The 132511-nt window shown below is 42.0% G+C and overlaps 6 protein-coding genes across 21 annotated transcripts; 4 read left to right on the top strand and 2 right to left on the bottom strand.

The window, feature by feature from the left end:
• Nucleotides 1–17606: 17606 nt before the first annotated feature.
• On the top strand, nt 17607–18832 carry id1 (inhibitor of DNA binding 1, HLH protein). The gene is made up of 2 exons (XM_084348268.1): nt 17607–18059; nt 18272–18832. The coding sequence occupies exons 1-2, from the start codon at nt 17697–17699 to the stop codon at nt 18305–18307; spliced, it is 399 nt and encodes a 132-aa protein (XP_084204394.1). The 5' UTR covers nt 17607–17696; the 3' UTR covers nt 18308–18832.
• Nucleotides 18833–22163: 3331 nt separating this feature from the next.
• Nucleotides 22164–54007, bottom strand: LOC311255143 (nuclear receptor coactivator 3-like). 2 transcript variants are annotated; one of them, XM_084349365.1, is made up of 23 exons: nt 53903–54007; nt 36265–36332; nt 34134–34238; nt 33707–33867; nt 32479–32579; nt 32084–32258; nt 31728–31919; nt 31350–31436; nt 30999–31142; nt 29953–30100; nt 29300–29856; nt 28191–29149; nt 27979–28102; nt 27570–27806; nt 27211–27423; nt 26903–27023; nt 26586–26760; nt 26108–26470; nt 25353–25508; nt 24966–25239; nt 24679–24871; nt 23990–24284; nt 22164–23895 (listed from the first exon to the last, which is right to left on the bottom strand). In XM_084349365.1, exons 3-23 carry the CDS (start codon nt 34217–34219, stop codon nt 23884–23886), a joined length of 4773 nt encoding a protein of 1590 aa, XP_084205491.1. In that variant the 5' UTR covers nt 34220–34238; nt 36265–36332; nt 53903–54007; the 3' UTR covers nt 22164–23883. The 2 variants fall into 2 exon arrangements, with proteins under 2 accessions (XP_084205491.1, XP_084205492.1); XM_084349366.1 differs by having other exon boundaries at nt 24975–25239.
• Nucleotides 54008–56269: 2262 nt separating this feature from the next.
• On the top strand, nt 56270–76922 carry zmynd8 (zinc finger, MYND-type containing 8). Of its 12 annotated transcripts, none has more exons than XM_084348299.1 (22): nt 56282–56361; nt 59551–59683; nt 65488–65555; nt 66484–66629; nt 69003–69224; nt 69407–69520; nt 69955–70020; nt 70218–70310; nt 70407–70494; nt 70773–70828; nt 70953–71030; nt 71151–71266; nt 71393–71892; nt 71983–72117; nt 72266–72421; nt 73011–73544; nt 73876–74214; nt 74323–74519; nt 75411–75491; nt 75589–75667; nt 75762–76001; nt 76208–76922. In XM_084348299.1, exons 2-22 carry the CDS (start codon nt 59601–59603, stop codon nt 76378–76380), a joined length of 3564 nt encoding a protein of 1187 aa, XP_084204425.1. In that variant the 5' UTR covers nt 56282–56361; nt 59551–59600; the 3' UTR covers nt 76381–76922. The 12 variants fall into 12 exon arrangements, with proteins under 12 accessions (XP_084204416.1, XP_084204425.1, XP_084204420.1 ...); XM_084348294.1 differs by having other exon boundaries at nt 73681–74202; XM_084348289.1 differs by having other exon boundaries at nt 73681–74214.
• A 771-nt stretch (nt 76923–77693) lies between these two features.
• LOC311254498 (death-inducer obliterator 1-like) lies at nt 77694–98609 on the top strand. 4 transcript variants are annotated; one of them, XM_084348286.1, is made up of 18 exons: nt 77694–77826; nt 79430–79524; nt 81564–81675; nt 81961–83050; nt 83569–83704; nt 83810–83986; nt 84448–84819; nt 86581–86800; nt 89700–90249; nt 90367–90526; nt 90699–90815; nt 90928–91089; nt 91383–91536; nt 91623–92109; nt 92346–92493; nt 92611–92700; nt 92799–92994; nt 94389–98609. In XM_084348286.1, exons 3-18 carry the CDS (start codon nt 81594–81596, stop codon nt 98000–98002), a joined length of 7755 nt encoding a protein of 2584 aa, XP_084204412.1. In that variant the 5' UTR covers nt 77694–77826; nt 79430–79524; nt 81564–81593; the 3' UTR covers nt 98003–98609. The 4 variants fall into 4 exon arrangements, with proteins under 4 accessions (XP_084204412.1, XP_084204413.1, XP_084204411.1 ...); XM_084348285.1 differs by having other exon boundaries at nt 77695–77826; nt 83569–83986; nt 90928–91041; XM_084348284.1 differs by having other exon boundaries at nt 77695–77826; nt 83569–83986.
• A 249-nt stretch (nt 98610–98858) lies between these two features.
• Nucleotides 98859–102901, bottom strand: LOC311254299 (opioid growth factor receptor-like). The gene is made up of 8 exons (XM_084348001.1): nt 102387–102901; nt 101500–101562; nt 101326–101358; nt 101154–101208; nt 100714–100792; nt 100563–100629; nt 100323–100471; nt 98859–100227 (listed from the first exon to the last, which is right to left on the bottom strand). Exons 1-8 carry the CDS (start codon nt 102873–102875, stop codon nt 99921–99923), a joined length of 1242 nt encoding a protein of 413 aa, XP_084204127.1. The 5' UTR covers nt 102876–102901; the 3' UTR covers nt 98859–99920.
• Nucleotides 102902–108368: 5467 nt separating this feature from the next.
• Nucleotides 108369–114172, top strand: LOC311254870 (potassium channel subfamily K member 15-like; the record flags this gene model as incomplete). Its single annotated transcript, XM_084348868.1, has 2 exons — nt 108369–108651; nt 113214–114172. 2 exons carry the CDS (start codon nt 108369–108371, stop codon nt 114170–114172), a joined length of 1242 nt encoding a protein of 413 aa, XP_084204994.1.
• Nucleotides 114173–132511: the final 18339 nt, after the last annotated feature.

The following is a 132511-nucleotide window of genomic DNA, read 5'->3' as shown; positions in this document are numbered from 1 at the left end:
CACACACATATATATACGCACACAAATGAAAGAGCACAAAAAGCTCGATTCAGCACGAGTAAATGCAGGCTTGTGTTTGTGAGAGGCGTATTTTCAGCTTCTTCTATCCTCCTTCTGCATTTTTCCTACAATAGAAAACTGACATGTGTTTTCACGGAGCATCTAATTACACAATACTGCGATTCCACAGTATCAGAGCAAACACAGAGTACGTCAGGACATAGAGATTAGTGACAACATCGCTACCGCGTCCCACTCACACACACCTGTGTTCACACATTTACTGACTAAGCCCAGTGTTTTGCATGTAAATAGAGTGTGTTGCTGTGCTGAGGAGGTGCTAACTTCCTCTGTGTTGCACCTGGACTCATCTGCATAAAGAGAGAGAGGGGGGTGAAGGAGAGCTGCAAGGACAGAGGGAGAAAGAGGGAGAGCGTCAGAGGTGTTAATGGGGTAAAACCTGGTAATTGGGGGGTACTTAGTCAGCTATTGTCATCGTGAGGCCTGAGGGACAACAGATGAAGCCTCATTTGGATTTCTTAGAGTTCACACGTCACTTTATGCTGTCATGCCTTTTAAGTCATATCAGTCACTGTCCTCTGGACGAGGGCTGCAACTAACGACTACTTTCATTGTCTATTGTCGATTATCCTCTCGATTGATCGATTGGTTGTTTGATCTAAAACATGTTGAAATGATGAAAAGGGTTTCTCAAAGCCCAAGATGACATCCAAATGTCTTGTTGTGTCCACAACCTTAAGATATTCAGTTTATTTCCATAGAGGAGGAAAGAAACCAGAAACATCTACAAATATGAAGCTGGAATTATAGAATTTTTTGATTTTTTTCTTAAAAGGTTATTCAAACTGATTCTCCAATTACCAAAAAAAGTTGGCAATGAATTTAGTAGTGTAGTTGTATATGGTATTCCAGTCTTTTAGGTTTCTTCTCTCTATACATACTATGCATTTGTTAATTTTCCTACATGGAATCAATTAAGTTTATCAGATCTTTTATCATTTTACTCTTTTACATTGGAATTATTGAAAAAAACCTGCCTTTAAAAGCGAGAATTCCCTCCCATGTACATATATTTTCAGCATACAATATTTTTATGTGCGCCTATGTCATAAACATGCAGTCGTAAAATGCCAGCCAGCCTTGAAACCACATCTCAAAATGTGCCCTGTGAGATCTCTCCAAATTTCTAAGCACCGCTTTCGCATAAAGGCAGAAAATTGAATGACGTGTAATGAGAAGGAACAGTTCGACTTCACACAAACACGGATAAGTTGAAGCCATCATGTCTCGACGCAGCCGCCATGACCCGTACAGTGTCTTTGTGTCCTCCTGCGTGTCCTTTACCTCTCATCCTGTTCATTCTCCCTTGATGAATGATAAAGCAGAAAACCATATGTTCTCCTTTTACTATCAGAGGCTATCAGGGCCTTACCACAGTATCTACTCGGGGCCCATCAAGGTCAGAACGCAGTTCATCCAAAAACCCTTCAGGCTTGCAACTGCTTTTCAGATGGGACTCTGGCGTCTTGGAGTCAGCACGGGACGCACAGTCATAACATTTGGATTGGAGTCTTCCAACAGACGTAATTCAGCACAGCTTTAAAAGCAAAAGCTGATAATATTCAAAACGACTGCTGTCATCATACTCCAGAGATTGAGTGCTCTGGCTCAGGGCCAGCCGACTTCACTGCTCTATATTTGGTCATTTCTGCTGGCCTGCAATGACTTCACCGATGCAATTTCAGCCCGGGCCCGTGTGTTGTTTCAGTCTCATTTTCAGTAAACTCTGTGATCACCTTGCCTTTGCGTTCCACAGGCCTTTCACTGGGAGCACAAAGAGAGAGAGGGGCATTAGTCCACAAGAAAAGCCCAGCTTTGGCTTCTTAAAGAAAGCAGAGGTTTAGCTCTTTCACTTCCACTGCATTGTTATGCTAAGGCCCAGCTTGGGAATAAGAGTGAACCATTAGCATCTGAAGAAGAGCCAACATCTGAGGGAAACATGTCTTTAAGGCCCCAAAGAAAAGAATCCATGCTGTCTCTCCCTCTCATTTTCTCATTCTCTAACTCACTCACTTGTTCCTCAACTCAACTCTCATTCCTCGCCATTCGAAGGCCCATTCTCTTTTCTTTCAGTTTCTCCTGCTGGCTCTTTTGGCGCGAAGAGGGATAAGAGGTATATATGTGTGTGTGTGTGGGTGGGTGATTTGAGTGGGGGATTAGGGACTGAAATGCTTCATGAAACAATGAATATAGCTCTTAACATATATTATGTATCTATATCAAACAGGTTATATTCATTAAAGGCACCACCCACCTAACTGATGCAACCAAGAGAATGTGAGCTCACCTGAAGATGTTTACAGCAAGTAGTTACATCTTACATCTCCTTAAAGGTGATCTGATGCAGTGGGTGTTATTTGAAAATGTTTATATCAGTGAAAACCTGTCAATTAAGACATTTAAATCAGAAGAGAAAGCTTTTCATTGACTGATTTTTTTTTTTATGCCTAAACAAATGTCATACTGTTTTACTTTGTTTATATTTGGCGGACCCTGCCACCTGTCTAGCTTCAAACAGTGTTCAGGGGACCTTATTTCCCTCCCAGAACAGCTTGGTCATTCAGTTATGGAAAGAAATTTGTATTTTTTAACCTTAAAATTCTGAGATTTAATTTCTTCTCCAAAGCTACATAGTGCTCCTTAAAGTTTCAATGCAGACATCAGTCAATCATTACCATACTTTAGGTTGAGGAAAACAAACATGTTACTACAGAATCATTAACTTGTTTAAATCCTTAACTTAACCCAAACCTTCTCTAATCTTACAGAAACGTCTTAAACAAGACACATATGGATCCCAGTTGATCTAATATCAGATCAGAGAATGATTAAACAAGATGCAAAAAAGTACTGAGGTTCAAAGCCCAGCCTTCATCATGACTTTCCATTACACCCTGAGAATCATGAGTTTTTCTTAAAATACTTCTTAATAGATTTTTCCATTTCATTAAACTAGTGGTTTCAACCTGTTTTACCTACCTGCAACATTGGTAAACATTAATCTAACTTTCCAGTGATTCGATGGTCGGTGATGCCTGAAATTGTTGTTGCTTGTCCTTCTATCATTTCTATAATGTGTCACTGACTAAGAATGGTAACAGAGAATGATTAAGAATGACAAGGTCAGGTAACAATCATATCATAGGCTTCACTATCACTACTTTTATCTCATTACTTAGTATAAGGTCAGTCACACATTAATCTTCTCTTTCTTTAGATTTGTTTCTCCAAATGTGAGAACACTGGGGTATCTAACCCATTTGGAGGTCAGTGGCAATCAGCAGTTTGAAAGATGGTGATCATAAGTACAAAATGTGTTCCCATATATACTTCTTAACCTCATGTGGCAGTTTTCAGTGTTGAATTTCTGCTAAAGATGCTTGTCAAATTTCTTAAACCAAAAACAATGTCACTGCAATCAACTAATTGTGTATGTTTTGTTCAAGGTAACATGAGTCTAAAGATTGAGTCTGTGACTTAATGAATTTAATGCAGAGTTCACACTGCAGGATCGTAGTCCTGATTGTTCCACTGTATTTGGAGATGGCGTTACAAAAGCCCCTGATCAGAGGCACATCTGCAACAGGGGGTTACATATTAAGATCTTTCATCAGCTCGTTGCATGGCTGCCCAATCTGTCTCTGACAAGACCAGATATTTAGCCTTTTTGAAAACTTTAAGAAGGCATTGCAAATGCATTGCCGAGCTCTCTAATCACATCTTTGAGCTCTTTTGTCTGTTATCTCCAAAGTGGAAAACCAGGGCTATGATCCAGTAGTTTGAAAATTACTGATAGAAACAGAACACTAAAATGACTGTTTAATTTGGAACGATCATGTCATGGTCCATGCTAGATCAGCTTGATGAGGTCAGTGTTGTGTTTCTGGCACACTGAGTCGGTCCATCCCTGTTGCAGCCACAGTATGAACACAAACATGGATCTCCTGGGAAAAATGACTATAATTTATAAGCTTCTTGAATAAAAATTCTGTGAAATCCAGGACAACGTGCTTTTTCAATCTATATAATAGTTTCTACACCGAAGCACATGACCGTGGAATGACAACCTATCAAGCCTTGCAGATGTCAATCAAGTCATCCTGGATTCTGGCATCATTGCGGCCTCCAAGTGTGAAAGTTTACTCACTGCTATGAATTTGGGTCTGTTGTAAACAGTCTGCAGAGCTGGAGCCGGTCAGGGGGGCAGCTGTGGGATGAATCACAGCCCCAACACACACACGTCATCCTGGGTGTGAGCTCACCCCTGGGTCACAACTGGACATGGAGCGGATCGATGACTAGAAAGACAGAGTGATACTGTAAAGGTAAACAAACACAGCCTGAAGGTCAAAAAGCAGGAACCAAAACCTAGAAATACTGAGTCACTCAAGTTTCGGGGGACTGTTTTGCCTCTTGAAGGGAGATGGGATGATGATAACACCAGCAGCAGCACTGTGAAGCCTACTGTCTGATAAACACATGACTCCTACAGTGCTTTTTGGTCGAGTACTTCTAGCTGACTAAAGCCTCAGTGAAGCACAGACCTATTCGGGGAAGAGAAGAATGACTAAGTCGTGCACCTGCCTCTCTGTCAGGGTAACAGCCAGCACACTGACAGGAGGGATGGGGGTGAGAGGGCTGCATGAAAAAAAGGAATTTCCAAGGACAGGGAAGATGTTGTGAAATCATATTGCGCATGTGGCCCGCACAGCTGCAGAGGGAGTGAATCGCTCCATGTGTAACGGCATGAATCACCAGTAGAGTTCCTCAGAAGTCAGATCACACTTTCAGCTCTCTCTCTCTCTAATTCTTTCTCATCCTCTCTCTCCCACTCACACACTCCTCCCTCCCTCCCCGCCCTGTTTTTCTCTCTTCTGTTTTCCATACCTCGCCTTCTCTATCACAGGTGCAAGCAGTGAAGTAAGCTGACTCGATTATCCACATGTGCTGTATATGCCTACACACACGTGCGCACACACACACACACACCCACACACACACACATTGAGACATACACCTCAGTAATCACAATGAACAATGCCGGAGCCATCTAGTCTCTTCATCAGCATGAGATCATGTGGCACATATAACACACATAGCTCACACACTTCCTCCTCCTCCTCCCCCCGCTGCACTGTAACGCAGGTGGCTGACTGCAGCAGCTGGAGCAGCATTCCTGCTCTGTTGTTAAGTGACATCTCCTCTGTAGAAGTGTCCTCATCCTCATCCAGGAAAATCAGATGACTCACAAGGTTATTACCTCAGATGGATCTCTGTGGGATTTTTATGTCACTGCTAATGTATCTGGAATTCTTGTGGGGGGCCACGTAGGGCCGGGACACCTACTGCATATTGTAGATATTCAGTGTTTTGGCTGCTATGGCTCACAAAAGGCCTGGTCACACAGCTGGGGCTGGGAAAAATAAAGTCACTGATATGAACCATATATCGTCTTAGATTTTGGCTATCGCTGTAATGCGATCTGACATAAGTGTTGTATTTTTCCTGGTTTTACAGTAAAGTGATGTCATTTTCTGAACTTACCAGAATGTTCTACTTCTTCACACACTTGTCTTTACCCACTTAGTCAATACATCCATATTACTGATGATTACTTACTTATCTCATTTAGGTGATATTATAGTACCAATACCTGATATTATACCAATGCAATCTTTTCGCAATATTGGTATTGACGTATTTGTTCAAAAATATTGTGATATTGGACTTTGTCGGCCAGACCTAACATTTATGAAGTGCCGTGAATAGATTTCAAATGATCAAGATATAGATATTTTTTATTGTGATATAGCCTTAAAATATTACAATGTTGTTATTTTAACACAGCATTTAAGATATTGTGGCCCTCCTGTGTTGTGTGTAAACTGCTCCATGAAAAAATGGTGCAAACAATGGTTTGCAGACAGTTATGGAACACTAGTCAATGGCAGTATACTTATTTTGAATACTGCGCAGGCTTGGAGAGTAACGGAATACATGTTACGGGATTATGTAATCAGGACATGAAAAAAGGTAACTTTATTTTGGTGAAGTTACAGCAAAAAGATGTTATTAGATTGCAGATACTATCAGTAAAAAAAAGAGATATTTCTATTCTCTTGTTTTTAATAGCATATGTTTGGTATTGAAGTAATCCAAAAGTAACAGAAAGTAATCATATTGTGATACTTGGATTACTTTACTGACTACATTTTCTAAGAGGGAATTTGTAAGTGTATTGGAATACATTTTAAAAGTAGACCTTTCTAACCCTGATACTGTGTGAACTTATACAAAATGCTGAGTAGACAGCAAAGTGCAGGGAAAAATGCTTAGAAAGAAAGATGCTTTAGGAGCCTAATGTAACTAACCCTGCGAGTACTTACTATATCACCAAACTTCTATAACCACATATTTGGCGAAGACACACAGATGAATTTTGCTGTGCTACTTTCTGCATCCTGAAGGTAATCATTCAGAAGGAATCTACCCTCTAACATCCTCAGTGAGAAATGGTTTGATGGAAGGAGTGCATCTGATTAAGAGCCCCCTTATGAAGTGGAGAGGCTGCCGACATCTCTATCTGTCAAAGCTCTGGCTCTGATGCTAAATTGACAGCTTTAGAATGTGTCTTTAATGCTAATTCAATGGCTAAATCCACCCAGAGCAGGTCTAGCTGTAGTGCCCTGTAGGGCAGCGGTGTTATCCAGGGTCCCTAAGGACTGTCCACTGCTGCTCTGTGTGGTCCAGCCCCCCCAGGAGAGGGCTGGGGCTGGGGGGCTTTGGGCCTCTGCCTCCCTCTCCTCCTTGTCCTCCTTTGATATCAGGAGTGCTGGAATGGAGGAGTAGCACTGGAAGGGAGAGGAGGGGCGGGGGGGTGGAGGGGACTGCCGGGTCTCCCTAGTTGCCAAGCGAACGCCATATGGGCAGCTCACTGGTGTTACTGGGGGCCCGGGGCAGTTCCCAGAATTCACATGATAATGAAGCCCGGGGCCATTCAGAGTGCTGGCCTAAAGCTGGGCCTAAGAGCTTTTGATAGCCCCCAGCAGCCTGTAGGCCTGCCCACCCCGGGCCCAGCCAGCTTTCCTGCCAGGCCCAAACCACCTGTTTGATTTTCCCAGGGCCCTGCCACTGCGGAGGGAGAGGAGAGAAAGAGGGAGCAGGGAGGAGGAGGGGAGGGGCAGCAAAGGAATGTCTCCCTCTTATTTTGTCACTGAGTGTGTACTTCCCATTCACTTCCTCTTTATAATCCTGCGGCCCTCCCCTCACGTGCACACACACATACACACTGTCGCATAAACACAGGCGTGCACGTGAGCGCATGCACCCCAGTATAACCTAGATGCACATACGCACACACCCCTTGCTGACCCGCACACAGGCTCTTTCCCCTTTTGTTGAAGCCCTGAAACAATCCCAGGGAGAAGAATGAAGTTTAAAAGTAGGGCACCTTCTGCTGCGGAGAAGTTTCACACAAGCAGATTCCTGGAAGTGGGCCCTGGGTGGAAAGCAGGGCGCTTGTCTTAGCTGCGTGTCTCTCAATTCCACGTGGGAACCAGGGGAGGAATCGTCCCTGGGCAGCTGAGGGGACTGGCAGTAGACGGACCTGGGGGGCTGATGGAGACTGGGGTGGATGAGGGGACACCCGGGCGTGAGAGGAGAGGAGGGATGGGAGGGAACAGGGAAAGGGAATGGCGCTTGTGGCACTTCAAGGGGGTCGATGTATGTTTACAAGAAGGGCACATTCCTTTATCGTGAGAATGGCTGGTCGATGCGCGGCAATAACACCGGGACAGAGAGGGCAGATGGCCCAGTCCTCGCTTATTGTAGCCACAGCACATGAAAACAAATGTTCAGTCCCTGCTCGTTGCTTTATGAACCAGTCAAAGGCTGAGTGAGTGCTGAGGGAGAATTAGTTTTAGGTCAGTTTAATTTAGCTATCTGCAGCTGATTTGCATGCATAATGCTGACTGAATGAGCGCTCTCTGTTCTGACTGTCTCTCTGTGGACGCAGCAAAGATAGTCATGCACGCTATGATCCTTTCCCACACGTCTTACTGTAGTACATGTTGGTGGCAGGCAGGAGAAACAGTCATTAAGAGTCCTTGTATAAACAAATCCAATTCAATATCGTCACCATAAGATACTGGTGAAACATTGTCTTCTGAGCTTTGAGAATTTTAGACTTTTCTCCAAAATAAAAATGTAAATGGCCTGGCCCCTCCCCCAGGACGTGACTTTGTTGGGAAAACTGTAAACTCCTGAAGAATATCTTCTATAGGTGATGTAATTGTACAGTGGACATCCATGACGTAAAGAGTGGCAGATCTATCAGAAGCTTTAAAGGTGCACTAGGCAGGATTGATCCCGAAAAACGAAAACAAATGTATTTTCTGAGAATTTGCCTCGGGACGTTTCTGGTTGTCAACAGTTCTGGAGAAAGATGTTGCGTGTCATTCTGAGGTCTTCAAGTACTAATCCTTTTGCCAAACCAAAGCGTCAGCATTTGACAGCCTGGGAATGAAACTCAACAATCAACTGTCTGTCACCTTTGAATAATGATTACCAACAGGAATCAACAAATCCAGCATGGTGTGTTTTTAAACGCACAGTAAGTCAATTCTGCTGCCAGAGGTCTCTCAATAAAGTAGTAGTAGTGTGGGATGATGGGAGTTGTTGTCTTTATTGTGAAACACATTGTGGAGTAAAAAGTACTGTATTTGTCTCCAGAATGTAGTAAAGTGGAAGTATAAAGTAGCAGAAAATGGAAATACCCAAGTAAAGTACCATAACATTGTACTTAAGTAAATGTACTTCGTTATATTCCAACACTGGTGCTGACAGGGTGTGTTTGTGTGTATGTATGTTTGTGTGTGTGTGTGTGTTGTCTCGTTTGTCTAGTTTGCTTACTGCTGTTCTGTCACTGTGTGGATGTTTTAGATGTAGCCTGCCAGGGGATCGCAGATGGAAATGAGCCTCAGGCAACACATCAAATACTAACATTGCTATTTAATACAGCACACGGTCCCTTACTGATAAGTTTCAGTGGAGGAACATTTCCCGTTGTGAAATCATGTGATGTGATCACAGTAGCCAGACACACACACTGGGAGCACAGGTGTGCAGGTGTGACGCTGTGTACTCTGCGGCCACTTCTAGTTCCTGGTGTGAAGGCGGGGCAGCGTTCCTACAGTTTAACCTGAAATTCTGCCTAGCTGGGGGCTAAACACCTGCGCTGCACTCACCTCACAGGAACAGAGAAAAGGTTAGGGAGGGAGGGAGAGAGGGAGAGAGGGGGGCAGCTGGTGGTGTTTACCCCTCACCCTTACCTAACAGGGTCTCTGGTTACTGTAGTCCCCTAGCTGAGCGATTCTTTTAACATTACTCAGGTCAGGTGTTCAGGGGACATCTGCATAGAAAACATAACAATAACTCTACTGTAGCTCTATTGACTGTGACAAGAATACACACACCTACACCTGTTGCACCTGCACTGCCTCTGTAGGGCACATGAATAGGCAGCCAGTTTCCCACACCCAAGTAAATTAACTTCCTCCTGCTGCAGCTTTGATAAATAGAAACAACAAACAGGAGGGGAAACTTGACCAGGCTCAGATCACAGCTGAGCCAGCCGAGACTGTTAAGGTGGGACTTTGGTGTCAAGAGCATCAGGAGAGAGAAACAAAAACTCCCCGAGGCCCAAATAACTTGATTATACCCGCTCCACAATCAAAACAAAAGTGGCAGGCCCAATCTGTTCACTGTCAATGGCGGCTCTCATTTGTCAAGCTCATCCAAGAGGTTGGTTCTCAGGCGACTCGCACAATGCCCAGTGACAAACAGGAGGGCTCTCCTTTTAGCCCTGCCTGCCACCGGGAAGCCCATCTGAAGTATTAATCTTTGGGTGGAAGAGTGGAGGAGAGGGCTCAGCCTGGCCCAGCCATTGTCCCCAGGCCTGGGCCCTCTGAATGGGGCTTTGTCAGCTCCCCAGCTGCCACTGTCCATGCTCCATCTTTGGGCTTTGGCTCCCATGTCCCCTGGCCGTGCTGACTGGACGCCTCTGTGCAGCTGTGGGGATGTGCGGGTTTGTGTGTGTGTGTGTGTGTGCGTGTGTGGGATGGAGAGAGAGGTTAGGTGACAGACCATTCGTCTCATACACACACACAAATACGTGGCTCTTGCTTGTCATTTCAAAGTGGTGCGTTCAGTTGCCATGGAATCTGAAAAACACCAGAATGAGTTCAGACAATTGAATACGTTGATGTTAATGTGTTAGTTCCGTTTCTTATTACAGCTTCATTACATTCTTTGTGACCTTCTTATTGTGGGTCATTCCATTGTTTTCATTCAAACCATATTGAGGGATTAATTAAACATTGTCTTGATTCATTTTGTTAAAAAAAAAATTTAAATTAAATTTTAAAAAAGTTTGTAATTCTCAAGATTCAACTATGTCACATGCAAGTTACCACTAAATGTTCTTTCCTTATTTACAGAGAAGTGTATTTGGATAGAAAGAAAACCCATTTCCAATCTTGCCAACTTTTATGCTGCAAAAGACAAGAGGGGGAGTTAGCATTTATTATGACTAGACTGGTATCATCTGTCTGTTTTCTCTTTCTTAACTTGCTGAAATACATTCACCCCCTGCTTGGATCCCTGTGTGGGTCAGAGTAGAAGAGCAATTAGTGCATCCTTCTGCTGTGGAGACTTTCCTTACACAAACAGACAGGACAGGACAGTTCCTTCTGTAGCCAGAGAAACTTGGAGAGTAGAGAGAAGAACAAATAACAAAATCTGCTCCATATTTATCGAACAGATCCTCCGTATGGAGTCACAAAAAACTTTTAATGACTATCTTTTTGCGTGGGGGGACACATGGGTTAGTTCCGGTATTCACACTTTATGACTTAATTGGAGATATTTGATTCAGAGCCTTTGATGAAATTAAAAATCTATATAATTAAAGAAACTAAGAATTTTGGTGATTTCTGCAAATTAGACATGCATTCGCTCAAATGTTAAACATATTTTGCAACGTACAACTGGAACACTAAGGAGGACATGAAAACAGAAGAGCGACAAAATTCTATGAAAATATTTAAACAAAATTGGATTGGCCTAAAAATAATCATGGAAAGGGACCTGGATTACGAGTTTCCAAAAGATAAGTGGAACAAGTTTGCAAAGTTTTTAAAAGATATTAAATAGATCCTTCTGGGAGCCTTCCAACTTAGCAAAACTTAAACCTAGCAGCAGCGCTACAAGTTGGACATGTAACAGAAATGTGGAGACTCTGGTGCATATGTTTTACGCTTGTGATAGAATAGAAAACATGTGGGATGAAATAATTTCTCTCTTGAATAAACTGTTGGAATACACTTCTGTAATCCTACGTTATGTCTCCAAACAATGTTGAAATGTCAAACAGCAGAAATCATGGTGCTGTTCAGCGATATCAACAGGGAGTAGGATAACTCTACACCATATGAAATCTTCTGCTTTATCCCTTTTAAAGCAACCTGCTTTCCAGTCCAATTTTGCTCGCAGGTGATACACCAGCACTTCGCACTAACTTCTGTGGAGAGCAGATGCATAGTCAGTTGATCGTCATGGTAATAAAAAGAAGCATTTAATGGCTGCAGCTTGGTTAGGCAACAATACTACTCAGTTAGGTTTAGGAGAAGATCATGGTTACAGCTGTTATAAGTACCCTAGCTGCATTTTCAACAGAACTTAATGGGAAAATCATATGCATGCAAAATTGGACATGTGCGCTGCACTCATTTTGAAAGTCTAATGTTGTGTGGATTATCTGTGTTATGTATGGAGCTCTTTCTACGCCCCAATTTTTGCATATAACAGTTTGAAGCTACCTGAGCATAATTTGAATTTGGACCAGGTATGTAGATTTCCTCGGCGGTGTTTTCCCCTTTTGTTGTGGATGTTGTGGGTTATGTGACGGTTGTCTGGCTAGATTTGAATTTTGTTGCCGATTTGCAGACTTGTTTTCCTCTGTAGTCAAAAAGGAAGAGACAGTCCACATTGTCTACGGACAAAGAATGCAGCCGATCTGATGGTTTTTCACGGCAGCAGTTATTTGTTTGTTCTCCATCTCCCTCCTGCAGCAGGGGGCAGCTGGCCAGCAGCAATCAGGCCTGTCCCCCATAGGCATCTTCTGGCTACCAGCTGGGAACAGCTGGTGCCCCCTTCTGCTACCAGTGGACCTGTGCCCTGCTGGAAGTCCTGGAGAGGAGAAGGCCTCATAGGATCTGACAAACAGGCCACATTCACACACAGACAGGTTCTGCTAATGAAGAGGCCTCATTAGGCTACATTTACAGTTTCTTTAGAGGTGCGTCTATTGTTCGGTCCGAGAGGGGAACAGTAGCCACGGGGCTCCTCGGAACAATGGAGCACCTCATCAGGTTGTGTCGCCGGTTTCACTGTGGCCTCGGCGCAAAGTCACATTGGGGATGTCAGCGGCAAACTGTTGCTGAAGTGAAGAAGTCGAGGGAGGGGTGAGGTTGATTGTGAAATAGTTGCTGGTGTTGGAGGTGGTGGGGGTGTTGACCAGCGGACGGAAAAGGGACTCTGGCGTTATTAGATTTGCAACAAGCCGTAACACTGTCTCCTATTGTGCGTCCCTCCACCCCTGCCCTCCCCCAAGCCCCTGACTGTAGAGAACACTACCCAGCATCTCCTCCTCCTCCTTCTTCTCACCCCCTCCTCACCCAGCCCCACCCCAGCACCCCCAACTAAAGCTCTCTCTCCAGGCAATTGCCACTGGAGTGGAAAGTATTCCAGAGCACAATGCCTATGCTCTCAATGGGTGCTTTAGCATGCCACCAGTGCGCTGTCACCAGCAGATGGGGAGCTAATTAGAAGCCATTAAAGGGCTTTGATAGTGTGTGTGGGAACCAGGCGGAGGGAGATGGCCACAGGGGTGTGAAGGAGGGGTGAGCTTTGGGTCCAGTGAATGCACACACACACACACACACACACACACACACACACACACACACACGTACACGTACACAAGAGATAGAGAGAGACCAAGCTGTCCCTGCGAGGCCAAGGACTCAGCTCAGAGGACACCTGTGGGGCTTCAAGGATCTCTCTGAGGCTTCTCGCCGCACCAACTATCAGATGGAGATAGTGTTCCCGTAACCTGCCCCTGGCTCTCAGGGAAGGGCATCCATGCATCCACCCACCCAGTCTGCTGCCTGCACACAAGGGGAAAAACACCCAACAGGCAGCGAGGCTCCAGCCGGTCTGCGCTGCCGATGACACATCTCTGAACCAGGACTCCCACAGGAAGTGACTCCCAACCACTGGTCCTCAGTCATTACAGAGGTTGGGCTGCCCGGGGAGGTGCCAGGCCACGCCGGGACACACCAGGAATCCAGGCAGAATTATACACCCACAGACGCCATAACAAACTCACACTCAGCACAAACTTCCTGACTGACAGGTCTTGAGTGGCACCGATCAGTCGTCACTCAGCTGGGGAGTGATGTGACGTTGTGTTGTGTGGTTGAAGTTTTTTTCAGCAACTGACACCACACTCACCCCTCCCACTCCCATATGAGCCTCTCCACACACCTGCACACAGGTGTGATCATTATCAAGCAAACAGGAAGAGCGAGACTGGGAACTGGAAACTAATCCCACAGCTGCGAGATGGCCCACGTATGTGTGTGTGTGTGTGTGTGTGTGTGTGTGTGTGTGTCTGTGAGTAAAAATTGTTGAAAACTCACATGTGGTGCTCTCCTCTCATAATCAAATTCCTGCACATTTCTTTTCAACAGTAGTATCTCAATAATCACAGTCCTCTGTCTAAGAAAGCATTTACTATTGTGCTTTGGTCACTTTCATGTAACAGGAAGTAGTACTCGCACTACTTATTGTCCCCACAGCAATAATAACAGCGGCAAGAGCGTGAAAGCATTGCTGGAATGTCCTATTTCCTCACAATGAATTCCCGTACAAACTTTTCCTCTTGTGGCTTCCTGTAGTGTGCTTTTGTAGATCTGTTTGCTATAAGCGATAAAAAGGGCGTGTTCGCTAATACGTTTCCTGTCAACCAAATGGAACGATTTATCTTTTAAAAAAATGCTACTGGGAAATGTGCTGGAACAAATATAGCCAAGATACACAATGTCCTTAAAAAGAAAAGACAAGTGTTGCCTTTCTGCTGTTTGATGGATGCAGGATGTTGCAACAGCCCTGACACAAACAGTAGCCGGTCGCAGAAATAAAAGTGATAATCGGCTCACATGTAAAGAGCCCGCTGGGAAATGGATTGTGTGTCAGCGGTGAAGGAGGAGAGGGGAGCTGCGAGAGAGAGGGCACTGCCGTTCTGTCAGTTAAAATCAGGAGCTAATATGTTTCACTTTTCTTTCCCCTCCTCTGCCTCTTCCCTCTGTCTTCTCTCTCTCCCCTCTGCCTTGATGTGCTGTAAACAGGCTAAAAAGGGCCCAGCTGTGTGGAGTTATTGTTGGTGTCAGTAGGAAGTGCTGATAGCTTTTGCAGCTGAACAAAAGCTGGATGAGGGGAGTGGAGGGGCGCTCCAGACACTGTGGCTCCAGCCTAGATTCTCTCCCACAATCCCTGCACCGCACTCCCATTGTTCTGCCCACCCGGCCCTCCCTCCGCCCTGTCAGCTGCGACCTAGGACAGAGGGCAAAAAAAAAAAAGAGGAAAAAAAAGAAAAGGAAAAAAAGAAAGTTTTTTAAAAAGTTTTTACAGGCTACTGCAACTGCTAGAAGAAACAGTCCCGGTGGTAGTTAACTTTGTAACACGACAGCAGAGCAATGCAGCCGTTATCTTTGGTCTGGAAACATCTGTGCAGCTCTTTAAAAAGCATTTATAGTCAAATCTGAAGAGAGAAAGGCTGCTTTTGATTCCTTGAAGAAGAGGCTAATTAATGAAAGACTTGGAGAAACACTGTGCATTGCATCAGCCTGTGCAATTAATTTTATAACAATACTGATGAAAATCTTGCATTTGCAAAAACATGTTTTTATAAACACTCATATGTTGCAGACCTCAATTAAATAAAGGAACTTACTTTATAAGCATGACATCGTACTACACAGTGGTGGAATGTAACTAAGTACATACTCAAGACAAATTTTCAGATACTTGAATTTTACATGATTATTTCTATTTAATGCTACTTTATACTTTTTACTCTTCTACATTTACTCAGTGTTGTAAAGTACCCAAAAGTCATACAACAAGTGAAAGTAAAGATACCAAGTTAAAGTATTACTTTGGTAAATGTGAAAGTCACCCATACAAATAGTACTTGAGTAAAAGTCTTAAAGTATCTGATATTAAATGTACTTAAGTATCAAAAGTTCAAGTAAAAGTAAATGATACATGTATGTAAACATTGTATATGATGGGGTGACTGATTATCGGCCTGGCCAGTTATCGGATCTGATATTTTTCTGATTATCTGATTAGTTGTTTGTCATGTTTAAGTCTGTCGATAAAATATGTTAATTTAAAAATGCACTCATGCAGCTCTGAACTACTAACTAAAGTTATCAAATTGAAGTAATGGAGTACAAAGTATAATTGCCTCCTTAAAGTAATGGAGTGGAAGTATAAAGTATCAGAAAATGGAAATACTAAAGTAAAGTACAAGTACCTCAAAATTGTACTTAAGTAAATGTACTTTGTTACACTCCATCACTACATTTACTTTATAGCTTCAGTAACTAGTTACTTTACATATTCTGATTTTCCATACAAACATTATCTGCTGACACTCAGTATAAAAATATAGGTTCACATTGGTACAATATTAAAATGCATGTCACATGTTAATTGATCAGTAATGGTAATCCAATAACATTCTAAAATAATATGACACTGAGAGAGGCTACTCCTTTGGTTAATGGGTACTTTAAGTACATTTGGCTTATAATACTTAAGTACTTTTACTTGGGTAAGGTTTTGACTGTGCAGGAGTTGTATCCCATTTGTAATGGAGAAGTGGAAAAATAATAAAATGTGTTTTATAAAATGTATTTGGTATTTTGTGTTATTCCTTGCATACATTTGTATACAACCTAATTATAAATGTAATGCATGACTTGACATAACAATCATCTGTTATGGCTGATATGATAGTATAACTTAATTCCTGCAAAAAAAGCTCAAATGCATGAAATCTTGTTTTGAAAGCATTTTCATAGTAACCACAGGGACACACAGTAGTCCCAGTGGGCTGTGTGGAGGAATGCATCAGTTATTTAGTGTTAAACGCGGTAACAACATGATGTCGACCCTTCCCCCTCCCCCTCCTCCTCCCCCTCCCCCTCCTCCTCTTCGTCCTGACAGCAGCCCTCTGCAGGTGCGCCGGGCGGTAATCTCATCCCGCTGCTTTTTAAGGTGATAAATGAACGACAAAGCTCCGGAGCCGGTTTGTTCTCAGGGCTCCGCGCGCCTCGCAGGTGAATGGAGGAGTGCGAGCCCTCTTGTTTGACGTCTCCATGGAGACCGCCCGAGCGGCGCCAGGCTGACAGGCGTCAAGGCTCGGATGAATGGGTGACGTCACCGCGCTGGCGCCTGCCAGTCTGCTCGGGCTTGTTTGGACAATCTGGGGGGAAGATTCAGAACAGAGCGATGCGATCTGAGTGTGCACACAAGGCTGAGCACACACCGCGAAACATGTGAAGGAATCCGTGAAGCTGCTGCTCACACTGGGCGTCCTTCAGCTAAAAGAGGCTGTGTGCTGCGAGGAAAGTGCCGTTAGAGAGCATAAAGAGAGCTTTGAGCCTAAAAAGAGAGGAGAGAAGTGACCGCGCAGCGTGTTTTTCTCAAAACAACCAACAATCTGTCCTGAAAAGAAAAAAAAAAAAGTAATTTTATTAAACTAATGATCTGATAAATCGAATAACAGCTAATCTATTTAGTGACTGCATTCCGCACCGTTTACTGTAAACTTTATTCTGAGCTAACTCAATCATCCTGAACTAATTAAAGTTAATAAAAAGTGAATCTGTTCCCACGATTGTTTGGACACTCAATTGTCTTACTTTTACTGTACCATTGTCATCCACATCTGCAGTGCCATCAAACAATTGTGAGAGGCAAATCTAGGGCACTGTGGCAGCCTAATTATCATTAGCCATTCATCCTATTCATCCTGTCGCATCCCACACACATTCTCACAGCACATACCCAGGCATTCAGCACCCCGTGACTGTCCCCAGGCTATCTACACCTGCAGAGTCCCCAAGCCATGGACAGCTGGATTCCCACATATTACCCATAAAAGACACACATTTGTTTCCATTTGTAACGCCATCCCTCAAACAGATTGTAAATCCCGATAACCAGCCGAGCGCGCTCATTGGCTGCGAGCGCTGTCGTGAACCGACCCCTCAATACGAACCCGGCCTCCTCATTGGCTCACCGCCTTCAAACAGGACGACTCTGGCACGCCCCCGGCTCCTGCTCCGCTATAAATCCGAAGAGGTTTGCCCATGTGGATGTTGCGAACTGTCAACATTACATTGCCAACATCTCTAAGAGGAGGAAAAGCCTCTTTGCTCGACTAATCTTTTTTGGAAACTACACCTCCTACACTAATCAACATGAAGGTTGTCGGATCTACCTGCGCCCTGAAGAGCAAGGTCGGCGGCGAGGACATGGTGCGCTGCCTGTCCGAACAGAGCCTCACCATCTCCAAGTGCAAGATCCCGCTCCTGGACGAGCAGATGAGCGTATTCCTCCAGGACATGAACAACTGCTACAGCAAGCTGAAGGAGCTCGTGCCCACCCTGCCCACCAACAAGAAGGCAAGCAAGGTGGAGATCCTGCAGCACGTCATCGACTACATCTGGGACCTGCAGGTCGAGCTCGACGAGCCGGAGAAGAGCCGCCAGCTGTCCGCCGGCAGCGTGCCCCGCACACCGCTCACCACCCTGAACGCAGAGCTCGCCAGCATCGCAGTCGAGGTAAATATCTCTTCACATACTGCACGATAAATCCGAGAATAGCTCCGAGACGAACGCACCGCTGTAGCATGTGTTTTTGAACGCAAATACGCGTGCGTAAAGGTGCCAGCCCTGTGCGTAAAAGTCAGCTTTGCGCTCCAGTTTGCTTGTCACTGCCTCGTGTGTAAAACAGATGTACTAATCAACCTTCTCTTCTTTCTCTCCCCCCGCAGAATGGATGCTCAGACGACAGGATTATGTGCCGCTAAGAGCTTGCGCCATCATCACCCCACAGCGAGCACCGCAAAGAACGAACAAGGCTACCTGATGTGACGATCACATCGATTAAAAAAAACCTTGAACCGTGTAGGGACGTTTCAAACTCCCAATGCTAGAAAACGAAACGACGTTGTGTGGACATCCTCCGCCGGAGAGGATCTCTGTCACTCAGGGCTCTCGATTGATCAGAGGGCCCTGAGAGAAGAAGACCGGCGGTGTCCAGATATAGACTGGGTTAGCCGGGGGACCAAGACGAGTTCAGTGCAACTGGCGTCGCCTGTTGCTTGTAGAGTTTCTAAAGAAAGCTAATGTTTCTGTCACGCTCTTTGTATCTTGTGTAAACCATATAAAGAATTCAACATTTTGTAAAAGAAGAAAAAATAACATTTTCTCAGATTCCTGAGCGACAAACTGTATTGTATATTACAATGCCACATTATGTGAAGATATTGTTTTCTTACAATGTACCTTATTGGTGTTTTTATTAAAACAAGACAATTATTTTTGAACAAGAACCCTTCTGTGTCATTGTGTGTGTGTGTGTGTGAGTGTGAGTTTGTGTGTGTGCTGAATCACGAGTTTCAGTCCTGATTCCTTAAAAAACCCAGAGCCACAGCTGTGAAACATGACACATACGTGGTTATTATGGGCTGTTACAGCCTTATTATCATTGTGATTAACAACACATTCATCTGAACAGCTTATCTCTCCTTGCTGACTGAAGTGTAGTGGGAGTGTAAAGTGGATGTTACTAAGAAAAAAAAAAAAAAGTGCTACACCGAGGAGAAGCTGTTAAGTCGTTCAGGTAACATAAAACCAAAGCTGGTGGTCAACATAATGGCTCGTAGCCAGTTAAATTGGTAATTTGCCTCTCTATGGGTCATTAGCGTATCACGTTACAAGAGGAAGTCTCCCTTTAAATCGTCAAGTCTTAAAGATTTTGACAAATGGTGGCAAGAGTTTGAAATAAAGTTTAAAAACAACTGGATAAAATCATCAGAATCAAGATTAATTTGTTTTTTCTAAAGAGGATTTAAGCCTCTGTGAGTTTTTAACATATGACTGACAAACATGAAGTCAGGTGAGATGATATAAGAATTAAATAAGTAAGAAAACAAGTTTCACTCCATGACAGAATCGTGCTGCTTCAATATGTTATCGTGTAAATCTGCTGTGTTGTTCCGTCTCTCGCCGGCACCGCGGGGGTTAAACTGGCTTTGGCGAGCCGATTCGTTATAAGATTTATTCTGTCTCCCTGGTGCAATGTTTTTCCCATTTCCCTGCGGTGCGATGCGCACAGCTGCAGCCCCGGCGTGGCCAGTGTGTGATTGTGTTTGTGTGATAGCTTTGTGCCAAGGGCAGGGGAGGGCGGCGGGGCCCAGACTGAGCGGCGCCTCGGCACACCTGGGGAAGTTCAGGTTAAATAGCTCCACATTCCTCAACACACAGCTGATTGAAACATTAACAAACAGTAATCCACGGGCCAGGCCGCAGATGGGCCGGGAACCACGCCAACACTCCGAGAGAGAGGGAGAGGGAGGGAGGGAGGGAGTAGAGATTCCCACAGTACAGTCGTATGTTATACATTTACTATTAATATATACACTTCTTTTTTCTTTTTTTTCTTTTAGAAACCGACAATGCCTGAGCTGTTAGAGAAGTGTCAACAAGTACTTGAACAGACTTATTTAACATATACAACTGCTCAGTGTTTCCCTTTATCCTGAAAATCATTTACAGCGTTTTCCTCTTTAGATTCCTAATAATTATCTATATGTCAGATACAAATCCCTCTTACGTAATGTGGCTGAGCTGTGGAGAGAATGAGGACCAGGCTATTGAGGCCTCCATAATCAGTCTGTACCCGATGTTTTATTACCATTAAATCCAATTAGGCTTGTGTCTCGGATTTGTTTTTTTTTTGTTGTTTTTTTATATTTCCTTCATTCTTAATTATTATTTTTTTTATCCCTCAGTCTATAAACAGGAGTCAAACCTTCCTCCAGCTCTCTAGCGCCCCCACCCCCTGGAGCACGAGATGAACTGCAGGGTAGAGAGCCTGTGTTGGCCCCTGTGTGAGGCAGTGTGAGGGTTAGAGAAGATGTTAACGGGCAACAGCGCCCCCCGCTGGCGAAAGACCCAAGAAAACCATGATCCTGCTGCTGACAGCAAATATTTGTTGATTAATTTCGAGCTCAAAATTCAATTCAAGGACAGTTTTGGGATTCTCGTGCTTTACTTGAGTATTTCCATGTAATGTCACTTCAACTGCATTTCAGGTGGAAGTGTTGTAACAGTACTCCAGTGTTATCTTGAAGACATATGACGATCCAAACAATTTGATGCATTGTCATCAAATTACCCAAAAGTACATGGACTAGTTTAAAGGGGCACTAGTAGTCGTTTTGGAAAGAAATACAAACTCAGAATTTTGATATTAACAATATTAATGAGTTAATAATATCATATTTTGTTCCCCAGAACACTGTTTGAAGCTGGAAAGGTGGTGGGGTCCGCCACATATAAACAAAGTAAAACAGTCTAAAAGTGTGTTGTCCTTTAAGGTCAGTTTGTTTATTCAGTCATGTAAACAAAGACAGTTTGTTATTTAGTTTGTTTAGGCATAAATTAAAAAAATCAGTCATTGAAGATTTTTCTCCTCTTATTAAAATTTCTTCCCCAAAACTACATAGTGCACCTTTAAATGAGTCCTGCTCTAAATATGATGATCAGTATCCATAAAGTAATAAGATATCCATGAATCAATAACAATAATCTGATAATACAAAAGAGAACTGCGCTCTATCCATCCTACTGAATCTGCTTCATCAGTGGAATCAAGTACTGTAGCCTACTTAACTACAGCTACAGTACATGTTACTTTACTACATTATCTGACGGCAACTGGTTTAATATACATATCAGACAAAAAAGTGTATGTATGTAAGTATTCATTTAAATGTTAGAGAAAAGTTACTAATTACAAATTTGAGCGGCCGAACTACTTCTTCTTTCCAACTCCATTAAAGTTTTACACATTAAAGTATGTTTACACGTCTTGGGTAGTACTACTGCATATGTGAAAAAAGTAGTATAAAACCTCATGTGGCCCCAGAGGAAGCTGCATGTAATCTTGTCTAAATAGGGGCCAGGTATTGGACTCATTATGAACACTATAAAAACTAATGAAACAGAGATATAAGCTTTTTCATTCCACACATTCATTTTCCTTTTTAGAGAAGTGGTTTGGGGTGAAGGGAAGAAGAACTTGGTGAAAAATGTTTGCTGTGTTTTATAGGACCTCTTATTCACTGTACAATCTAAGAATTTTTTTTTATGATTATGCTTACGTACTTTTACTTGGGTAGAATTTAAAATAAGACATTTACTTGCACTGGACTCCTTTTAATCTCCTTTTAATCAAGTCCAAATCCCAATAATTCATTTACAAATTTGCATCTGTTATCACATCTCTTCTAGTATTTATATAAGGTTCTATCACTACTTTCACTTATTTTTTATTTAAAAAGGAAGTTAGTTCATCATACTGTATAAGCTTTACGCCAGTTTTCTACATTACAGCACTAAGCAGGGTGTTTACTGAAAACCAAAGCAAAGCAGATTCCTCTCAAAGAATATTTGATCTAAAAATGGGCATGGATTCATCCCTCATTAGTTTATTCTAATAACCCAAGAGCAGCATCTCTCATCATTTCTGTTTGATCAGAGTGATGATGTCGATGCAACATACCAGCTGATATGTACGGCTACTAAAGTAAGACTGAGTAAAATACAGCACTGCTGCTCATAGTCAGAGTGAGGAAATAATGAGAACCAGAGTCAAGAGTGTTTAAATAGAAATTTGTATTTACATCAATATCAACATCAACAGAAAAATCTGTAATATACATCCTGTAAAATGACAGCTTATCTGACCTCCAAACAAAGAAAAACAAAAACAAACCAAATGATCTCTTGCCAATTTTTGCACTTCATTCAGACTCTACAAAGTTCCCTTTTCCTGAAGTAACAAAATCTGGACATAAAATGAAGATGTTTCCTGAAAAATAGAGGAGATATTGATATGTCTTAAAGTGGATTTCATTCCATTGGTATTTCTCTTTCACAGCAAAAACATGCTTTGTTTTTTTTTTCTGGATTTAAAACTTCCTGCTGTGGAGTTTCCAGTCCTCTTTGCACGGCGGAACAACTGAGCCCGATGCCCTTTATGCTTACAGTACATAACCATCATATGCTATTACAGAATCCATGATATGTACCCATTTACCATCAGACTAATATAACACATATCATAAAAAATGTACACCAGAAACCTCAGAAACTATACAGAGATGTGGAAAAATATCTTTGGATTGCGCATGTTGAAAAGGTAGATTCAGCGAGTTGAGAATAACAGTCAAAAGAAGATGGTGTGCGGAAAAATACACTTAGACAGAGCTGGTAGGAGGGGAGAACACTGCAGGGACCAGGCTTGTTGGTAAACTGAGGAGTGTGTGTTCCCGTCTTCACTGTACTGCAGGCAGAACCCCAAAAAGCTCACCTCAAACAAAGCCCAACGAAATCATTGTCTGTAATCGACTGTTCACCACCTTCCTATAAATCCTCTGACTGTGTGAAAGCTCAAACCTTCAACTCATCAGATACTCGTCACAAGTAAAAGTGCCTCGCTAAAACATGAAAAAGTTTTTGGAAAATTAAAAAAATACAGCATTCAGAAAATGACAAACGAGGGAAGGAAAACCCAAACACGCCTGCAATATTTGCAAAGGCTTAAAAAAAAAAGAGAAAAGAAAAGCAAACCAACCAAGTCAGTATTGACCTATGGGACACAAAAATACAACCAGGTCTCATACTTTGTGCAATAATGGGCCTTTAAAAAGCATGTTTGATATATTTTGTAGAATATTTACAATTCATATTCACAGAGGACATCTAATACTGCAGTACCATTTGCTTGCTTATAACAGGGGTAATGATGCTCAGTTACAGTCTAAAGCATAGAGGCGAGAGTTATTGCTCCAATCTGCATAACATAGTAAACTGTGTGCTTATAGCTTCCAATGACTTCAAGAATGAGGCGCATCCAAAGGATAAGAAACAAAACAGAAACCCATGGTTGTGAAGGCATTGAATCTCTAGTAAGGCTGTAACGATGAAGAAATATTGCATCAATCTTTATTCCGCACAGAAGCCTCCAGGTAAAGTGCCGCCACAGCCAGTTGTACCGTAGTCCCGTTCTGCAGCCTGGCCGTGACACTGAATACTGCCCGACAGCTCCCGGCCGTTCACGTGAACACACACACACACACACACACAAACACAAGGATATCTTGTGTTTGTGCATAACTGTAGCAGAGTTACAGTATGTGTGTTTGTCCTTGTAGCCCACTTCCTGTCGGATGAGCAGTGTGTTGTGCCGAGTCTCCTGTGCCACGTTTTAGGCTTGAGAACTCCAACTGCGTGTGTGTGTTTTTGAGTGTGTAGGTCCAGCTCTTCTCAGGGCTCAGACCACTCTGCCACAGATGTCAGATGCTGTCAGTCGTCTTCAGCAGTACTTCTGTAAACACAGTTGAAAGATAACATAGGAATGTAAAGGAATTGTGTTTCAACCTGTGTTTTAAAACATCTGTTGAGCCTCATGCGAGACCTACCTGATCAGGTCCCATTGGCATTCTGCCCATACCCATGGGGTTCATTCCCATCTGGCCCTGCATCTGGCCCTGCATCTGGCCCTGCATCTGGCCCTGCATCTGGCTCTGCATCTGGCCCTGCATCTGGCCCTGCATCTGGCCCTGCATCTGGCTGTGCCTCTGTCCTGGCATTTGGCCCATCTGTCCAACACCAACACCGCTGACTGGCCCCGGTCCCCCCATGGAGTTGTTCATCACCATGGGTCCAAACTGGCCCTGGTTGCCCTGCTGAGGAAATTGTTGCTGGGGGTACGAGCTGGAAAACCAGAAGAATAAAAGGAAGTTTGACATAAGTTATTTAGCTCTGCAAATTGAGTATGGTGCTAAAATGGTGATTTTTATTTTTACCGTTAATACTGTTAAGATCCCAGTATTTCATTTCACTGGTTTCCTGTCAATATTCCATGGAATATCAGGTGCAATGCATACATACAGACATGCATACATAATTTTTTTTTAAATTTCTTGTTTTTCTCTATATTTTATTCAATCTCTTATATCTAATATCTCTCTCCCCAATGTGTGATTTTTCTATTCTAGAAGGAGCTACTGTAACAATCCAAATTCCCTTTGGGAATCAATAAAGTATTTCTGATTCTGACAAACTAGACTTAATAAAATAATTGACTCTAAATCATTTTGCTACATACTTGCTGCGTGGCATGCCGCCCTGTGGCCAGCCTTTCATGTCTCCAGATGGGTACAGAGGCCCGCCCTGTGGGTTGCCCTGCATCCCTGGCATCATGGTGTTCTGAGGAGGACCTGCCATTCGTCCCTGCATCATGTTTCCTGGTGGGCTGCTGCCTGGAGCCATAAAGGATGGCTCCCCCTGCTGGTTCATCCCTACAAATACAAAAACAAGACAACAATCATGAGTGTGAAACTTAAAAGATCCAAGACAAAAAAATGAAGCAGAGCTCCGTCTTATTTAACTCACCATAATTACCTCCATAGTTGAAGCTCTGCTGTCCAGCCTGGTTCATGTGGGGACCTCCCATGGGGCTGTCCATACCAGCTGGTGCAGTGACATTAGGCGGAGGACTGAAGCCTCCTGCTGCCCCCTGCTGCTGCTGCTGTTGCTGCTGCTGCTGCTGCTGCTGTTGCTGCTGTTGCTGTTGCATCAGCATCATCATCCGCTGCCTCCTCATCTGGGAGATGGTGATCATCTCCCTGCTGCGCTGAGCCATCATCTGGGCGTTCAGGAAACCAGGCTGCAGACAAACATCAATACTTTGACCTCAATTCTACAAGTGGTGACTTGACTGATTGAAAATGACTAATGAATGCACACTACATTAGATGTAAGGGGATGGTGACTACATACCTGAGCACCCATGCCTGTAGGCTGCATGCCAGCTTGCATGCCTGTAGGCTGCATGCCATGTTGCATGCCTTGCATGCCCTGCATGCTATTTTGCATGGCGGGGGTTCCTGCTGGGGGATGTTCCATCTTCATGCCTTGTCGTGTCTGGTTCATAAACTGCCAGATCAAACAAGATAAGTCTGGTTCAATATGCCAGTTTTTATGTTCACTTTTACCATAGCATCATAAGACACAAGTTGCCTTGCTGTATTCTTATATGTTATATACACTGCCTGGCCAAAAAAAAAGTCCTGGACCTGGAACTGCAAATAGGTAAGAGCCTTCCATTGGATAATTACTGCAGTGATTAATGCGTTTCAGCTGGCAACATTTATTTAACCCTAACTAATGCAGTGAATAGCTTCTCATTTCTTTAACAACCTGTCAGAAGACATATCCCGTGATCGTGGAAAAGATGATACTCTCCTTTTAGAAGGGTCAAATTATTGGCCTGCATCAAGCAAAGAAACGACTAAGGAAACTGCCAAAACTACTAAAATTAGGTTATGAACTGTCCAACGCATTATTAAAACCTGGAAGGATAGTGGTGAACCATCAGGTTTTTCCATCAATGGATTTTTCTTCCCTGATGGCAGGGGCATATTCCCCAAGGTGGTCCAATGAAATATTAGAGTGTGTGACTTTTTTTTGGGCTGGGCAGTGTATAACAATACTAAAAGTCACTTCTAGGGTGGATATTATGTCTGTGTGGTCACCTGCTGTCCTTGCAGTCTCTGCTGCAGCTGCAGTCGGAGAGGCTTGTTGGCATTCATCATGCGAGGCCGCATCATGTTTGCACGGGGGTTGCCCATGCCCGCCATGCCAGGGAAGCCTCCTGTCTGGCCCATTTGATTCATTACAGGGTTGAAGCCTCCAGGAGACTGGCCTTGCATCGCGTTGCCACCATAGCCGGGCTGCATGCCCACCGAGGGGGGACCTGGGGGCCCGGGGTAGCCTTGGTTATACATGGGTTTTTGGTCCATGCCCAATGAGGACTCAGGCCCTGGGAAAGGCTCTGATGGCCGGCACTGTCCCTGGCCTTGATCTGGGCCCTGCTGGCGGCCTTCAGGTCCCTGGTTCTGAGGTACAAAAAGGTTGCATGTCACGTTTGGCTCGATGAGGTAAACTTTACTGCAATATCAACACAACATTGGATATGGATATAAAAAATGTATAGCGTAGGATATTCTGTACCTGGCCTACTATTTCAGGGATGCCTAGGGCTCGGTCTATCTCCTGCAGAGCGATGACATCAGCAGTATTGAGCAGAGAGTCCAGTTGGTCCAGAAGTGCCCGTTCATCACTTGGGCCCTCACTGTTGGCCAGAGGCCCCAGCAGCTCTTCCAGGGGGTTTCCAAACTGGTCCCTTCTACACATGGACACAGGAGATTTTGAGTCACTTCAAGAAAAGCAGACTACTATCATAAGCTTAGTTTCTGAATTCAGCTTTAGGTGTACTAATTTGGAAAAAATTCCGAGGGACAGAGCTGGAAACAGCGTGGAGGGTTCACCTGTTTGGATTCCTTCCTTGTGGTCTATCCATTCCCATAGCAGAGTCTGGCCAGGAGGGGGACTGAGGTGGGGGCCCAGGTCCACTAAACCGGCTCATACCCATATTAGCTTCATTGGTACCTGCAGAGGTGATAATAGATGGTGTATAATCAATATAGAGTCGAAAACAATTAGTGAAATTATCCAGTCAATTAGTATAAAGTGATTCTTGTTCTTGGATACTTCATCATATTATGCACCAATTAAGTTCAAGCACCAAACATTCACTAGTTATAGTTTCACACACTACAACAGAGACATGACATACCAATATCCATGAGTTGCTGCTGCAGCATAGACCTGGTGTTTGCGGGTACACTGTTGGAACGGTTGATCATGGGCCCTGTCATTGGACCGGCGCGACCCATGCCAGGGTGTCCTGGTCCGGCCACAGGACTGCCGCTTGCCCTCGGCATCCCCCAGTCCCCTGGCGCTGACATGGGAGGCCGCTGGGGCATTCCCATTCCTCTGCCCATAGCTCCTGAACAACACAAAGACCACAAAAATCATTGTTTCATCACTGGGCTTGTTTAGCTAAACAAATATCTCCATCCTGTCTACTCTGTTGGACCCAGACCTTCATAGAAAGCTTTTATGAGAATGCAAAGAAAAGAGTGTTCAAGTTACTTGTTGGGTTGCCTCGTGGTGGACACACACCCATGCCTCCTGGAAAGCCATTCTGGACGGCCCCTCGGATCGGAGTGTCCATGTTTTCCTGTTTGACCAACGTTGGACAGGGGACATTCCTTCTCCCAGCCAGCCCGCCTCCTACTGCTCCCTCTCCACCCATGGGCTTGGCATCCATGGACAAGGCTCTTTGATAGGCAGCCCGCTGAGCAGGAGGCATGGGGCCTCTCTCCCCCTCTGAAAGACACACAATACCAAAGTGAAATTACAGCCCCCGACACATTTAGGTTCTAATATTAAGACTAACACAGGAGCATATGCAGTGCACATTCTGTGTTTTGAACCCTTTTGCTGTCAAGTGTTACATTTAGTTTCATTTCCACTGCATGGTAAGGCTCGGCTTGCTTACCATGTAAACCGTCAGGCACATTTCCTGGTTTGTTTCCCACTTCCTTCCCTGCTCTGGAGTCAGGTTCAGGGTAGAAGCTAGAGTTGTTCCTTGGGACACCCAGAATGGTCTCCAGGGTCTCCGTCTGAACCATCGAGACAAAAGAATGATTAGAGACAATGTTCTACTGGGCATTTTAAACTACATTGAACAAATCGTTATTTTGGCTTTACCTCATCCGATGGCTCCAGCTTGACCTTCCCATCCACGCAGTGGGGGTCAGAGCTGGTGACCCCTGCACCCTGAGCTCCTCTCCCCTCCAGCTCCTCCAGCTTAGGCTTGATATCACCACTTTCTTTAGAGTCATCCTTATTAAGGAGGTAGTGTAGGAGGGCATGAGGCTTCTCCTTCTTAGGGCTGTGCTGCTCCTGCTTTGATTCTGATCCTCGAGCCCCTCCAGTGGCTGTAGGCCCAGGCTCCGGTGTCCCTGCATCCAGGCTGCTCTTCCCAGTGGCCTCGGCTGTGATGCGAGCCACCTCATCCGGTGTGTTTCCATTCTGCAGGAGCTTGTGGAGGATCTTGTGCTTCTCCTGCAGTGACTGACTTGTTAAATGTCCTGTGCCACCAGAAGAAGACACAGCACCATGATTCCCGCCTGTAGAAGAGGACACACCTGTGGAGGACGAGGGGCTTGTGACTCCCACTGTTCCGTCTTTAGCGTCAGGCGTCGAGCCTGGTGTGTGATTAGATGGCACCAGCTCGTCTGTAGGGGACGTGAGGAGCTGCAGCAGCTTCTTGTGGGACTTGTTGTCAGGGACCCTTCGGTTGGATTCTCCACCGGTCGGACCCACCTCTCTGCTGGCCTGGCTGTCTGGCTTTTCAGGAGGGCCCTCGCTGGTGGGGGTGTGTGGGTGCTGCTGCTCTCCTCCAGTCCCCAGTGAACTGCCTGGGCTCTTTGAGTCAGAGTAGGCTGGGAGTTTACAGGGTCCCCCTGTTCCCTGATTGGTGGAGTTGATGCTTGGGGAACTGTCAGGCTTGTGGGGGGGTGGAGAGGTGAGTGGGGATGGCATTGGATTGCCCACTCCCTCACTAATGGCTTGGAGGGCATTCAAGGAGCTGCTGGAGAAGGTGGTGCCTCCTCCGCCACCTCCAGAATTACCAGGATGACTGGAGCTCATAGGGGAGTTCATACCTGCAATGGAATAACGAAAGTCATGTTATCAAGCCATGTAGTTATTAACACAAATGCCAATAGATTTGTGATTTAAGAAAGTAATTCCAAATCCTGCATACTAAAAATTGCTGATTCTTTTCCTGAATTCTAGATAAGTTTGGGTCATACCTCCAGGAGAGAAGGGACTGGCACCCATCTTGGGGCTTCCTCGGACTCTGGGTGAACCCATGACGTTGTGTGGGGGGGCGTTAATCCCTGGACTAGCCTGTGGGGGACTGGTCATTCCCATTCCGTATCCTCCACTTCCAGGTCCGCCTCCACCTCCATGGAACTGACCCATCTGCTGATGCTGATGTTGGTGCTGCTGCTGATGTATGCCGTGGTGGCTCATCTGATTCATGGGCCCCATTTGGTTCATCGAGTTCATGGGGGAATTCATTGGATGCATGGAATTCATCTGATTCATCTGACCCATGTTGTTCATCTGATGCATCGAATTCATTTGATTCATCTGATGCATCTGGTTCATAGGACTCATGCGGTTGCCCCCAGTGTATGGAGGCACTCCTCTTTGTGGCACATTGCCCTGTTCAGCCATGCTGTAGCCCCTGTTCATGCCCATGCCTCCTCCCGGACCCATGTTCATCTGTTGGTTGGGATTGTTCACACCCATATTTTGAGGCCTCATGCCTCCACCCTGGTTTCCACGATAACTGTTCTGCTCCCTACAAGAGAATACGATAAATAGCAAAAATTTAAAACAGAGCAGAGTTAAAGCACATACAACACAGTGCTCGTAGTAAGTATTACAGCATCTGCACCTTTGTAGCAAGTGTGTAGAGAGGAAAGAGTGCGGCTCATTGCTGTTGGGATTCCTGCAGAGGTCACTTCTGGTCTGGGCTGTGACTGGTGTGCCATCAGAGAGCGAGAAGCGGTAGAGTGGGGTCTCCGCATGACCGTTATGGAAAGCTGGAGCATGAAAAAGATCAATGAAAGCCCACACTAACACAAGAAGGCAAACGCTTGTACAACAGCTGGGTCTGGCAGGGACTTAAGATTAATTTCTATATGGCCTGTGATGAGGTGACACAGATTTTTTCCCACACAACAAAAGGGCACGGTCAAAGGTGTGCCTCAACTTAAAAATATGTTGGAAGTTAAACCTGAAATTAGCTTGTCTCACACGAATGAAAACTTCCATGTAGCTGCTGCAGAATTAAAAGCCTTCGAGTGTTCAATTTTCTAAAAAGATTTTACTGTGGAGCTGACTGGATTAACACAGCAATTATAGCTTTAATATTTTGGCAAAGAAGGCCAGATGGGTAAACACAAGACAAAACAAAACTTTAAATCACAGAGAGTCGTACAACAATACTGAAAATTAAATACAGAGATTTTAAAACTTTCTTTCTAGTCACCTACATGACGATACAAAGCTTAGTTTAGGCGACTGTAATATTATTGGTGAGTGCAGTTCACTATTTAATGTGGAAGTGACAGGTACCCTGTATGTTTATCCTCTGTCACACCCCATAAAGTCAAGAGTGTTATTCAATGAGACCTACAAATCCGGTCATGTTTCCTGTTATACTGGAGATTGTTCATTAATGGTTTGAGTCTTATTTATCTCGCAGGGGCCGTGTCTCACATACCAAACATTATCCTGAGGTGACTTGAGTTCTGGAACATTCCTTGTATGCTTTTATGATTGTAGCTTCCTTGACAACGCTTAAACCTGCCCTGCACCCATAACAATAGATCATACCTTCCTGTGACCATGCTCTAACTCTAGGTCATACATGCAAAACAGGGTGTGGAAAGTTGACAAGGAAAGTTAGATTGTAGTAGGGAGTGGAGGACTACATACCATCTTGATAGTGGCGTTTGTAGGACCACGGTTGTCCCTCACTTCGATGGAGGAACATCTGCATGCAACGCCTCACTAGGTCCTCCCAGCCTGGACGCATAGTGGTGTGAAGAGAGCTTTGCTGTTCAATTTCAATCAGTTTACCTGCAAAAGAAGATGCATCTTTGGGATTACACAAACAGTAATGGCTAGTGGTGGTAAAAAGGAAATTACTGTAGAGTTAGTGTATATTCCTAATACAGTGTATTGAGACTCTATGGTGTACAGCTTCAGCCTAAGCCTAAGTATACAAATTTACCACACTCTGTTAAAACTAATGGATGCAAGTACTTTCCCACAGTGGCAACTTACCAGACAGTTCATGGCGAGTGCTAAACCTCTCTGTCCTCTCTACTGCAATGATGCGTCGTGCCACACAGATCATACATGACTGCAAATCTGACAAAGAAAGACATCATAATGTTAATTCCTCATTCGACCGTACCAGAGGAGAAGCCAGGCATTCAAAAGCTTACTTGTGTGTTTTATTTGCAAATTTTGAGTTCAAATTGACCAATAAATACAGCACAACCCACAGCAACACACTATGTGTAAGCATACTGCTACTTCAAATCATGTCCTCTGCATGAACAAGTGTACATGTTAAACATTGTAATATCTTTAAGTGTTTTAACAAACAAACACAAAAGAAACAAACAACACATTCGAGGCTGTTAACAATAATTTTACCTTCTCCCTCCTCCATCATGGCCCGAGGCTGAGTGAGTGCAAAACACTGCATTGTCTCATAGCGTTGGCCCACAGGCCTCTCTTCTGTCATCCCATGACTTTGACCATGAACAAAGTTCACCAGCATACGACAGTTAAAGGTATGGCTCTTCTGCCGGGGTGCCTCTCCACCCCATGATGCCCCATTTGGTGCTGTGGAGAGACACAGGCAACAGATATTCATGTGTTAAATCATTTATGCACATGTGTGAGAGGGCCCACACTTGAGTGTACATTAAGGTACATATGATCTTGAATGTGTTTACACCCAGTCATGTATAAGTCATGTACAAGCCATGTATAAACCCATGTCTCACCATTGGACTTGGGTAGATTCTTGTGGAACTCCTCTCTGTCCTCATCATGGATGATGTTGTACACGCTGGTGTTGATAAGCTCCTCCTGCTTGTACTGTAGGTACTGCATCACGTTGTCTGACACAAATACAATGCTGCCCTCTCGATTAACCACAAACAGAAAGCCATCCAATGCCTAAGAACAACAGGGCCACAAAAATGAGAGATGAATGGAGGAAGACTTATCGAAGCAAATAACAACATAAAGTACACCTTATTAGATTATGGTTTTGGGTCTTTTACAACCCAGCTGGGACTTTTCTATCAACGAAAAGTGAGCAATGATAGTCAAGCATATGGAACAGCAGCTAATAGGAGTTGGACTTTTGCCCCCTGTTGATTGTCCGTAAGCTGACCTGTAGGAGCAGCGGCCCCAGATGGTCCTTGTCAATGACCCCTTGACCAGTGGAGGACACATCAGCCTTCTGGACATCGTCATCACTGCACGAGCTCTTTCCTGAGGACAGAGGAAGAACATCACACTACTGATCAAGAGATATTTACAACAGCTATCAATTCTCTTTTGGCTTTTTATCAATTTGGTACTTTACAGCTTTGTTTTCAGCCACACTATAAAAGATGTTATTTCATGGTATTTTCCCTGATCATACTGTACATAATACTTTCATGGCAACCTTTCTATGATTTCCAGTTGGCTGTTTCCCTAGACATTAAGACATAAAGTAGTTTTTATTTACTGACCAGCAGGTGGCAGCATGAGCCATGGATGCATGGTTAGCATGCCTTTCTATTTTTAAAATCAGCATGTGTCTGGGGCTTTGTTAGATACCACTCTATATAGGGGTCATCTGTGGCGTTGAGCAATCAACAAATAATATGACACTGGATTTAATTCCATTTCTACCACAAACTAGGCTGCACAAGCAAACAGAACTGAGAAAGAAGGGACTGACACAGAAAAAGGAGACACCTGGGAATATGATGCAAAGATGTGTAAACAAGAGGCGTGAAAAGGTGTGTTAAATGGACAAGAGAAAGAAAAGAGAAGAAAAAAAAAAAAAACAGCCCTCCATCATTCCCATCCTGTAACTATAGCAACCTGGCTGCATAACACCGGGGCCAGCAGTAGCCAGCTGTGACCCTCTGGGTAGATTCTAGTGTGATTACTCGCTCTCTCTTCTCCTTACCCACTTAACCTCACATATCTAATCTCAACAGAGCTAAAACAGGGGGAAGAAAATATCCTCCTTTGTGTCAAATCTGCAAAACGACTGGAGAAAGACCCAGGGAGAGCGATTCTCTATAAGGTCTGATTTCTGAATCACCAGTGTCTCCCAACAGCCTCCCAGAGAGAGGCAGCATTTGGCACTAACAGATACACACTGTCACTAGCAGCCTTGAGCCATGACTACCAAGGATTGGTTTCAATTACTGGTGTTCGTTTACCCCCAGCAATACAAACAGCCAGAGTGGCTGTCACTCTGATGCAGCCTGGCCATGAACCAAACACACCACTTCATCAGTGGCATCATCTGTCCTGCAGCAGGGTACAAATTATATGTTTTGTATGTGGCTTTGTTTATGACCAGGAGTGTATGGGTGTAATTTGCACAGTGCTGGTACCTTGCTCTTTGATTTGTCTGATCTGTCTCACGGTCTCCTTGAGGATGGCACATTTGTCAGGCTTGACATTGAAGCTGTCGATGTTGGAGAGGTTGGCAGAGATGAGCTCAGCCAGCTCTTCAATGTACTTGCTCTCCTGTTCCCTCCGACGCTTGTCACACCTGCCGGGGCGCAAAAGGGATTAGACACGTTACCATGACAACCTCACCTCCCCATGCCCCCAAACGGATGTATGCAGGCCATACGGCTGGGGCTCAGATGCTTTAGATATTTTGCGAGCAGTAGACACACATTTGGACCAGGAGGGTAGGGATGTTTACGTGAGGCCAGGAGGAAGTGACCCAGTGCACTTGCTGACATTCACACCAGCAGTAGGCAAAGTGGACTGGTATGTGATTGACACTTAGCAGAAATTAACAGCACTCACCCTAAGCCTGGTGTGTCACAGGTGGACAGTTTACGTTTGCGGTCGGAGCACAGCGGCTCCAACGAGTTGTCTCCTATGCCACTCATCTTCAGCGCATATCAGCACCTGAAAGCACACACATTATATATACATGTAAACACACACACACGCAAACAGATTGTGCAACATGATCACGAAGACTGAACTGGGAGTGGTTTTATACACTCTACACATATGTGTGTTGTACAATCTAAACAAAGGTTTAGTATGGATTGGAAAGTTCCCTCAAAAGTCCACCCAGAGATTCTGCCAAATTCGGTCAAATCTTGAAAAACCCCAGAGTTACTGAGGAAGGTTATAAATGAAGTGACTTCTAAGGGGAGAGTAGATTGTAGATTCCTACAGATTTATGAGAATACACTATCCAGTTAGTAAAGCAGCCTTGGTTCCTGCTTAGTGCTTGATGGGAGTGAAATCTCATCTGTTCCACTGCGAGGAGCGACTGATGATGATGTAGTGATTTGGAGCCTCGGGGGAGATGGGTCATCCTGCGTTCAGCCAGCCTGCCCGCTAGAATGATACCACTCTGCTAGCAGCGGCAACACACGTACACACTGCATATACAAACCGTTTCCAGTATGCTTACATGTTCAGGCATGTCGCAGCGCAGTCTGATAGGAAGATGAGTGCTAGGAGCTACTGTCCCAGCAAGGCACATATTCACCAGCAGCCTGTCTCTTTGTCTAAATGCCTGGGTCTGCACAGGGAAAAACTGCACACTGCTGAAGCTTGTGAAGCCTAGAAACAATCCAGGCGAGGCTCTACAGCGCATTTCAGGGACTAGTGAGAATTATCCCTCTTCCGCATTCTCTTTACTCTCCATACTAGGCTACATCCGTTCTTTCTTCCAATAGGTTTTTACTGCCGTTTCCCCCCATACCATCTGAAGACAGCCCCTCCCTTCTCTCCCTCCCTCCCTGGGTGTAGCAGTACTGGCCTGGGGACCCTGCCCTTGTTTTCTTGCTCTGGCATTGCCCTGTGTCTGACCCCCTCAGAGTTCATGTTAGAGGAAACCTCTGTACCCAGCCTCTAAGGTCACTGCTCTTTCCTATTCCCACCCAGAGACACACACAAAGCTCTCGCGTGTGGCTGTGCAACCAGATTGTTCAACTACAAGCCTATCCTGGACTTTGTGTCTGCACACACACAAGCACTCTTGTGAGCTTATTCCAGAGTGGAAAAGAACGGATGGGAGCCATTATGCAACCCCTGCTCTGCAACGGCAGGCTAGGACATGCAGCCCAGTCACCCACCACCACCACCACTACTACTACTACAAGAAGAGCACCAAGTCTCAGACACGCACTCTGCGCCATAAATCTGCACTGCATGCTTCTTGTCTGTCTACCTTTCACCACCCCTCTCTAAATCTGCCCATCCTGCTCCGGCTGTGACTCTCACTTCCCTCCCTTCTCTCGTTCTTCCTTCCCTCCTGGTTTCTGTCCTAAGGCTCACCTCTGCAGCAGTGGAGAGAGATGACATCAGCCCTCAGTCAGCCTCACATCCTGAAACGGACAAACAGCAGAGCTGGGGGCTGCTGGGGGTCTTAATGAAAACAGGGAATGCATAGTGGTGAAGCACAGTTTCTACTTTGGTCATGGGGAAGCCATGCAGAAAACCTGAATAAACTAAATTACCTGAAACTTTACCAAAACAACTATTTTTTCATGGGATTCACAACTTACTGTTCTTTTCTTTTACAACAGCATATTTCATTGGTTCACTCACACTGACATTTTGGACTTTCTAGAAGTTTGACGTGACTGAAATCTAAAAACTGACAACCCAAGTAGACAACAACTCTCTAGCAGAGCGAGACACTGAGCAGCAGCAGCCCACCACAACCACAGATCAGTCTCAGCAGGCCTGGCAGTATGCCACCAACCTGAATCAGCTTCATTTGACAACGTGACACTTGCTCAGGGAGAATATGAGGTGTGTTGCACAAATCATCAGGTACACAAATCGCAGCTGCCAATGTGAGAAATACTACATCTCATAGTTAAAGCTGAACTGGTCTGAATCTTTAATGGATTGTCCACCTGGGGCGTGTGTATAAGTGTGTGTTTCTCTACATATAACACATGCTCACCTTGACCAGTACAAGCCCCAGTCAAGCTCCATCCAGGGTCTAGTGGCGCTTCAGTGTCTCAACATCTCCTGAAAACAGAAAAAGATCAAAAAAAGGTCATGAACTGTGGATCTCTCAACATGACTTGATATTAACAAGCCTGCTCTGCTTCCTAAGAAAAAAGCAGGAGCTGTTTACATGTTTGCTTTCACAGAAATTCATGGGAAAATCTGATTTCTAAAATTGCACAGGAAGTCACAGCAGATAGCATCCTGTTTGCGTCCTCCCCTCAGCCCGTTCCACTGCGTCATCACTTCCCTTTCCTGGAAATGTGGCCACTCATCCACCCTATTTACATATTCTGTTTATCAGGCTGGTTCCCTGTCGCCCCGGTTGCTACTCACACCTTGTACAATGGCTGCTGGCCATCAGAGCTCAGCTAACTCAGCAATTAGACAACAAGACAGTGTGCCAATGACCACAATCAGACACAGGTCAGACAATTCAAGAAAACAATTTTAAAACATTTTTTAACACTAAATTATGACGTTTCCTCACTGTGTTCATAACTAAGAAAGTAGTATCTTAAAAAGTAGACCATGCCACCTTTCTCTTCCTTTATAAAAATCAGTGCTGTACTACTAAGCATTTGACAGACACTATGTGACATGTGCTCCTAACCTTTCTGTCAAAGCTCTTATAACCTTCAGTACTTTGCAATGCTATACATAATCACAGTAAAGAAGGCCCTCTGGGGTTTAATGTTTTCTCATCAGAGCAATTGGATAAGCTTTCAGCAAAGCAACACAAATGAGTCTCTCTTGAGCTGGTCTCCAACATCTGTGTACAGTTTTTCATTTCAAAACCTTTGCAATGTCACACTCGGATACAATCACTTTCTATTTTTGTTTCTAGTCACATTTTCATATCTAGTCACATTTTCATATCAATGGGACCTGTCATTGGCTCCTGACAAAAGAAACAATAAACTGAGAGCCTCATCTTCAGTATTTGGGTACAAACTGCTCCTAAAACTTCCCACCTTGCCCACTGTCGTCCTGCCATCGATAATTCTGTCAGATGTTCTTGCCTTCATGAAATCTATTAATAATCACACTGCTCTAAACACACATTTTTCATAATATAACTACAATAATGTGACTTAATGTAAAAATTTACATTATATTCCAAGGACATGCATGCTAGAATGACAGGCAGTAGAGCGCATACCTCCGCCAAGGCTTAACTGTCCCCTTTAATTCAATCAAGCCTAATCCAACAGAAAACTCTGCTAGATCCGGATTCACATCAAATTGTACTAACTCATAGATACCAGCCATCTAAATACACCAGATGTTTTTAATCAAGATCCATGCAATATTCCCAGAGAAGTTACTGAACATGTTGAAAAACGCCTTTTCATGCAATGTTAAAGACAGTGAGAAAAAATTCCTCGATCTGTCCTTTCATCTGGTTCCACATGGGCCGAGACCCATCCATTATCCAAGTTTAGTGGAAATATGTTCAGTAGTTTTTGTGTAGTCCTGCTGACAACCCAACCAACAAGCGGACGCAGGTGAAAACATAACATGCTTGGGGGAGGTAATTAAAATAACAGATACATTTTTTTTTCCAAAGAAACAAAACAGCAAAACTTGGATTTGCTTAAGGTTTCAAATCCTGAAGAGAAAAAAAATTATTTCATGATGTCTCCATCAAGGTTTATTCTTATTAGTCATAAGTCCAACTCACAAGGCAGTAGTTACAAGCATGCAACATACTGAGCCCACAGCATGTGTGTGTGTGTGTGTGTGTGTGTGTGTGTGTGTGTGTGTGTGTGTGTGTGTGTGTGTGTGTGTGTGTGTGATCCTCCACCACAGACCACTGATCACATCAGTACTAAACGCCAGGCTGCTACTGAGCTAATGCTGCAGTTGAATAATTTAACACAGAGAAAGAGAGAAAAGTGTTCCCTTTCTGTCAACTGTCCAAGCACGCGTTAATAATTCTGAGTCGGCTCTTGCTCACATCAAAACAACGAATCAACGATTCACAAAAAAATGCTCAAAAAAGTGAAGTAAAAATAAAAGTACTTAAGCATGAACTTTCGTTCATGTAAATGATTATTTTTAGCCTTGTTTCACCTCTGCGTTTTCTATCCTTATTTACTGACACACCACACAGGCACAAGTCACTTCTGGAAGTTAAACTTATTCAAACCAGGAGATATAAGATCTCGTGTATGAATATGGACCTCAGGAAGAGGAGGAGTCAAGGCAGACTGAGTAGAAATAGGGAGGGAGGAGGAGGGGGAACAGGGAGGGGGAGGGGAGAAGAGAGGAGACAGTGTATGAATTGTGATGGCTACCATACTGGTAGCGTTTTCAATTTGAATTAGCTCCTAAAGTAAATTTGTTGGCTACTTGTTTTGAAACAGAATGTCTGTCATATACTGCCTTAAAATTAACTATCTGCTTTTGAATACTTTTCAAATCAAAATGCAAAGTTCTCAATGCAGCCCCAATAAAAACACACAAGTTAGACTGCAATGTAAGGTTGTCACGAAACCAGAATACAATACTAGTGTAAAACAAAGATTACTTAAATATTTTTTCTTTTCTGCACACTGTGCTAAGACAGAAAAAGTCACTTAACACATACCAACACACATGTAATAATATTGATATCTGTGTATGAGATTGAAAAAGTATCCACGTATGAATGCTTTTCACAACCTTACAAATGTACTGTAAGGTTACTACAAAGCAACAAAAAATTGAAGCTAAAGTGAAACAGGGAGTGAAACAGAAAGTTGCGTGTGTCTAATGCTGTCTGTTGTTGAGTAGAGTAACTGTCAGGGTGAGAACTAAAGTTATGGGTTGTGTTGCTTTCAGGTCTGTTTTGAGAAAGCACTCAGAGTAATACCTACAAAGATTGCAGGCATCTTCTAGGCTGTGTACACACCATGTTTTCTATATACTACAATATATTTACTGTCTGCCACTGTGTTTGAATGTATAAATTCATAGATTGACAAAATTAGTCATGCAGCTCTTCACCTGTCAGTATGAATAAAAATAGTCTTTATATCTCATGTATAATGGACATAGACTCATTACTGACATTGGATGGCAGTGTGTTCTCAAAACCCCAGTTATGAAGTTAATAATTATTGTAATCAATATCTGATATAGCATTACATAAAATACCTAAACAAACATTTACATGTAAAAGTAGGCAGGAACAATATCTATAAGTTTGAAATGATTAAATGGTGACAGTGCTTCTTCATAATGGGCAGTGATTGAGCTTTGACAGTGAATTTGCTTGTTTAGCTGGTCAGATGTGACAGTAAGCAGTGACTTTGCAGTGTGCTACAAACCCCATTGACCTCGTGGACTTTTGGCTCCTCAAATCTTCATCAAAATTACAACCACAGTTCCAAAAAAAGAGTTGGGATCTGAACGTGCGAACAAACAGTTTTACAAAGTGTTCCTGAGTCCATGTAGTATTAACCTTCATACAATCATGTGTTTCACAAAGTGGTGAAGCTCGCCCCCTTCCTTCCTTGTGAGCGCCTGAGCCTTTCGAGGATGCCCCTTTCATACCTAATCATGATACTATCACCTGTTACCAATGAACCTGTTTACCTGTGGAATGTTCCAAACAGGTGTTTTTGGAGTATTCCACAGCTTTCCCAGACCGTTGTTGCCCCTTTCCCTTTTCATTTGTTGACCCACATTTCTGGAATCAAGGATTTTCCCAGGCAACATAGCAACCACTCCCGTACCAATCATGTGTTACAGAACAAGTTTTTAAATGTCACTGGAGATATAATCATCAAACAAAGTATTGCATGCCTAAAGTTCTAGTATCAAATATGACTTCACTGAGTAAATGAAGGGAGAGAATCCAACCCCTGATTCTTGTTTCTTTCACAGGGTAATCTTACGCACAGATCTCATTTGAAAAATGTCAGTGATTCTGTAGCCTCAATGAGCAGGGTTTCCACCAGCTTATTGTTCAACAGGCCCGAGTTGACTCCCTGTAGTGCCTTAACATCATGGAAACGTTCTAAAATGTATTTTAAAGATGTTTTTAAACTAAAATGTGTTACAGAAGTAGCAAACACCTTTCAAGATTTGAAATAGGTTGAAGAGGTAGTGTGTGTAACTTCAGCAAGTTAGGGGTCGAGAGAGAGTAGAAGAGGGTGTGTGTGTGTGTGTGTGTGTGTGTGTGTGTGTGTGTGTGTGTCTGTGAGTATGAGGTGTGAAATACAGCTGTGAATGTAGCAGTGTGGACAGTTTAGGCTGTTTGTCGGTGAATAGATGCTAAAACTCCTCAGGACCCAAGCCAAGTTCCTGTGTCTTGCTTGGTGGGAGTAAGAACTTGGACCCAGGCTTGGACCCAGGCTTAAGGTGGACTGACTTATAAATTGGACCAGCTATTCTCATTTCTCATTTGAGTGACAAGCTGTATCTCCCCCAAGAGCAAACATGGAAGGCAACTAATGTTAGCTAGCTAAATTAGCCGATTTGTTGCACATGCAGCAAATTTTGAAGACAGTCATGCTTAGTTGACGGCTATCACGACTGGAATCTGGTATCACACCAAACGGTGGATGAATAACAAGCCAGTGTCTTAAGTCATTAAGTATTAAGGCATTAAATGACCAGCAGAACGTCTACCAGACGTGAGAACCAATCACTCTTGTGGATCCCTAAAACTAAAAATGCCTTTTTCTTTCTTCATTCTATAGAATCAAAGTATTTCAGTTGGTACTATATAATGAAAGAAATACACTATTTTAATAAACAGGCATTTGGCAAAAAGCCAGAATGGCAGCAGTGTCAGTCAGTCAGCCAGGACCAGAATAGTGAGGAGGACATTCCTGCTCGGCCTGAAATAAAGCCTGCAATCTGAGCTCCCTGAGACAATGAGTGGCAGGCCCAACAATAAACACTGGCCTACCCAAAACAAAGATCAGACAAAGTGGGGCACACATACACACAATTATAGACCCCCAGAAACACACCCAAAAACCATGTGCTCAAACTGTCTTATTTGTAACAGTGTGAGTGAGAAACTGCTCAGGGTTTGAGGTTGTGGGAAATACACTGTACTACTGAAACCATAGTGCAACCTTTTCTTTCAAAATCAAGGCAGACATCAGCTACCAGAAGCATTTAGCATCATTACTTGACTGCACTGAAACACACACACACACACACACACACACACACACACACACACACACACACACACACACACACACACACACACAGACAGCACAAGGTAATAAAGCAACAAAAGGTGTCTACTTGAGTTTGGGACATCAAGAGCAAAAAGGAAACAAAAGGACAGAATGACTTCCTGTTTTTCTTCAAAGAACTTCTCCACCTCCTGCGGAGCATACAACCAGCTATATACTTTAAGTTAAGTGCAACTGGCGCTCACATCAACCCCAATGTCCTCAATGTCTTTATTCAAGAGGAAATCCTGGGAAAATCTGAAGCCATGGTTTTCTGAATCCAAATGTTGATCCTTCAAACTTGCAAATTGGGCTCTTTTGAACTTCAGTCATGAATAAATAAAAAAATAGTTAAAAAACTATGAAAGAATGACAGAAGAAAGGAACCCTGCTACATGGACAGATAGTCCTGAATGAAAACCTGCATGTGCAAGGCAAAAAGAAAAGCCATTTGGAGATGTGGACCCCACAAGGTAAACGGACAGTTGAAATGTCATCTACAGCTCAGCTCTCCCTCCACACTACAGGATGGGCTGTCTTTGTAATTTTGTAGTATTAGTAAAATACTTTTCATGAGTAGTCAACAAGAAGCAGCTTGTGAAACTTGTTAATGATGCTCAACTGAATGAATCCTGTGAAACTAATTGTGCAATTTGGGGAAACTACATAAATCCAAATAAAACAACCTTTTCATTATTGCTTCATGAGTCTGCACTGCGTAAAGCTGAAGGGAAATGTTTTAATGTTAGGATCCCATTTGGCTTTTGTTGGTTAGCACTCGGGATTTACGATATGGATTTATTCAGCCAAAACGATACCCAATAATTACCTGCAGGTGGCAGGTACCGATAAGATAACCAATAATTTCAAATGTTTTCCTTTTTTTATAAAAGTTCATAACCTATAGTTTATCTACACTGAGGGTAAGAAACACTAAAGATGTAGTCAGCAAAGAAATCCGATTTGGCTCTCGTGTCTACGATGTGTGGCTCTACCCATGTGCAGCGGTTTCTTCTCTGTGTAATGGCGGATTGCAAACCAACTTTAAAAGGGTGCATACCACCACCTACTGTATCCAAATGTGTAGATGTGGCACTTGTTAAGCCAATGAAAGCAATTTCGCTTAATATTAGCTGTATTTATCAGCTATAATTTAGTTATAGGCCAATAACAAATCTTCAGAAATCTATCGTGCATCCCTAGTTAGCACTGTGAGTAGCGAGCTTTCATGAACTAGCTCTAAAGGCCATGACAAAGAGAAGGAAATGAATGCGGATGGAGTGACAAATCAAATAATCACCAGACAGTTAGTCTTGAATGCAAATATTGACAGCAGACGAACACACGGTCAAGTATGTTCCTTGCACCTTTGCGTTTGTGTTTGTATTCAGAGGCATGAAAAGCTATGATTTGACAATCAATGTCCTGGGATGGGGTTTAGCATATCGTCCTTACGTCTTCACTTCAGTGACTAATAGTGAGATATGTGATAGACATATATGCAACCAAAAGTACTGTACAATAATAATATACTTTAATCTTAAGATAGTTAATTAGTGCTGCAGTGTTGATGAACAGATGATCAAAAGTTAACTTGAAAAAGGATCCTTGCTGTAGCATAAACACAGCATCTAACACGTGTGAAATCCATGCTGGAACCAATCATTTTGTACCGTTACTTGATGGCAGGACAAACAAAGGAACCATTCACAACATTACTGCTTTTGCTTCATATAATTTAGCACCAAATTTCACTTAGTTTAGCAGCTGTCTTCCATCGTGACATTGTGGGGATTCCCCCTCAATTTTCAGTGCAGATAACTTCCAGAAACAAACATTTTTCATAGTCTCGAATGCAACCTTGTTGTTGGTGAATATTGCTTTTTAGCTGTTTTCCTGGCAGCATCACACATGATTTTAATGAAACATGGGGTAGTGGGACGACACTGGTGCCAGGCGGTTTAATAGCGACATGGGGAGTACTGCCACACAATGAAATTTGGGGATGAGGATGAGGAGGACATATGTCAGGCATATGTGCACAAGTGTGGATTTTGAAAAAGTGAAGCTGTAAATTGTTCAGAGAAAGCCTCCATTTAGGTGCAGCTGTGAAATTCCAGCAAGGCTTAAAAACCAGACTGAAAACACAGGCTATGTCCCTTCGCTTGTCTGTGTGTCTGGCAGTAGAGCGAGCCGTCTCTGTCTCTTTATTCTTCTGCATCATTTTTAATGTTAAGGTCCGTTCAAACCATGTCTGGGTTGTGAATCAACAGCCAAAAATAAAACACAAATTCTTTTCATGTCTGCTTTTACGAATTTCATTCACTTAGTTAAGTCTTTCAAATGAAAAGCCTCGGCAAGCGTCACTGATTTAGAGCTAATATTAAAGTCACACAAGGAGCACTTCACCTTGGAATAAAGCACACCTTTCAAAACCCTGGTGGTGACGCAAATGTGAGAGAAGATGACAAGGAGGTGGAGTTGGGAAAGCAGACAGAAACACAGTTTGTGAAGCATTTCAGAAAAGCATGTATATACACACATACATACACATATACATATAAATGTATTATAAGTTTTATAATTTTTTAATTATAAGCTATGTTCTATACATTAGACAGTTTCCAAATCTAATTATCTATGTCAGACATTAAAGCAAAAAATAACGTGTGGTGAATTATCAAAAGAATTAAAAACTGCTCAGCCCATCTGCAAATCATTTACACTTACTGCAAAACAAGATCTGTTGACGCTATTTATATTAGAAATTTTCTCATAATGGGGGCACATAGAAAACAGCTGAAGCATAATAACCCAAAACTGCTATTTTTCCTGTTGGCTTTTCCTCGAAGTGTACATGATGCCCATAGATGAATCTGGTGAGGGAGAGAAGGTAGTTCAAAGCAGAGAGAAACTGCCTTCATAAGATCGCTTTTCTCTTAGAGAGAACATCCCCCACCCGCGCCCAGCGCACACAACACACACACAGTTCACACAGACTGTGTGTGTGTGCATCTCCCCATACTTCTCACACAAACTGCAACGTGTAGAAAAACCAGAGAAAATAAATGAAGGTGGAAACAAAGAGATGGCAGATTCCACTGTGTGTGTGTGTGTGTGTGTGTGTGTGTGTGTGTGTGTGTGTGTGTGTGTGTGTGTGTGTGTGTCACACAAGCATCTCCTACAACTATCCATCATTAATAGAGACAAAGAACAGAAAGGAACAGGAAAGGACACACACGGGCACAGATTCAACCAGCTAACACATGGCAGAGCACCGCTGCATCTTTTTCCACCTCTTTATTTTCTATAAGCTTGACATTATGGTGTTTATGTCGAATTGTTAAGAGCGAGGACACGATGTCGTCCAGAGGAGACCTCAGCGACCCATGAAAATCTGGGCGGCTGTGATCACAGAAGGCTAATATTATGGAAATTAGTTCATTAATCAATGGCTAAACAGCCTTTTATCTGGAGGGCCAGAGCACCAGGGCCTGATCAGCTGCCATGCTGCCCAGTCTGATAACACACACATCCCTACTAGCCACTAATGCAGATGCAACCAGGAGAAATCTCATGTAACCTCAGATAATTTAGTGTGAAGATATGTCAACCATTGTATTAAGTTTTGGCAGTATTTGAAATAACCCCATGTTGACACAAAACTGCCTCGGTTGTATCTTTGCTTTTCAGCAGCAGTGTTTGTGTACACGTTTCAACTGTGCCACTCAGTAAAAAAACAGATATTCATTTTCAGACCGCAGCGCAGCTCTGACGATTTTCTCTCTTCCCTTCCTTTCTCCCTCCCTCCCGCTCTTGTGTCTTTCTCTCCTCCCTCTCTGTGCTCCCTCCCCCCTCCTCTCCCCACCGTCCCTGTTGGATTGGTGGAGTAAACACAGGAAGAGAGCGGGCTCTGTTCCACCACGCCAGAGCTGGGGCTGGGCGTTCCTGCAGAGCTCCTGCGCCGGGGTCAAAAGTTTACTGTGGTTTTCATTTCACCTTTCCTCAGCCAATCACAGAGCCACACTGCCGCGCCTGAACTCTGACCCCTGCAAAGAATTCCACTCAAAAGATGGTCTGACGCCAGTTTCACAACTGCACCCCCTCCCATCTCTCATTTTTCCCCTTACTACTCCTTTTCCTTTCTTTCAACTGGCCGGTTTCATGTGTTGACAGAGCCTAGGTGAAAAAGATTCCAGAAATGAGGTACGAGGGGAAACGGAGAGCAGAACCAGAGCTGTGGTTTTTAATCCTCGCAGCCGCACTTTATTAGAAAACTATTAATTCGGGCTGCAACTATTGATTATTTTCATTATCGATTAATCTGCTGATTAGAAGACTTTTTATATGTCATAAATGACAAAGATAAGCAGCAAATCCTGACATTAAAGAAGCGAAGCAAATGTTTGAAAGCGATTAATCGATTATCAAAATAGTGGCAATTACTTTTCTTTCAATTGGCTAATCAATGTAGTGATTAATATTTGCGGCTCCACTATAAATACCTGCTTATCTCCCGGATGATGAATGGCCAACCTTAAAAAACAACCAAACAAACAAAAAACAATATGGCAGAATTTACCTAAAAATCAGAGAACAAAGGATAATATTACCTTCTGTCACACACAAGACAATTGTAATCTTCTACTTTTCGAGCCCAGTACAATAAAACCTGTAGAATTATGAATTATAAAAAAAACATGACATAAACCTAATTCTTGCGCAATTTATAGGGTATCCTGCTTTACTCTTTGGTTGGCGTTCTTTATGTTCCTTCATTGCTTTACAGAGCCTACCACACACTCTGCCCACCACATGCCGCTCAGTTCCAGGTTAACACTATTAAAAGTGTGTTTAAATGACTTATGAGGACAGGCGGGATACAGGGGTCACAAGGACCAAGTGTTGAAAGTCAGCCAGAGAGAGCAAACTGGGGGGAGAAAGAGAGGAGAAGCTCTGCTGAGCTTGTATCATAACACACAGGAATCTGTTTAGAAATCAAATCAGAGGTGCTCGATCTGACCGGACACATGTACACACACGCACGCACACGCCGAGCCATAATCCAACTGTGGGTTTGTTTTTGTCTTGATGACACTGCACTCTGTTCCCATCTGCTGACTGATTAAGTCTGCACTGCTAATCAAGTCCCTCACACTGTAAGGGAGCAGGCATAGGACAACACACACAGACAGTTTTGCTTGACAGTTGCTTCCAACTGCCGTCTTAGTTTTTACCCACAAGAAAAAAGAAAGAAGGAAAAAAAGTTCAGGTTCAATGTTCTTGCAGACCTGCATACTGCTCAAAGTGAAATCAAATTTGATGCATTCAGTCACTTTCAAACTGTCAAACCAAAAGTATAATGAATAAAAGAAACATACTGCAGACTGTTAATCATTGTGATGTTTTCATACTGTAAGGTGGCTTGGATTAGACTCAACTGTGTTAAATAAAACATTTCTGCTATAGCTGTCCATGGTAGAGCCCAGCCAGTACATCAGTATTGCCGTATCTGCTGTCCAAAAGTGTGATATGAAAACTTTTTTTACAGAACATAATGCAGAAAAACGGATGCTTGAGGTAATTTATGATTATTAAATTCCCAGTAAAGTAGACTGTTTCAGTGCACCGATGTCATTTTGGACTGAAGTTTATTGTTAAACTGCAAAATATCCCATGTCCATTATAGATGTATCGTTGTCAGAGGAGTTGGTAACCACATTAGAAAGGATCATTGCAAAAAATGTATGTTCTTGCAGATATTCTGAATATCTGCCAATATACAGTATATACATATATTAGAATTTTTATCCCCAAAAAATGCAGTTTTGCTTGGGCTCTAGTCCACAGACCAACGATTTTCCTACATTTAGAGTCAGAGTTTTGTCAAACTGCTGTTGGGACCCGACATAGTTGAGCCTTTAAATGTTTTGTATTACTGGTGTTGTTTTTAAGTTTATTTCTCTTAAAGCAGCATAGTTTTCTATGCACACACAATACCCGTTCATATTAGAGACCAAATGAAAAAATCGGTTAAACTGAACCTGAACACGGACTTAACAAAAAGCATCAACACTGGAACTGGTCAAGTTTTATTCTGGAGGCCAAAATCTCAATCACAATTTGCCCTTGTAAAACTCTGTCTGCAGCCTACTTATGTCACCGTCAGAAGAACTCAGAACTGGTCCCTGTTAGACACATCCAATGCCAAGTAAAAAAGCTTAACAGCAACATGTAAGCACATGTTATTTGTAGCACTGCTATGGAAATATGAACACATTTCCCACGAGTATCTGTAGTTAATTTACCAAATTATTTCACTGAACTGGATCGATTACATCAAAATACGTATTAAAACAAACACATCTGCAGAGCGAGGCAAATGCAGTATCCTGTATCTTACAGGATGTCACAACACAAATCCTGAAAGGTGACATTTTTTAAATGGTCCACTAAAAGTGCATTGTTGATGAACATGCCCTGAAGCTCATGAGTGGAGTTCACTGTGATGATATACTTCTTTGTGCACTGGCTTTAGTAAGAAATTTGCATGGAAGCAATAAAGACATATCCTGCTGCTAACATGTGATGCAAATAATAAAGCAGGATGTACTGCTCAACTCATACTCAGATTCAGAAGTGGCACTGAAACCATTTTTTACAAATAAGGAACTGGTTGCAAAAAGTAAGATTATCAATTATGAGATTGATGAAAAAACTAAGAAAACAGCAAAACATAAAAGACAACTGCTGTACACACTTTACGTCTCCTGAAAATGCGTAAGGAATCTTCTAGTCTGTTTTTCATTTTTCAAAACTACTGAAGAGTAAGCCTTGTATCCCGCAGTGACTGTCTTGTTATTACAATGTTTTGCTCTGTCGAAGGAAATTTACTGACGCTTACCAAACCATGTGGGTTGACTTCATCCACATTGGGCCAATACACACTTATTGTGATCTGCCCCACTGACTGTGTTTTTGGCCCAAACAACTGTCAGTCAAAAGGCTGCCATCTCTACTTAAAACCAAACTCATAAATTGCTCTAAATAATGCTGAAGGTTGGCCACAAGAAACAGGGTAGTAAAGACTATTACGTTGGTGCTAATTAAACAGGGACCTTAACTTGACCTATTTTAGTCATACTGCAGTCATATAGAATCACTTGTTCAAGTATGGCAATAGTAAATAGATGAGCATATATGAGCACGACAAAGCGCTGAATGGAAACATGGTGATCACCAGCCAAACATCGAGCCATTTCCAAATGTAATACTGGATTGAGTGGCCAACTTTAGTGAGTGTTGTTTTCTATATAAACGAGTGCATTGGTGCGAAGCCTGATGTGGTGTGGCAATGTGAGGAGGCAAGTGTTGGCTCGGCTATTCTGAGGACAACGGTAAGCTCCAGAGCGGCAACCTTTTGATTAGTGTTGCCTTAACGACTCGCCACATACACAGGGTGACGTCACCCAACATACTGAAGAGTAGTAATGGTGAAAAGGACATTTTCCACTTCACAAGGAAAAGGGGGGAAAAAAATATCAGCCCAATTAAGAAGAGAGTGTTGTTGAAAAAAGGGATAATAATAAATTATCTGACGCATGCCTTGCCAGTGTTGACATGCTGTAGTAAGTCTGGAGCCTTTAACGATGGCGTGGAAGTCTGTCATTCACAACTTGACTTTTCTTTGAACTCGAGCATGCAATAAAGTAGAATCAAACTTGTGGAAACTTAAACTGCTGTCTAGCACAGTGCTGTGAGCAAATGTCTGCTCACTTACTGCAACTTTAATTAAAGGGGCCTTTTTAATTGCAGGTGAACTATAAGATAGGAGGGACCCAGCTTGCGTGGTTACATACGTGCACACATACGTGCACATATCCTCTCACAACTTCGACTGCAGCACCATGCCTGCCACAGCTGCCTCTCAATCCAGTGAGACCGGGGAACCCCACCCCACTGCCACATAAGTCTAACATTAAACTGTTTCATCTCAGAGATGTACCGGGAGAAAGAGCAACAAAATGTAAACAAAGGAAATAAACGCAACCAACCATTTGACACTGTTGAATTACAGGCGCTGCAGTGTTGAGGGCAAAAAAAGGTACGCTTTGTGAAGATTTTGGACAGAGCTGTGGTTGAGGAGAAAACTCCTTGTTGTTTTGGTTGCAAACTTACTTTTTCGCCTGTGCAAACCAATCTTTTTTTAAATTCTTGTGTATTTGAAGTAGGCAGAGTACACATGGGACAAGAAAAACAGAGAATTGGGAGAAGATGGAGTGTCCATGAAGAAGATGGGAAGTTCATCCAGAAATGACAGTGTGTCTTTTCTCTTCCCTTCTTCACCAGCGTCTCTTTCTCCTTCTCTTTATGCTGAATAACAGACAGAGACAGCATCTGGTAGCAGTTATCTCACAAACCAAACTTTTTTTCACCCTTGCTGTCTCTCCCCCAAAGCATTTTTTTTATAAAAGGGGGCCCTAAACAAAACACAAACAAGGTCTTGCTAACATTTTACAATGGTAACAAAACTAGACCGGGGAGCAACCCTCCCACTGGCTTGTTCAGGTGAACCCATTTTACGAGCATTCTTCAGCTGGGGGAGCGAAAGTTAAAGGGGGAGTTGAAGTTAAAGAGGAAGGGCAAGGAGGGGAGGGGGACAAAGCTCTTGGCACCCCCTTCCCTAATAAACTCTTTCCTTCGTCCAATCAACGAGGACTACAGAGAGTGAACTGTTCCAAATCCTTGCTGGTTATAAACTGGAATTGGGTGCAATGATTGCTTCAGGCTGCCCGTTTGGCTTGTAGAAGTGTGCATGGCTCACATATGGCGCAGCTAGCCTAACACTTGGGTATTACCTCAGAGTTGAGGAAGAGGGGACCGAGGGGATGAATGAGATGTGACTTCAAATAGAGTCAGAGTGCAAACTGCACCGCTTGACTTGGGACTCAGCTGTCTGGCTTCCTCTGAATAGTGAATAAAAATCTGGTTTCAGCAGCTCTCATCGTCTCACTCTCACTTGTTTGGGCGAAGTAGCTGTAAATATTTTAGCAGAGGAAACACGACTGTCTTGTTGAGCAGAGTTTCTATATTTAGCTCCACAGAGGTAGGCAGAAAAAGCCAACCTACCTGTTGAGTACTTGCACACCAGTGTGTGGTATGAGCACTTTAGCAAACACAAATGCGGATCACTGTCACTGCTTGAGTGACCTTGAGATGTGGGGACTAAACAGGATGTTTTACAGGGCTTGAGCTGACCACAGGAAACTTTTGTGTTTTTAAAGCTTGGTTGTAAAAACAGCCTCCAATGACAAGTCAGAATTGAGTCTTCATGGTAAAGAGCAATGATTCAGAGAATCCAACTGTTGAATAGGCCAAGGTAAATCACATCAACATTGAAGAAAAGAACGAATGCTGGAAAACGTAAAGATGTACGTTTTCCCTGAATTACAAGTGCTACTTAAAACTTATCAGCCAGAGGCCACAACTCTGGGGCTTTCCTTGACTATACTACCTGTACTGCTGCCTAACAAAAAAGGGACCAAGACCGTGGAATCATATTTCAATTAGGGGAAACAATCAGGCTTTCCTTTCAGCTCTGTTTGTCATCAAGAGAGCTCACAGAGCCACTGCTCACCCACGCTGCTATTAATCTTAAATTGAACACATACCACATGACCAATTGGCAGTTACTTGAAACGAAACTCACCATCTCTGACTCTCTGTAGGCACACAGGCTGACGAAACGCTAAAAGAATGCCACCCATTCAGACATCAGGGATGCAAAAATGCAGCTTGACAAAGACAGATAAGAGACAGATACCAAAAAAACAAAAGTGGAAAGCTCTGCATTTTTTTTTTCGTCCTTTCTCTGACACCAGCCAGAATTTAAAAGTCAGCAGCAAGTGTCGCAAAATGTTTATAAATTCTTGTCTTAAATGTTTTTAATTATTTTAAAGATTACATTTTGAAAACAGATCCAACTTTATAAAGAGCTCCACTGAGAAACACTATGTTTAATTCAGCCTCCAGAAAGTGCAGTTTGAACTTACTGTGCTTCCATTTACATCTACAATTATCCATACTTATAATCTTTACAACAGATAAGGGCTGGACATGGTGCTCAAAGGGAGAACTGGAATCAATGCACAAAATCAGAATTGACAAAATTCAAACATCCATCTTTAATGAGTAGTCACAGATGTCATTGAATAAATTCATACAGCCAGCCAGCCAATTCTATTCTTTTTTAATTATCTGCCATGCCTGCTCCACAGATTTATCAGTTTATCAAGTCAAAATATTTTAGATTTTTATAGTTTTGTTGACAGGATGCAAAAATATAAACCATAAAAACTAACCTCTGTGAGTATTTACTAAATATCAGCAACAGCACTAAATGTAAGCTTATTCGATTATCAATCAGGCGATGTGATGTAACCACAGAATCTGCCAGCGCAGAGAGACTTCTCCCAGTCCCATGAGAAAAAGTGATAAGTTAATGAATTATTGAGAGCACAGGGGCCGGCAGACAAAGAGCGAAAGCCATGCATCCCAGTCACTTCTTCACCCCATCTGCAGTCAAAGAATCCCCCCAAAGATTGATTCATTGTTAACGCAGCCTGACACCCTGTGTGAGGGAGAAAGAAAGTGGTAGATAAAGGGACAGAGAATGGGGGACAGGGGGCTCCATTTGCCAAGAATATGAGCAGAAGCAGCTCATTGGACAGGTTCCCACAGTGGTCATTCTACCACTTACAAAAATACCACATACGTGGGCTTGAGTAATGGCATTCCATCAGACTCAAAAATAAAGACAAGTTAGCTCATCTGACGGCCGAAGACTGCCAGCAGCACCATTCTCACATGCCTATTCCCAGCTACACGCCATATAAATGCTCACATTATTGAGATATAATCTCAATAATCGTATTTGCAGGGAAAATTCCTGTGACAATCTAGTAGTTAGACCATGTGTGTAGCAGTATATGACAAAAATGCCTCGATGACTTCAGAAACTCTCACATGGAAATGAGCATTGAGCTGTAAATACCTGCAAGTATTGGCAGGGATGGCCCCGGGCGAAGAGAGCGACAGCACACCTAGACCTCAACCGTTTCAGTGGAATGACTAAGTTCCCTCTTCATTGTCTGCCTACACATGAGCACGCTCTCCAAAAATGTCCTCTTGCCACCTCAAAAAAAACCTGAGATCTCAGCAGCATACACCTTGTCGAGCACACAGAAAGCAAACCTGGACTCTACCTGAACCCTGCAAGCGTTCATCTTCCCCTGCACTGAAACACATCCATCTCCCTCTGCCAGTGTGCCTGTCTCTCTCACACACACATGCAACCTAAATATGATTTATCAGCGGTGAAAACCAACATTTATCATACTGTGATGGGTCATTATACCAACCGTTGTAATCACGAGTACGTAATCTCACTACAGCCATGAAAATAAATAACAGATGCTGTAGAATCTCCAGAGCAGCCATGCTGAGCCAGTCAGTTCAAGTTTAGTTGTAGGCAGCAGGGGACAGTGATGTGCTGGTAAATACAAGTTGGTTAACATTATACATTTAATACCAACCAAGAAATAAAAGCCATATTTTTTCTTTTCAAATGACATGTGATTTAACCTCAACTGAATTAGTTTGTTGTTATTTGTTAGATTGTGTTGCATTTTGTGGTGCAAATTAAAGACAAGACAACTATTTTACAAACAAAACGTAGGTACTCTAAACGTGTTTAAGTGTGTTTACATTCATGGTGGAGGCTACACACCCGTAACAAACGAGCAATACACGCTTTTATTTTTATTTTGTAACCCAGCACAACTACTGCAGCGGTGTAACTAACATTAGCTGTACATTTCTGCAGCTCTCATTTGAACCGAAGCTGTCTGCTAAAAGAAAACACAATGCCCAAAGCTATTCGGCTGCGTTGCGGACAATGAACACAGTCTAGTGGTGCTGCAAAGTTAACACGAACGTTTTGTAACACAAACGAGTTCACTCACAGGCAGTGTTGAGTATTAACAGCTAGGCTATTGCACCCCAGCGAATCTGAGAGGCTGTATCTCGTAAACTTTGTAGCTAGCGGATAATAGAGACACCAACAAACACCGTAGCCGACACGAATGGCACATTATCAAGCCAGGCTTCACGTAAAATATGAGCTTATTTGTATTTTCTGAGCCAATAATATCAAGAGAAACATTCCATAACAAATGGACAGTGGTAAGGTGGTTCATTGTATCACGGTAGCTTTAAAACCACAGCCTGCTCGGAAGCGGAGCAACACACACACTGCCTCTGTGACAAATTTGCGCTTTCAAAACACACACTAGCATTAGTTCAAAACTTGTGTTTTAACGAATTATACACCATTAACAGAAAACTCACCGGCTTCGACGCTTTCATTGAGTAGACCAGTTTCTTTTACGCCTCTACAAACTCTCCGCCATCTTCGGCAGGACCGTGTTTGTTTAAATGCGAAACACTCCCAGAGCGGAGGGAGCCAGCTTGTAGCACAGCGACAGGACTTCTGGGTAATGGAGTCGCTTTACTTCTCAAGCCGCGGCGATCAGTGTGACACGCTCTGCGAAAGAACTACACGTACACCAATACCCATAGGCGATATGAGCAGCAGTCACTGATATTATTAGGGGAGAGATTTAAAAATGTATTTATAGGCTGGCAGAAAAGCAGCTTTATGCAAATGATTTATCAAAGCCATAGAGTATTACATTATTATGTTATTCAATATAAATATAATTACATAGAGTATCTTTCACAAAATGTAAAATAAAAAGTTATTTTTTTAATAATATTTACATATATATATGTTGTTCTAAAATATAATTGAAAGCAAGTAGGCAATTCGAATTTGGAAAACATGTAAATATTATTTGAGGTAGAAGCATGGTATAAATATCCAGGCAATTTGACAGGATCAGTGATGATATGTAATGCTGCCTGTATCAAGCAGGAATAAATAAAATTGGAGAAGATAAATTTGCAATCATGATTTATGGTCTCTGTGGCTTGGTTAGGCTACATACCATCGTGTGCAGCCCGTTAATTCACAGATTCTGGGTCCACTGTCAGTCATATCAGAGCCCCTGAGTGGCCACAGAGTATTGAGGAAAGTAGCTCCATGGTGATCTCTCAGGCACACTAGCTTTAAATTTTTACTACCGATGAGGGAGGGCCAAAGACAGAGGGAGAGCAGCAGAAAAGGGGTTGAAGAGAGTAAGGAAGAGAAGAGGCAACATTCAAATCAAGGCAATCAGCTCCTTACTTGCTCTTACCTGTCTGAACATAATTCTCTTGCAATCAGCATCAAAACATTGAGGTAGACAAAATGTAAAGGTGTGTATGCAGGACAGAAATATCCATACAGATTGTTTGGTTAAACATAGCTGCTGAGAAAGCATGAAGTTCATTGCCACTGTCACAACATTTTAGGTTATGCCACCATTTCACAAAATGAACTTGTACTTTTTTTGGCAAGACATAGAGTACTCACTCGAGTGCTACTCAGCTTATAAATATGGAAGTCACTCATACAATTATAAGCAATATTGATACAAAACTTGATTAGGCCTACATATAGCTAAATTCAGATCAATGTAGGTGGTTTGGTAATGGTAAAGGTAATGGTTCATGACATGATAAAATCACTCAAAGTGAAAAAAAAAAACAACAACTAAAAAACCTGGCTGAGTGTGTGTGTGTTTTTGGTCTGTTTGCATGTGTGCCTGAGTGACAGAGCTTCAATTACATTCCACGGAGACCCAAAGAGGGGCCCAGTGGCCCTCTGTTTGTGCCCCCTCCCCCACAAAACATGGCAAACTGACCTCCCCCCTCAGTGAGTGTGAGACACTTTATCCCATCCCCCCTCCCTACACAGCCTCTCTACTCTGAAAGGACAGGAGATAACAGTTTGAAAGGACAGGAGATAGCCCCATAATCATTAATGTATTCAGATTGGTTTACCTGCAAACAGCCAACAGCATGCCTTTCTTTGCTCCAAACCCATTCCCATCCCCCAAATTCTCAAGGCTAATGCAGATGCAATAAAGCAAAAAGAAGCATCTTTACTTGCAAAGACAATAGATATTTAACAACGGACATTGTGTATTCTATATTACATGATACTGTGAGTTTAATTTTTGTCTTTAAAGTTCAGTAAAACAAAACCATTGTCTTATCAACTGCTGGTTTAGGCCTAATCCATAGGCCTATTTTTTTTCTTCAATGTTTCCCTTTTCATTGACAATCAGTTTCTGATCCATTGCATGTAAACTACATTTTTAAGTGGAAAATTAAACAAAATTATATTTCTGTTTTAAAATGCCTGAATGACTACATGAAGATAATCTTTTTTTTCTCCTTTTAGGGATTAGATGCCCGTGTCTAATGATTACTTATACCAAAGTCTCAGTGGTCCCTGGTGATTGATCACAAAAAGTACAAGTCTCAAGTAGTGGATAAAGAAACATTTTGCTTGACACAACTTTCTGATGGTTCAATCCATTTTCTTTGGCAGTTTAGATTAATAATGATATTACTGAGTCAAACTACAGGCCAGCAAGCGACAAGGAATATTTACGTCTCTAGAGCATCTGCACTGAAAAGGAAACAGATGATCGAAGTCTAAAACCACTTATACTTACATATGTAACATTCAAGGCCTTGAACCCATTGAAGACCTGAAGGCTGTTCAAGGACTGGTCTGAGCAGTGAAAGTCTGGCTAGGGCGCCATCTTGTGGTCCACAGGGCTCTTTACCAGTCGGTCGCTTTTGAAGCTCGTCGTCTGCCGTCTGGAGACCAAACGGTACCATAAGGACAAACAAAGGTGACAGAATATAAAATGTAGTTAATAACATAAAAATAATATTAATGTTTGTTTTTTTTAGTATGGAAGTGTTTTACACGTCGTCGGTAGCCGAGTTATCCCTGTTGAGTGTGTCTAATCAGTTCGCTAACTTTTAAGCTAATTCTTAAGCTAATTAACTTTAACTACGCATTAATTAGGAAAATGTTAAAGTCAGTTGGTGAGAATATGAAAATGAAAAAAGCTTCTAAAGTAGGAAAATACATTTTCTTCCCAGTTAAGGCCCATCTTGTCCCATGTCGACACATGAATTGCTTGCAACTAAACTAGCAATGTAATTTAGTGAGACTAGCTAAACAAAACTAGCTTAACTTTTATCATTTGACATTTAGGCATTGTGGGCTAAAACTTGGTATCCTAACTTTGTTGATACAACCCACAATCACTCTTTCCAGGGCTATTTCATTATTATTTAATACCATTTGTATTGAGCTGTTATGTTTCACTAAAGGCAGAAAAAAAAGTCAGCGCCATAACTTCTGAGGCCTTGGTAAACCCCTGCAGTGAAATCCTAAAGCAATGCTGGATGATCAACGACAGGAGCTGTCCACAAAGAACCCAAAGTTCACAGTTTGTCATTTGTTCGGCCCTATTTTGAGTTTTTTAATAAGGAAAGTGGGTTTAAGACATTACAACTTGTTGACATTGTGCTTACATAAGGCACATTCCTAAATTAATTTGTTTCATCAATTTAAGATTAAGTGGCTCAAACTTAAGAGCAGGTAGTATTCTATCATAGGATTACTGTTTTTGCATGTATGGTTATGATTAAAATTCAGATTCAGATCTGAATCTGGCGGTTCTTCTGTGCACTTTGCTGTTACAGATATTTGCCACAAGAGGCAGCTGTTGTCTGTCTTCATGTAGAAGGAGAGGCCACAGTAAACTGCAGGCAGGTGCTTATGAGCAGCCAAATCTTATAAATTATAAAAAGCAGAGCACAATTATTACTATCGCCAGCAACAACCAACTGAAATAAAAAATGAATTCCAGCATCCAGCATATAGGCCACATGTTTCACCTGCAGGGAAGCAATGACCTATGTGGTAATAGCAACTCTAGTTTAAATTGGCGTTGCTAGTTTTCACAAAGTTTATATTAAGTCATAATCATTTACGTTTGATATTGCACAAATTACAAACAAGGCTGCAACTAATGATTGTTTTCAGTGTTGTTTAATCTGTCGGTTGTTTCCTCGATTAATCGACTGGTTGTTTGGACTATTACATATCAGAAAATGGTGAAAAATGTCCAACAGTGTTTCCCAAAGCCCAGTATGATGTCCTCAGATGTCTTATTTTGTCCACAACCCAATGATACCCAGTTTACTCTCATAGAAGAGTAAAGAAACCAGAAAATATTCACATTTAAGAACCTGAAATCAGATCATTTTGACTTTTATGCTTAAAACATTATATCAACGACAGGAACTGTCCACAAAGAATTTAATAGTTGACAAATAATCAATTCACCTTTGCAGCTCTAATTACAAAGTTAGTCCCTACCTGCTAGTTGTCTCTATGCTTGCAGCCCTCTGGTCTCTACAGTATGTTTGTGGAAGCTGCACACATATTGCACAAGTGCAAAAGTATGAAACTAAAGTCATGAGGGTTTATAACACTGTGAAAAGTGTAAGCGAAATGAGTCATGTCAAAATGAGACATGGTTTTTCATCACTGGCCAATGTTGAAAAGAGGTGGGAGTGAAAATGAAAATTAGATTAGGCAAAACGTGACACTTCCTCCTCGATTTATGAGATACTACTTTTCAAATGTAAAGTTTAATGCTGCCCTAACATATTTGAATAACGTTAAGCTCACATCTCTCAAGATGTACAGTAGGCAAATGGAGAAAACAGGAAGCTCCTAAAATACAAAAAAAAAATGCAGCAGAATTGTTCTTACAGGGCTGCACAGTTTATCAAAATATTATTGAAATTGCAATATGGCCAAGTGCAATATCCAAAAAGGGGACGCTGCAGTTTTTGATGAAGGTAAAAAACAGCATTATGATAAAGTGAATGAAATTAAAATGAATTCAAAATATCTGTGACGGTCATCGCAACATGAATCTTGTTGAGTGATGCTCCACAGTGGGAGAATAAAAACAAAGACTGAAACTGAACGTCATCGTTTGTTCAACAGTATAATTTTCTAATCTGGAACCACATTGTTATCATGAAATCACGATAGTTCAAAGGCCAGAAAAAATGTTTTCAGGCAAAGCACGTCTGACTGTAACTCAGTCTGCATTTCTAACCTTGTTGTTAAACCTTTATAGGTCAAAGTAACAGAGTGCATTTTGTGTAGTGCTTGTTTACACGTTTCCTTTGTTTGTATAGCAGTGTGAATCTTTCTCATGATGGTTGGTTTATCTAGAGGGTGGGAACTAGTGGGACAAATTCCTCCTTGAGAATACAGCCACAGGCCTGTTCTCTCTTTGCACATCTGCTGACTACCCCTCATAACTACACCGAAGGCTGTCTTTATAGCAGGTTTATGAAACAGCAGCAGCTGTATGCGGTCTTGTTTTGAGCTGATAGGTGTGCAGTGGCTGGTTAGTTTGATCTGGGCCTAGCTCCCCTTGCTCCGAGTACTGCGTTTTAGCCTGCCTGTGCTAAACAAAAGACCAGCAGCCAGGAAATGCTCTAGCCAATCAGCAGCTGCCTTACATCTTGCTAGCATGCGTGGCCAGTCTCAGTGTGCCTTCTATCAGAGCAGTGAGTTGGACAGCTTGGAGAGCCGTGGCTATGCTCTGAGCAGGGTGAGGGCTGACAGGGCTGTCCTCCATGTTTTAATAAGCATTGACATATCACACAGAGTTTTTAGCCATGCATCCACAGAGGTAAGCCTTATTTTCATTCTTTCACATGTATACTATGTTGATAAGGCACCAGCCACTGTGTGTGATCCATGCCTGAGTAATAATACAGGTTTGCCTGACAGACTGGGGGAGGGGGAAGAGTATTTGTCACCCCACAGCATAGGAGTGGAGCCTGGAGGAAGAGCATAGCATGGTTCAGTACAACAGGCTGCTTCTGCTAACTGGGTGGCTTTCTGGATACATGCAGTAGGGGGTCATGGGTCAAGTGTAAGGTCATTGTATATTCATAGTATACTGACTGAGAAAAACCTGCTTTCTTTTGTCAAGATCAAAGGAGGATTGAGTTTTTGTGGCTGCCCCAGGCCTACGCTGTCAAGATGGCAGGCCTGGTGAGGAATCCAGCAGGATGGAAGAGACAGGGAGCAGTGCAGAGGGGAGTCCCCAGAGGAATTAACAGATGGTAAACTGACAGCACAGCAAGTTTAATTTAGGCCTCAAACTGGCATGAGGATAAGGCAGCAGGGCACGGTTGTTAATTGTTTGCCAGACTAACATGGCAATGAAGAACAGGCTGTAAGTTGTCTAGTTGCCTAATCTTTCTACATATCACCCAAAACCCAGTTCACCTCACCATTATTCCCTTTTTTACTTGGTGAATAATAAACTTGCTTTTAACAGGCCTAATCCTGTAAGATGCTCACCAGTTCTCTAAAATAACCAATTATCTACGGACTAAATATGCCGTAGCAGCTTATTTATCACAGGGTTGGAGGAATTGCCTGAGCCTAATGGTGTGCACTGCCTCCCAGTGTTGTTCTCTGCTGCCGAGTGTCAGCCATTTTAGAGAGCTTCCCCTTTCTGTCCCTCTGCTCCAAGCACACTGAGTATTTGTGTGTAAGGGAGAAGGAAAGGAGAAGGGAAGGACTTCCTCTGAAAAGGCTCTGCATAGAAACCTCATCTCATCCAGAGAGGGTTGAAAACCTGTCTGAAGTCGACCAGGTTAGAATGGATTCTGTTTATATATATTGATGTTAGTTTTCTGTAATGCATGCATCATTAATAAATGTTAAATTTGGGTAATAATTATATCTATTTACGGCAGTTTATTAATATTGTTATTTTATTCTTGAACATTAGATATATTCCAGGTGGAATGTGATATGTGTTTTATCATTGTTAGTGAATGATGCCACAAATCTCTGATTCAAATGTGACATGGGGGACTACATGTATGTCCTGGATATAATGGCACACATAATGTTGCTTGACCAGGGTTCAGTCTGCATTGACTGAAACAGCAAATCCCCCCCTCAGTGTTTTGTGAATGGTGCTTGGTAATTCGTCTAATCCCTTCATTCCACTATGGAGTGAGGATTGGTGTGGGCACACTTAAATCTGCATTACACCGACACACACAGCCTGTTTAGTTTGGAGTGTGTCTTTAAAATATTCACCGGCTGACCTTCTCAGACCTGTGTAGACGATGTTGTTGGCCTTGACATTTTGGCCTGGATATGTTCCTCTTTTAAAGGATTGTTTATGGTTGTGTTGTACTGCATATGTACCTGTGTGTTTTAATTATGTGTATTGTTGGGTTTATGGTTTGAAGTCTAATAATGAATTAAATGAAATGCTTGTATTTGGAAATATGTTGCACAGAAAGATGGAAAATATTCTAGCATTGCTCTCAGTTGTGTTTTCACTGTGCTGTTGCTCACACTCAAATCTCCAGGCAGATATTGATTATGAGACAGTGTGCTGAAGAGCCATGTGAGAGAGAGGGAGGGGGTGGTGCCTTCAATGCTGTCTGAGAGGCCTGTGACATTTTCAGTCCTGCCTTTGTGTCCAGTATTTGGGCCCATGCTGCATATCAACATGCTGGGGCACATAATAAGCTGCATGTGGTCCTTTACAGGAGATTTGACTGGTGCCGTGTGTAAGAGCTGTGTGTGTGGTGCGCACAGTGGTCAGAGAGAGAGAGAGAGAGCGAGAGAGAGAGTGTGTGTGTTCAAAATGGATGCCATACACATACAGTGGCTGAGAGCACAGCGAGGGAGGGAATCTGATCCCCTCACTGACAAGCCTGTAGAGCTGCATCTACATGTCTGATAAAAGGCACACTGCCGTTGTATGTCTGAATGGGCTTTAAAGGCAGTGAGGGACTCGGTTTTCAGGAGGTTTTTTAGCAGGAGCAGTCTTCTCTGCATTGCAGCACTGTGGCTGAGGAGAGCGGGGAGAAGAGAGCCTGTGTGGCACACCGAGCTGAGCGCCCAATCAGGCACCTCCGTGTGGTGCTCAAGCCAATCGGCAGCCTGCAGCCGAGGTTAAAGATTGACAATTGCAGGAGAGAGCAGCAGGGAGAGAAGGCCTTCTGGGAAACCTGGACCCATCTTTTTCCCTCATCCCCCAACGCCCTCAATAATTGAAAAAGATTTAAGAATAGGCTGAAGAATCTGTGTGTGAGAAAGGAGAAAGGTATGCTGTTGATTTCCTACATTGAAGCATGGATGTTATGGCTGTGGTGGGTGTGGAAGGGGTTGTATGAGGAGGTTACAATAGGCTGTATCGTGTGATCTGTGGTGTGTGATTTCAAAATGTTTTTGTCAGGATGGGCAGCATTGATTTCCTCCTTGTGCCTGTCCATGTCTTTGTCTTTGTCTTTTGTTGCTGTATTTCCTGCCCTGGACAGGACAGGACAGGATGTTGCTGGGGTAGATTGTCTGAGGCTGTCCAGACAGGTTAGATGAGGAGGCCAGTGAAGCCATTTCACTGCACTCCTGTCTCTGCTGCTGTGCTGTGTCTCAGTCTGTCATTTCATCTTTCTTTAGTGAGGGATGAGGAGGAGAGATTGTGAAAAATATTATTGAAATAGAAGCAGTATTTTTGTTTTCAGTGAATGCCTGTCTATTTTTTTAACCCAAAACATTCAAATGGTGCTTTCCTGAGGAGCAAGTGAAATAAATATTGGCAAAACTGAAGCCATCTGAACAGTGAGGCCGATGCATCTGCGTCAGAGAAAATGGCAACAATAACAGGATCGACAACAGGGCACCTGCAAACCAAGGTGAATCATGTTAGACCGATACTGAGAAAAACCTGTTGGGCACATTTTAAATAGAAGGTGCTTCACAGCAAATTGTCACTTGCATTTCAAGGAAATGTTTCTCAACTGAACTGGGGATGTGATTATGTAATCCATAACGATATGCTGTCTGTTATCAGGTCACTTGATCTTTTCTGTGGTTGTGTTAAAACAGCAGGCAAGTCTATTTACCTGCTTTTCACTTGTTGGATGTCAGAAGGGTCAGACATTGCACATTCTACTGTTCTGTGTTTTCACATCTACTATTTACAGACCCGTGGTCAGTTGAAAAAGGTGCTTGCTATTCATAATTACCTCTGCCAAGAGGGTTTTGTTCCTATCCATTTGTTTGTTTGTTTGTTGGTTGGTTTGTCTGCAGGATTACACAAAACTACTGAACCGATTCCCAAAAAACTTGGATGGAGGCTGGTTCTCGGAATAGACCCCATTAGCTTTTGGTGCGGAACCGGATAAAGAGGCGAATAAAGATTTTTTTTCCCCCCACATTTTTTAAGATTTGCGCGATAGATAGTTTTGGGGAATTTTTGTTTTCTCAGGGAGAAATGCATTAATCTTGATGAAAAAAAACAGCCGTATTTAGTAGTAGTATTTAGTTTATTATGTGATGGGGATCCTAATAAAAATCTATTATTCATCCACAACACAGTGGATATCATGATTCCATCTGCATTGTTTTGTTTCCTTGTGTTTGGCTGTCTTGTGAGCTTAAATTGTAGTTCAACAGTTATGGGTGGTTTAAAATTTAGAGTGACACAGGGCTGTCGAGTTTGATATTGGATTACGCTTGATTGAATTAAATGGAACTGTTGGGCCTTGGTGGAGGTATGCGCTCTACTGATTACCACTGTAGTTTGAGAATGGCTTCACGCAGCTGCCTTTGCCAAGTATTGGTAAACTTTAGACTTAACTGAGTTTAAGATATTTTTGAGTCACCAAGCTATGGTCGGATTCTACCTTGGAGCTTCTTTAACCTGTTGATGTATTGCTTGAGTAATACACATCAGATCTTGAATGAATTCAAGTTGAAAATCTTTACTGGTGTACATTGTCAACCCATTGAGGGCTAAATTCAAAATCACACTAAAATTTACCTCACAGGGTGATCTAACTTGCATGAATTACATACACTCTGGCCACATGAGGCCCTGGTGTCCTGCACTAGGAGGAACCCAGGGCCCACTGCACCAATGTAAGGTCTGACAATTGCTCTGAGGATTTCATCCCAGTACAGTACTTAACAGCAGTCAGGGTATCGTTGGCTAGGACATGGAGGTCTGTGCGACCCTCTATGGATATTCCTACCCATACCATCACTGACCCACCGCCAAACTGGTCATGCTGGATGATGTCACAGGCAGCATAACGTTCACCATGGCGTCTCCAGACTCTTTCACACCTGTCACATGTGCTCAGTGTGAACCTGCTCTCATCTGTGAATAGAATGGGCGAATGTGAATGCCAATCAAGCTGCAGGGTGCTGGGCTATGAGCACAGGTCCCACTACAGGATGTTGGGCCCTCATGCCACCCTCATGGAGTCTGTTTCTGACAGTTTGGTCAGAAACATGCACACCAGTAACCTGGAAGTCATTTTGTAGGGATCTGCCAGTGCTCCTCCTGGTTCCCCCTTGCACAAAGGAGTAGATACCAGTCCTACTGCTGGGTTGATGCCCTTCTACGGCCCTGTCCAGCTCTCCTCGTGTAACAGCCGGTCTCCTGGTATCTCCTCTGTGCTCTTGAGACTGTGCTGGGAGACACAGCAAACCTTCTTGTGACCGCACGTATAGATTTGCCATCCTGGAGGAGCTGAACTACCTGTGCAACCTGATTGGGCTGCAGGTACTGCCTCATGCTACCAGTGACAAGGACACTAGCCTAACACAAACTAGAGAAGAATCAGTCAGGAAGGATAAGGAGAGAGCAATTGTCTGTGGCCAACACATGCAAAACCATTCCCTTTTTGGGGTTATCTTGCTTTTGCCTCTCCATTGCTGCTGTTGTCACTTTTATTTGCACCAAAGCAGGTGAAATGATTTACTTGTGCTTCCTAAATGGACAGATTGATAACCTTGAAGTTTAACTGACATGGTGTTATACTGTGACGATGAAGTGTTCCCTTCATTTTTTTAAGCAGTGTATAATTACTATATTATCATTTTATTTTCAGTCAGCAGTCACAGTTTATTTTTGTTAAAAAGTCTAAACAGTACCTGTATCATAGACAATACTCCATGTCTGTCATTAGGTATTTTGCAGACTCTTTCCAGTGATCCTTTAAAAGTCATGCAGTATAGTCCTACATTTGTTTATTTTGTAATAATCAGAAGTCACATAACTTTAGTAGAGTGGAAAACATGTTATGGTCAACTGCACATTGTGGTGTTAGAATCAGAATTTACTTGTCATATTTCAGGATTTTACCTCCCAGACAAATAGAATATCTTGATGAGTTGTTGTTGAAAAAACAGTTAAAATGTAGCAATTTATGATGCTTCTTTCCTAACTGAGCCCACTGAAATGTACCGACAATTATGTTAGCGTCAAGAGAGAGGAAACACTGACCTTTCTTATCTAGAATAACCCCATTTCAGTCGGATGAGGAGAGTGTATTGAGCAGTAGGTGAGACTGGTGTTAGATAAACTTCTGCAGAAATGTATTACAGTCTCAGCACTGAATATTTGATCTGAGAGTCATAAGCAGAGTGGTTTGGATTATGTTGATACTTTGCTTCTGAACCAGTCTGTGCTTTGTTTGATGATATAAGATGCTCAGATTCAACGTCAGATTTGACTCCACTTATGACTTTCAAATAAAAAATATTGATGAAATCCCAGCGTCTTTCAGTTAACTAGAGCTATGATGCTGCCTCATGCCCTAAGGACATAATGTTCTCCAAACACCATAGTGTACATCTTTTTTTGTGGGTGGGAAATCTGCTTTTAAAGGATAGAGTGTAGTAGAGAGCTAGCAGGAAATGGGGGGCCTACATCTTAAACCTCTTGGCCACAAGGATGCCCCAACTATAATGTACCTCCAAAGAACTTGTTGCTCTGAGGAACTCAAATAATATAAATTTATGTTCACTTTATGGATAAGACAGATCTTCAGCTGGTATGTAAGTTTGACTGGCAAACCTTTGACAATGCTCTTTCCTACATCAGTGTGCCAGAGGAGGAGGGAAAAACTGAGATTACAGCAGAAGGAATGGAGATCTCAACACGTTCCAAAGGTAGGAACATACTATACAAGGTTGTTTTTACATAGGACGGCAGAGCTTCTTTTCTGTATTAAAGGATAACTACCGTTTTTTACAACCTGGACCTTTTTTCTAGCAAAAGATATGGTAATTTACTCACCCAGATAACTTTGGTGTCATTTGGCGTCGTTCGGACGAAATTAGATCCAGTGTAGCGCCGATATATCCATATAATGCGAGTAACGGGGCAGCGACACACAGCCTCTATAACGCATTATCTGCCACGAAACTAGTTCATTTCACTAATATTTTGTTACGATATGCTAGCGCTATTCCCCTCTGAGTCCGGGCTCGTCCGTTATCAACATCCGGGGTCAAACTAGCAGTAGCAGCTACAGGTAAACAAGCTGGGCTGTCGCGGGTGCGCGCGCAGCTCAGAGACGACATCTTCCAGGTCAGAGGTAGTAGATCAACCTACAGACCCCGGATGTTGACAATAGACGAGCCCGGACTCAGAGGCTAATAGCACTAGCATATCGTAAAAAAATATTGGTGAAATGAACTAGTTTCGTGGCAGATAATGTGTTATATAGACGCTGTGTGTCGATGCCCCGTTACTCGCATTATATGGATATATCGGCGCTACACTGGATCTAATTTCGTCCGAACGACGCCAAATGACACCAAAGTTATCTGGGTGAGTAAATGACCATATCTTTTGCTAGAAAAAAGGTCCAGGTTGTAAAAAACGGTAGTTATCCTTTAAGGTGGTAAAGTGTGAAGTGGTTTTGTTTTATATCATATATTAGATATATACTGTATATGTATCTCATCATGTTTACTGGAAACTGGCTGTGTGAGTGCAGGATAACTGTGGTTGTCCTGCTCTAAGTAAGCCATCAGTGTGCCCCTCCTGGTTTGTGTAATCTTTGACCTTTTTGACCTTTGTCTGCAATACCAGACACGGGGTCAACAGAGCGGACGACCCAAAAACGAAAGATGCCGAGTCCCTCTCACTCATCTAATGGTCACTCGTCTGCTGAAACCTCGCCCTGCCCGACGAAAAAGAAGAAGAAACCAGGTGCTCTTGGCAGCAGCAAAGACCAGGTAACTATTACCTAAAACAAGATTTAAACTTGCTGTCACCCCCAAACTGATTGATTGATTGTCACAACAGCTTCTGAGGATTTTTTAATCATCGAGAGGTCAAGATTTAATATGATAATAAAATGTATAGTTTATATAAATCAGTTCACCCAAATCACTTCAAACATATTTGTCAGCCTACCCACAGTCGTATATAGCAATGTGGGTAGTTCTGGAGATATCTGCAAATGAGACATCTGCTGCCACCCTCAAACATGTTACTTACAAAATGTAAAAATTCAAATGAAATATTTGTTGTATATTGTTAGTTAAAACATGGTGAGGACTCTAATGTTATTTCCAATGATTACAACTGAATTCACATGAATTACTATGAAATAGTTATGGTTTCTGTTACTAATCATGGGTTAGTTTAACCCCAGATGAATATTGCACCAAATAGACATCATATTTTGTTTTCAGCTCTCCTGGATATTTTTGTTGTGAGATTAATTTTCAAGATTACAAATTGGTAGAAATCACAAAGCATCAACAACACAAATGTATATCTGCATTTTTCACTCCCTATTTTTACTTAATTTGAAGGACATAAGCATGATCTGCTGCTAGTTTTCTTTTTTTTGGTCAGCCCCTCAAATTCAGTAAATTAGGGGCACTGATCTATACAGACAGATAATTTTGATGACACAAGCTTCCACATCTGGAAGCTGCCCAGTATAACCACAATCTGAACTGTTGGCCACATAGCAGGTCTGTTGGAAAAGATGTGGATGTTCTTTATTTTGGACTTCTTTAGCCCGATTCATTAATTAAATGTTAAAAAAAAAGAGCGAGAGATGCTGTATATGCAGATTATGTTATGCTCAAATGGGCCCATTTTGCCATTCAGTACTGCTTAGCTGGCTTTAGCAGCACAGCCGTTTAAGCTCTGACCTGTTCTCTGTTTGATACTGAAGACTTTTGTAATATTGACATTTGAATAATGGCACATGTTTTTATATAACTGAAACTCTAGCTATGACAGATAGCTATGCCAGCTATCTGTTATCCATTTCATCAGGGGCCAAATATTTTGAAAGTATAACAATATAACTCATATGATATATATGAGTTACCCTGTGGTTTCCACCTCTAGTCTACTTCTGTAAGTTCTAGTTAGTTCTAGTATTTCAGTATATCATGCACTATAGTAGCATATTTTGCCACTGTGTTTTACAGTTTTATGTTTAGGGTTGTCTCCCATATAAATAAACACACATAACATAACTGTTCAATGTCATTTGAAACTACTGATGACAGCAATTTTTAGAAGTGTTCAGATCTTCCCTTAGCATTGGCCCATGATATACATCTGCTCCAATATTATCTTCTGATGATGCTATCTGTTCACCTCCAATTTTAACAAAATCTTTTAGTTGCAACTGTTTGAGTAATATTCTCCCAAATCTTAAAAAGTATTAGTTAACTTTTGTTATTTACATGCTTTGCTGCCTTTGTGCTTAAAGCAGTTCACAAATACACAGTGGGTAAATGACTGCTCGTATCTTGTGCCTGGCACACATAGCCGGACCTATCTCCACACTTCGTTTTAGCTCTGTGTCATCTGGAGAAAGGTCTGGCTAAACCATTGTCATTGTGGTACTGGGGGAAATCGCTCTAGTTTGTTTGTATTTCTTTAAAACCAATCACAGTTGACCTGGGTGGCGCTAAACCCAGGATGCAGCGAGGGTGCCCCTACCAAATAGTGTTGACGCAGAAAAATGGCTTAATCCCTGCAAAACAGCCAAGCAGGCCTGTGTCATTTCACGATCCATATCTCACCAAAACTTGCCATTTTCAGCATGTAGGGCGTTAGCAAGCTGTTGCTGTTGTTTCATGTAGTGACAGGGACTTTGAACGTTAACATGCAGATAGTAGAAGGGGAGGAGAATGCTGACTGAAATATTCGGCGAGGCAAACAAATATCAATAGCCTACTTCCTGTGAATCAGACTAGGTTGACCTTTGTAAATGATTTGTATCTATCAACTCTAGCTTTTGCTGGTTTAATCAAGGCTGTACGCCATGTTTACTTTTGAGCAAAATGGTGACATTTGTGTACCAAACTACAGACTTAAGTCAGAGAAATCAGTCACATGACTTTATCCTATTTTCAGGTCATTTCCAGCAAAATATGTGATTTTGACTTGTCATTCTCTCATCTCATCAACCAGCAGTTAGTATGTAACACTTGTTCTTACCATGACTCACTGCAGTCTGTGTTTAGGACTTGTGGGTGTCTTTTGTTGATGCTTTGCATGTCTGCTTGGCTTCTCTAATCTCTGGCCTGATTTTGACCTTCCCCAACTTTGTGTTTCTTTTGCCTGCATTCCAGTCAGAACTAAGACATGGTCCCTTTTACTATGTGAAGCAGCCAGCACTCACCACAGACCCTGTTGATGTTGTACCGCAGGACGGCAGGAATGACTTCTACTGCTGGTTGTGCCACCGCGAGGGCCAGGTGCTCTGCTGTGAGCTCTGCCCAAGGGTGTACCACGCCAAGTGCCTCAAACTACCAGCCGAGCCCGAGGGCGACTGGTTCTGTCCGGAGTGTGAGGTACTCACCCAGGAATGTGTAGAGTGTATGTGTGTTGTAAGCGACATCCCAGAGCCTATAGTCAGAACCTATACGAATATTTTTATAGTTACGATGGCGTCTCAGTAAGTTTTGACGAAGTGATAAAAACATTCTGTGCAATAATATGATAACAAAACTATTTTCCCCTTGATGTCTTCCAGAAAATAACAGTTGCTGAGTGTATAGAGACTCAGAGCAAAGCCATGATGATGCTAACATTAGACCAGCTGTCTTACCTACTAAAGTTTGCCCTTCAGAAGATGAAACAGCCAGGTGTAAGTATTCTGGTCCCTCTGTCTTTCTAGTGATGTTATGCTACTAAACTGATTACATTCTATTGAGGCAGACAGTTTAATTACTGATGGGGTACTCTTTTTATTCTCATTTTATTTTCACTTGGATATTGGCATGTATTCTTTTCTGGCTAGTCTTAATTTTTATATTGCTTATGCAACCAAAATACACGCTTTTTCTGGTCATCATATTCCCAACAGTCCTGCCAGATGTTAAGATCTGTACCCTGAACTGCTGCCTGTCCATATATCAGTCCAGCATGATATACTATTGATTTGCATGTGCAAATGATTTCTAATAACAGAACTAACAATCATAGTCTTGTACTATAATGGGCCTGTCATGGCTGGAAACCATGAAGGTAAACATGCTAGCTGGTGGTGAGGATACAGCTGCCCCTCTCGCTCTCTTTCAGGATCATCCCCGCTTGTCATCTCGCCCCCCCCATGCAGCTTCCACGCAGAGAAAGACTTTTAATTGGGTAATCAATTACACCACTAACAAGACCCCGTCATGATTTCTTCCTCCACTGGTTCTCCTTTTGTTTGAAGCGGCTTTTAGAGTAGTAGTAGCATGGTGGTAGCATGTTCTTGTGTGCTAGAGGGGAATGGTGTGCAGTAAGCTCAGCCTGAGAGTTTGTCTACCTTCACTTTCTTTTCTGTCTTCTGAATTTTATAGACCGAACCCTTCCAGAAACCTGTCTCTCTTGAACAGCATCCAGATTATGCAGAGTACATTTTTCACCCTATGGATCTTTGCACACTTGAAAAGGTAAACCACAAGCTGTCACATATTTGTCTTTGATAGTATACTGTATATGTAGAAATGTTTGTCAGTCTTACAAATTCTTTTCTTCTTGCATCACAGAATATTAAAAAGAAAATGTATGGCTGCACAGAGGCCTTCTTGGCTGATGCAAAATGGATTTTGCACAACTGTATTATATACAACGGAGGTATGTTTCGTTAAGTAAGGCTGGGTAACATTGATTAAATCATTATCATGCCATTAATTACAATACATAAATTCTATGTCATGAAATAGTTTAGTTTAGAGTTCCACTGCTGACTGTCAGATGTTGGTAACTTATTTTGATCATTTTAATTGCATAAAATATGCTTGTGTAACAATAACATGCTATCACTAAAATACGATTTCAATGAAGGTCCATTAACCTTATTGAATCAGTCTGTCTAGTGTGTATTTAAATTAACATAAATGTTTTTCTTTCAGGCAATCACAAACTTACAGCTACTGCGAAAGTGATAGTAAAAATCTGTGAGCATGAGGTGGGTATGTGGTTTGGGTCAGAAAATGTTTTATATTCGAGCTGAGTTTTGATTTGTTGATTGATTTAAACACAAGACAGGACAGTTGAAACTTAATTTAATGTCTTTCATTCTTTAATTGCAGATGAACGAGATTGAAGTTTGTCCTGAGTGTTATCTGTCTGCTTGCCAAAAGAGAGACAACTGGTTCTGTGAGCCTTGTGTAAGCTAGCTGAGTAACTTGGAAGTTTCTGTTGATGATTCCACCAGATTGTTTACTCATTCAACCATAGATCACTGGAATACCACCACTTAGTTCCAGTGTTTTACTGTATGTCTGCAGAGTAACCCGCACCCTCTGGTGTGGGCCAAACTGAAAGGATTTCCATTCTGGCCTGCTAAAGCTCTGCGGGACAAAGATGGACAGGTGGATGCTCGCTTTTTTGGCCAGCATGACAGGTACATTTACATTTAGGGCATTTAGCAGATGCTTTTGTCCAAAGGTATCAGCCCTTTGTGCTTCACTTACTTGGACTATGAGGCACATTTCAGGGGTTGCTTATGATGTGAATCTTTATCCCTTAGGGCTTGGGTTCCTTTAAACAATTGCTACCTCATGTCCAAAGAGATTCCATTCTCTGTGAAGAAGACCAAAAGCATCTTCAACAGTGCCATGCAAGAGATGGAGGTCTACGTGGAGAACATGAGGAAGAAGTTTGGAGTATTTAATTATGCCCCCTTCAGGACACCCTACACTCCTGACAACAACTTCCAGATGCTGCTGGATCCCTCGAACCCCTCATCCACCCCGATCAAACCTGAGAAACAGGAGAAGATCAAGCTGAGCTTTGATATGACGGCATCACCCAAGATCTCTTTGGCCAGGACCATGTTATCTGGGGCTGGAGTGGGAGGGAGCACAGCAGGCCGGCGGCTCCCTCTCAGTGACATGCCTCGCTCCCCCATGAGCACCAACTCCTCTGCCCATACCGGTTCAGATGGGGAACAGGAAACAGCGGACAAGTCCCAGACAAAAGCTCCAAACAATCAGTATAGTACGGGCGAAGAGTCCATGGACTGTACAGGTATTTCACCAGGCGCTTTTTGATGTACCAACATGTATGGTGTGTCCTAAGGGAAGAGACTTTGTTTAATGGTTTAATTTCTCTAAACAGCATCACCTGCTCATCCTCGACCTGGTCCTGCAGGCAGTTCCTTGGACAGCCCTAAACCATTCCACTCTCAAGCTCCTGGCATCAACAAGCAGGAGAAGACACCACCAACTGGAAGCATTCTGAACCTCAATCTAGGTGAATCTTTAATGTCAATAACGCAAAATGCATCAAAGTGTTAAATAATGTTCATTCTGTGTGATTGGACATGATTCTGTAAGAAACACAGTCCTTCTCTTGTGCAGATATTGCTGTTTGTAATTTTTTTTATGATGTATTCTTCCAGATCGTAGTAAAGCAGAAATGGACCTAAAGGAACTTAGTGAAACGGTTCAGCAGAAACAAGGAGCCACACCAGTCCTCACATCTCCGAAGAGACAGATCAAAAGCCGTTTCCAGCTAAACTTGGACAAAACCATCGAGAGTTGCAAGGCACAGCTGGGTCAGTAGATTTCTCATGGAAAAACAAAATTCTGAAGTATATCTGTTGTTGACTTTTTTGCCCAAACGTATTTTGGGGATGTGACATTGAATATAATGTTGTGTTGTGGTGTGGTAACGAGTAGGGATAGACTAAACATTTACCTGGCTTATTATCGGATCCAATATTTCATATATTTCCAATTATTGGAAATTGCTCTTTTTTTGTCCTATTGCTGATTTAATATATTTTTATGTTTAAAAATGCGCTACTTGGGCTCTGATGCAGCCAAAATTAGCAGAAAATGCAAATGATGTACATCAAAACTGTACTTAAGTACAATACTTGAGTACATTTTTACATTCCATCACTGGTTATTTTAAAATTTGAGAAAAAGAATATAATTTTTACAGCATATGTATACTGGTTATCAGTTTTTTTCTTTCCCATAACCAGTATTGGTATTGGCCCTGATAAAACATATTGGTGTATCCCTAGTTTTGAATAATTCTGGTCCAGTTACTTGCTAACTTGTGCTTGCTCCTCTGTAGCTAAACCCTGTAACTTCCGCACCTTGGTGTGATGAACCCCCTATTCCTTTGTTTTGCAGGTATAGATGAGATATCTGTTGATGTGTATAAAGGTGTGGAACACAGTGACTCAGAGGACTCTGATAAATCTGACTCCAGTGACAGTGAATATGCCAGTGATGAGGAGCAAAAGACCAAGGACGGTCCGGATGCAGCACCCAGCGATGAAGCCCAGAAGGAGCCTAGTAAAAGTAAAGTCAAAGACCAACCTTCCTTGAGCCAGGATAAGGAGAGTAAAGCTGATACACTTGTGACATCTGAGTCTGCAGCAGGCGACACCACTCCAACAGCATCAGATGCTCCAACAAAAGAGAAAATAAGCAAAGATGCTGAAAAAGAGAGCCCGGACAAGACAAAAGCACCCCCAGCATCACCTAGTCCTAGAGAAAAGGCTCAGGTGAAAGAAGATGCAAAGAAGTCTGTGCCAGTGGAGGACTCTGACTCAGAGAGAGAGCTGGTTATTGACCTCGGAGAGGAACAGGGAGGAAAGGACAGAAAAAGGAGCAGGAAAGACAACGCCACTGGTAAAGACTCATCTGCTGGTAAACCTGAAGGTGAGAGTTCTTTCTTTTCTTGGCTGAGGGAGTAATCAAACACACACCAAATGTAATGCCCATTTTAGCATTTCTAACATCTGGAAACATCAGCCATTTTTGAGTTGCTTAATGACATACGTACTGTCCCTTGTAGGTAAAGCCCTAACCCCATCGACACTCCCGTCTCAAAACAGTACAGCTCCTTCTACACCTTCCAGTGTTTCCACGCAGTCCCCTATGGCCATTCCTGTCACCATGGTCTCCTTCACTGCTCCCTCTCCTGCAACCATAAGCCTTACAACCGTGTCCAGTGCCACTGCAACACCCCCTTCTTCCTCCTCCTCCTCAGCCTCTGCCACACCAGCGTTGAAGAAACAGCGGCCTCTGCTGCCCAGAGAGACGGTGCCAGTGGTGCAGAGAGCCGTGGTGTGGAATCCCACTGCCAAGTTTCAGACTTCCTCTCAGAAGTGGCACATGCAGAAGGTGCAGCGGCAGCAACAGAACCAGCAACCTGCTGCAACCACGCAGATACCGGCATCGTCATCTTCCAGACAAGGCCAGACTCAAGGGCCGACCCAGACACAGGCCGCTGGGAACGGCTCAACAGCAGTATCCTCATCTTCAGCACAGCAGTCTTCACAAAGCACACGCTATCAGACCAGGCAGGCAGTTAAAGGTAGAAAACATGGTATATATTCTCCATAATTCATGAGTTAAACTATTACAATTTATGCACAACAGCAACAAATCAGTTAGTCTATAAAGATATTCTTCTTATTGTTGTTTTAAATCCTAGCTGTTCAACAAAAAGATACACCGCTCAGCACATCCACGTCGGCTGTCACCCTGGTATCCAGTAGTCCAGCTTCTGTTGCCATGATGGCAGCATCAAGTTTAGGCACAGCTGCTACATCTTCACCAGTGGAAACAGACCTGTATATTCCCACTGCCTCAGCGGATGTGGCTGCAGACATTGCCAAGTACACAAATAAAGTTAGTATAATTTTTGGCAACATTTACTTTGTATGGCGCCAAATCCACTGGATCTTAGCACTGACTGATCATTCTCTGGTCAAACAACCGAGATGGAAACAAGCTGTGGGAGCAATTTAGTTTAATTTCTCTGGGAGTGTACAAATTTCTGGTCTCACATTTTCACATTTGTTATTCTACTAAAAACAGAAGATATCAGTTCTTGATAGCTTTCAAAATGCATTTTTACTGCTAAATAACTTGAAGATGAAAAAACAAAGAACCAAATTGACATTGTTAGTTCAGTCTGATCCGTCACAAAATATATTATTATTAAAGAAGACATCAGAATAATATTGTCCACTACGGATGCACCAATTTATCTAAGTGGTATCAGACGATATTTGTCTTGTTGACTGATATCAACCTATCAGCATTCAAGATGATATACACTGAGTGTTTATCTGTTGTGTCACATAAATTTGGCAATGGCACATTCATGAGGTATTCACTCATCAGATCACTGCCATGAGTTTGTAAGGCTATTTAAGTAATGAAGTTTTTTTTGTCATTACGTAGGTAGGTATTTTTGAAGTAGTTACTTTTCAAAAAAGGTTATTTTTCATGTGAAAGACGGTTATATTAAAGGTCATTTCCTAAATTTGTATGAACAAATCTCGTGTTTTTTCAAAGATATTGTAATGAAGGGCTGAATGACTTTAAAATAGTTTAGTTACTTTTTAATAATAAGGATTTATTGGTTTCCCTGGCACAAAAGGGGGAATAAATAACAACAAATACAAAATAACAACAAAACCATATCGGCATCAGCTATTGGCCAAATTGTAATTTTAAACATCTGTATCTGGCCAGAATTTCACAATGGCTGCATTCCTATTCACTATTTTTCAGATAATGGATGCAATCAAAGGTACAATGAATGAAATCTACAATGACCTCTCGAAGAGTACTTCAGGGAATACAATAGCAGAGGTAAGTGTTTGCTTTTGGCTCTTTAAACACAGAATACTATTCAGATCATTACAGTGACCGTTACTTACCCTAACGTGCCTATGGGTTTCAAATTCAGATCAGACGACTGAGAATCGAAATAGAAAAATTACAGTGGCTGCATCAACAAGAGTTGTCAGAAATGAAGCACAATCTTGGTGAGAACGTAATCAATCAGAAAATACCGTGCTTGTAGTTTTGACTGTGTTAAAAGTTTGTTATGTTTGATTATGTTTGTGTACTTCAATGTAGAGCTTACAATGGCAGAGATGAGGCAAAGTCTGGAACAAGAGAGAGAGAGGTTGGTGTCTGAAGTGAAGAAGCAGATGGAGCTAGAGAAGCAGCAGGCAGTGGATGAGACAAAGAAGAAACAGTGGTGTGCTAACTGCAGGAAAGAGGCCATCTTCTACTGCTGTTGGAACACCAGCTACTGTGATTACCCCTGTCAGCAAGCCCACTGGCCAGAACACATGAAGTCCTGCACCCAGTCAGGTAACAGCATGAGCCAGCATCAGCATGCAGTTGGTGGAATTCACAAAATAAGGACTATTATTGTTTCTTTTTTTTTTCTTATGGCAGCTATTAACCCTGTCTGGGTGTCTCCAGTCCTTTGCTTGCCCGCATAACCACCAGCAGTAGCATTACTACTAACATTTTCATAGATGTAATGTATTTTTTCAATTTTGTTCTATTTGTAGCTACAGCCCCGCAGCAAGAACCTGAGGCTGAGTCGACAGCAGACCTCCCAAATAAAGGTTTAGGGCAGACTAGCAGTGGGCCCAACTCTCTCAGAGACACGCCGGTCTCTGCACCATCAGACAAAGACTGTGACATGGAGAAGAGCACTGACGTCGCTGTCACTTTGTCCTAACCAGGCTGATCATACTTGAAAATGTAAATGCATAGATGTTTTTTTCACTACAAGGATATGTATATGTAAAGTGTTCTGTTCGAGCAGCTGTTAAGGGAGCAATCTAAATTTAGTTATATATTTTTGTTTGCCTGTCAGGACTGACATCCTGCCCCCTGGTGCACTGTGGTCTTTGAAACATTCAAAATGTGGAAACAAGACTGGCATAGTTAGTAGCCACTAGAGGGGGCAGTTTAATAAATGTATACTGCCTATTCATGCACTCCTTTGCAATCTGCAGAGAGCTGTCGTATAAAGATCTTAAGAGCATGCCTGAGTGTCACAAAACACACACGTAGTGTAAAGGACAACAGTTAAACAGTTTAAGACTGCAAGAAAAATGTAACTCATGTTAATGGACCGCCCCAGCTTTAGGTTAGAGGACTGTTGACAGAAATGTCTGTAAATTACTTATTTTGTATTCTATGTTAATTTATTTGTTATTCTAATGTTGCCTGCTGTATACTGCAAAGAAAATAACAAATACAAACGTTTTAAACAAGCTGTTTCTATGGTTACACCGTGGTCTAATAAGTTATGAAGCCTTCTGCCATCAGCTGGCATAGTTTCAACTGTGGGTAGAGTAGGTATGTAAACAAAGAAACTAATATCTGAACCGTAAGCTCAGACAATATTGAAGTATTGTTGGTCACAAACAGTGCAGTCTTAAATTGTATCACATAGTTATTTGAGAGGAACTTGTACATGTGTTGGATTGGTTTTGGTGCATGTATATTCTATAAGACTATATGTTGTATTCTTTAGGTGTAGCACATTTTAATATTTCAGGACTCCGTACATCAGAGGTCCTGAATAAGAGGTTTGTTAGGGCATTTAATACAGAGTTATGAGAGGTCAGAGGCAGTTTTGTATCAAAAATCGCAAAAACAAGTCACAGATAAAAGTCAAAAATCAAGATTCCTTTAGCTCACAACTGCAACCTCTCACTCACAAGAATGAAAGTTTATCTGACGGACACATTTTCAAAAAAGTGACCAAATTCAATATACGGCAGAATGAAAAAAGTAAGCCAACTGCCACAAATACTCAATATACGTATTGTCTGCTAAAGGTAGGCAAATTCACATTTAGCTCAAGGTTGTTTCCAATAAAATATAAAATCACAAACTTTGCACTTTGTAAATGTTCATATTTGCTATAATTATTATATCCAAAGTATCCTCATAGCTTGAGACATAACTACAAACGCTAAAAGGCTGTGTATTTATCAACTTCTCCTCTTTGGCATACAAGTTGAACAACCTCCTCCTGGCCAGTGGGGGCGCTGTAGACGCAGCGAGCGTATTCTAAACCGTCAGCCATCTGCCGCAGTCAGTTAGCTCCAGCGGGAATGGAAAATGGAGGATTGACCGAAGAGCGAGGGCATGCCATCGGTATTTCTAGCATGTAAGTGGGTAGAATGTATCAACTTAATATTTCAGTAACGTTAGTGTCGAGTTTAATTTTTGTGGGATGCTTCCCTGTCTCAGCTTTTGTCCTATACAAGGGTTGTCCTGCTCCAGGAATTCGAGGCGATGTTGAACATGTTGCGCAGGACGTTAGCTGTAACGTTAACTTGACTACAAACTACGCGATTATATCTGAGTGATCATTCACATTGATCAGTTAGATTTGACTATTGCTATACAATGATTGCCTCTCATAGTTCGCTTTTTGGTAGCTATGTGGTAAAGGGTTGGGGTTTATCTCAATAATATCTACAGGTTGAGGTTGTCTTTAGCTTGCCAGTACTCGTGGTGGCTAATAGCGCTAGCTGGGCTTGCTAGCTACAAGTGCATGTTTCGTAAAAACTCAGCCCCTCGTTGTTAAACGCAACGCTAATAGACCTGAATTATATAAAGAAAGAAGATAAATGCAAATGTGTGGTTACCGGTGCAAGGATATGCCAAGTGCAGCCCGCGCCCGGTAATGCAACACAATTTGTTCTTCTGTGGATTACGTTAGCTAACAGTAGCTGTTCAGTTGGTGGTTTGGCAGGATGTTGGCTTTGCGGCCATCATTGGTGTCGGGTGTGTTAAAGGAAAAATCCTAGTCTGTTATCGTTGTTTGTTGTCCGGTTTCTCTAATGTATTCCAACGTATTTCATGCACATTTATAGGTCACGTTTGCTAATGTAAATCTGATAACGATGCATGGTTGTGATTTGGATTTTAGAGTTGTATCATTGTGAATAGGCCCTGTGCAGTTTCCCTCTTTCGGTGTCGGGCAGCCACTACTGAACATCAGTACATGTATTACAAATACAGCATCACTAAACATGTAATAGAACTGAATCTTTCACGTTACATGTCAGGAAATTTATTTAATTGCTTGATCTGGATATGTCATACGCTGGTGTTACATTTGATCTTCGTTACGGGCCCCTCCCACCTTTCATAGCAACAGTTCCCACTCTACATTCACGTGGCACGGTGTCGTGACTACACGCGCACCATTGGAGGGATCCTGTTTAACCCCTTTCAGTGGGTTTATTTCATGTGTTGACGGTGCAGTGTGCAAGGCTCATCAATACCTAGATTGCAAGCAGAATTAATATGGATTAATTTAGGGCGTTATTTATTTATTTATTTTTTTTTACAAATGCATTCAACTATTGCATAATTTAAATGATTCACTCAGGGTTTGTACTGTGAATTGTCAACAAATTGCAAAAAGCTACCTCCTGTGTGCCCATCCATATTTTGTTCTTTTATTCATTTGCAGTTACTTTAATTAAGTCTGCAAAGTCATCATTGTGGTCCATTAAAATCATTGAGTCTAAAGTCACTTTTGTTCTGTGTATTTTTTTTTAATGGAAAAATGTTCAGATTTCAATCGAGCAGTATTCCAGTTAGTCGACATCTTGCATTTCCAGTCAATAAATATGAACCTATTTTTTTAATGATCCAAAACAAGACCTCCGAACTCTAACCCTCACTGTTGTTGCATCCTAGCCACTGTGAAGTAAGGAGCACTTTGACCCTAACTTGTGTTTTCCTCTCTCTGGCAGATCCTTTATCCTTGCACCAAGGCCTGTATTACCTGCTATGAAGCCTTTGTTGTCTTTGAAGACGCAATCTGTTTCCCATTTCTGCTGACCTGCAGGTACAGACATGAGTTATTTTCATTATGTGCTCTTAAGTCAAAGATTTTCAAGTTTGTCCTGGCAGAATCTTGTTTGAAGTACAGTTTCCTTAGTTCTCATTTGCAGTAAAACTAAAAAATTCAATATGGACCAATGTGAACAATTTTCATAATGTGTTGGCCCATAATACATTTTGTTGTAGATGTGTGAATGCCTGAAATGGCTAGGCTATTAAACATTGTTTTTGTTGTTCTAATCCCAACTTTCAAACTATAACTTAAATTCCAAATTATTCAAACAGCAAACATTATCATTATCAATTTTAGGTGAAAACATGTAAGAATTTAATTGTAATTTTCTACAAAAGTAGACATTTTTCAATATTATTCAACCTTAAATTGCAGGATTAGACTTTAGAATGTATGCATGTGATGTGACCATGAAAAAAATTAGGCCCATATTTTATAGACTGCAGCAGGCTTAACATCTGAATGTTTTGTCAGACCTGACCCACAAACAGAATGAATGAGATCAAGGGCGTAATGAGATGAGGTTTACTCTCCTGTGTCTTGACACACACATACAGCATGTATATGTGGTAGGAAACTTGCCCAAACCCAACCAATACTGGATTTTTTAAGCAGATTTGAAATTTTGGAGTTTTAAAAAAATCTGATAATGAGTCTGCTGCTGATAATAATTTTTCAGCACCCACAACATAAACAGCAATCTTAATGTGTATTCCTGTGTGTGTATTAGATTAAAAAAATAAATCATTGTGACCAAGATTCGACCTGAGTGGGACATTTTACAGTTTTAAAATCAACTTGTCAGTGCTGTATGGTAGACAACCTATGTGATATAGACAATAAATGAACTCTTGTTAATCCCTAATGTTACACGTCTGTACGGCAGTTTTTTGTAATTTACCGACATGCACCAATACAATATATAAGCTAACTCTAAATTGTATCACATAGTTATTTCAGAGGAACTTGTACATGTGTTGGATTGGCTTTGGTGCATGTATATTCTATAAGACTGTATGTTGAATTTTTTTAGGTGTATCACATTTTAATATTTCAGGACTCCGTACATCAGAGGTCCTGAATAAGAGGTTTGTTAGGGCATTTAATACAGATTTCTGAGAGGTCAGAGGCAGTTTTGTATCAAAAATCGCAAAAACAAGTCACAGATAAAAGTTAAAAATCAAGATTCCTTCAGCTCACAACTGCAACCTCTCACTCACAAGAATGAATGTTTTTTCTGACAGACACATTTTTAAAAAAGTGACCAAATTCAATATACAGCAGAATGAAAAAAGTAAGCCAACTGCCACAAATACTCAATATACGTATTATAATATACGTGCTAAAGGTAGGCAAATTCACATTTAGCTCAAGGTTGTTTCCAATAAAATATAAAATCACAAACCTTTCACTTTGGATATAATAATTATAGCAAATATGAACATTTACAAAGTATTCTCATAGCTTGAGACATAAGTACAAACGCTAAAAGGCTGTGTAATTATCAACTTCTGCTCTTTGGCATAAAGGTTGAACAACCTCAGCATTGTTCACTGTGTCTGTTCAGTCTTCCTCCTGACCAGAGTAACTCTAGTTCACAGAGCACTAACTGTCAAGGATGTGTATCAATTGTATGTATTAATGTTAATACTAATGGCCTTAATGTTTTGAAGATATGTGTTTATGTTCATCCTCTTAGGGCCTCTATTGTATCTCTCCCCATTCATAGCAGCCATAATGAGGTTGTTAACTACTCAGTGATGGCAGTGCTATCATATGCTACAGTGATGTTATTGCATACTCTGCGTACAGCTGCCATTACAAAAGATTTGTTGAATTAGCACTGCATGGTGCAAATACTTTTCATATTTGTCACAGTATTTGGAGCAAGAATGTAATAGAAAAGAGTATATTTATATTTTTAAGACCTGGAGCATACCCAGCACTGCCTACTAAATAAAAGTGCAGTATCTGTCATATAATGAACTGTAAAGAGTGACTCACAGCTGGTCTCTTTTGCTCTTCTGTAGTTTTGAAAGTAGTGGTTGACTCCATCATCTATGGAGAAGAATGAGAGGCCTGAGCTCTGTCTAACTCGTGTGCCAGAGCAGAGCCAGGACTGTATGGATAGCTTCTCTCAAGGTACCTTGGATGAGCTTCTTTTCCCTTTTAATAAAGGGGTGGGGACCTTGTAGTAATACTAATGGTGGTGTCAATTCTATGATCTTCGAATGATTTTAAATTTTGCTAAAAATGTAGGGTAAGTAAGGGTCATATCCAAATCAAGCAATCATTTTCGAAATAATTTGATGTGTATGCTTAATCACAAAATAATCAGCGGTTTCTTTGCTATGGTGTTATTTTGCATTTTGGGGATTGCATGCTGTTATTTTTTGCAAACAGCCATCTTTGATCGTCTGTTGACAGGTTTTGGAGAAGGGGATAGTGAGCAGAAGGAACAGTTTGACACTGAAAACGAAAATGTGGCAAAAGAGACACTAGAGGAGCCAGATAAATCTTCCAAGGCCTACAGTGAAGTGAAGAAGACTTGGGGTTTCCGACGGTCCACCGTTGCAAAGAGAGAGATGCCAGTAGAGGCAGCAACCGACAGTCCTGAAAACCGCTGTCCTGTACGTCGCAGCGGCAGGCAGTCTAAGCGCACCGACAAACTAGAGGAATTCCTCTTGACTGCCAAAAGAGGTTCAAGAAAGAGTGCCCCTCCCAGCCTGGAAAGTGGGGATCCTCCCTCCCAAACTCCAACCGATGCAGAGACTGCCTCAGAGGCCAGCTTTGATGGTAATGCTGACACCAAGACTGTAGAGGACAAGGTAGAGTCCCCTGAGAGAAGAACCAGAAGTGTCGCAAGGAAGCCAACGCAACGGAGAACACGAGGTGGTAGGCAGGCACGAGGAGCCGGTAGAGTGTCAGTCAAAGATGAGGGAAGCTCTGAGAATGAGGAGGATGGCAGAGATCCTGCCGATAAGGACCAGTTACTGGAGAAAAAGGATGAAAATAGTTATCCCAAGCCTGAAGATGTAGAGAGCACTAATACCGTACAACCTCAGCCAGAGCCAAACTCTGAGAAAAACACGGGGGCCGTTGAGCAGAAGAACGAACATGGAGATGAAAATGACAAAGTGGAAACGAAGGAAGAGACTGATGAAGAGACTGAGGACGATGACACAGATGAGTCTGCAGCTATATCAGTAAAGCGTGGACCAATAAGAACTTACATAAATAAAAAGAGGGCAGCTAATAAGAACACTCCCACTGTTAAAACTCCTGCTCCCGTCAAGAGGGAGACCTTGGCCAGAGCTACCCAAGCTTCTGGAAAGACACAGCAGCCCCAGACACAAGAGGACAATGATGGTGAGGAGGAGGATGAGGAAGAGGAGGAGGAGGATGATGATGAGGATGACTCCTCAACGTCTTCGTCTTCATCATCGTCTTCATCAGAAGATGGAGGTTATGACCCCAATGCACTTTACTGCATCTGTCGACAGAAACACAACAAAAGGTATATTGTTCTCCTTTTATTCATTATTGGTTTTATTATGATCACAGTGCCTGCAGTGACTGTTTAACGTGTTAACAATGAAATACATTGTACACTTCAATGAACATAGCGCATTTAATGGCTGCAACTACTGATTATTTTCATTATTGATCAATGATTTAGTCTTAAAAATGTCAAAGAAATTGTGAAAAATGCTCCTTACAATAACGAATAGCCCAAAGTGATGTCTTCACATTACTTCTTTTGTCCAACCAAAATTCCAAAACCCACAGACTCCATAAATGATAGAAACAAGCAGCAAATTCTCACCTTTTAAGAAGCGGGCACCAGCAAATGTTTGACATTTTTTTTACTTGAAAAATGACTGAAACGATTAATACATTTTCAAAACAGTTGCTAATTGATTTTCTTCTGATTGGCTAATTGATTTATCAATGTGTTGTCACAGGCAACACAGGCTAGAGTTCAAAGCCTTACTTTGAAGAAAGGTGGCACTGTAAATATTCTGTCCTTACCAGGTTCATGATCTGCTGCGACCGCTGTGAGGAGTGGTTCCATGGAGACTGTGTGGGCATCACTGAGGCCCGGGGGCGCCTGATGGAGAGAAATGGCGAAGACTACATCTGCCCAAATTGCACAGCTAAGAAAAACCAGGTGCTTAGACCGGCCACATCTATCCTCTATCCCGGCACAGAGATCGGGAAGCTAAAAGCTGAAGTCTCGACTTGTACTCCTGCTCTTTCTGCTGCAACTGTTCAGATAACCAATACCATTGGAGTTGACCCCAGTCAGTCAGCTGTCCAGGCTTTAGCAGCACCTCTGTCCTCCATGTCTGCTGGAACTGAGGAGAAGGGAGCAGAGGACCTGGGCATCAAAGGCAGGATCGAGAAAGCTACTAATCCAACTGGGAAAAAGAAGATAAAGATCTTTCAGCCGGTAGGTTAAAACTTAAAGGCTTTCAATGACTGTGTTATTATGAGTTCAGCTATTAAATCATTGTCTGAGTTTTTCTGTTGTGTTCAATGCTTCATAGTGCATGACAAGTTTTGATCTGATAATCTACATTGAAGTTCCCCATGACACTCTAACTGTTACTGTCTTATGAGTTGGCATGGGTGTTATTCCTGTCTTTAGAGAATCCAGATTAGGACCCAAAAAGTAGAGGCTCCAGATTGTGAATCTTTATGTGGACAATGCGGAAATACACTGCATTATGTAGACTGCCACAGCTTGAACTAACAACTGTTTTGCTAAATTTAGTACATATATTATTAAAATCACTGTTGCTATCAATAGAATGAGCAGTAAATTCAGAAAGCTGGTGTTGTGAAAACACTACATAAAAGGGCATTACTCATCATTAGTGGTTAATTTCATTGTGTATTGACTTGGAGCAGACTATACAGCAGCCAGCCCAACCAAAAGCAGCCCAGCTATCGGCCCCGACTGTGGGAAAGAAGGCAGCACCTGCAGCAGAGCAGAAGGCACCAAAAGACGCAGAGCAGAAAGTGGCGTCAAATGTGGAGGTTAAAACAACACCAACAGCAGAGGTGCCTGAGGAGAATGCCGTGCAGAAGGCTGAGGACGAGTCTTCCCTTCCCAAGTGTATCGGGCCTGGCTGTGATAATAACGCCCAGCCAGACTCTGTGTACTGTGGCAACGACTGTATCCTGAGACATGCTGCTGCAGCCATGAAGTCTATCACTGATGTCAAAGAGCCCAAGCAGAAGGAAAAGGCCAAGGCTCCGAAAACCAAGTCTACACCAAAGGTAACTCGGACCATAGCCTTTACCTGTCCTTAAAGCAAAAATGTTGAGGCCCTTTGTCTCATGAGAAAAGCTGTGTTGGGTTGTGGAAAGCATTTTCTTAGAAGTTGTTAGTGTCACATTTGAGAATGTATTTCTTGAAGTGCGCTGTCTTGTTTGCTGAATGTATAGCTTCTATTTAGCGTTTTGGGGCATTGAATCCATGGGTCTGATGTTACTTTTTTATGCCCTGTCTCTAAACAGCTTTAATCAGAACCTGGTAACCGACATGCTTCTATATAAGAGTGCATACGTAGCTGCAGGGATGTGACCTGGAAAGTTTTATTTCACTGGTAATTGGCATGACAGAAAACTCGCATTCATGTCTATTCAACAATCATTACCAAATATGATCGCACACAAATTCATATTGGGAATTCAAAATAATTTTTAAAAATTCCCATTTTGTGATTTGTCATGGCAGTATTAAAACAAATCTCTTTTTACTGCAACTACATTTTGATAATGTCACAAAGTCAAATCTGTGCATGATTAAATTGGTTCAAAAACTTTGCTGTTCCTCTAAAATCCTTCTTGGAAGTGGAAATGCTTAACAATTGGTATAGCTGCTCCTTTCTGATTTCAGAACGTCTTGGTGTATAAGTGCCTGTTTAAAGAAGCAAATGTAGTGGGTTAGGAGCCATATTTTGGTCTTAACACAGACTCTGTTGTGATATGAAATTAGCCCAATAAGGCCCCAATTGCATTTATAATGCCCTGTGTCATTCACATTTAAAGTTATAGTTATTAGTGACATGACGGGGGGAAATAACTCTTGAGGTATAGGCTTGAAATATCAACAATATGTAACAGCATGGGCCGTATTCTTGCTTGTACTGTGATAACTGTTTTGTATGGTTTAATTTTGTGCATTCGTTCTGCATCTTTTATTAGCCTCATATTAACCTAATTTTGCCTCTGCAACAAAGAAAATTCCCCACAGGAGTGAGCAGTCCTGCTCTTGTGTTAAATACTCCTCTTGTCATATGTTGCTGTTAGAACTGATTGGCAAACCCTGCCTGTTTCATGTGCTTTCATGGCTGTATTGTGATCTCATTATTCTGACGGACTTTTGTGAGATTGAAACGTCAACTGCTGGTGGAGCGAGTAAACAGTAATGAACCCTAAAGCTGCATGCCTTACCCTACATGCATTATAATCATACAATCATTTCAGATAATAAGTATTTTCAGGGAAACGATCTTTATAGGGTTTGAACTTAATGTCTACTACTTCTTGAAGAGAGCCTGACAATGTTGAACTTGCCTTGTAATGTACACGGCCCCCTTTTGAAGAACTTTTTGGCTCACTAGTTAAGACCTGCCAAGAATAATTGAGTACACAGTGCACAATTTTCTAAAAGTATGTCAAGGTTTACAGAAGCTTAGATTCTTCATGCAGAACAATGTAAAAATGGCTGCCAGCCAGAGCCTGGTCTATGCAGAGATGCTTTTAATTTAGTCTGAATTGTTCAATAAACACAGTGACTACAGTGGTCAGAAAGAGGGGGGAAAAAAAAGAAAAGAAGGCAGACCAAAGACTGTAAGAGTTTTGTTGATCAATGACAGATTTTACTGCGTTTGGTGGTACTTCAAAGGGTTAATTTATTTTAAAAAGCCAGCATAGCTCAAGTCAAACTGTATATTGATTCAAGTTTAATCAAACAATGCTCGCTGAGTGCTGTCACTAAAACGTCTGAATGTGTGTTTGTTCCTGTCCACCCAGAGGGGCGGTGCTAGTGGGAAGAAGTCGCAGAAGAGGACCCGGGAGGAGTCGGACAGCGAGGAAGACTACAGTCCTGATCCAGACGAGGACGACGAAGATGAGCATAGCGAGGAACACCCGCCCCCGCCGGCCACTGCATCCTGGTCCAGCGACCATAATTACATTGCAGTAACACCAGAAAAGACTACACCCATATCACCAACAGTGTTAAACAAAAAGTGTATGTATCTCTTTGAAGGTCTCAGGCTGTTGTTGAAACCACATTGTTGTTTTTCTTCCATAAGTGTGGTTCCTGTCACGCGAACATGATTTAGAAATGATCCGTTCATTTGTGGATGAACATGAGAGCTCTGGAGATGAACTCGGCTGCATGTTAGACTTCACAATGATCTGCAAAGTGTTGTGATTTTTATAATGTAAGGGTTTGATTACTTAATGAAATGTTCGCACCTGTGGAGAAGGTAAGTAATATTTGTGGCTGTTGGTAAGTATTCAATAATCAGAATGTATTTATTTTAAAAGGGGCACTCCACAGATTGCACTCAAGATTGCTTTATAAATCAAGGTGGGGGGTACCAATGAATACAATAATTTAAAGTCTGCTGTTGCTCTGGAAGAGCTTTGCAAAGCCTGAAAAACCTCATCCTGATGATTTCACCAGGCGTATCAGCTTAAATTCCCAACAGAAAGCCTGAAGGCAGGAGTTTGAAAGATGTCTGCATTTACCGGACAGGAAAGGTCTAAAAATGATACTTGTGCATTATGGGTAATGTAGTATTCAGCGAGGTCTATGCTATGGTCTAAAAATGAGGATGGTTTAGCTTTCTGCCGTTACAATATTGACCATTTAATTTTGAATATGATTCTTCAGTCCCTCTTGGTGCAATACTAAAGTGCTGGAGTACCCCTTTTGAATACCTCATAGTTTAATTGCAGGGCTGATGAAAACCTATAAAAGAACATGTGGTAGAGATAAAAAACGAGGTTGTCAGTAATCTCAGCCAGAGCTCTCCCCAGAATGCTGTACCGTGAAGAGGTATGGATGTGATGAATGGGCTGGTGCTTGTGTGTGTGTCTGTGTGCGTGGGATATCAAATGACCTGCTCAAGTCTCTCCACTTCCTGGGTTCATCACCTCAGCTGTTGGACCCATTAAAAAGATCTGTCCCCTCCCTTTCTCCAGCAGGTAGGTGTCTCAGAATTCCCCCATGTTAATGTGGACTGAAGCTAACATAGCTCATATTGAGCTGTTAAGCACGACCTTGTGTATTTTTTTCTACCATTAATTTTGTGGTCTTCTTTAAAAGTTTTTGATTCATATTGAATATGATGCCTCACTTTTCAGTTGGAAACTGGCTTTAAAATAAAAGGTGATTTAACAGATTTTAGGATGACTCCATTGATTATGTGAGCAGTGTTGGCTTGCTGTAGGATATCCTGACCAGTTCAACTTAAACAAGCATATACATCTGATAAATCTACACACACTGTGGAGACGTGACACTCAAGAGGCCCCCAGATGGTGGAAGACCAGAGAAGGAAGCAGCTCTGCTATGGAGACCAGACCAACTGGAGATACTGCAGTAAAGTTCAGATTGGCTACAGCAGAAGAAAGAAGCTGAAGACGAGGTTCAGAAGAGGGAGCCCCATGCTCGAGTTTCTCACACACATTTCTGCACCTGATGACATATTAGAGGAACGTTTGTGCAATGAAATGTGGACATTTAACCTTTCCTTTATAAGAGGTCATTGAAGGCACTAGAATTATCTTAATTGATACGATGGCAAGTGTTAATCTGAAATTAATGCATCCTCTCAAGTCAGATCAGTATGATTGTTGTGTGATTAACAGAAGAAGGAAATTATGGCTCATTGATTTGGGCTTTCATAGCCTATATTTTGCTGCTCGATATTGTGATTGGTGTGACAGCCTATCTTCAGAAGATGATTGACTGGTTGATCTTGGTCTCAGAACTGTTGCTTTACACAATATTGTTTATATTTTAGAGGGTGTATAGTTTGTGTGTTAAATTGGGGTTGATGCTTATACTAGAACTACATGCAGTAACTTGGATGCACTAGATTACACATTAGCATCTGCAGATGACAGTTTGAAGAGATTTGAGAAGTGTATTGCCATATAATCGTGTGCTTATTGGTTGATATACTTTCATATATAAATATATATTTGAAGAGAGTAGTCTTAAAGAAATGTATTCTTGTTTGCCTGCATAATTAATTCATAAGACAGAATCATTAAGACCTGGCTGGGTACTTCTGAGGTTAGAACTCATTGCCTCATTAGCTGTGGTGACAGTGGTTAGTTAGAAGCTGAGTTAATGATATAAATGAATGTCAAAATGTATTTTATTAGAATGAGCAATGTATTAACTTCATTGTTCTTCATTCCTTTTATTCTGATCCACATAGTCCATGCACGTAGTGCAGTGAAGCATTTATGCTTTAGTAGGCAGTGAAAAAGATGGGCTAAACATCTTAGCTAGTGAGAAACTGATTGATGCTGCTGGTCTCACAATCAAATGAGAGGAACCTGGTAGTTGTAGTCTTCAGTAACTGCTGACAGTTAACAGAGTTTGCGCAAGACTGAAGTGCATCAGTGCCTTTTCTCCTGTACAGACCCACGTGGGCTAAGTTGTCTACTGAGGAGGTACCCGAATGCCCTTCTCACAGATCATTGCCATCCATTAATGTTGAAGAAGAAAAGAAGAAAATACTTCTTTCTCAGATGGACCTTCACAAACAGCTCAATGTATCTGCTTTCCACTGCCACAAATAAAGAAGGGCTTTCCATCTGCCCAGTTGTCAACGTTGTTTACTTTAGAATGTTTAACACAATGCTCAATGTGTGTGCAGGCAAATAATGATGTGAAGGTATTTATTGTTCGATCAATTGATGGAGGGCTGCATTATACATTTTGCAATGTTTCACTTTCTGATTTCAAATTTGCTGCTTTTTTAGTGGGTGTGGTCTGTAAATTACAGACCAGAACACTCCATTATTTGCAGTGTCAGTAAAATACTGTCACACCACATGTTGCATCTGCTTTTATGGTAAATGACGTCATATTTTAAAATGTTTGATCTTGTTCTTGTTCCCAGCTCCCCCCAAAGAAGAGAAGCAGAGTGAGAGAGAGCAGAAAGAGAAGGAACCAGCCCCGCCTCCCCCGGCACCCCCAGCATCTGCAACACCAGTCAAAGGAAGCAAGAAGGCGCCGATGACTAGAGCAGCCAAGGTGTCCCCAAAGGACAAGAAGCCTTCCTCTCAGACTACAAGCTCAAAGGCGTCCAAGAAACCTCCGACACCCCCTAGTAAATCTGGGGCAAAGTCCAAGAAACCAGGCCCATCTCCCGTCCATACCAAGTCTCTCTACCCTCCAGGTCCAATCCATGTCACAGGAGCGCTGAGAGTCACCAAGTCCAACTTCACTATTCCTAAGAAGCAGCCTCAACAAAAGGATGTGCCATCCCACAGTCAATCATCCTCCAGAGTCCCATCATCTCCAGTTTCTTCAGCTCCCTCCAGTCACTCCTCCTCGAGACCTCCACATCCAGCTGCTTCAGTGCCCCCTGCGTCTCCCATGCCACCTCCACCTAACAACCAGATGAGACAGAACATCCGCCGCTCGCTGACAGACATTCTCTATAAGAGGTAAGCCCCAGAAAACATTGTTCAGAGTACCTAAGTTATTACTAAAATACCTGCAGTAAATGTTTGGCTAAATACCATTAGACAAGCACCAATGTTTGTTGTGTTTGTTAACACCAGGGTGAGCGACAGTGATGATCTGAATATGACTGAGAGTGAGGTGGGAAGGCTGGCAGTTGCAATTGAAAAGGAAATGTTCAACCTCTGCCTTAGCACCGACAGCAAGTACAAGAACAAATACAGGTCCCTCATGTTCAACCTGAAAGATCCGAAAAACAAAGTGAGTCAATGGAAACATGCATGCTCTTATGTTTATAGTCAAGTACACATGTTGTGTTTACAATGTTGTGTATATACAGGCAATTCCCACAGCCTGAAAAGTCTTTGTTTTCTGAGTTTACTTGATGTTGGTCAAGTTGAGATGTTAATGCTGTGAGGTATGTTTGTCTCAGGGCTTGTTCTACAGGGTGGTGGGTGGTGAGGTTAGCCCCTTCAGATTGGTGAGACTAAGTGCTGAAGAGCTGCTTTCCAAAGAGATTTCTGAGTGGAGGAAGCCAGATGCTCATGAGGTAAATACTGCTTCACTTACACCAACCACCAAGCACAGGAGAGTTGGTAGTTAAACAAACTGTTGTGCAGTATGTATAAGATTGCTACAGTGTATTTTGTTGTGTCCTGCAGACCCAGTCTCCCAGTTCAAGAGCCCATTCGGGGCAGTCCAAACTGGGCAACAGACATGACTCTGGCTCACATAGCATGGATATGGAGGATGCTCCACCAACATCAGATGCAGATGTATGTATATCTGCCACCACTTCCTCTGCTCGCATGGCCTCTGCTGCAGTAAGTGGTGGCATGCTGTCTTTCTTGAGCTTTCACACTTTTCTTTCTTTCACCTTTTCATGGGATTCTTAGTATACAAACTGGAAAATACAGCTTACATATCTTGCCAAATATCCTGTTCTTCAATGCAATTTCTTCCTTTTCAGGAGCTTTGTCTGTCTTCCTTCTTTTTAGGCATTTAACCCTTTTACATCCACCTTGCACCAATTACAACATTGTGCATCATAATAATCCAGATTTATAGGTGTTATGTGAATGATTTGATGGTGAGATGCTTTTCTCTGTGTCCACAGGACCAAGATGATTGTCCTTCAGTTTCAGCTCAGCCCTCTGCTGTAGAGGGGAGCAGCGGCATCAGCATGCCAGACATTTTCAGTAGCATGCTCAAAGACACCACTTCTGAACATAGGACTCATCTATTCGACCTCAACTGTAAAATATGCACCGGTAAATAAGAGGCTGAGAAGGTTATATTCATCCAGTGGATTAAACATCAGATAACTTGATTATTGTCTTTTAATTCCACCCTCTAGGTCAGAAGATGGAAGATGAGCCTGCAGCTAAGAAAGCCAAGCTGACAAAAAAGCCTGAAACAAAGCTGCCCAGACAAGAGTTGCATTCATCCAGGTCCGGGGATGTCCCTCCTGCTGGCCAACCACAGGTCTCCACAGCTTACCAGCACTCGACCCCTCCATCCTACCAGTCTAACCTGGAGCCAGCTGTCCCAGAATCACAGCCACAGCTTCATCAGGAGGACCTAAATATAATGCAAACTTTGGCCCCCACACCTGTCATCCCTGCCGTGTCCTCTGTCACCATCACCCGCAGAGACCCACGCATGGCCAGGCACAGTGCCGGTGTGACTGTCACCTACACCGCTCCAGAAAAACCCATCAGCATCTTAGCAGAACCACTCCCAGCTCCTGTCATTGTTCCAGCGGAGGTCGCACCCAAGGCACCACTGCCGATGCCCCCAGCTCCACCACCTTCAGTAGCTGTGTCCAAACCATCAAAAACAAGGTGCTCAATCTCACCACAGTTTTTTTAGCTCCTCCTGGCTTTGCAGGTTTTTTTGGTGTACTGACATTTGTTAGCAGGATATTTTGTATACTGTGTGCTAAAATTCTTCTAAACAGGATTCATAAGGCAGCGTCATTGTTGTAGTGTTTCAGAAAAGCCCTGTAGAAGATAAACAGTTCGGCTTCAGACTTGGGTTTTGGCTTTTCTCTAAAAGAAAGATGGTTTTGGTTTTACAGTACATCCGAGCCTCCTCCTGAGGGTGAGACGGCAATCTTCCTCCATGGTCAAGAGAAGATTTGGAAAGGACTCATCAACATGCAGGGGGTAGCAAAGTTTGTGACCAAGGCTTATCTGGTGTCAGGGTCCTTTGAACATCTGAAGGAGGTTAGTCATTTTTCTGTGGTCATTAGGCTCATACTTAACTTTAAACTCATTAATTATTGAAAGCAAATACTTTGGACAAGCAAAAGCGTCATACTTAAAGTTGTCAATGTTGTGCAGGATTTGCCAGACACCATTCATGTTGGAGGACGTATATCTCCAAACACAGTTTGGGACTATGTTGGGAAACTTAAAACTTCGCTTTCTAAGGTTTGTTCAGGGAAGAATTTTTGTATAAACCCTTAACATTTTTATTTAAATGCCTTGTATCACTTATTCACTGGTGTCTGATCTCTCTGTGTTTGCAGGAATTGTGTCTGATCCGTTTCCATCCAGCCACAGAGGAAGAGGAGGTGGCATATGTTTCTCTCTTCTCTTACTTTAGCAGCAGGAAGCGATTCGGTGTGGTGGCTAACAACAACCGTCGCATCAAAGATCTCTATCTCATCCCACTCGGCTCAAAGGACCCATTACCCTCCAAACTCTTACCGTTTGATGGGCCAGGTAAGCATTTCAAGGGATACACAAATACTTTGGTGGTGACATAAACGTAAATGTATTTATTTAAATGTCTTTGCTGTTACATTTAGTTGTTTCTTGTCTTTGTACATATGGTGAGTATATTTAGTGTAACCTTTGTTTTTGGAACCAGGTTGAAATGAGAGCTTGTTTGATTCATGGGTTTGTACTGTAGGGGGCACTCACACATCTTGTTGAGTCTGCCCTTGAAAACCCCCTCTGTGCTTAAAACAGCTGCTGTGTTCACTGCTGTGTATCTGACTTTGTATCACTCATTTCTAATAAAGGAAGTTTGAATCTCAGGTTGGTGCCATTTGAGTCCAGTTTCAGCCTTTTGTTTCTTAAGACTTGGCTCCTACATAAACAGAACTGAACATCTGTTTAATCAATAAATTGCTGTGAGGTAACTTGTCACTTATTTTATACCACTGCACTGCACTGGTGTGCATATGGTAATGTGCTGCACAGCTGGAATGAACCAAAAATTTTCTTAACATGTCCCACTAAATGAAGAATCAGCACTTGATCTCTACTTTTCAACCATTGATTATACAACACTGTTAAGAGTACACTCATAACTACCCAGCTGTGGTAAGTACAGAGGTTGTCCTTCTCATCAGTAGATTTACTGCATATTGTGCCTCAACAAGAGAATATTGGATGTAAGAGGTTTTTCCGTATATGAAGAGAGTAGCTTCAGATATATACATTTTCACACTGTCGAATAAGTCTGATGTTTCTGTGGCTTGGCTGGTAGGGATCCCAAATGAAATTTTAAGAGGAACTAATTAAGCAGAATAATATTATAGTGAACCATCTGTTACAATCTGTCTCGCATTTGTTTTTAGACAATTCCATGATAGAGTCTAATGTTGCCAGCGAATGATTCAGAATGATTTTAATTATTTCAGTTTGTCTGTTAAATTTGGCTGCACCTCTACAAATCACCTCGAACACCTACCTACATATGCCTATTGATAACAAGTGTCTCTCAGCAGCTGGCACGTATTTGCTAATGTCAGACTTTTGCTTTGGATTTTGAATTCAACAAATAAATGCCTGATGGCTTATTGCTGAATTGTAGTCTAGGAAACTTGCACAGTCATTTACATTGTCATTTGTTGTAAAAAAAAAAACCCGATACACGTTAAACTTGATGAGACTTTGGCTTTATAACTAATAAAGCCCTTTAGTGCTACTGGTTCTTTCTGTGTGTATCGGGGAAGCTCTCATTTCACCTGTGTTTCTGTAATGTATTTGTCAGAGAGGCTCAAACAGACCTTTTGTTTACGCAGTTTTGGAGAAAGAATGGAAGTCTATTTTGTCTAATTGTAAGTATGCGAATGCTTTCTAAGACTTCTGTTTTGTCCATCTTGCAGGCCTTGAACCAGCTCGTCCCAACCTCCTCCTGGGGTTGCTGATCTGCCAGAAGGACAGAAAGCGATCTGCTTTGCTACCGGAAGTTGAGGAAAAGCGGTCAAAGATTCAAACCAAAGATGCCGATGACACTGGCCTTCCAAAGCCATCTCCTTTGGTCAAAGCAGAAAGAACCACACGACAGAGTCATGAAATCACTTTCAGCACAACTCCTCCAGGGTCACCCCCATCCAGCTCCTCTGAGAACTCAAACAGCACTGTGACCCCCTCCTCAGTCCTTTCCTTCTTGTCCTCTGTCAAAGCTCCAGCCATATCCACTACTACTGGAAAGGACTCTCCATCTTCATCCACCTCTGTTGCTTCCTCTGCAGCAACTGCCTCTCCTCTTCAGACCATCCTAAACACTCTTTTTAGAAAGAAAAAGCATGACTCTGAAGCTTCCAACTCGCCATCTGATCAGGGCGGGGAACTCTCCATACCACCTGCTACGATGCTAGACCCCATTGTGCGGCAGTTTGCACAGAGTTCAAAAGAGAAACAGGTGGAGGAGGATGAAGATGACCGACCATATGATCCAGAAGAAGAGTATGACCCCAGTAGGGGTTATAATGTGCCTAAGAAGCCTGTTGTTGAAGTAGTAAGCAAACCTGAAGTGTCTAAGTTGCCTGAGGTGGTTGCGAATGAAGGTGATGATGTGGCATATGACCCCGAGGATGACTCCCTCTTTGACGATGTCAAAACTTTAGTACCTGGTCAAACTAAAGCTGCAACTGAACCTATAACTGATCCACAAAAGATCTTGGAGAGCCTTAAACAGATTGGTGATCAAACATTCCAGAAACAGGATGAACAGCAAATGTTATCTTCAGTGACACCTGCTGCGTCATTGACACTTCCAGACACACTCTTAACTCAACCAACCAAATCCCTCTTGGCCAACACTCAGCTGCTGCAGCTTGGCAAAAAGGTTGAGGAACTAGTGAAGTCTTCATCAGTCGCTCCCTTGATCAACCAGAGGAGAGATCCCCGACAGAGCAGGGATCCTCGCCAGGCTGCGGCTGTCAGGAAACCGTCTGATGAACCTGAGGAGATGGAGGAGACATCTTCTTTGTTGCCCGAATCTACTCCTTTACAACCTGTGGCTCAAGAACCTGAGCTGTCTAATGTAGCTGAACTCCCAGACTCCTCACAAGGCCCAGAGACATCACCGCCTCAAGAGGAAGTGAAAAGCGAGATGCTACCCTTCATGGACTCTGTCACGCCGGAGGTGTCAATTCCATTATTGGGAGAGGAGGTGGAACCTGATATGGAGGTCAACTACTTGGATGAAAAAGAAGTGAAAACTGAGGAAGCTGAGCCAATCAAGGAGGAAACAGAGATGGATAAGTACAGTATTTGGCCAAATGCTGCCAGTATTTTAAAAGCTGCTGAGGACTATGAGGAGAATAGCCAAGATATACCCACCACAGGTTATTATAATGAACCTACAAACACATCCGCAATAACTTCAACAATCCCAGTACTCACTCAGAGCACAACAATGGTTGACACTCAGTCCCATCACATGCCGCATCATATGTCAGCGTCAGGCTTCGACAGCAAGTACCGATCTGCAGCTGACATTCCCCCACCGTCCAACTTCCCCCCGCAACATCTGATGCAGGGTCAAAACCTGATGATGAGGCCTCCGCCGATGTCTTTGCCACCACCTATACAGGGTCTTCCTCCAATGTCAGGCCCCCCTCCTATACAGGGACCCCCACTACCCATCCATGTGCCTCCCCCTGTACGTGGTCCTCCCCCCATGCAGGGTGACAGCAGCCAGCAATACGGTCCACCTCCAGCTGCATATTCTCCTTATCAGAACCAGTGGCCAGGCACACAGCCACCACCGCAGCAGCAGCCTCTCCCTGGACCACCACCTCAGAATATCATGCCACCCAGAGGACCACCACCACCATTCCCTCCAATGGCCCAGAGAGGCCCTGCTCCCCAAATATTTGATCCCTCCATTCCCCCACAGCGACTTGGACAACAAGGCCTCCCTCCAGGCATGCCCCCACCTCCTGCTTTTGATGGACAGAACAGTTTACCTCCACCTAGATTCGCTGGACCTCCACCACCATTCAGTTTCCCTGCAAACAGAGGTCCCCCTCCACCTTTCACAGGGCCGCCTCCCGCTCACTTTGATAACAGACTCCCTCCTCCGTCCCATTTCCCAGGGCCTAGGGGCCCCCCGCCATCTCAGTATGGTGACCATGGGACTCAACCCTCGATGGTAGACCAACCTCGAGGCCCCACAGAACAGTATAATAAAGACAATTCAAACTCTTTTAAGCTAAATGTGGACCAGCATCCAAACTCTCTCCATATTTTTAAAGACAATCAGGCTACCCCACCAGGTCCAGCTTACCGAGGACCTCCACCTAACCAGTATGAGGACAGAAGAGGACAACCTTCCAGTGGCGAGATTAGTGGACAGCACTTTAGTACACATAACCAATATGGGAGCTCAAGACCACACTCCTCACCACCACATAGAGGATCTTTTGATGAGCACAGAGGTCCTCTCCTTCATGAGAATAGACCCCACCCGTCTCACCACTTTGGAGGATCGGAGCGGTACCGCTTGGATAAATACTCTGACGAGGCTCGACCTGTTCGACACAGCGGGCCGTTACTGCCAACTCCTCCAGAGGCACCCATAGGTCCTCCGACTCGCATGGGAGCCCACAGTCCAGACCAGCACAGGGATGAGCACTGGCGCCGCCACTCTCCTGAAATGAGGAGGAGAAGCAGCACCACCCGAGAGGACTCAGAACCCCGCAGTGGAGATCGCTTCAGTCGTTTCGAGGGAGGACACCGAGAACCTGCCCCTGGTCCCTCACAACCTTCCGAGGAAAGGCCGAGGGAGCTGTCTGAGGACCGCCGGAGGGAAAGAGAGCGGGAAGTCCCCCATGCTGGCAGGCCGTCATGGGACAGGGGCCAGGTAAAGCGGTGGAGCAGAGAGCGAGAATGGGATAGAGGCAGAGAAAGGGACCGCGATCGGGAGCGTAGCCGGGAAAGAGACCGCAGCAGAGGGAGAGAGGGTGAGAGGCACAGGGAGACGGAGGGAGAGCGACACAGGGATCAAGACACAGACAAGAGGAGAGACCGGGAGAGGGACAGGGAAAGGGAAAGACCCAGGGATTCTGACAGGAGGGACTGTGACCGTGACAGAGGGAGGAACCGGGACCGTGACCGAGAGCGAGAGCGAGAGCGTGACCGTGATAGAGAGCGGGACAAGAGACGGGACAGATCCCGAAGCAGGGAACGTGACAGGGACAGAGACCGAGACCGAGACCGTGGGAAAGACCGGGGCAGGGACAGAGACAGAGAGAGGGAGAGAGATAGAGAGAGAGATAGAGACAAAGACAGAGACAAAGACAAAGACAAAGAAAGAGACAAAGACCGGGACAGGGACAGGGACAGAGACAAAGACAGGGACAGGGACAAAGACAGGGATCGTCGGGACAGGAGCAAAAGCAGAGAAAAAAGAGAGGAGAAAAAGGACAGTAAACATGATACACACAAGGAGAGTGATAAAACTGCAGAAAATGACAAGAGCACGTCTTAGTCTCTGTTTTATGGACACTAAATTACAGTTTTGAGAGACACTTAAATCTTTCACCAGTTGAAGACATCACTGTAAATGTAGACGGACAGTATTTCATTGAATTTCCAGTTTTTGTTCCTACTAGAAATAAAGTTCGACAATGTTTGTAATTGTTTTTTTTTTCACTTAAAAGTTTCTAATTTGTTTCATCACCTTTGAAAAACAAAAAACTGAAGGCCATCTAAGTTGCTTGTGTTCGAGATGTATTAAGTAGGTACGGAGTCTTATTACATGTACCTTTCACCTGTCAAAGCATTTCTTTTTTTTAAGCAAACAATAATGTAACTCATTAACACACCATTTGCAATATGTAAATATGAATGTATTTCTGTATATACTGATGTTTTTAATCATACTTTTCTAAGTAGAGAAATTAAAAGCCATATATCTGAGATGGATAACGTGAAAGATAAGGCAACACTGTTTACCTGCATATGTGTGTTTATATGTCCAGCAGGTTTGAACGTAACGGCTCCAACTATCTACAGCACCCCATTAATGGTTGTTAATGAAATGTCCTGATTTTTTTTTTTCCCCCAGCTCAACCAATTAAACCTGTTTGATGACATGTGTTTGTCTCTGTTGTTTTAGGTATGAGACAGCTTAGCTTCCACATTGTTGCTGAGTAATACCAGCATAGAAGAGTTAATTCTGTCTGGTAAGGAGTCACATGACATCTCAGTTAGGCCAATGCCAGAGTTGCTTTTGCAGTACTACCAAAATAGTACATACTTGGCTGACTCTTTGGCATCATTGGGCATCCATACACTGCATATCCACATTTATCAAAGCACAAGTCACACAAACCACTGAGAAATGATTTTGGAACCAAATCACTCATTTTTAATTTCTAAGAACAATCAAAAAGTATTTGACAAACATGTTGTGTCGGAAAAGATATCACAACTTAAAATTTTTAACATCATTCAAAATTTAAAAAGCAAAATAAACAAAAAAAAAAAAAAACAGTATCTCTTCTTTACCGTTTAGTCACTTTACTGCAGTTAACCACTGATGTAAGTCAACCCTGAAATGCAACATTACCAGTACAGAACTGCTATTTTACATTACTTTGACCATAAACTGACAAAAATGTTATGTGAATTTTATCAGGTTAATGTAAATAATTAATTAGTTATTAAAAAAAAAAAAATTACCTTAACGGGAATAAAAGCAAGTGTGAGGAATCTATGATAACGTAAGGCATTTTGGTGTAAAATAGAGCATCTAAACGAGAAAACAGCAGATTTCAGACAGAATTGCGAACAGTCATTTCATGCTAATTAACAGTCAAACATATACTAAATTTTTACAATTCTTCATTTGTGCCACTTATGCACACCACACCATAACATAATACGAAATCTTGGATAACAAAAGAATAATTATAAAATGTTAGGCAACACTTTATGATGTCTATTTGTCAAGATTAAAGCAGCTACAAGGCACTTAAATTTGTTGTAATTTTTTTGCTGATTCTGGGGGCACTTCTGGACAAATGAGCACCATTGCCTTCAATGATAAAGATATGGATGTGGCCAGCATGTGCATTTGTTTCGAAAGCGAGTAAAAGAAAGAGAGCTTTGTAACAGCTGCAAACACAGCTGTTTGCAGGATGCATAGCAATGAGGTATCTAATCACTGTAATATGACCATGGTGACCAAGTTTTAGTGCCATGCCACCAGTTAAAAATTCCTTGTAGTAGCTTTAAGTGGCAGTGAGATTCTAAAGCAGCAGTCTCATTGTAAACCAACATATTTGATCATTAGTATGCAGGACATACTGTATAGAATCAGTATGGATTAAGGGGCACGGTGATAGATTCTTCTTTGGCAGCTGTATTTGCCTGGTTTTTGATTTTATCGTCATGGTCAGTACTCAAAAACTCTTCATTCGCTGCTGTGCCTGAGACGACCAAATCCTCTGAATTTTCTTTGGGCACCACACAAACTCATCTTGACGGTCATACTTTGAATAGGCAAACTTGAGGAGATTCCTGCGTTCCTTCTTATCCAGGACAGCAAACAGAAAGTAGTTGAGGACACTCTCCTTGACGTTTGGGAGCTGTCCGTTGATGAGAGTTTCCTCCAGGAAGAATTGGACCAGGGGGGCTTGGTAGTGGACGTAACCCAGGTTTCCCAGGCACTTCAAGATCCGGGTGATGCGCAGGTTGTTGTGAGTGTGACTGTCAATGACAAGCAGCAAAAAGGCAAACAGAAAGGAGATTATTGAGAGCGTTCTGTTCCTTTTAGCGAACAGCATGATTAAAATTCAGCTCACGTGTCGAGGTTGTTGAATCTCTCTCTCCAGTTGTGCGCCCTCTTGACTTCTCCTGTTTCCTCATCAGACAACTTGATACCATAGAAGTCCAGCATGAGCATGTAGGACTTCAGCAGATTTTCCTTCGCAGTGCTGTTATTCAGAAAACCCTGAGGCAAAGGTAGAACGTCTGTCAGAATATGTTGTTTTTTTTAACTTTGTACTTAGTAATCTTTTTTTTTTTTTTTTTTAGCCGTTTACCTGAATTTCTTCTTTTGTCAGGGGACTGGCCTCATAGTTCACCCCTGGTTCTTGCAGTGGGAACAACCTTTTCAGAGAAGAATGATTTAAAAAATGGTAGAAACACAAACTAAACATTGTACATTACATCTGTGATAATAGAGTGACATACCATTGAATGTAGGTGTGTACATGCTCCAGTGCGTCATAGTTTCCAGTCCATTCGTCGTGGAAAGTGTGGATGTAGACACCTGTTGACCCGAGGTAAATCGATATGTAAATAGATGTCAATGTAGTTGCACGGATCAAGATTAATCCAGTGGTTCTGAGCCTGGTGGTCGTACCAGATGTTTCTGCTACACAAAATAAAACTATCTGCTGAAATACTCGACTGTCTCTTACACCTTCAGGCCTCTTAAAGTTATTCACATGAAACAAAGCAAGATGGGAGAGTTGCTCTGTGGCATCAAACCTGTGATGAGGGCTGACACTGCTTTGTTTTAAAAGATTGACATTTCAGTTACACTGATCTGACAAATTAAATTAAAATAAAGAGCTTATCTAATTGATTTCAGTGGACTTCACACAGTGTGTTTGTAACTGTAGGCTCACCATCAGGTTCAGAGGGCTTCCATCCGAGGTAGAAGTTCAAGTTAGGCTTGTCATCCTGCTCAAGAAGAAGAAGAAGAAGAAGAAGAAGAAGAAGAAGAAGAAGAAGAACACATTATGTAGACATGTATTGGTTTTATATTAATAAGCATGTCATATGAGTCAGAGTACTTACAGATGCTGGTCTTGTCCAGCGTTGTGGCCTGTTCTGTGGGGAGACATAAAAGAACATCTTTGAATCTTTGTGTACATGGCTTAGGCTTGAACAACAGTGTGTGTCTGCAGTGTGCACTGTAGGCTGTGCGTGTGTGTGTGTGTGTGTGTGTGTGTGTGTGTGTGTAAAACTTACAGGGTAGTCATGCCTGTAGTTCTGCATGTCTTTTGCGGCACTTTCAAATCTGCTGAACTTGTACTGGTGAATAGAAGATAAATGCAGGTCAGTTTAAACTCGAGACATTTAATATTTAGTGGTGGTGGAAATGTAACTAAGTACATGTACTGTTGTGTACTTTTTTTTTTTTTTTTTTTTTACAATTTTGAGGTTCTCATACTTTCCATTTTATGCAACTTAATACCTCTATTCCACTACATCTCAGAGGCAAATATTGCACTTTTACTTCACTATGTTTTTCCTGACAGCTTTAGTAAGTAGTTACTTTTCAGATTACCATTTTTCATACCTTTCCTGCAAAATAAATGATTTAAAATCCCTCGTGGATTAGCTAGAAAATGAATCGTCACAGAGCTGAAGACAGGCTGTACAAACATATGATGACTTTATAGAAGATGAAGCATTGTTTTAGATGAAACTACCCGACAGTATGTACAGTGGTTCTCCTGCAGATGGAGTACTTTTGATAGTTAAAGCATCCAAAAACTGAAAACAACATATTTTTTTTTACTTAAGTCAGGTTCTGAATGCAGGACAAAGCGTGGTATTAGTTGCCTACTTGTACTTTAGTATAGGATGTAAATACGTCTTCTACATATAGGCTAGTAGTTATATTAGGTCTAACAACAAACACTGCAGTGCATTCTGAGTAGTCATCAAGGTATAAAAAAAATGTGACAACTGTCCGTAAATTGTAGTAAAGTCATTTTGATCATATAATCTAATAATAAAGTCGCCATAAGATCATAAACAGGCACACCTTTAACCCACAGACAGCACAGTACTCAGTCCTAAAGTGAAAGCAGGCCTGAGCTGAGCATGCTGCGGGCCTGTGGTGTACTCACTGATCTGGACGCAGCTGACCGCCTGTTGGGGCCCCTGGGTGGGGTCCTCTGGTTCTCCCCAGTCTCCCACGTTGAATCATAGCCACAGTACAGCTCATCTGTGGTCTCGACTCTATACTTCCCGTCGTCCTCATCCTCACTCTCGTCATCTGTCAGCTCTCCGTCGGAGGCTACGGCCCTCCCCCGGCTGTCCCCAGGCCCAGGCTCACAGCCGGGGGGTCTGACCTGCTCCGGGAACACTTTCACCGGGCCCTCGTCCTCGTCGTCGCTTATTACAGCCTCTTCTATGCTTCTTCCGCCATCTTTTCGCCAGCTGAATGCTGCAATCAACGAGACCACTGGACGAAATATGGGTTGAACGCAGCGCCCTAAGATTAATAATCTGTCCCACAGCCACTGTAGCAGTGGATACAGGCGGGTCGGGGTGTACCAGGCCATCAGGGTCACAACGTGTCTGCCGAGGCCGTACAGCACTGACATGGTCCCCATAAGAGCGCACTGTCCCGAACAACCGGTCTGTTTCACTTTCACTTTAACTCGAGCTGCCGTTACAGCCTTTACAGAAAATAGAAACCTAACCAGAGACAACCAACACCCACAAATAGGACAGTTACATCATCCGGTTCATGTTGTTGTCTTGTGATTGGAGCAGAAACCAGCAGAGGTAATAATATAATGGCTGAAAAGTGATGATGTTAGAGATAATAAACATTAAGAGGTGAGGTCTTGTTGTTTTAAAAGCATATAAAAAACTTTAGGGTCAAACTGTCACAAGGTCAAATGTGTGTCCAAGCAGGCTGTAGGCCTAACACAGGGCAACATGAGGGGTCTTAAAGGACAAGTTCACCCAAAAATGAAAATTCAGTCATGATCCACTCACGAATGCCAGTGGAACACACTGACAGCTGTGTGGAGCCATTTTATGTTTTGTTGGGCTGTTTTTGTTTGTGTTTTTTTTTACGTTTAAAAAAAAAGTCCCCATCTACTTCAGTTTTTTTAGGAGAATTTGCTGTGAAGCTCCAGAAATGTATTATGGACTACAAAACGTCACCCGACTCTCCGTCAGCGTGAGGGCAAGTAGGCTAGATAGTGACAGAATTTTCATTTTCAGGCGAACTTATCCTTTAACTGTTAAAGTCAGATCGCGACATAAGCGCCATCATTTAAAGATTTCAACCAAACTTACCTCACGACACTGGGACAGTGACCGAAAAACACATGACTACAAAATTTAATGCCTCAAGATAAGTCGACCAGCAAAGGGAGTGAGAAATATGAGCAGCCATGACTGCATCCATGGTCATCTCATCAGGACAATCAACAGATGAGTAGTCAGACCTAATTTTAATCTAAGCAAGGCGTTTTATTGAAACTTAACTGGATAGGTAACTGGTGGATGTGTTAATGGAAAGCAATATTTTGAAGTGTTTTTAAAAGAATTTGCTATCTGCACCAAAAGCTTTCCCTTACGAAATTTTTCAATTAAGGTTAATTTTTATGGAGTTTTTAACACCTTAATTTGTGTAGATAATCCTTTGAAAATGTTAAAACCCATTTATCTATTCATTAATTAAGACTACATTTGAGGCAAATCCCTGAATTTACACACTAATTAATAAATGTAGGTACAAATTAAGGGTTACCTAGAATGTCAAGTGGTTTTTACCCCTTTGCAGAAAACCTATGAAAAACTCCTCACTATTACAACCCCAAATATGGGACACTATTGACTATCTGAACATTGGAATAAAACAGAACAAAATCCCAATTGCAACATCACCTTTATCTGATAGTCTAATTAATGGATTTGTCAAATATTTCAAATTCACGTGTGCATTAATGCAACTAGTCCCACCAAATCCTACTTCATGTTTAAGGATTTTGAAATCAAGGCATTTTATTAATTAATCTCTGGCTAACATTCCAAATTTCTCGATTCAGATGAAGATATTTTGTGTATTTTCAGCAGTAAATTAAGGATTAATGAGTGTTGTTGTTTCACATGTGAAGTGTATTGTCAAGTTCATTTGAACCACAGTCAAAGAATTTTACAATTGTGCCTCAAATGTTATTCACATACGATTGTTATATGATGATTATTTTAATTGACTTGGGTGAGCACCTTTTCCAGCTGACTCTCTTTGACTAGAACAGTCGTGTGAGTTTTCTGACCTTATAGTGCTTATCCTTTAATTAAACATGAGCATATATCTGCAAAGAATCTGTAGTTTTTGACTTCTTTTCCATTTTTTTTTTCTATTCAACTTACTTATTAATACTCTAAATTGTGGGCATCAAAGCCAAAGGTAGTCTACTTATCAGAACATTTTCAGGAAAAAAATAACCCTGGTGTCAAAACATAGACAGATATTTATGTTAACTCTTAACATAAACATGGTAAGTGTGTTAAATCTTGTACAGAAAATGACACAGTGACTACAACCTCAAAGCACAAAAGCTGTAGTCAGTTGAAATGTACTGTTTGAGAAAACAGTAATTTAACATGATAACATTTATAATAACTGATCTATATAATACAACCCCCCCCCCCCCCCCCAAAAAAAAAAAACCCAACCCACACACTTTGTTTCTGTTGCCACAGCCATCCACTCAACAGGTGCCTTCACCAGAACGAGGCACATCTCTCTGAAGGTGATGTAGAGGAATTAAAGATGATGTCTCTGCCCTTTTGGCTAATAAGGCTCAAATGACTGGCTGCAAAGTTCAAGCCTGTTGCCCTCTATCACACTCACGACATTAGCCTGCAAGTGCATGGAAAAGCATTTTTAATCAAACAGGCCTGTTTAAATGTTGTTTTGATGATAAAAATACACCTGGTCTCTGGACTAAATGATCATCTAACGACCGTCTTTTTATTTCTACCTGCTGTTATCAGTGTAAAGATAGCCTCATGTTTGCAGTGTATTTCCCCCCCTCCTCATTTTCAACGTTGATGGCACTTGGACAGATGAGTGTCTTGACTCCAGTCAGTGGACATCCTGCCCCTTAATGCCTTCCTGTGGGAGATAAAGGGCTTTATGCATCATTGTGTAGAACAGGGAGATATGAGATGAGGACATCAGATAACACGAGCATCATAACTTCATGACTAAAGAGTTGTTAAACCACAGGATCCTTATTTAAAACACAGCACTTCTCCTTTGTGGTCATTGCACAATACACAGCTCAATTGATGTTTCTAAGTGTGACTTTTTAAACTTCTTCTGTGGCTTATTTGTTTCCCACATACAATGTAAAATTAACATAAGGGGTTGATGTTGAATAATACTGATGTAAGCACTGTATGCTCTCAATGAGTGGACTCTGGCGGGGCTGTTATCTCTCAGGGACTCCTTTCAAAAGGAGATAATTGCTCTCAGTTCCAGTGGAGAAAATCAAGACGCGTCTGCGTGCTCACATCTGCTCAGCAGCAGACAGTGGATTCATTTGTGCTTACTAAAGCAGGATAAGGTCCTGCGCCGTCTCTGGAAGATATAAACACAGCGTGGAGATAGCCATATGTTCTATATGGAATGGAGGCAATAAATGTGGATTTTAATGACAGATCTCGGGCTCTTTATGGCCTGCTTTAGTGCATGAATAGGCCCCACAAATTGGAATGCCCTCCTGAAATAGATGGGAGCTTCACGCAGGATATGAAAGTGAAATAACTTGCAGCATGGAGCTACAGCAGACAGCCTATTTTCTGGTTGCTGTGCTGTGAACCCAATTAGCATGACACTGAGCAAGAACCCACCAGATGCCACCGAAAAACCTCAGTGAGGCTCCACGAAGCAGGCCTCTGTTTTGCTGTGCTGATACACAAATCATCTCCACTTTCTCACTCAGTCTGCGTGTTGGACTTAGTTAATGATGAAGGCTCGCTGGATCACTCAGCGACTAAGTGTGCTTGATAAAGGTCAGCGCCGCCACCGGCTAATGCTTCATCGCTCAGAGTAATACTTTAGCCGGGCGCATTGTGAATACTCCGCACATGAACGCTTCACAGGGCAAAATAATCAAGAGCGTACAGTCTGTAAAGGCCAGCTGTTTCTGCAGCCAGAGACACAACACACACACTCTGACACTTGTGTATCCCAGACCTCTCCAAACACCGGGTCAGTGATTCACAGCTGGGAGAAGATCTGCAACACATTTTATTTTTCTGTGGCAGCCCTGTAAACGTACGGGAAAGAAATAAGTCCGATTTGGAGTAAAGTGGCTGTAAAACTGTTCGATATCTAGCCTGCACTGATTTATTTCTGCTTACTTAAAATCATTATTTACATTTTTCTTCCTTATTCAGTTTTGCAAAACTCTCAGCACTGAGAAGCACTGACAATCCTTTTACCATGCCAATACCAGGACCAAATACCATGAATGTAACATTAAAGATGTACAAGCAAGCACACTCACGTGCGCATATAAATTGAATAAGACGAGGAAATGTTCATTTTACTTATATATTTCGTTATTCACAATAATGCAATATATTGTTTTTTTTAATCAATCAAATCTCAATATGTCATATTATCCAAAAAGAACCCACATCAAACATGTTTTATGACATTACACAGCAACCTCTGGAAAATAAAACAGAAAATAGAAAAAATTGCACTTAGGCAACCCTAAGGAGCTTCTGGTGGCTGCAGCAGACCTCTGATGTAGGCAGGTGTGTGACCATGTAGAGCTCTATAGGCGACTACAAGAACTTTGGATTCTGTATTTGATGGAGTGGAAAGCAATCAAGATCAGTCACATGTGACACGGGAGGAAAACATACAGACATACAGAAGAATGAGGATGACAAATAAGGTAAAGAATGATGAAAAATAACGGATGGAGTGTCAGGAGTGTGTATGCAAATGTTCAGCTGAATAGTTTAAATGCTGGACACAAGATGTCTCCTACTTCACTGAAAAGTCACCGGAGCCTTCAGGTGTTCACATCACACTTTCTTAAGCTGCATATGAGACCACTGATGGCAGCTGTGTTGTCACAAAGCCATTGTGCATTCTGATCTTAACGGAAAAGTTCACCCGAAAATGAAAATACAGTCATCATCTTCTCACCCACATGCTGATGGAAAGTCAGGTGAAGTGTCGTAGTCCACAAAACATTTCTGGAGCTTCACAGCATGACAGCGTTGCAGCATTTTCCTAAACAACTCTAGCAAATGGGGACTTGTTTTAAAACAGAATATAAACACAAGCTCGACTGCACATTGAGGGTGCAAATAACGTCTTTTCAAATCAATTTGGGATCTTGGGGCCTCCAGAGACTTGGATTGTGCTGGATGAGCTGTATGGAGACGTTTTATTTTGTTTTTGGCTGTTTTTTAAAAACATTTAAATCAAGTCCCCATCTACTTCAGTTGTTCAGGATAATGCAGCAATGCTGTTTTGCTGTGAAGCGAAATGTTTTATTTTGAAGACAAAACACATGACTTTCCATCGGCAGGGGTGGTGAAAAGATAACGACTACCTTTTCATTTTTTGGTTAACTATCCTTTAAACTCAGAGCATAAATGTGCATAAATGTAAAAACAACACACAGTGTCAAACTCAGCACAAACATCATTCTGCGACATGTTTTGAGTGCATTGGGACTGGACTGACATCTGTTCACACCTGTGTGAGCACCTGTAAAAGGCAGGATCACATGAGCCTACACACCAGATACTTTAAGGTCAGTGATGCCGTGTGGGCACCTTTAAATTAGACTATCATCCTGTGGAAAGTCAAAGTGCTGCCAGCTCCTGAGCTCAGGTAACTTATGCAGACACTTGGATACACAACAGAAGGCTACAATTTCAACCCGCCACATATAGTGTTATGTTGTAATCCTAGCAGGGCAGAGGGGCCTCAACACACCAACATGTTGGACGGATGATGCTCTTGTGCGTCTGTCTCTGAGAGCAGCACCCTGCCTCCCTCCTCCTCCTCCTCCCCCCTCCGCTCAGCGCGCACTCCGGAGTTGAGGATGAAGACGCAGAACATCAGGACGCTGTGTCTCATCCTCTCCATCGTCTTCTACCTGCTCGTAGGAGCCGCCGTGTTTGACGCGCTGGAGTCGGGCAGTGAGAGTTCAAAGAAAAAGGCGCTGGAGCAGAAGCTGAACGAGCTGAAGAAGAAGTACGGCTTCACCGAGGATGACTACAGGGAGATCGAGAGAGTGGTCCTCCAGGCGGAGCCGCACCGCGCCGGGAGGCAGTGGAAGTTCACCGGCTCCTTTTACTTTGCCATCACGGTTATCACCACGATCGGTAAGTAAGATTTACCCGTAGCTGCTTCTTAACTGACAACAAACACACAAAAAAGTTGGAGCTGTGTCACATGGCCCCAGATTGAGGGTTCACTTCGGAGAGCAGCAGGGAAACTTACTACAATGGGTCCTCATGCATTGCCTGTGATTTTACAAATAGAAAATGACGCATGTTGTTGTCATCGGAGGATTTCCCACCGATTAACACCGTGTAAACAATAAACGATAACTTAATGACCAGCACTGTGACATGTACACTTACTTGAAGGGATATTCCACCAAAAACTATCTCTTGGTGTGAAACATTACCCACTGCAGGGTTGACAGGTAGTACACTGGAAGAAATGTCACCTTCAAAATAAGTGGGAAAAATGAATGGAAGGTGTTTCTTGCCTGTAATACACTACCCAGGGAGTTAGGGATAGTGAGATATGACACCCATATCTCACTATCCCTAACTCCCTGAGTATATAGACGTATATGCATGTGCATGGCTTTGCAATATAAGTATAATGAAATTAGTACTTTGATGAAAATATGACTGGAACAGAGTGAGTGTATAGATGGAGGGCAGACAACCACACCGAATACTGTTGGGGTGCAGTCATTTTACTAATTTTTATGGACTCACTGCCTGTGGGCTCCACAGAGGATGAAACTAACAGCTTCCATTTGAGCTCTTCTGAAGGTGATTGTTACTCAGGTATCTGCATGTTCTTATCTATGCTTTGCATAATGCATCTAAATGTAGTCATGATGACAGGAAACAGTTGCATATTTACACATCAAGCAGTTACAGCGCTCACAAAAAATTATTTTGTTCAAGTGTGCAACTTTTTTAAAACAACAGTAAGAGTATGCCTTTAGGTTACTTTTAATGTAGCCTAATTATCAGAGATGTACTTTATAAAGTTATACTTAAGTATATCTACTGACAACAGAAAAATCGAAGGTCCAATTTGTGAGAAAATTGATTTTTTAGTCTCATTCCCAACTCCTCAAATACTGATGCTGACCCGTCCTACGAGTCCTAATGAGACTGAAGAATCAACTTTTCTTACAAAGTGGACCTTTAATCTTTTGATCAAGATATACTTAATAAAATTAATAAATATAAATATTAAGATAAGATAAGGTAAGGAAAATGCTTTATTGATCCCCAGACGGGAAATTAGAGTGTTGCAGCAGCACAAAGAGAAAGGACCAAGTAGGAAGCACACATGAAAATGTAAATAGGATAGATAAATAAAGATAAATATACATTAAAATAGAATAAAATAAAAAAGGAGGTTATATGAATATTATAGTGTCTATACATTCTGTGCAGTAAATGGCAAGTTAAAGTGACAAGTGATGAAAAAAGTGACATGGAAGTAGAGGTAATGGAGAGGAATGAGTTTGTTGACACTTGTCTGTCATCATCAATAGAGGAAGTGTTGATCACTGCTGGTCTGTGTGAGACTTTAGTGCTCAGTGGTCTTCATTCAGGGTCGTCGATCTACAGAGAGGAGGACACAGTGTTTTACATAAAGCTTCTAGATTATGTTTTTGTTTTCATTGTTTATATTGTACTTTTTAAAAACATTTTCTCTCTCTCCTAGGATCTTTGCTGGTGTGCAGGGGCAGTTGTTGTTTTTATGACTTGTTGTGATTGATTACTTAATCGGCTTTACCCTTTGGAGTCAGGCAGCAAGTTTTCTGAGAACCGAGTGGAGTCCAGTTCAGCAAGTTCAATGAAGCACACAGGAAATTATACAGTCAGGAACAAGATCTTACACAATGCTTAATAAGAAAGAGGCGCATGGAAACAAGTAGGTAGTTATAAAATATCAATGTTGATCTCAAAACAACGGGATGGGCAGGGAATGGAAACAGCCTGTGTCAGAATGAGTCGAGGTCAGATGAAAAGGCTATGTTCAGGGTCCAGGGAGTGATGAGAGTGGAATGAGATATTTCCAAACATGATGGGTCCTTTAAAAAAAAAAAAATATCTCTGTTATCATACAAACTGCTGAAGTAGGCCTACATCACTGCAGGAAAATCTCAGAAAAGCCGCAGAGCTGGAGGATGATCTTTTATTTAAGAAGGCTCAAGCTCACAAGCTGCAGCACAAACTGAGCAAGATCAACAACGCTCCTCTAAGACAGGAGGACGCTAGGAAAGACTGTGGAAAGAACCCAGGCTTCTCTTTGCGCCCAGCTCGAAGAACATAAAGCGGAGACCAGGAAGTTTTTTCATCATCTGGAGACAGAGCGCCTCCACTGGCAGCGGGGAAAAGCCCCACTGCTTGAAGAGGCGGATAAATCCAGAGCTCTTCATGTGGCTCAGCTTGACAAGCAGGAACAGGAGAACAACATCCTCCTGACTGCTCTTCAAAACAGCGAGCAGCAGTTGGAGAGCCATCGTATTGAGTGGCAGGAGGACGAGACATCCCTCCTTCAAGCCACTGATGGCCTCAAGAAGACTCTCCAGGAAAAGGAGGAGGAGGAGTGGGAGGAGGAAGAGAGCTCCATGAAGACCCAGCTAGAAGATCTCGAGAGCCAGATCAACAAGAAGAAAAAGAAGAAGAAGTGGTCTAAAAAACACCGCTAGTGCCCAGATCCAGACTCAGGAACAGAGACTTACTAAAAACATGCACTTGTTCTTGTATAACTGAAAACACTTACAAAACAGTAATTTATTCGAGTGTGCTATTAACAGATTTCTTAAAACTCCAAATAAGAGAGTATGCCTTAAGTTGACTTTTTATGTATTAAGCAGAGAAATACAGTACTTGAATCTGAACTGTAGTATACTTGATTTATACTGACAAGTACAGAAAAGTCTAACATGTACCCAATTGTACTTAACTTTATATTCGAGATATACTTGGGATAGTATAGCAATATATACTTCTGTAATATAGACGTATACTTTGTAAAAATGGGCCAAATTAGTCCCAAGAACTAGTACTACAAGTAAACTGATATTAGTGTGCTTACTCCATAAACTCTGGAAATATACTTGAACTCTACTTAAGTTGACTTGATAAAATCAACTTGAAAGTATATGACTTTTCAGTCATTGTCGTTCATTTGGAGTCCTTTTTTGGCCACCTGACAAATGTATTTCCAGTATTCACTCTATTATAGCTCTGTTTTCAGTCCCTACCAGCTCCTCAGGGAAATATCTGACTTTTCAGCTGCTATATGCTCCGCTGTGTTTGTGTGCCGTCTCTTTTTGCAAATTAGTGGGTCACTAAGTCCTTGTGAGCAGAGGAATATGACAGAACCAGGACCACTTAGCTAATGAACCAAGACAAAGATATAAAGTTGAAAGGAAATTTCTCCTGTTTCATGTTTCCTGGCCAGTTTTATCAGACCCCACACACCCTTGGTCCACCTACTCATGTGTTTTCACTTCTTTTGTCAGATTAGAACTTGTTTGAGGACGCCAACCATATCACTGTGCAGGAGGAGGCGTGCATCTACTCATGGACGAGATAAGAGGCTAGTTCATGAAACTAACTAAACTAACATTACAGCTCAGCCTCGGAGGACACCACTAACGTTTACATCCCATGCTGTCATGAGCACGATCTTCTCATCCATGAGTAGATCATTAGTAGACATTTAGGGTGTGGGTTGGGCTTCATTCCAAAGATAACGCAAGCAAGTTCAAATATTGGTAGTCCATAACATCCACATGCAAACCTACACCCTTGTTAGTAGATGCACAGTTATTCTGCTCAGTTATATGTGTGTAGTTCAGTAGACAGAAGTTAGTTCCTACATGAAACTGCTCATTGGAGAGTCTGTGGATTATCTTGAGTAACTGGTCATGGTTTCTGGAAAGAGACACTGCAGTTGAGTTTTTCAAAAAGTTTTTTGGCACCACAATCAAAGTTCCATCTAATTCCATTACAAACAAGGTGGCAGCCATCTTTGTGGCTGATAAGTCCAAAACTTGGCCACTCAAGCCAAAAAAGTCTCGATGTACTATATTACAACAGGTGAGAAAAAGAAGCAAATCAGGGATAGAGTAAATATTTGCAACCACAATCCGTTCCAGACAACTCAAACTCCAGAATGTCCGACCTCCTGCTAGAAAAAAAGTACAATTGAAGTTAAAGGTCCTCCTTGTAATCTACAGTATTTGCATGAAGCAACTGAATGGAATATTTTGATTTTTCCAAGCATTAAACTGCTGTAAAACAAAATACATAACAGCGTCTGTTCCCTCATGTGGTGTTTTTCCTCCTCTGTTTTGTTTATATATGCAAAGAGACTGCACTGCTGACAGTTCAATTGTGTGAGCACTTGGCAGAGGAACATCAGTTTGTTATGGTCAGCCATGTTTGTTGTGTACGTTTGACATTGGAACGTTTGGAGGTCGAAAGTTTGAAAAATTAATCTGGGATATTCTGACCTCAATACAATTAGCCACAATGAGTGAAAATGTGTATGGGTGTGCAGGAGTTTTAATATTAAGCAATATAGCCTGCAGTGTGTAATAAGCAGTAATCTTGATGACTGAATCTTTATAGACACATTATGTGACCTGCACTATACTGTGACTTTGTAGGTTATGGCCACGCTACACCACGCACTGATGCTGGCAAGACCTTCTGTATGTTTTACGCTGTCTTGGGCATCCCTCTGACACTGGTCATGTTCCAGAGCCTGGGCGAGAGGATCAACACTTTAGTCCGCTACCTCCTGCGTAGAGCCAAGCAAGGCCTGGGCTTACAGAAGACGGAGGTGTCCATGGGGAACATGGTCCTGGTGGGTCTGCTGTCATGCATGAGCACGCTGTGTATCGGCGCCGCAGCCTTCTCCCACTTTGAGGGCTGGACTTTCTTCAATGCCTACTACTACTGCTTCATCACGCTCACCACCATTGGTTTTGGTGATTTTGTGGCGCTGCAGAAGAAAGATGCTCTCCAGAAGCGACCCCCCTATGTTGCATTCAGCTTCATGTACATTTTGGTCGGGCTGACAGTAATTGGGGCTTTTCTTAACCTGGTGGTCCTGAGGTTTCTCACTGTCAGCACAGAGGAGCCTGACGGGAGGCCTGAGGTCGGGGCAGAGGAGCGGGGAAGGCAACCTAAGGACATGCAGGGGGATAGGGAGGTGTCAGAGGCTGCAGCAGAAACTGCTGATGCTGCATATAAAGAAGACGTACGCAGCAGCTTGTGCAACCTGAGCCTTCCCATGGAGGGGGGCACCAGCTGTATGAATCTCCTCCCCTCTCCTGTAGAGGAGCGCAGACGTGTTTTATCTGAGCACTCAAAGCTGTCTGAGCCCAGCAAACTCAGGGCCTTATTCTGCTGCATGTGCTGTAGCCTGGACATTTACGACAACCCATCTCCGCCTCAAGATGAGGCAGGTGGCCACAGCAACCCCGTCTTTTATAACTCCATCTCTTACAGGGTGGACCAGGCCTCATGTAGCTCCTGCACCGGGTCATCACAGGCCTCCCCCGGCAGCGGAGTGCCCCCCCTGGGCAAGAACAACCCCCACACAAGGAGGAAGTCATTATAGTGCCTGAACTTTTTACTTATTTCTAAGTGGCTTTTGTTTTGGACTTTTTGTACACACCATAGAAGAAGACAAAACCCTCTGATTTTGCATTCCTAGTCATGAATGTAGCATTGCTTGCTAGCAGAAAAAAATGTAGCATAAAAAACAGTTGTAATGTATTTTTCTACATTAAATATTACTGCTAAAGTTAAATGTGTAAAAGTATGTGACTTATATAACATCATGTTTTACCACTATTGCCTTGTGTGTTTTATAAAAGTTTTTTTTGTCAGGAACTGTGTGAGCAACTAGCAGAAAATGCGACGCATGTGCCTGCGAAAGGTGGGGTTATCTGCATTAATATTTTAGGCGTCAGACGCGCTGCAGCAGTGTCACCTGTGACCTTCAGTTATTTCCGCTCAGTAGTTATCGGTGTCTTCTAATAGGAATGTACACTCTGTCGCTCTGGCTGGTTCCCTTGGTAACGTTGCCATCCTCAGTGCTTAGTGCGGTGGAAAAAAACTGGAGACAGACACGTACAGTACAGTGAGCGGTGATTGTCTCATGCAGTCAAAGCCGTGCTCTGTGATGAATGAGTGTGTCAACAAAGAATAGAAAATGAGCGGCCGCACTGAAAACGTGGCAAATTAGAAATGTCCCCAAATGACTGTTTAATTGCTTCTTAGACGTGTGGTTAAATCAGACATTGCTATTAGTCAAATTAAAATTTTAATACTCACCATGAGACGAGGAAATTGTGCCTCTGATCACACTTTTTAAGCATTTGAAATAAAATGTTTTGTTTGTTTAATGCAGAAAATAAGGCCTTTGCTAAAAGCTTCAACTTAAAGGGCTACTCCACACAATTTCAGAATCAGTCAAGGAGCACTGATCAGCCTGTGAAATCTGTTATAAAATGCCCTCTGTGGTTTTGGAGAAGCTTTCAAAGTCCTGATGACGTCATCTGGTGATTATATCATCAGCGTATTCTTGACTGCAAAATTTATAACCACAAGCCTGCATTAAAGAGGAGGTTGAAAGAGGTTGGCATTAGCCAGGCCTAATTAAGTTATGCAGTTGGTTGCATTATGGGAATTGTAAGCTTTGGTGTTTTTGGTACTTGTCCCATATTATTATATTTATATTATAAATCAGGAAAAATCGGCATCGGATTGCTTTAATTGGAATTTTCTCTTAAAGGTGCAATTTGTAAGAACTGACCAATTGTTGAATCCGTACTAGCCCACTCGCTAATTGCTAGATAAACTGCTAACTGCTTCTGCAGTTAGCTAGTTGGCTCAATTCGCCATGCAGCCAGCAGTCCAGACTATAAGCTCGGAGCACCGGGGAAGTGTTGGTGTTTCGTAAATCCAAAACTGTTATTCCTCCACAGTCTGTTGATAGTTTGAGTCAAGTTCCCAATGTTTTCAACCAAAATTCTTACATATTGCATCTTTAAATCTGTCTCTTGTAGAAAGAGTGCAATACTAAATTGTTGGAGTGACCCTTTAAATCTCAGATTTCAGTGTTAGTTTAATATTTAATCTGGCTCAACTCATGCAAATAAAGAGGAGTATGTTCATAGTTTGATCTGTAGAACTGAATTTTAACAGGTCTTCTTCCATTGCAGCCTCACATTTGTAATTTCTTCTTCTACTTCTTCTTTTACTCAGCAGGGTGACAGTGTTGAAAGCAGCTGTTTTCACATTCTTGTGAAAGCTCAGCACCGTGTGTGATTTTGAATCAGAAAAAGTTGACCACTGCCAGCCTCATTTGAAATTACAATTTTATAAAATCTCCTCCTTGTTCATATTTCATTAACGTGAAGCTAACCTGCACTCTGACCTCCCTGTGGAGGGTCAACTTGAGGATCACTCAAGTTTTGCATCACATTATGTTATTAAAAGGAGCCTCTAGTGGTAACCATCAGTGACCTGCATTAAATGCCCTCTTCTTCCTATTTCTCACACCAGGGGGCAGCATTGGTCTTTGTAACAGTCACATCTGCAATGTCTGACACTCAGTCTTTGCATGGTGAAGTTTTATTTTTGAGTTTACCAAACTTCAAGACTGATTCTACTGTGAAACGCAGCATATACACTCACACGCTGTGTGTGTGTTTGTGTGTGTCAAGATATTCACAGCACAGAAGACAACATCTGTCTGAGCTCTACTGCTGCGTGCCATCACTGCTGTTTATGGAATTAAAGCATGACAGTTGGGATTTGTTTTCATCTGGCAGCTTGAACTATGACACAGATCACTTCTGTGGGAATAAGTGTTTGGGTTCTTGATAATTTAACACAGGCTCCTCAGTCAAGCGTACAGACGTGTATCAGCTCCCAGTGTTATCGACACAAGATGTTTGTGAAACAGCAGAAAGGAAAAGGTCTGAACAAAGAGCTTCATAAAGATCACTGTTTTGTGAGTGGAAAAAAGCTGCTGTCTAATTTGCATAATTAGCCCATTAATGTTGCAGATGGTGCTTTGCTTTAATCTGCTGCGATGCCTCAGATGCCTCCTCTTATCTGCTCCAACTCCCTGAGCCTGAAAGTACTGACAACTATTTCCACAGGCCGCTGATCTAACACCACAACACAGAAGAGGGAAATGATGGTGTAAAATGAGGAGCTTCACTCCAGCACAAAGACCTTTGTATGATGATTTTCTGCTGTTAAATCACCTCATGCATGGCTGTGACAGAAAGCAGCACCCACACTGAACTTTATTCAAGCTTCTGTGTGCGGCTCAGTGAGCGGCAATCCATTTAGCAGCTTCCCGTGAGGATAATAAGAGAGGTAATGTTATATTTTATGCTCATGTAATGGATGTTATTACAGGTGGCGAGCTCAAGGTGGTGGTAGCGATCTTTTCCAAGCATCCATATTCCGAATGCAGCACCTTATGTGAGTCCATGCACACACTTGAGCATGCATTTTTATATTCATGCTCAAATCAATAAAAAGGCAAAAATGGAATTAATGGTTGTTTTGTTTTAATGAAGAATCTCCACATGTTTTGACTAAATTTACCTCTGAGGTCACTGTACATCTGAAAACTTTTAAATCAAAATGTTAATACCTACACAACAGCGTTTTAGTGTGTTAAAAAAAAAATCATACTAGCCTCGCTCATTGATAACCATGTTGAATTCCATCATCAAAGCAATGCACACATACTTATCCTCCTCTATATCATAGTTGTTCTTGGCTGAGAGTGTGGGTGAATAATTGATTGTATTGTTAGATATTTCTCTTTGTGAACACACCCTGTTAAGTCATTACCATCCCGTGTTGAAGGGTCTTTCATGTGCAGTCACATTGGCGGGGCACACCAGATTATATCGGAAACGAGCCGGCGGTTCAAGCAGAGTGCAGATCCTCTCTTTTCTACAGGGTGAAAAGCTTTAATATGGCAGAAATATGAGCAGGAGGTTCATAATAGAAGCTGCACGCAAATACAGTATTTATGAATGCGCAAATAAACTGAACCAATAGCGGTTGCCATGTTTTGATTATGGAGAAATATGTTTGCCTGTGTACACTGTATTCACAGCCTTTCAGCTCGGAGATTATGAGTTATTTTCTTGGACGAGCATCAAAATGCAAAAGCACATTCTCCCTGGCTCACAGGGAACACAATGAAAGATTAAGGAACTAAAAACAAGTGTCATATTTATTCAGATTGATTAAATAAGTAGAAATTAGGTTTCAGTCGGGGAGCATTGAGAAAACAGGCATTAATAGAAGTTCATTGGTGGGGTAATTGCTCATTAGTTTTAATTTCCAGCCAATTTGCTGCTTGTGTCGAACAGTTTGAAAAGGCTGTTTTTACTCTGTGGTTGTCTTCTCCAATCAGAATGCCTTTGACATGCTGTGTCTCTTTGACATTTTGTGCCGCTTGATTAATTGGAGTTTAAATTGAGTCTTAAAGGGGAATTTGAATCGGCCCTTAATCAACGGGCCTACACCTCCACAATAATGACATCCAAATGTGATAACACTAATCATAAACTGGCAATCAAATCAAATGAATAATACCTCTCTTTGTTTGCTCTTAATTGCTACATCACCATCGAGCTAGTCGATCTGAGACTTCAGGTAACCGCGGTGTGCTTTGAGGGTTTGACTTTGACTTTCTTTATTCTATAAGTGGATTCCCATTAGCTGCCACACAGTCTTCTAGCCTTCCTGGGGTCCCAGCAAAACAAGAACAATAAAAGGACAACAAACTAAGTTAAATGAAGTCAAGAAAATGACATACCAGCCAAATACAAAACTCAGAAAGAAAGTGAACTGCATGGGCAAGACATTTTCCTCGTCAGGACAGTGTCAAACATTTCCTCGTCTTTTAGTGTCCCACTGAATTCATGGCCTACAGAAGCCAAGGTGTTTTCAGGTATGTTGTCTCACAGGTGTTGTCAGTTAATTGCATTGAACATAGCACATACGGCAATGTTGGTTGGTCCACCACACTGGAATATTTGATTGATCTTCTGAATTTTATATCAATGTTCATGAAAACCAACTGACTTTGGTGACCCATTAACTTATTCTCTCGCAGCACCATATCCCCCCCATCCCCCCACAGATATATTGAAACTTTACTTTTCATTATGTGGAGACTTTACGTTTCTTTAGGTTAGGTCGCAAGGTTTTGTTAAAAACACTGAACACACTGTTTTATCGCCACTAGAGATTTCCAGACCACATGTCAAAAATATCTGTTTTTTGTTCCGAGGTTGCTTTAAAAATATCTTGCATTTTCACACTTATAAATGTTGAAACACAGTCTTGAACTGTGGTCACTGGCTTTCTAGCCATATCCCCTCCACCTTCGGATATGAAAGTCAGTTTCATAAACATGTTAAGTGTCTGTAATATGACACATTTTGTAGAAATGTCAAAAATGATATTGCATTTCTATAGTGCTTTTCCAGTCTACTGTCCGCTCACATTCTCACGCACATGCAAGGTGCCAACTGCAGGGGCATCAATATCTTGCTCAAGGATACATCGACATGCAGCTGGGTGGGCTGGGGATTCGAACCAGCTACCTTCAGATTATTGGACGACACACTCTACCTCCTGAGTTACAGCCTCCCATAATATGGTATGCAGCCTGCTAGCCACAAATGTGATTGTGTCAGTGGTTTTCAGAAGCATTAAATACTAACATTTTATCTTGGCAGCTGGGCTGCATTCTCAGCAGTTTAGTAACACTAAATGTTAACATGCTAACGGGCTAAACTAAGGTGGAGAACATAGTAAACATAACAGCTGCTAAGCATTAACATGTTAGCATTGTCATTGTGAACAAGTATAATGTTGGCACTAAGCTCAAAGCAGTGCTGTAGCTATGCCTCACAGAGCCACAGGTGGGGCTGTGGACTCAAGCAGCAATGACTAATAAAGCAGCATAAAAGGACGGTGGCCTCTGAGGCAAATCATTCCCAGTGATTCAGTCTGTTGTGTGAGGCAGAGGATGTAAAATTATCAAGGTTGGCTCTTATCCATTTCCTCCTCAGTTGTACCATTTAACAAGACAACAGCTTCTGTGTGCACACGGCTTCCTGTCTAAACAGTGGCTCGGAGATGGAGCGAGAGATGGGAGAAGGAGAGAGAGAGGAGGAGGAGGAGGTGAAGTTCTTATGGCCTTGGCCATGAAGCAAGGCTGCAGCCAGTGGCAGATTAATGTCTGTGTGAAAGTGTCTTCATTGTATCTTAGTGCTCCTGTGTTAGAGGACAGGTTGTTAAGAGTGGAGTGAGGCGGGACTAGTCAAGTCATGAAAGTTAGGAGTCTCAGCAGTGTAGAACAACACAGGTGCTGAGTTTGAAGAGACAAGTCATTGTGAGGACGTCTGTCTGTTCTACCAAATCTGTGGCTAGTAGCTTCTCAGTGTCGTTCAGGTCAGGCTTATCTCCTGTCCGGCAGCGCCATATTTTTCTCATTATGTGCCGCTCTACATAGAGCTGGCCCAAATGTGTTTCCTCTTGTAAGTAAGACTGATTCAGAAGTTGCTGGCGGGGCAGAATTTGAATGAGTGAGATAAGGACACAGAGAAAAAATGCAACACAATGGCCCTCAGTCGGGCTGGATAACAAATGCATCCTTTTTATTTTTAGACGAACTGTTCGGGGAAGAGAGGAAGAGAGGACCCTCATAAAGAATAGTCCCCATTGGAGATATGAAACCCGATTTATTCATGGTTCTTCAGCTCGGAACTGTAAAAGATTGACAGCAGAGTGATTTGCCACATCTGTTAATCTTCCTAAATGAGCAAGTAGTCAGATCTTTGCTACGGCCCATGCACTAAATAATTCACAATACTGCACTTCACTTCTTTAAAATCTTTTTCCTCCCTGTCAACTGTCAGGAGCCCAAATCATTGCTACTGTATGATGAGACGCTGCTGTATTTCTTTCTCATATGGAACAATGCTCATTAGGAGGAGCCTTTTGGAATTAAGTGCTAACAACAGAGAGAAACAATGAGGGAAGACATTTAAGCCATGGTCCATATGGCCACATTAAAGTAAGTGTGTGTGCTGATACAGTCTCACAACCAATTAAAGGGACAGTGCACTCTGAAAAAAAAAAAAAACAAGTCTACATATTTTCCCCATGAGACTAGCTAACCAAGCTAACTGAGCTAGCTAATGTCACAGCTCAGTCACGGCCATTAGTGTTTACATCCTGCACGGTCACATGCATGAGAGTAAAAGAAATGCAGCGCTCTGCTGGTGCTACAGACCCAACCTGCACCCTTAGAGTGATCCACTCACGTACGAGAGGCTTGTGCTTGTGACAGCGAAGGATGTAAACATTAGAGGCCTCCTACTAGGCTGAGCTGTAAGTTAGCTAGTTTAGTTAGCTTAGTGAACTAGCCTGTCATCCGTGAGTTAGTCTGACTTACCGAATGTAGACCACTGGTATGAAGTATCTTCTTGGGCCCCCATTGCTACATGAAACACCAATAACGACTTCCAAACTAGCAACCTACAAGCTAAAACTGGCAAGTTACTCTTTTGTTTGTTTCCTTTTTGTTTTTTGGGGATTAAGACATTTTACTACCAGGACACACCTCCCCACAGGCAAACCAAGTTACCCTCTGGCACTGTTTTGCATGGCCACCGCCGCTGCATCCTAGGTTAAATGCCGCCCGAGACGATTATGATTGGCCATGCCAGGATGAGAATTGATGCAGACAGACCTTTCTCCAGCGCTGACGCAGTGCTGTTGAGATCTGGCTATTCATGAGTAGATACACGCTTCCTTCTGCATGGTGATGTGATGGTCCGAGGGTGTAGTTACTGCTCACAACAAGATCTGTGCATCATTTTGATTAACCAGGTCATGGTTTCTGGAATGAGACATGGAGAAAGCAACTGATCTTTACAGCTGATATCTCCAGAACTCTGCAGCTCACACCAAAACAATCTAGATAGATAATGAGCTCTACAGGTGAGAGGAAAAAAAATCACATTTTTGATTTTGGGGTAACCATCTATTTCAATGGAGCCATTCATTGCTTACCCTAAATAGAGACATTTCACCTGCTCTGAGAAGATCCCTGATGAAATTCTTTTTGACAATCACTTCTGTTTATCTCAACCCCATTTCCCGCCTCCAACACTCCATTTTTTTCATTCTCAGATATAATGATTTTAATATTCCATTGACTGCGTCTTTGCTGGTCTGCTGAGCAGGAAGCAGACGTTTCCATCAGCAGAGCTGCGCCTGGCATTCATCATCAAAGGTCTGCCCAGGAAACAGACAGCTTTACACTCATCTGCATCTGCTTGGTATGCCAGCTGGGTGAACATCCACATCATCCTACCCACACTGTTATTTCTGATTAGCATATAATGCATCAATTACTTCACTTTCACTAAACAGAAAAGCTACCACAAGTTTGGTTTCCAAGGCAACTATGAAGGGTGCTGGCGGCAGGAGTAAATTAGTTTGGCAGTGGAAGTTGGACTGCGATGGCAAGAGCCAAATGTGGGGCAACAATTGTTGTCCGTCGCAGCCGATCCGAGCATATGGAAAGTGATAAGGGAGCCGACTGAGGACTGAGCGGTCTAACTAAACAAAAGAGGTGGACACACACACAAACACACACACACACACACACACACACACACACACACACACACACACACACACATACAGACTGGTGTTTCTCCGCTTATGAAGACAATCCATTGACTGTGGCTATTCCCTATATTCACTGAATGATCAGGTATCCAACATGTTCTCACTAAAGGTTTAAAACTCAGACAGATTCTCATAAATAAAGAAACAAACACCACAAACACACATTTAATTGTCTGAGGTAACACCTTGACATGCCCATTCAGCACAACGACAGGTGTTTTTCATTCCTTGCAGCTTTTCTCACACAGGACCATGCTGTATCTTTATATATAGTACATACTCGGTAACTGTTTCCCATGTGGTATCGTGTGTTGGGTTGTTGTATATATACCTATATGAATATTACTGTAAAAATATGACAGCTTGATATGTTACAGCAGTGACAGTGGTGACAATGGTGAGAAAAGAAAAAACAGCAAAAGGGAAATTTAAACTGCATTAAAGTGAAGGAAAGGTAGCGACCTGGAAGTGCTGTAATTAACTCGTAATTTCTGGAAAAAAATCAGTAAAAACACCATTTCAAGGTGTCGTAAGAACTCTTAGAGAATTTAAATAGGCACACTTTCACTTTTTTACTGCCTCATTCAACTTTTACACTATTTCTAACAGTGAAACATTTAAATGAGATTGCCAGGTTGTGAAGATATGTGTGAATTCCAGCTCTGATTTCCGTCAGGAATCAGGTTAGCAGCTAAATGATAAGACACATCCGTTTGTTCTGATTTGTGTTTCTTACTGCACGTGCTTCCTCTGCCTTTGATTCTCTGAGGTGTGCCGTCTCTGGGGGAACTGGGGAGCTGCTGTTTGTACAATTAATTCAAGCACCTGTAGACTTCATTCAAATGAGCAGATTGCCCTTCAGCTGGAAACACTGAGCACATTTCTGTTTCCAAAGGACAAAAAATGTTCTGATTTATATGACTTGGTGACCTCTCTTCAAGCAGGTTAAATGACTGATTGCATGTACTACTGAAACAGAACCAGGCAGCTATCTGCAGTGTTTTTTAATCATATTTGTGTGCACATAATATTAATGCATATTAAGTTAAAGTAAAAGCAGGAACTGAAATTACAGGTTTTTAGTGGCTGACTGATTCCACCTTTTCATCTGAGTATCAGCGGATCACAGCATTCACTACATTTGTCTTTGTCCCTTTGACAGTCTTCTTTAATACAGTTGCTTTTTTGACAATTTTGCTCTGCTTTGACTGCTATCAGTTAGGTGCACGTGACAAAAAGTACCATGTACTCAATGCTATTGCAATGCAAAATGAATGGTGAAGCTGGTAAGGTCATGGACAATCTATTTCTACGGACGTTATAAATGATCTGCTTTTGTTTTGATTTTGGACACTAATGAATATTTTTAATTTTACCTTTCAAAAACGTTGATATGTTAAAATGTCAACAGTATCATTCAACGTGATGTTTTTAGAAAAGCGATGAATTCAAAAGCATGAAGTTGGAATATTAAGAGCATTAATGAGTAATTTATTCATTCAAGAACATCAATTATTCGTTCTTTTTCTTCCCACGCACCAGCCAGGCTTAGTATAACTGTCAGTGTATTGATCATTTGGTCCAACACTTCTGTGTAGTAGGCTGTAACTGACATTATCCACTGGTTAGTAGTGGAGCTTCAGGTCTTCAGTGTTGTCTAATCATATTATGAAATGGTTAGAAAGGAACCTAATTTTGAAGACCATTTAAAAACCATATGTTTAAGACATTTTTTATTTTGGTTTACATTTGTGGCCCATATTTCTAAATCATTGTGTCTTCACTCAAATAATAGAAACAGTACCAGATGGTTTCTGCGGCTCCAAATCAAGCTGCTGAGTGTATTTTACTAGAAGCGTCCTTGAAAATGACACGTTGCCCAGAGAGCAAGGGGACCCACAGCTCATTCCTGTCCCAGGCCCCTCTTCCTCGTTTATCCAGCCGTGTTTTCTCCATATATCGAATGCGTTGCTCACACAACCACGTCTCAAATATTAATTTCAGCTGCATTCTCTGTTCCAGCAATAATTCAGCACAACAAAACACGCAGAAAGACAACATCTGATGTGATTTATGAATAAAACAACAAAACCAGACAGCCCAGTCGATAGATATGGCATGACATATGAACCGCAAATCTACCGCTTGTTTTGTTGCATGATGCCTCAGCTGTGTGACTCACACTGGCTGTGTATGCCTCCCACTTGAGCATCAATCTTGTATCTTAAGTCTCTTGTTTTCGCTTCACCACGGAACCATGAGACATCTGAATTAAAGATGGGCCTAAGACACACCATCGCTCATTGTCCCCAAACGGCTTCGCCACCTGCAGAGATTGTCTAACTCACTCACTCTCTCTAACAAGAACACACGAGAAACACAAGAAAGTTGAGCTCTGGTAATTTAGACTGAGTGATGCTGACTCTGTGTTTTTAAATGTGTGTTAAAGCAATAGAATTTGTTTTATGCATTAAATAAGAAGACTTGAATATAACACTTGTAATCTGGTAGAGAAGGTCAGAGAATAAGCATCAGGTCTCGCTCAGCACAAGGGTCAGCGCCTGAATGTGTGAACGTGTCGGGGGGAACACAATAAAGAGACCTTGTTTGTAATGAGAAAATCCCTCGTATATAATAGCTCCATTGACGCCAAACATAATCGCTATTCAAAACACAAGCACAAGCATACCAGTTGTTCACCAGGTGCAAGTCATTGAGTGATAAAACATGTTACACTTTGAAACAACAAAGAAGCGAATTCAGGAATGCAAGCAGACCTTGGTTTTGGTTTTGTCTCTTTGTTTCTGAGGATCTCTCTGCAGCTATCTGATGAATGAGCCGTAAACATCATCTGAATCAAAGCCAGCGCTAATTTGTTTTCACAATTACAGAGATAAAACCAAGGTATGGAAACATGAATAAAAATGTGACCATTGATTTCTTGTGGGAAATATGTGACATGATAGGTTACACCTATTTGATATCAAATGCTAAATAAACTGCAAAAAAAAAAAAAAATTGTTGCAAAATCCTTTAGAGTTCAAAAGTCGACAGATGGCACACAAGTGTTAGATGCACATGGATTTTACAGCTAACATAGTTGGATGTTGAATTAGCAGGAAATCTCATGAAATACTGAATCAGTTCCTCACTTTAATCTGTTATGATTTCACACAGATGATCAGATTAAGTTGGAAATTTTCACATATTGAGTGGATGAAAGTACTGGGCTGCTTGTGGTTGTAATATGTGTGACTGTGGAAACAATGTGTTCCCCTTCTGTGTGTGTTAAAGCTGCAATAATCCATATTTCGTCTTGTGTCAATGACAAATGTTAAAACCTGTGACAATATGAAAGTGGAGTCTATTAGTTATGAACTTACAGTGAATTATCCCCCAAATCTGGCAACCCAATTTCAAGGAGAAAATGTTGGCAAATTATGTTTCTGCAAACCACGGATATATTGAAACACTTACATTTTTTCATGTTGCAACTTTCCTTCAGGTTAAATTGTCTATATTATGTTGTGACAACATGTTTGCTCATGGACTTCTTAGGTTTAGGTTCAGAAACCACTTGTTTAGGGTTGGGATAAGATCATGTTTTGGCTTAAATGTGCTGGCATCTTGTCAAAATCTGTTTTTTTCAGGGCTGGATATTGTCTTGAGGCTTGTTAAAAATATGCAGTGGTTTCAAGCATGCAAATGTTGAAGCACAGTCTTGAACTGCGGTCACTGGCTTGCCAGCGTTCTCGCCTCTAACTCCTGGGTTGAATCTGCAGCTCACCTTGACTTTACAAAGCTTTCCAGTAAGTTTTAAGGACAAATATTATTCTCATTTTCAGGTTCATAAATTGATCTTACTTACTACTGGAAAAGGTTCACATGTTTTAATGCTCAAAAAACAGTCAGTTTTCTCATACTGTCCAGTGCAGCAGTGCTGTATTTCCCCTCTGTCTGAGATGCTCTGTTTCAGCTCTTGTCTCTTTAAGGCCAATCCACCTGAGTACCCAGTCTGCTCTGATTGGTCAGCTCACACACGCATGAGCCCCTGTTTTCAGCTTGCAGTTATCACTTCTACCGTGAATATAGGCATTGACATGGTGATGTAGTGTGATGTCAAGAAGTCACAGAATTAAAGGTGTGGCTACTGATAAGGTGTTTGAGGAGCAGTGTTTTCTCTGGAAGACACAGAAAACCCCAAAGTCTTTGGGGTTTTTCATTTATAAGACCTTTTACATGTACAAGAACCTCTATAACACGCTGAAAGAAAAGAAAAAAAAGCATAAAAGGTCTCCTTTTAAGTTCATTGATTAGCTGTCCAGCCAGAAAGTCTGCTTTAATTCACTTATACCGCTCTCATAGCATCATTTGCTGCAGGCAACGGTTTGCTGTTGTTCTTTGCCTGCTATATTCAACTTAAAAGGTGCTGATATCTCAGTGTATTCACAGCTTGGCTCCGCTCCCCCAAAGATTACAAAGAAAAGAAAGCTGAGAGAGATACAAGCTACAAAAATTGAATTTATTTACCACAACTAGAGAAATATTAATTTAGTCTGGAATGTATCATTACATGAATGTCGAATACAGGGATGACATTTTATATCTAGGCTCTGAACTCACTACGTTCAGCACAGCAGGGAGTGGATGTTGGGGCTTTTGAAGGTTGTAAGATGACAGAAGAACAGAGCTGGCTGCTTTAAGTACATCGCCGTAATAAAAAAGAGTGTGTTGGATATATGTTAATGAGGAACATACCGTGTAAGAGTAATGGAGGTCTCAGGTTTGCTTCTTTTTATATCCACTGTAGTGTCATTTGGTTCACGTGTTTCATAATCTGCCAATGCAGCAATCAGGAAACACACTTTCACTTTCAGGAAATCTTAGTTATGCCTGTTAGAGCGGTTTAGATATAAAGAAATTGTAGCTACCTAAGTATTGAAGACATACTATGTTCAATTAATGTAATGAGACAGTATAGCACTTTAACCTTCATATGGCGTTTATTCCACCATTAGAGCAAAAAAAACATCTACAACAGGTGTGTAGGTAATACAGGGAATGTGGAAATAATTGTTAAGGTTTTGTTCCTGAAGCTGCTGTTTGTGAGTGTGTGTGTGTGTGTATGTGTGTATGAATACGTCACGCCTGCAGCTAACCTGGCTCAGAGGAGCTGTGTATCCCTTGGAGAGGTGATTAAACACAGAGTTGAGAGCCAGAGGTCTCTCTCTGTTGGAGTCCAGCAGAATACGTATGCCACTGTTCCACTTAATATCAACCACACGTCCCATGTACTGGCTCCCTGTCTCTACTACTACATCCTGTTTATTACCAGCAGCACTGTCAAATCATAGGACATTTGCTTCTATTTCCACCACCTGAAGAATATCACCAAGCTCATTATGCCTCCAAATGAGAAGAAGATGATCGCCCATGTATATTTGCCATTGCAGCTGTTTACCGTGTACTCTGCGAGCCATCTCCTGATCGTTTACAAGTAGTCGGGCTACTGCGAGGAAACAAATGTTGCAAACGCTTCACAAACGGTTGCATCTGGATATAATCACACTGCCTCCCCTTGTTATCACTTTAGAATCTATACATGGTGTCTCTCTCCTTGCAGGAGGTCACTGAGGCCATCTGACCGGGGCTGCGTATCAAACTCCAGACTTTAAGACAATCAAAGGTAATCTCTCTTTTGAGGTCATAACTCTCAGACTTTTAAAGCTGCTCCCACCGAACTGTGGACACTTTTAATAAACAGCTCACACCCTACCTGTTGGTTCAAGTTTGTTCATTTCTCTACTTTATTTGCACTTTACACCATACAACAGCAAAGCACTATGTGATATCTGCTCATGACAGGTGCAATATAAATAACCTTTACTCGCCTACTCTTGTCTGATGTTGCGAAGATGTGTTGACAGTGATTAACGCGAGGAGTTTTTCTCCAGTCACCAGACCAGTCTTTCCTCAGTTTTTGTTTCCATCTGTGGTTTTCATATGCGCGGTGCTGCGTGACTTAAGGGGATGTAGAGTGTGTGTGTTTTTTTCTTGACAGAACAGCTGTCAGATGGTGGCCCTTATAACTAAATGAACCTCAGACTTGATGTAATCAAATTTGAAGCGGCAGTGAAATGAAAGACAACATGCAGCCCAGGTGCCAGAGTGAAATGTTGGCAGTTAAAGTTTCCAATCCGCTGATAAGTTCACATTTGTACTTGCCAAAGGCTACGTACCATTTTAATTGAAGGATTATTGAAGTGGGTTGGCATCTCTGGTACTGTACAAGACTGGTTTACTTATACCTGTCTGAAAGACACTCCTGTTTTCTTTATATATGCTACCTCTGGGCGATCTCCTTCACTCTGCCTGTGATACCTCTTACCATTGCTATGCTGATGACACACAGCCCTACTTATCCTTAAAAACCAAATAACCTCAACAATCCTACCACCTTTTACAATTGTCTAGCTTCTGTTACGAACTGGTCTCAAAATTTCTTCCATCTCAATCCTGATAACACTGAGGTCCTTGTGATCGGCCCCGATCTGTGAGTAAGGCTGTCATACAAGGCTCTGCACAGGTAATCTGTCTGTTATTGGTTCCCTGTTCACACTTCAAATCCAGAGGTGAGTGTACTTTTGCTGTGGCAGCACCTAAACTCTGGAACAGTCCATCGGATCTGCTGAATTTGTGGTTTGTTTTAAACATCTGCTAAAAACTCATTTCTATAGGTTAGCATTTGTATTCATTCTGTCTGTGCATCATGCCTGTGTTATGTATGTATGTTAGTATGTGTAATGTATGAATGTATGTCTGTTTGTACACTGGGATTGGACTTGTGCACTTCCTATATGCGAAGCACTATAACTGTGTTTTAAAAAGTGCTATACAAATAAAGTATTATTATTATTAGTAGTATTAAACCTGTCATTTCATGTTCACATTGCATATTTATGATCTGACTCAAGTATCAGGAAGTAGAGGGGATGGTGATGGAGTTACAGGTGAGAATACCGCCGAGCCAGCCAGAGACTGTGTTTCAACATTTGTAAGTGTGACACCACATTTTTAAGGAGACCTCAGGACAATTTCCCGCAGTATTTGTGGTGACCAAAACATGTATTTTAGGCACAACATGACCTAACCAAAGCATAAGTACAGCATTATCACAACATACGAGCCTAAAGAAAGGAAAAGTTGCAACATAGAGAAATGTAAAGTTCAATATATCCTTGGTTTACACATATGTGATGTGATTTGGTTGCATCATGACATATAACAGTTTTCAATGAAAACATGTTATACAAGTTTTGTGGCAGTGGCTCTATGATCAAGTTTATCAAGTACACTGAATGTCAAATTATGTAGTTAAACCCCTTATTACTGCTTTGACTGTGTACAAATCTGCCCAAGGCAACACTTACTGTGGGGTGTCTTGATCAGAATTCAAACCACATCTAAAATGCAGAGCATGATTTGGGATGTGGTAAAAAAAAAATCCAAAAATCACAGTATTCTGTTTTAGCCAAAACTAATCACATTCTGAAAATTAGACAGGCCACATAAATTTAGTCTGCACCGTAAACTGTTTTACAGGCTGGTACTGATGGCATCGCTCCATTCTGTCTCCTTTTTCATCTCAGAGATATAGTTTTTACTGCACATCTGATAAAAGGAGACCGTTTCCTCATGAGTTTAATGGAAAGAGATGCTGAACACCACTTACACCCTCTGATCAAATGCTTCCTGCTCACCGGTGTCAGCTGAGGGTTAAGGGAGGTGTGCTAACAATATTCAGTGTGAGAGCTGTGTGCTAAATGATGGCCTTTAGAGAAATCCTTGTTAGCTTTTATCTTATAGATTTACGCCTAGTGCTGAATAAATACATATAATTAACAGTCTTTTGCACCTTGTACACCTTGTACAGTATGAAAAACAACTCGAAGAAGATCGCTTGAGATATTTAGCCTACACATTTGGTTTACTATGCAAGAGTTTTTTATGTAACAAGTAGTTTTTTTCATTAATGTGTATTACAGAAAAGTATGGCATGCTTTGAAAAAGTGAAACAAGCAAACTCTATCACAGTAAAAGGTTTTTCTTGGAATTCCAAGTATCATAAAATTTTCTTTTGCTTAATTCAGTTTGAAGTTTGAAGCATTGCAAACAAACATGAGTCTTGGCTCCCAGCTTATACTGAGCTTCAGAAGTCAGAGTCATAAGTGGATATTTAAGAAAAAGAAAAAACATGTCCAAGATGGTCTTTAAAAGCCAGTGACTGAGCTTACACATGGATAGAGGTTCATCCCACACAAGTCACAGGGTGATTCAGAAATTAATTACAGTTTCACAAACCTTAAAGCGCCATGATTTACTGTGTCTAATGACTGAAGACACTGAGCTGAAGGCACCATAATCAAACTGGGATAAGACTGTGGCAGCAATTTGCCGTTTTCACAACAAACAAAAAGCTGCTGAAATCAAACTGAACTGCGATCAAACCGTTTACAACTCATGTATCAATGGTTCATACATTATAAAAACAGTTGATGCATCATAAATGAAACACCAGTTATTTTTAAGTGGACGTTTAACTTATTATTTCAACACAGTTAATCATTTAGTAAGCTCAAAGGCCCACAGAGAAATGCCTCTTTGTGAAATATGTGGTTCTAGAAACTTGGTGATGTGGTGACTACTGAAGCAAGCTAACCGCTAATGCGCAAGCTAATATGGTACCACTGTTAGTCAGTCGCAAAAGTCCTTTTTACACTGCAACAATAGCTTTCTTCATGCCTCCTTTGTTTTTTTTTTTGTTTTTTTTTTACAGTGTGTGATTTTGGATGATTTTGGTGTGCCGGTGTTCCAGAAGCAAAAGATGCTTAATTTCAGATATTTTCCGTTCTTCTTGCATTTTTCCACATCCGGTTCACTCGTCTCAAAGTCACTGGGTTTTCGGAATAGCTTTAGGTTAGAAATAAAGGTCTGTGGTTAACAAATGTCTTGTGTCTCTCTGGTTGCTAACAAGCGGCTAAATGAGGCTACAGAAGTTTCGAGGACATTAAATGTGTCCTCTAGTCCGTCTTTACAGTCGGACTTTGGTTGCAAACTATTGTAACTCTAATGTTATTGACTCTAACTGATAGATTGATCGATTTATATAAGTGTGTATGCTATAGTGTAGTAATGCTTAGTGTTGTGACGTTGAAGTAATGCATCCGCAGAGTAGTCTGTTTATAGCCTAGCGTTAGCTTTTTACTTTTAGTAATTACTTTAATTTACGCTTCGAAAAGTATCATGACTATCATAAACTTGTGTTTGCCAAAGAGCTCAATAATCCACAATCCATAATCCACCAGGGCGATGCTAATTTACGGGTTAGCCTGCAAGAATACGTCTTCCCTGCAGCACTCTATGACCTCACGTACAGACTGGCGAGGCGGAATGAAAGTGCAAAATTTCCACCTTGAACATTAGTTTACAGGGCATTTGGTTAAAAAGTTTAATTCAACATCCTTATTGTTACTATCGACTCAACTCTTTTGTGGAGCTAATAAGCTATGATAGCTCTTCCAGTTTTAGACTCTCCTCTGTTCCTGCAAAGGTCAGCACTGTAAAGACAGTTTTACTGGTCACAGCAGTTCTATTGAAATGAATTTAAATGCTGGTGTGACCAGGCCGCTAGTCTTGTTTATACTATTACACACACTGTGGATGTTCCTTTTTGACTACTCTGCAAACTTCAGTACTTTCAAAGGGTAACGGCTTTTATTTAGGGTTTTGCGAGTCTCTCATGGCCACCGACAGCTCACACAAAGCTGCAGCTCCACGTATACAGAGACTGGTGAGTGCAGCTGCTGCACTGTGAGCTGGGTGTATTAAATTCGGAGACAATAATGAGGTGAAAAGTCACATGAAGATGTTTTTGGGGGAAATCAGAATTCAGATATGCCTGAGAAATGCTGAGGTCAGCCTTGCCCTTTACACTGTGGGTAAGGCTTCCCAATAGCAGCAAGATCCAAACTCAGCCTTAAATTAACTGCTAACAATATGTTTGCTCCTTATGCAAACAATTCCCTCTCCAACACACACACACACACACACACACACAGACTGAAGAGTTGACAGGTGTGGATTTTAGATGCGCTGCAGAAAAAGGAGAGCTGCAAAGTAAGCACAGCCTGAAACTGGAGCA

This window comes from Pagrus pagrus (assembly GCF_965226575.1).
Source record: "Pagrus pagrus genome assembly, chromosome: 3".
Classification (NCBI taxonomy): Eukaryota; Metazoa; Chordata; class Actinopteri; order Spariformes; family Sparidae; genus Pagrus; species Pagrus pagrus.
The sequence above is the reverse complement of the archived record's forward strand: the minus strand, read 5'-3'. Positions and strand labels throughout refer to the sequence as shown.

Coding starts and splice junctions, on each gene's coding strand:
- LOC311254498 (XM_084348284.1), top strand. CDS start 81,594: ATGGAGAAGAATGAGAGGCCTGAGCTCTGTCTAACTCGTGTGCCAGAG. Junction 84,820..86,580: donor AAACCAAGTCTACACCAAAG/GTAACTCGGACC, acceptor CTGTCCACCCAG/AGGGGCGGTGCTAGTGGGAA. Junction 91,537..91,622: donor CAACTGTAAAATATGCACCG/GTAAATAAGAGG, acceptor TCCACCCTCTAG/GTCAGAAGATGGAAGATGAG.
- LOC311254299 (XM_084348001.1), bottom strand. CDS start 102,875: ATGGGGACCATGTCAGTGCTGTACGGCCTCGGCAGACACGTTGTGACC. Junction 101,359..101,499: donor ACTACAGGCATGACTACCCT/GTAAGTTTTACA, acceptor GTCTCCCCACAG/AACAGGCCACAACGCTGGAC. Junction 100,228..100,322: donor AGATTCAACAACCTCGACAC/GTGAGCTGAATT, acceptor TGTCATTGACAG/TCACACTCACAACAACCTGC.
- LOC311255143 (XM_084349365.1), bottom strand. CDS start 34,219: ATGAGTGGCATAGGAGACAACTCGTTGGAGCCGCTGTGCTCCGACCGC. Junction 31,143..31,349: donor CACTCGCCATGAACTGTCTG/GTAAGTTGCCAC, acceptor CTTCTTTTGCAG/GTAAACTGATTGAAATTGAA. Junction 27,024..27,210: donor GCAGCAACTCATGGATATTG/GTATGTCATGTC, acceptor TCACCTCTGCAG/GTACCAATGAAGCTAATATG.
- id1 (XM_084348268.1), top strand. CDS start 17,697: ATGAAGGTTGTCGGATCTACCTGCGCCCTGAAGAGCAAGGTCGGCGGC. Junction 18,060..18,271: donor TCGCCAGCATCGCAGTCGAG/GTAAATATCTCT, acceptor CTCCCCCCGCAG/AATGGATGCTCAGACGACAG.
- zmynd8 (XM_084348289.1), top strand. CDS start 59,601: ATGGCAGGCCTGGTGAGGAATCCAGCAGGATGGAAGAGACAGGGAGCA. Junction 70,021..70,217: donor AGAGAAAGACTTTTAATTGG/GTAATCAATTAC, acceptor TGAATTTTATAG/ACCGAACCCTTCCAGAAACC. Junction 74,520..75,410: donor TTGCCAAGTACACAAATAAA/GTTAGTATAATT, acceptor ACTATTTTTCAG/ATAATGGATGCAATCAAAGG.